The sequence below is a fragment of the Amia ocellicauda genome, chromosome 3 (assembly GCF_036373705.1).
Source record: "Amia ocellicauda isolate fAmiCal2 chromosome 3, fAmiCal2.hap1, whole genome shotgun sequence".
NCBI classification, from domain to species: domain Eukaryota; kingdom Metazoa; phylum Chordata; class Actinopteri; order Amiiformes; family Amiidae; genus Amia; species Amia ocellicauda.
Genome location: NC_089852.1, coordinates 21,368,185 through 21,512,363, shown reverse-complemented (window position 1 = coordinate 21,512,363; position 144,179 = coordinate 21,368,185). Strand labels below are relative to the sequence as shown.

Genomic DNA, 144,179 nt, shown 5'->3' with positions numbered 1-144,179 from the left:
CAGTTCTCGCAGTATGATTGCTTCCCTTATCAGCAAGGCTCAGAATAGGCGAAGGAATTTAACGTCTATTGTTGACCGCCGAAACAGCAAAATGGAGCAATTACACTCGCCAGCCGTTATTGTGTATAATGACCGGATTGCTATTAAGAATTACACTTGTCACAACAAAATGGTGTGTGTGAGTGAACATTTGTGTCGAACTCATTCACTGTGAAGTTAATATTGGGAAGTTATGCTATAAATAACTTATAAAAAAGTGAGTTTCTCTCCATCCCCAGGGCAGCAATACAGGTTTGAATTTCAGATTCCTTGATTTAACAAATTCCTTTTATTTTATATGATTCTTCACAATTGCCAGCTTTCCTGTAGCAGGCAATGGATTAAAATGTCATGTAAACCTGGAACTATGATTCTGAACTGGATTAACAAACCCAGAGGTTTTGTTAAACATTGAGGATGATTTGGAGCAAGGTTATGATCTCTTTAGAGTGAATCTCTGCCACCTCTGTGACATCTTAAGTTATTGTGTTGGCGAGTGTTACAGGCCCTCACACAGTTCATTAACACTGTTTTCCAAATGATCACAGTCATAGTGTGTCTCATAAAGATATCAACTGCACACAATCCATTATATACAAAGGAAGGCTTTGAACCAAGGAGAGCAAAGATGGATAATAAAACACTTTAAACTATCATGATCTAAGTCCAAATCAGACATTCTCATTATGTCAAAGCCTCTCCAACATGGTAATACTGATGTTACACAATACAGTATTTTGAATTGCCTGAACTCATGATGTCTCATGATATGCCTCGGCGTACTTGATAGGTTTCTACTACTATTCTGATGCTTGCTCCTAGTGCTGCTGCCGACTGGGCTGTTCAGGAAACAGTTGTACTGCGGAAGATAGATTCACAAGCATGGTTTTTGTTCCGTTGGTTGGTTTCCGGGCTGTGTCTCGAAAGAAATAGATAAAGGGATGAGTAATTGTTTTGATTATTTTGTCCAGATCAGTAGGGTTCTCCTGTTTATAAACAAGAACAATGTATGTTTAATCTGAATATGGACTGGTTGCTATGCTTTTAATTAAATTTGACACTCCCATTATACAAGTCCTTTAAAAAAATATGTTTGCACACTAAACAGAGGCTGTGGTTATACACTGGCAAATCATGCCAGGAGAGGTGCTGGTGCCTAAGGTTGGTTACAGTTGTAAACAGTTTTGGGATATGTTTGAGTGCCAATGCAACAAAAAAATCAATGCAGCAAAACATAAAGGCCCAAAGTTAAATCAAAATGGCATTAGCCAAAACACTTTAAAATTGTAATGGAACTGTACCACCAAGAAATCACAACATTATACCTCCTACTGTCCTGACTTTTTACCAGTATCTAAACATGACCAAAGTCACACAAATGTGCTGCTATGTGTGTGCAGCTGTTAGCAGTTACTGTGATCAATGCATGCTGGACATTTCCACTGTGTATCACCTATCAAATGCTTTTGATCTTACATTCAAATCCACGAGCTGCAACTGAATTACAGAGACAGACAACACAACCATTTTGTTGTTGTTGTTGTTGTTGTCTGTCCTGGTTTTGGTTTATCTAGACATATATATATTTTCAATTGTTCCACTACCATTTAAAGGGGATGCCCTTTCAGCCACAGCCTCACACTCAGTTTGTGCCTGCTGGCTTACTGGCTGGAAGGAGTGTGAAACGTGACGTATGGATGTCGGATTTGTTTTTTGTTTTTTATATAAAAAGGGGTCAAAATTTAAATAGCTCAAAATAGAACAGCTGGCTGGCTTGTCAGTCAACCCTTAATGAAATATGGAAATGCCGTCTTCAAAGGGAGCGATTCTTCAGCGGCAGCCTGGTCCCCTGTTAATGACAGCCTCCCAGACTCCACCCACAGACCTTCCCTCGCTTCCTGATGCCAATCAACACAACCCCGTTCATGCAGGAGCCTGGCAGTGCCCGGCAGCTGGCATCATTAAACTTCAAAACTGGCAAACAAATGTGCAGTATTCCTGCGAGCAACTGCGAGTTCCACTCCTGAAATGTCATGTATTGACTTTAGTTCGAACGTTACTTTTAGTTGAATGTACCTGTATTAGGATCTTTGAGGAAAGTTGTCTTATTTCAATGTGTAAAGACAAGCTGATTTAATCCCTCTGGAGTGGGGGCTGATAATTTGTGAGATTCTTTGTTTTCACAAAATGATTTAGAGTCCTGGAGTAGGGGATGAAAGTGTAGCCTGTTAATCCCCTCCATAAAGAAACCATTTCAAAGTCCTTGCCAAATAGAATAACCAGCCGTCACATCGGTCTATAAAGACTCATTCATTGCTCTGATCTTTTGAAATCACACTGTGTGCCAGCCAGCATACCCTTGGAAGACGCCAAGAAGTCATTTGTGAGAAGATAGGAATCGAAATGTGTCTTGACACACACAATAAGAGCCTTTCAGAATGGCATTGATCCACTCCACAGCACTGTGTTTGATCTGGAGAGGATGGGTCCCGGGGCCACACCTGAACTGAGACTCCAATCCTTAGGTCTGTCTACCTGTGTGTTTGATCAAAGGGCAGTCAAGCAGTAAATTCCCCTGCATCTGTTTGCGATTTAAGTGTTTATATTATTTGGGAACAGTGAGTAGATTGGAAAGCATTTGTTGCAGGATCTAAATTTGGTAATACAGTGATTAAAAAAAGCTGCACACAACTAGATGTTTATGTTCATGTTTTTATAATATCGCAGGACAGTTGTGTTATTTGTAGGGTGTCCTTTTTTTAAAGACTCAAGAAACTCAGGAAACTAAGCACATACTTGACTGCAGTTAGATATCAGTTTGGGTATGAAACAGCATGGTAAGCATTGGCCATCAGTGTGTAGAGAAGCAAAGAGCTATGAGGAGGTCGAGTTGAAATAAATATTAAAATCGTCAATACATAAAGATGTGACAGGAGCAAGGAGTCACGTATCCGTGAGCCATTCATGGCAATATATGAGTATGTCATTTGTGGTAGTGCTCCTTTTGCTTGGGCAAGGTATTAAACTGGTTACATATTGAGTTAGTCAGCTGTCAGCAGTCTTTGTGATTGAAATCCATTAGTGGCATACAATCTGTGTGCATGGGCAGCATGAATGGGGTAACCATCTTTCAATAAAAAATAAAATTAAAACAAAGATTTTCGGTAGGGATCTGATGCCATTCTTTGCCAGTGGTTTTCTGACAAAAGGCTACACTTTAGTGTTATTTATTTGACAGGAGAAAAGCCTCAGCTCATGCTAGCTGTATCATTCGATCTCATATTGACCAGTGCTGTTTTGAAGTGATGCCAGAATTCAGCAGCCCTATCAGTGGTGCAATGTGGGACACAGACGGCCGTGCTTGCCAGCGCTGGAGTGTAAGTCTTTTACCCTTCTACGCAGACCCCCAGATGTAAGCCAAGGCCCTGTTTTATCCTAGCTTGTCAGTGTAGCTGTGGAAGTTGAAAGGGGGGCGGTTTGGAGTTGTGCCGGCAAACGGTAGCGAGACCCCACGGGGGAGACAGACAGCAGGCCCTCCCCACCAGCTGCTCCTCTGCAGCTCTCTAAACCTGTGAGCTGCAGAGAGAGAAAAACACTTTTATTTCTTTAATTTTAATTTTCCTTCTTTTCTTTCTTTCTTTCACATAGGGTGCTAATGCAACAATAATGGCCTGTTCTTTGAGACCGAGGAGGCCAGTTTGCTGTTTTCACCAATTATTCTTGAACTTAAAAGAACATATTCAACTGAATTAAAGCATGTTTCACACTTATTTTTTTAAGCACTGTGGATGATGGCGTTGGATTGCTACATTAAGTCTGTTTTCAGACATTCTAACTGTGAAATTATTTAATTACAGTCAATGTTAGTTTTCAGTCCTTAAGGAGCTCCTACCAAACAGACGTTTGTAGAACATGTATGTAGTCCTTAATATTTCCAGTAGAGGTCTCTAGCAGCACTCCGTCAACTAAAAACCTCCCCCAGCCCAGCCTGTATCAGATTCCCGTCCTTTCGCACTGTATACAGGTTGTGGCTTTGACGCTCTGGTGACTGCTTGGTTTGGTGAGCTCACTAGATTTCTTATTTGGAAGTGTCTTCGGTCTAGATATAGCTAGATATAGTTATTCCATAAAGACATTACAGGCTTATTGTTCGCATATGAAGGGCACCACGGTGCTAATCAGTGGAAATGCAGAAAATGACTACCAATGGTGGAAAAAGTTGGGCAAAAGTGTACCTTCACTGTCTGTGTACAATCACATTTTAACAACACGCTGAGCTTTACAGCACTGATCCTGACACGTTATTTAATTACTGCCCTCTTGCAAAAACAAAAAATCAAAACTTGATCTTGACTTAAGATTAATGTTGCATAATGGGCAGTTCAAATACTCATGCAATATGCAAATGTATTAGTAATGGCTATTTGCTGCTTAATAATGTTTGTCAATGTTTACACTTGTGGTTGAGGAGATCGAGCGATTCGGTTTCATTTTTAGTCCTGCAGCTTAATTACTGATTAATGCAGCATAAAAGTGATCAACAACAACTAAAAACACGACCCGCAACAAGAGGAAGGCTTTACAGCTTGTGATGCGCGGAGAACACAGCTCCCTGTGCGCAGTCGCTTCCATCCATGCAGGATGTTTCGAGCCGCAGACTTGTACACAAGCCAGGAGCAGATGCTGAAGGTTTCCTGTTTGATACCTTATTTTGAGTCAATTTGCAGACGCGTGCAGTGCGAATAAAAATGAAATGTATCACCCTTCTGCTTCACCTGTGCAATTAGTGCATCCGATTTCAGCTTGTAAACCCCGAAGTGGATCGAGCTACATTGCAATGGAGATACGTGTGTCCCTGGACAATGACCCCCCTCATCAGTACAGTCTAATTGAGTGGTAGTTTGTTTTTGTGTCTGTCTGTGTTTGTTGGCGTCTGTCCCTCACTCTCAGGGACACGATGAGCTATATGTCGCATGTAGCCCCACTCGCTCACCCGGGATTATAGATGGCAAACAACCCGGAGAAAAGTAAAGCAGTATTGCACAGTGAAGACCGCAATCTGACACCGAGTACAATTTGACTTGCGGACCTACAGTTTAAGAGCCAAGTCAAGTACAAGCGATATCGTCAGCACTGTACTAGATTACTAAATGCAAATAATATATTATTATTATTATTATTATTATTATTATTATTATTATTATTATTATTACTATTATTATTATTATTATTATTATTATTATTAGTAGTAGTAGTAGTAGAAGGACTAATCTAATACCAGTATGGATGAATCAAATGGTTAACGGCCATAGGAAGTGTATTTATGATTATTTAGTTTGATCACAAATGTCACTACCCTTCTCCTGCTTACAGCAATGTTTCTTAACAAGTCCTCAAAAGCCTCATACCTATTCCGCGCCCGTACACCGGGAATATCAGTAGCTTTTTTTTTCTTGCAACGGCTACGTGATATGATGTTCAGTTGCAATTGCTAAATGTATTCAATTGATTACCGTTGGCCATATTAGGTGACGGGAGATCCAATTTGCAATCTAAGAGGCGGCGTCCCGGGCGTCTCCAGCGGCTGTGTGAGCTGAATACGTCTTTCTCGGATGCGTCTCTCTCCTGCCATGTTTTAATTGCATGTGACAGTACTGCTGTGTCTCTCGTTTGCAACAGCAATATCTGCTGTACGGAATTACAAACTACACTGCCCTAGGCTTCATCAATACAAATGATGGCCCTACTTTCTTCACACACAAACACAGAATAATATTATATTAGGGTGCTTCAAATATAGTTAGCATATTGGTATCATGAACACTGTAAGTTGTGTACAATTACAAGCGGGGTGGCGCATTGCATCTAATACCACATTGCCGCCTTGAACACTAAACAGCTGAATACAATTGGGTACCATGTCCTTATCAGCATGTAAGTCATTTTGCACACTGTTCGTCATGTTCAACGAAGCGGCATTGCTCCACATGGCACAGTGTGCACAGTCCAGTTATTTAAACAGGCCAACTAAAGTTACAAACACCCTCCGTTTATATTGTTTAAATGAAGTCCAAGTCAATGATGTTTTTGTTCCAGAATGTTGTATACTAAAACTGCATGTTTAGGTATAACGTGCTTTTGACTTGACATCCACCTCCCAAAAGCTGAGTAATGGATAACACTTGAGACTAATGTATTTTCTGAGATAAATCGATACATTCATGAAATTAAAATATGAAACGTTCAGCTTATTTTCAGACTAAACTGTAATTGGTGAAACAAAAAAAGTGTGCAGTACTCAGTGCTACGCTTTGCAACCACGTTGAAAAGTTTGAAGTTAAATCTTGGTTGAGCTGCAGCACCCAAGCCATGACAGCGAGTCGCTCAAAGTCGCTCAACCAAGAGTTAACTTCAAACTTTTCAACGGATCGCATTTGTAACAATACATAATAACAATATCGCGCACTGTTATGGTGTAAACACACGTCTTTCCCACACCACCTTACTTACTGCACGGACTCCTGTTCTGCTGCGTCAAGAAAGAAAGCGTTTAAACATCACTACAGTTTTTCTTTCTATCTTCTAATTCACTTATCTCAATTGCCAGTGTCCCAACGGCTAGTTTTACACAACTTCCTTTCATGCATTATATCAAATCAAAGCGGGCTGTAATACATTTCATCTGTATCCACCCGTAATGTGCGCTGTCTGTTTCGGCTGGAGTCGGGCTGGCGCAGCTGTGCGCTGTCCGCGGTGCTGAATTGCTGGGGTCTGTGCGCCATCAAGAGCAGCTCCTGCGCAAACCCGTGTCGTTTCTGTAGCCCTGCTTACAACACAGGAAAGGCTACTAAGCTGATTTGATGTTTTCTTCTTGTCCTTGCTCTATCTCCATATATCTTCTATCATCTCCACAGAGTAAAAACAGTTTCTTGAAACACTTTGGGGACTTTTTCATGTTAAAAAAACAATTCACAGCGTGTTGTTTATCATTACTCCATCTGTGAGCTCTAAGGACTGAACTATATATTGAATATTGTGTTAGACATGTAATCTGTGTAGATTCTGAACACCGTGTTCCAATGTATGATACTTTGTGCATCGTAAGCACACTAGACCAAATAAAAACCTTTGACCTGTTTTCAGCATTAAATGTACTGCAGTGTTCATTTTGGAGTACTGGTAAGGATGTAGCACGTTCATACATATTCGGATGTGAAATGGCTGGTAAGGACTGGTATGTAGGCCTATAGCATCTCAAATACTTAAGACAATCGTGTCTGCAACTAGTTGACTTCTTTATTTTATTTTATATATAAAGTATTTCCCCAAATTGTCAGGGATTGGGCGCTCTGGTTCTGAGGATTGGATGATCAGGTGAGTGAAGTGAGAAATAGTCATTTTCGACATCATCTCTACAACTTGTCTCCGGAGACGCCGAACCCCACCTGACCCCCTGACAATCACGTTGCAAATTCTATTAATGCCCCCCAGTGTCTACGAGATAGGCGATTACTCGAGCCCTTGGGGCGATGGCTGTATCGTTGGAGGTATTTCAACAGTGGTTGACAGGGATATTTCGCGATCTGTTTTATTCAGACCATAACATTACCTAAGATGTTTTTAAGTGATTTTTTTTAACCTGCCAAAATAATACGTTAAACCAATTTTGCCTTTGGAATGGAGTTGCCAGGTTTGTGTGGTTTCTTTCAGTGCATTTTAATTACACATTCCCAACCCCCAGGCATATGTAATTTTTAATAGGTTGCCATGACTTTTGGAGGTGATTTTTTTTTTAATTGTGTCTCTTATAAGTCTATGTCTAGTTTTAATATATGCCAGTAGGATATCAAATAAATAAAACGAAATAACATTAAACATATTAAAATATTCATAAACGTTCACACGCATATACAGGTCGTTTGCTTACATTAAGTAAACTGATACAGCTGGCGACACCACACACTTTATAAGAAAACATATTCAATTTTTTTTTCTTCGTAAAAAGTCTGTCTGATGTAACATATATATATATATATATATATATATATATATATATATATATATATATATATATATATACATATATATATATAAGTCGTTTGATTTCATTAAGTAAACCAATACCCAAACTAGAGTTACATATCTTACCAGCTGGCGACGCAACACACTTTATAAGAAAATATGGTCTCATTTTTTCTTGCCTCTAAGATGTCTGGTTGATTTAAGGGATGTACTTCACCAAGGAATCTGAATTTGTATCCAAGGACAACATCAATTGTGTAACGCGAATACAAATAGAATTATTGCTGCTTTAGAGAATGGCTTAGACGTAAGTGCCCAAGGTCTTGATTTTGTGTTATGATTAATACACACACCAACATTATATACATATATGTTTATGTATAACGAGAACAAATATATAACCTATAGTTCCTTTTTTAATTAACATCCAGATGTCGTGTCGATTCTCATGAACATGCCCATATGTTTGAAGGCTTCTGGCATCTGTGAGGGTCCTGGCCACCACATTCGGGCACTGCAAATGCCTATTGTCGATGCTAAGGATCAGGTCTCTGTGTACCTTCAATTGATTATTCAGGCGTTTAAGATGCAGTCAGAATAGCCCTGTGTGCTGTGATAATGAATCCCCCAGCAAGGCAGCCACATTCCTTTACAACCCTCTGTCATCCCACCGCTGCGCCCCTGCCTGTGCTTCGTGGCCAGGAAGCTCATAGACGCTGCAGAGTGTAGGTGGTGCGGTGTGACAATATTGCCCGAGCTGTGACAAATATCATTGTCACTTATCCGGCTTTTATGAGGCACCTAATCCCATTGCTAGTTATTGCTTTCACAACGTATCTCTCTTATTACCATTATTACAAAAGTGATTGACAGCGACGTCGACTCCGAGATGGGTTGCATCTCGTGGTTTACTCCACAAGTCTTTACTGCATCTGTCTGGATATCATATTTCAATGTATATACTAATTATTATTATTATTATTATTATTATTATTATTATTATTATTATTATTATTATTATTATTATTATCACTACTACTACTACCACTACTAGTATTAGTAGCAGCAGCAATAGAAGTAATACACAGAAAGTATACATTTATAGCGGTGTAGGGTGTTGTGTAACACTTCACTGGGTTGTATAAGTCAGTGGTAGCTGTATAATGGTATTATATTCCGCGCCTATTCACCCGTATGAGTGTCCTCTTCAAGTCTGTCGGAACAGTATCCAACAGGGGCCGATCTTTTTCCTTATAAGAGAAACATCCCCTCATCGCGTCCTTCTCTGCACAGTGGCTGACGACATGTGGGTAAAGGGCCGGTGTGAATGCCTTTAGATTTAGGCCGCCCAAACGAACAGCTACTTCATGATTTGTGAGTAATATGCTGGCGGGGCAGAGCATTGCTAAACAAGCAGTTAATAAACCAGTTTGAGGGTCACAACGGCAGTCAGAGCAGAGGAGACGCTGATTACAGATTAGCCCAATATGCTCACAGTGACTCTGCCGGCCCGGCCATCCATCTCCCTCAGTCTCCGCGCACAGGTGTGGGACACTGGGGAGTTGCTGTGAAGAGGCGCCGGCATATCAATTACCAGACATTTCTTGCCACGGTTCTCAGGGGATTTCTCGACTGAAAATATGCTTCGATTCGGTTACCAAGCGGATACAAATATTTTTTGTTTCACTTTCTCAGTGGTAGGTTTTAAATGGGCAATAAATAAAATGTTTTCCTGCAACGACAAACCCGAGAGATGAATGCTCTATATGTCTTCCTGGGCTTTTAATATAGGTATAACTGGCCACCTTAAACTTATATGATCTGTAAGGTCAAAATGTAGACGTGCATCAATAGTCGTTCAGTATTTAATAGTTCTTTATATAACTTGGAGCTGCAGGGAACACCCTTCCCTTCAGCGGATTTTCATCCAGATGCTCAGACTGTAATAGTGAATGTAATTTGAGTTTTGAATGGTAAATACATATGCTTGTCTATAAAGTCGATTCCCCTCCAGGTATATCTTGGGAGAAGGGGAGAATCAATTCTGCTCAACAGTCTTCTTGTACGGCAACCTCAGATTTAATCAAAATATCATTATTGAAATCCCATCGACGTGTGAGTGAATCCCCAAGCATATAGCAATCACATTTTAAGTCCGCATTATCTCTCCCATTTTGTGCCACTGATTATACTGACAGGGAAATCCCCTGCTGCAAGAAGACAGCATATCCATCTACCTGACTTCTATGCTTACCAAGGCACACAGCAAACAAAAACAAGAAGCACAAATCTGTGGCGGTGTTTTAACGTTTACTAGTATATAGCATTCAGTACTGGATTGTTCTGAAAAACACTCATAGGGGAAGCTGCCATATGTTTAGAACTTATTTTGCCTTTATTTTAAATCTCTTGTACGGGTTCCGTATTTAATTATCACAACAACAACAACAACAACAACAACAATAATTATAATAATTATAATACTTTAATTGTAATTAAGTATAGTAGTTGTATTAGTAGCAGTATCAACAGTTGGAAATTGACTTTACATCTCAGAAAAGCACAAAACTAAAGTTCGTTTGGGTTCGTTTGCGTTTCTGTTTAAGTATTGTGTGAATTTCAGCACCTCGGAGAGTGTGGAGGCTGTGCGGCTGCAGAGCAGGTGGCGTTCGTGTTGCGCAGATGTCCGCAGTTTTGCGCTGCCCCACCAATGGGATCGGTGGGATTCTGCAAATCTGTGCAGAACTGCGGAAATCTGCCCTCATCTGACCTCAGTAGATAGTGAACGGACCCGACCCACTATCGAGAACACACCCCACAACAGGCGTACATTTTTTAATATGCAATTTGTTTATGGGTTAGTAGTCAAAATCACAGTACGCCTATAGAACCGGATTAAAACACCGTATACAAACCATACAAAATAAATCAAATGTGCAATACCTTTTTGAAAGATAAACCATACCTGGAAATCTACATGTTCTATATGTACTCCCTTTCCCATCTGGCTGAATACATGTATCCAAAGATGGCCGTGGCTTTAATTGTCCCAGGTGGGATTGTTTAGTTTACAAACAGGTGTATCCAATGTAGTTGCTATAATGAAACAACCAAACTCGTTTAAGGGGAGCCTTGTGGGCAGAATTCAACTTTAAATAATAACAATGACAAACATCCTGCAACAGAACCGATCTCCGCACGCTTTCAGATGCAGACTGATGATATGGCAGGCAGGGGTACCGCACGGCAGCTGCTGCACTGTCCGGCGCTTTGTCACCTAGACGGGAGACATGGAGGCGCACAGACACAGCTGATTATTAGCCCTGCGAGTCGCGGAGAGGGCGGAGGCTAAAAATAAAACGGAAAAACAAATCCTTAAGTGGGCAGCGAGGTAGGCACGACCATCCCCACTGCTGTAGGTGCCTTTGCAACATCGTCCGACCTACTCCAGCACTACTCTAGCACTACTCCCGAGAGCTGGAGCACCATACCTGCGACTCTAGGTGTGTCTTTACGCAACTTTTAATACGGTTCCACCCGTACAGCTAACCATGGCTGCAGGTACTGCTGCCCCAGGAGGTGAACGAGAGTTTATTTATGTCCTCACAGCACTGTGCTTTCTCCAGCAGTATTTTCTCGATCTTTTCAAACACTTTAAAATGTCTCCAAGCAATTGATCCTGTATGGCACTGTCTGACACAAGGTGACACACTGTTCTATATTCGGAAGAGTTTCTATCACATCTTGCGCCTCGATAGCGGCCGCCATTATTGTAGTTACACTTTCAAAATGCAGATGCTGGTTAGTAAGGATGCGCAGCGGCACGTCCCCCAGACCAGTTTGGGTCTCAGCAGGTGCGATGTACGAAACGGTACCCCTGAGGCTAGTTTGGGAACAGGTGGAGGTGCAGCTGAGCAACAGTGGAAACGCATGGACTCAAAGGAACATCCATGCACATTGTCTTCATTTCTCATGGGCCGGTACAAGGGTTGCATTAGCACTTCAATTGTTTAGCAGTGATTCCAACACTGGCAACTGCAAATGAATAAACAACAAACTAGTAAAGAAATAAAAAGATATCTAGGGATTTCACTGCTCAACTGTAAATGAGCATATATAGGCAAAACAGCCCAATTTCAGCCCACAATTTAGTGCACGTTTAGGATTTTACACCAACAGCGCCATTAATATTCGGAAATGAGATTAGTCATTATCATGAAATGAGCAGTAGATAGGGCTCGAAACTACAGGAATGCACATGCCAAACAGCTGCACTGGAAGCTCCTTTATGCATCAGAATTAGTTAAAAAACAACAACAACAACAAACAAAACAGGTTTTGGGCTATTGAGTCTACTATTGATGTGAGTCCCTGTTGTTTCCTGTCTGATCTCACTGATGTTGTCTGTAAATACGAGTTGATATTCCTAGGGGGGACGCCAACTACCAAAATGTCTAAATGTCTGAATGATATCAGGTAACCTATGTATTAAGAAAGCTGTCATCAAAAACTCATTTAATGTCTGAGGTTCCTGTTTATCACAATCAAGTTGTAGTTCAACATAAAAACAATGGGATTAGGGAATGAATCCCAACAATCTACACAAGGTACAGCCATGCAATATGCCAATACAATTTTTACTAAGGAAAGTCTTAGGCATTTTGTCCTTCAGTATTATATTAGTTTCTTAGTCTCTTCAAAATACACATTTCATGTTGGCATCTAATTTGTGCCAAACACAACAAGTAAACAATTTGAAAACAGTAGATTTAGAGATTTTCAAAAGCAGTTTAGTTGAATAATCTACAGCCATTCAAAATGACAGTGCAACTACCATAGCAACATAAATTATATAAACGATGCCAGTCCAGGAATATTAAATCTGTATTAAACTTGTGTTTTGTGGAAACCTGGGACACATATTTTCAGCACAATATCCATCATGTGTTGCTGTTTTGCAGCACTTCTGAAGAATAAAGCAAGGATGCCAGGGCTGGCATTTATTTTAGACTTAGAAAGCAAGGAGAATGGCTTTAATACTTCTCTAATTAAGTAAACAACTGAAGCTTACAAACTATTGTCAGTCCAAATTACTTTTTGATAATTGACTTTTCACTTTTCAGCTGAAAAGAAATCTGATGTCTCTCCTGCCCCCCATTTCAATTTCACATTTTTGAAGTCATTTGGCAGAGGAGGAAACTTGGCAAACTTGGAAAATACAATTTGTGCAATCATACTCTGAAGCATCACATTTCTTAATATAGGTATCATTCTACAGTCAGAAGTAAAATGATGTACCATTCCGCCTTAATTCGTCTCAATATGTTGAGAGCTTTTATTGGTTCTAGGCCTAAATTATAAAAACATAACTGACCAAGATGTGTTTTCAGATTGTTGTTGTCCTGGTCAAATACTAAGCATAAATCAAATCAATCTGGTTTTGGAATATATTCATCGCTGACCTGTCCCTCCCCCGACCCCAACTCTATAGCTATTGCAGTATAATCAGTCCATCATAGGAGAGCATCATTGGTGATAAAAGGATGTATGATTCAAGGGTTGTAGATTCAAGTCTTTGATGTGACATATGTTAGTAAGGGAATGTTTTTTTCGTGGAGCTGAGCTGACTCGGTCTGGCAAAAACACAAATGCTTTGTTATCAGCCCTAGCCCCCGGAGCAAACCTTCCCACACATAAATGATCCCTTCAGTTCCGATTTGTATTACCCTGGAAATTGTTCCGTGCTACCTTAATTAGACTTCATTAAAAAGAAGTTGATTGCATTGTTAACGATGAGAGGAGTTGTTCTGGCAGCACATTGTAATCAAGTCCTAATGGCCAGGCAGTCTGAAGTTTGATTCACGCATCATGGAGCCATTGGCAGTCCATTACAATGTTGTAGCAAAAACATCAAAACTACTTTTCTGACTTTTATTTACTGAGGCTTTAGAGGAGTAGCTGATATCATCTCTGTCCTTCTGTCATTTCATGTGCTGAAATTCGTGTTCCATAAGGTTCTCTGTGATCTGATGTAATTCCTATTCTGCAAGTGGATGCTCCCAGGTTGAATGCAATGGATACTTATAATGAGAAAGGAAAATTAAAAGAGTCCCAGCTGCACTGCTTGTGTCTGGTCTTTCCACAAACTCTGTGTTTGAGCCTGCTCCATTTTAGTCTTGGTATTGTGTGGTCCACATATCATTTTAATGAAGTCAGTGTTGCAGTGTTGTGATTAACCACTCTGATCCGATGCCTCACCAAATCCCCGGTCTTTTCACAAATTGATGATTGTGAAGTAGTTGTGTTCTCAAGCCTAATCACATTTTTAAGTAAAAGCACAGAAAAGAAGCACTGCATTCATGACACAAACTACTCCTGTAACGCAAACAGAGGTTATGAGAAATTACACTACCATTTTGAAAATCGTTTCCCAGATGCATACATACTCATTTGATTTGATGATAGTTCCAGATAGTTTAGTGGGCAGCCTGAAAAGATACTGACAATACATAAGTTCATTAAAAAAAAGCAAATATTATAATCTGCACCTGTAGGGTAGGCACATTTTAAATGTAGCAGAGAGCAGTAGTGTATTGATTTTCTTTATCTCTATAATCAGGGTCAAGGAATGGAGGCTGAAATAGGGATTGACTGAGTCCTCCATTTGCTGGCGTCCAAAACAGAATCCTTTCTATCAGTGCAAGTTTCGAGAAATCATGTATTCATTTGCGTGTGATCCCTGGCTCGGGGACTAGCTTAGTTTCAACGTTTTGCCTCAGATCACAAGGATTGGGTGACCAAAGCTGTGGATGAGCCGGCAGCCGCATTTCAAGTTTTGCTTATCACCAGCGGGAAATGCATCCACTCCTCTGACTGCCTCTGCCATCTCTGGGCAAAATGACCTCATTTGTAAAGCCAGTGTTGTTTCCAATGGATGCTTTTAATTGAAAGAGAATGGAGAAGGAAGAGAAAAAAACAAAAGCAGGCAAAAGAGGCCAGATTAAACTGCAAGATGCGTTCCGGTCTTTGATGTTCCCATAGAGCAGGCAGTTAAGCTTTTCTTAAATATGTGTTTTCATTAGGCAGAGCCTTTTTTTCTACTCCCAAGTGCTTTGGCCGAGGGGCAGGCAAGATGAGTCTGGTGGTCTTAATGCAGTCTGCAGCACAGCAAACATCACGTTCTCAGACGCCTCCCAAAGGAAATGTGCTACAGCTCTACATTGTCCTCGGTGGCATTGATATATCATTACATCTTTAATGTAATGTACTTATTAGTTTATTATTGTGACAATGTCACAGTATCATGCTGATTGGTGTTCTTTGTCCGAAATTTGGGTCATTGGCCATTATCCAGAATAATTATTACCTGCTTTAGACATAGGGAAATAATCCATTCATTTATTTTGCAAAGAGAAAATTAAAATAGCACATGGCCCTCAGAGGACCAGAGCTGAGAAACTCTACAACGCTTTGATCCCTCTGGGTTTCCCAATCATTGGGACATCAGAGTCTTCTGGTTTTCAGTCAGTCTCAGTCCTTCTGTCCATATTTAAGTTATTGTCCCATAATTGAAACATTTTCTGTACATAAGAAACCAAAGTAAGATAATTGAGAAGAGGACTCCTGGACTATCTATCTCATTTGGATACAAGCTCATTATTAACTTATAAAATGATTAATTTAAGTTGTCTGTATGCATACTTCAACTTTGTGACTGAGTTACTACCCCAACCCTCGATGTAAAGAAGTGCCCCTGGTGTTTGGTCTTAAAAGCACTCCCTCATATCGCTGCCTTATGTCCTCTTGCCTGTGTGTCAATGTTGGTTGGGAAGGAGTCAGCTGGGTTAACTTTTTTTTATTCTTTTAAAGAGCTGGGGTGCTAATTCATTTCCCTTGTCATTGCCACTCATCTACACTAAAGTGCTTCTGTTCCTTTACACTCCCTGTGTTAAAGATCCTTTGAGATTGGGACTCTCCCTGGTAGTCCTCCTGTCTCTTTCCTTGATCAGATCTGAAGTTTTCATAGACTAGCAGGGGGGTATGCAATCCTATGTAGTGCCACAGCAGTTTACACACCTGAGCAGAATCAGCAATGAGACAAGATGATTGGACATCAATGTAAAGATTAGAATATTTCAACGCACCCGGCTTGGATCCACTGGCCCCTGATTCCAATACAGTGTCACTATGCTTCTGTTACAGGAAAAGCATGCTATTAGGATACATAGACTACCTTATGTGTATAACTAGACCTTTTCACCAGCAGGGGTCTCTGTTACAACAGGCCAGATTATATGGTTAAAGGCCTTTCCCAGGTCTTACTGAAGTCCTACACACCACAACCACTATTTGGTAAACTTTGCATTCCTTACTTTATTAACAAATTAGACTTCCAACTGTGCCAGCAGTGTTTTCTAGATCTAGACTCTGGGCTGGGACATTACTCACTTTTAATATGCCTCCTTCAAGTTTTGTTGTGTCTCAGAAGCTCAGCTAGCTGTTGGATGACTTCTTGAACATCATGCTAGTGATGCGAAACAAAGAAACAAGAAACATAACACCAACACAAGAGACAGGGCACTTCTAGAATATGTCGCACATAGGAAATGAAATATTTAGCCTTAACCACCTAAACTCTAGTGAGTGCTATACTGTAATCCTACACTTTTACAATGTGTGCTTCACTGGGTCATGTGTTGCTTACTGTATTCTGCATTCATTAGCCCAAGTGTCCATGTGATCAGCCTAACTTAGAAAAAAGCACATGGAGGTGTTTTTTTGTTTGTTTTTTTAATCAAGGAGCAAAAGTACACCTATCACTGGAGGAGAGACAAAGGGCAACATAAGGAATGTGTGCAATGAATAATGTGATATTTGTGTCATCTCTACCCTCAGCAGTGAGTGACAGCAGTGTTGCGTGACAACATGGACGTGAATCTAATGGTGTGAATTAAAGAAGGGCTTTCCCTGTGCTGAGAGGCTGTTTGTTCTCAGAAGAACCGAGTGTATGGAGGAAGGTGTGAGGGGGCGGTGGGGGGGCAATCCTCTCAATACCTCTGTGAAAGTGTGGCCCAGTCATTTGTAATTGAACTGTTGGCTGGATATGAATGATGCCAGACATATTTCTTTCCTTTCTCTCTGTCTATTTGACTCCCAAACACCCCCCCACCCTTTTTTTTCTTTTTTCTTCATCTTTCCTTCTAAGCAACTTTCATTTGGCTGTCGAATGAGCTTCCCTCTCCTCGGGGATGTCAGTTTAAGCAGCTGGGTCTCCGAAGCTGTGAAGTGATTATCTGTCTGAGTGAGATTTCTTCAGGGCCTCTGGGACTCTTGCACACTGAGCAGTATGTTTATAGTGCCAAAGATGCCCTTAAACACCAACGATATACACTGCTGTATTTATGGTGTATTTGGCCCGCCTTAAATCGTACTGAAAATAGCACAATACATAAAACCCAAAGGCGCTGTGGGCCGTGTGGAAGCATATATTACAGACTTGCTTTCATTTAACAGATAGGGGTGGTGGTGATATCTGTGTAAATTATTACCTATTTCAATTCCAGAGGTATTTTTCCTTTAAATTCCCAGTGCTCATGTCAGCTAAAGCCTATATCTGCAGAACCTGTCACAAGCGTTTGAGGCCACATGCTTTTCAAGCCACCTCTAACAAAAAAAAAAAACCTAAAGTGTTAACTGAGCATTATGAAATCAATGAATGTGTACTTTGATTGTTCTCTCTTTACACAGAACTGATGTTACTACTTAATGCCTGCTTCACAAGGTTATATAATTATTGTTATTAAGAGGCCCTATTGTTAAGGACAAGTCTATCAATTGTAGACATTAAACCTTGGTCTTAACAACGGCATCTGTATAAAATGTTCACAGTTGGGAAATGTGTCCATCATTGATACTGTCATGTACTGGTGACCAAGGGAAGGAATCCACAGACACAGACACACACACGATTACAGTATTTGGTTTCCTCTTTTTTCCAGGCAATGCTGTTTTCTTTTCTACTTCTGATCAGACTGTGAATAGCTAATCAGTACTACTTATTTTGTGGGGAGGAGTTAAGGTGGATATTAATGACAGGAAGGTTCTAGGAAAATTGCAAATATGGGGGAATGGCACACACAGCAGCAACTACAAAAACAAAAGGAATGCAGGGAATCAAGTAGTGAATAATGAAAAGACAAAATATGGCGCATGTTTTTGTTGTGATCTGATGTAAGACCACTGTATTTTAATGATGCCTTGTGGTAGTAGATAATGTCAACGAAGAACAACATTCATGCTCCATTCTTTTGGTTGTTTATTGCTTTTCACAGAGTATTTTGAACATCTGTGTGCTTCTCAAAAGTGTCTTGTTATTTTAGGGGTCAATTTGGGCCATTATCATAAAGCTCCAGAATGTTTTGTTTTGCCATTGAGCTGGGTGACATATATTATTTATTTTTGTATTGAAGAAAAACATGAAATCCTCAGCATTCAACATTTCTCTTAAATATTTTTTTTTTGTTCTGAAATGTCAGATACCCGTTCTAAGAGTTTTGAGGTTTACACAAGACAGTGTTTGGCAGTTCTCAGTTTTCTTAAATTGTTGTTACTTACAATTTACTTACATACACTTTACCAACAAAAGATATGGAGTAGGCCCACTAATGACTCCTGCAATCCAATCATGGGTTTCTGAAAATGTTGATATATTCCCACATTAATTTCCTAAATATCTGCTGTCCATTGTAGGGAGACAAGGCTGGAAAAGAGATTGGAAATAGGAGAGGGCAGGGACAATGTACTTCAATTGGATGAAAACAGAGATAAGTAGCCACTGAAGAGTCCTCAGTTGACGGAATTGTTTACTGCTGCCAAAAACAGTCCATACAATGCCTGTCCTCTACCCAAATATATGTTAATGAACTTTCTATTTTTGTTTTTGTGTGTTTTAATCTTGTTTTTATTCTTCAAATGTTGTGGACTCTAAAGGACATTGGAAAGTATTTAGGCTAAACACTTCCAAGGCATTTAACATGGTTAATAATTAAGCAGCGAGTACAGTATTAAGGACCTATAAGGATGAATTATTCATATTATCAGTGTGTGTGTGTGTGTGTGTGTGTGTGTGTGTGTGTGAGTGTGTGAGAGGGTCTGGGTATGCTTTTCTAAAGCAGACAAGCAAGGAACCTCTTTTGCTGTTTGCCCATTTTAAACACGTCTTCCATCAGTCTCCCTTCAAAATTAAAAATAAGCAGGACAAAGCTGGCTATCGTTTATCGCCTCTTAACAGACAAATCCACTTAAGGGGTCTGTGTTATTCTGCTGTAATCCACCAGCATATTTATCCAGGGACTCCCTTGTAGTTTTTGTTGATTTTTGCAACTTCTTCAACTTGGAGAATTACAATGAGGATGCAAAGGGCTTATAAACTGTGATAAGCTCAGTCTTTTGAGTCAACCAACTGTATTCTCCACTGTTGCAACCACAGCTGAATACTCTGTAATGTTCACTGAATGTTTTTTATCCCAGTTCAAGGTTAATTTTTCTGTACCTTCCCTCACCACCCTCCCAGTCTTTGAATTTTACAAATATTTTATAATACATCTATAACAGTTAATAACCACTCTATATCATATCAATAGATGCTGATTAACGACCCATAAAAGCATTCATAATATAGTTATTAATCATTATACATGTAAACCTAATATATGTATGGGTGTGATGTGTTATTACTGACTGTTAACTCTGAGGAAGGTGTGATTGAATGTCTGCAGCTATATATTGTCAAATTATTATGGATTATACATTTTTAACAGGTTGCCTTTAAATACTCAAAATGTTTCCTTTCTGGGAAATGTTTGTGACTACTTGAATACTGCTTTTAGATTGTTGTGCATTGTCTATTCATATAATATAGATGCCTATTAATTGCTAAAGAATAAGGATTTCCACTGCTAGGGACATTTATATCTGAGGAGAAGCCCGATGCAATATCTTGTAAGTGCAACCAGGGATATGAATATAAATGCAACTTTAAAAATAAATAACTACTGTTGCTCATCTTAGACATTTGATTCACCTATTCTTACTGGAAAAATTAGTGAAACAAATTACTACATCGACAGATGAATACAAAGGCACTGTTTGATTATAATCCCCCATTTTGCAAATGTAAATGACTGTAGGCCTACACATCATTTTAAACAGATCTCTCCTTTGTGTCTTTTGGAACACATTGGTTTATTGTGAAAGCTAGATGTCTGACCATGATCCAATCTCTGCGGCAGGTTGCGTTCCCCTGGTCCAGGCTGTCCCGATTGTTGTCCCGGGAGCCCCCCCCACCCCCCACCCGTGCCTCTTTCCCACCTCCCCCGATCGCGGGAGGAGATGTAATTGAGTAAACGCCGGCTCAGGAGCCCTGGCTGTAACCCGCAGTCTATAAGCGCTCTAATTAAAGTGCAAATTCAATACTCCCCCATCAGCTTTTATTAGCTGTGTCTTCGCTGACACCCTTGAAGTAATTAGGAGAAGACTGCGGTTCAATCACTCTGCTAAAAGGGCACAGATATTTAATCGCGCCGCTACACGAGGAACCGGGGAAGATTTTCCTGGAGTGCTGCCAGTTTGTAATGACATTTCTGCTGTTTTATTTGCCTAATTCCTCTTTCTCCTCGCCCTCTCATCTCTCGCCGAACAGGAAACCGTAAAAGGGTGTTGGGTAAATGCAACCTTCTCCACTCTTAGATAATGCAGTTTTCAGACTCCTTCTTCTGTGCCTCTCCTTTTGCTGCTCTGTGGGAGTAGGTGTGGACACGTGTGTACTTCTATTCTTTAAGAAGGTATTTTTTTAATTGGATTCTTCAATGACACAATGGGGATGATTTACCGGTCCCGTTAAACCCAATGTCATCAACAGTGACTTTATTTCTGAAAGGAGAATATATATTTCAGCAGTTAAACAACAACAGTAGCTACAAACATAGTCCTTTCCAAAGTCATTCATTTGTTGCTTTCCCTTAATTTCAGGTGGGTGGTTGATTGATTTATTATTAGCCTTTATTTAAGACCCATAGACATATGATCATAAACTTTTACACTGCGAAACTTACACAGCGTAGTCCAGAGCCATTTAAAACAAATTGTAGAATACAGTAAAGCAATTAATTACACAGTGAAGCAAAATACAAAACAATGTCTGACATATCTCTAAGTCACAAACAAACATAGGCCTACACCTCAAATAAAGAACCAAAAATGTGTAGTGCTGCAGAGATGGCTGATAATTTTCCTCCAGTGCATTCCACTGGTGTCCGTATTGTTTAAAATTCTGCTGAGAAATTCCCCATGCGCCCTAGTTAATTGGGCTAAAAAATCATCAATACTCATTTATTGTCTCCTAATACCATGATGCATTCTTTGTAACTACGAATATCTGTCTGCATTTGAGATGGAGTATCGTGATTGAAGAAAGAACTTTAGGAATGTAGATCAGTCAAAGGCAGGAGCTTTCTGTCTGTCTGTCTGTCTGTCTGTCTGTCTGTAGTATCACCTATGTTCCTCTGCTAAAAGTAATTGGCAGAAAGAACTAAACAAACCTTGGTGTCTGAGTTATGTGATAAAGCGAGCAACTTTTACAATATTTAATCTGATGAGCTCCACCCAATCTGAAAATATTCTTGCCCTTGAGTGAGTACAATTGGGCATCGAGCTTGTTCAGTACGTCAAACACTCAGGAAATATACCAAATGAAATTGGAAAAAACAATTATAACATTAATCAGAAAAAATACAAAATGTATAAACAAAAATACTGAGACAATGCAATCGTTTAACATAATAAGCATGCCACTGGCCACTCATTCACAACAATGTGTCAGAAAATTTGAAAGTTTTAAAAGGAAGAAATGCAGTGAATTAAACTTTAGTTTTTCTTTTAATAATACATTATTATAGAATGAATGAAGATTATATTGTCTATTGCATAAAAAAGCTTGATCCTGTCTGTTACCGATACCTTTAATATTCCTAAATACAATGCGATCCAATAATATTTAATGTATTATTAAATTGGTACATGAAAAATGGCATTTGATTTAATAATAGTCATCAATAATAGTGAAGCAAAACTTCAACATAACGCCACACACGGTCTCTTGGGTTAAGATCATCCACGCACACAGGCACCATCACAAAACTGAAGCTGTGTTTAAGTGAAGAATTGAACGTGACTACAGCTTTAATTTAACTTCCATAGTTGCCTCCTCTGCTCCCCAAAGAGCTCACTCTTCTTTCCGCCACATGCTTATTTATTTATAATTTAATTAAAAATCTTCCAAGATAGAAACTTCTCATATAAAGGGGTGCCAAGTCTACGACAACAACAAAGTCATTAAAAGGAGTTTACAGAGATGGACAAAAGTTTGCACACACAAGGCTGTCATGAACATTACTTAGGAAAGATAGCTGTGCATATGTATTATTTGTGGACAGGAAAATTCTTCCTATATATCCTGTCTCCGTTATGCTGAGAACTGTTGTGTAACAATTCAGTTCTGAAATCAAAATGTGATAAAGGCCTACATGTATCAGGAAAACACAAGAAGGCAAGAATGGCATTTTGGAATAACTTATTGAAACTCCATTGTTACAAAAACAACAACAACAAGAACAACAACAAAACACTTTAATTAATTATCTGCTTATTATTATTATTATTATTATTATTATTATTATTATTATTATTATTATTATTATTATTATTATTATTATTATTATTTTGAACTGAATAGCCTAAATGGAAAAAGAAGGAGCTTAAACAATATGACAATGCTAATTGAAAAGAGTGAGTCAATGTTTTGTTTTGTTTCATTGCAATTTTATTTCTTATTCCATTACTTCAGTTAACTGGCAACAATCTTACCAGTTACATCTTACACAGATATATCTATTCAACTCACAGAAGACCATTAAGTTGGCAAGATAGAACACCTGAAGAAAGGAACTGTATCAGCATTGGGTAGCTTAAATCCATAAATATATATTTGATGGGGTTCAAAGCATTTCCTGATACAATTGTGCTTCTATTCCCTGTCACCTTTCCTGACATTTTGTGAAGGTTCTTTCTTGTTAGACTAGTTCATTTACAGGACTGATGACAACTAAAAAAGAACAGCCAGAAAATCATGCAGGATACACACTCACAAGGGCATATGCAACACGTAATATAATTTAACAGGATTATGCAGCTGAGTGAAAATTCTCCTTTAGGATACTTAAGAGATGAGTGGTGCAGAAATGATGCACTGTAACTCACAAAAATGCATAGCAGCCATCTAGAAAAAAAAAATAGTTACATGTTAATGTCGTTAGTCACAGTTATATTAACAAAGCAGGATTTAAATTCATTGGATAATGGGTTCCACACTTGCTGAGCTTCATAGAAGGAAATGCGATACAGACCATTGCTGTTAAAGCTACTTAGATATCTTTTAATGCATTAATATGGGTTAGATTTAAGTTTAATCGTTTTCTAAATCGATATAATTTTTTGACATTTGACATATTTAATATTTGTCATACGTTTTCCTTTATATTTCATTATTATTATTATTTTTGGGTGTGAGCTAAATTATGAAAAGGTATCGGCTTACCAGTTCAGCATCATCATTAACAATATAAGGTATAGGCCTGCTACACTTAAATCCCTAATTAACATTTCATATTGTTTGGAAAGTACCTTTTTAATGTTATTGCTTATTCCCATGAACAAGATACGTCATTTTTAAATAACGCAGACGATGACGTCATAATTCCCACACTCTCCTTCTTTTTGCAATCCGGTGCGATGACAGCGGACAGGGGGGCGGTTCCAAGGTGTCGTCACGCTGGTAACCCGGATGTAGAGGGGTGTCTGTGAGAAAACCCGATCCGGGCGAAGCAGATCCTGAAGGGGGTGAGTTTAGAACAACAAAACAATGAAAACAACAGTATATAGATACAAAAATGTTCTTTTCAATACTTAGTTTGGGGATGGGAGGCGTTGAAGCCGCTGCGGCGAAGTTGCAGGCGATTGTGTGTCGGAGCTGATGTGAGGTTCAGTTGTTGCGGTTTCGCTGCTGGGAGTCTGTGCAGAGTTCAGACTGGTTTAAGCTTCCTCCTCTGAGCCCAGAACAAAACGAGGCGAGGGTCTAACACGCACACAGTATTTTTAAATTAACAAAGTTAGTTGGGTGTAGTTACGACCTGTAGAGGGGTAAATATTATTGAAAATGCTTCTGAAACTGTTGTTATTGTTAAGTTGCGAGTTTAACAGATGATAACGCCAGATTGCTGGACTTGTAACGCGGTGGTTATTGCTTCATGTGTCCATTACAAGCCTACAGTGGAAAATTAATTGTTTAGCGCTTTGAAATTGCTGACATTAAACGGATTTGTGCTTTATTATGATGGGAGACGGGCCTGTGCGTCAGTGTAGAGGTACTTTGCCAGATAATGAGCCTCCTTAGAAAATGCACTAGGAAGGCATCGGCGCTTGCGCTCTGTGGGCTGTTGCAGTATCCTGCCAAATAGTGGTCCACTGTTAGGTTTTGCATGCGCAGTGCAGCGCTGCAGGAGTGCACGCTGCCAGAAAGGGAGCTCTATAGAGAGTAGCTGGGTCAGTGCGAGCTGTGCTGCATTGCAGGATAAGGTCCGACTCCATAAGTGCTTAGTTGTGTCAGCAGTAAAAGTATTGGGGTCAGTCATGATGTTAACAGTGTGAAACCTGACTGGGTATAGACACTAAAACATAAGATAATTCTGTTCAGTGTGTTGTTTCATAATGCATGGAAGTTAATACATAGTATTAAATCACATGTTTTGTATATTTTATTTTAAAACACAAAAACAATGCAGCTCTTTATTATGGCTTTTTAACACTATATTTGATGTGATGCACAAAAGTGACACACATATCTGTATGATTGTATCTCCATTTCCTGGAACAAGAACAATGGACCAGTTATTGTAGTCTGCTTTGTCGACTTTACATTGATTCGTTATTTTTGCCGATGCAGCCTTAATTAGGAGAAAATAAAACTTTAATTTCAGTGTTTTAGTGTTAGGTTAACATTCACTGAGCAAAAGCGTACACAAGCACTATTGGCTGCTTCATTTGTATTTCTGTAGATGGAGATTCCTTGGGATAGGTCCTACATAATTTCTGTGAATTCAAGGCAAAGCTATATCTTGAGACCAAAGTCCTATCATCAAATTAAAAAATAAACTTGTTACATACATATAATGTAACAATTACAATAATATGTTTTAAGTTGAAGGTTACAAAAAAAAGTGAATCTGTCAGAATCATTCTAAAGTGGTAAACACATACTGGAATGGAATCCTTGAGGAGGGGCTGATATTTGTGCCCACAACCTTTGTAGAGTAGTCAGTACAGTTAAAAAATATACTTCATTTACTAAGGCATGACCTTGCTTCAGTGCATCAAGGTGCACAGCAGTATTTCAATAGTTGGTTCTGTGTTACGTGTTTAAATACGATTATGGACTGCATTGTAATGTGTACTTATTGCTCCTGCCTAAGCAAATGTAATACTGTGAAACTTTTTTACATTGGGTCATTAGCTGCAGGCACGTGTCTCTGCATTTATGTAGCTGTTTTGAAATTGGGATGCCTGCCTTTTCCAACAAAAATAGCTTCTTGAAAGACTTCTTTGTGCTGATCATTAGGATACATGCCTTAGGTTTGGGGGTGCAATAATTGAATGATTTATTAACCAAAGTGTCTGGTTCTGGGAGAAACCTGGCAAGCGCCTATCAGTACTGAGACCTCCACAGTACTTGCATTTTGTCACCTTAAAACAAGTTATGTGTTGTAAAGTCTGAACCAATGGCAGTCAGGGCTACTAAACCACCCCAAGTCAAAAATAGGAATCTGATGTCTGTTTGAAACCCCTATTTCATCGATCTGTTTACCTGATTACTATTTTGTCAGCAACCAGGCCCTTCTTGACCTATCAAACCTGCACTGATGCACAGTGTGTCCTAACCTCTGTGACCCAAGTCACATTGTGTGTTATCTTCCTGCAGGGTAAAGCCTGCACTCCATTTGAAAGTATTTAGATTTGCATCTCTGACCTTATAAAAAAAAAAAAATACATGTTGTCTTGCATGCCTTTGCCTCAGTGGTTAAACACGGGATTTGTTTATTGTTTGATTCTATGAATCGGCATATATGACTCTCAACACCAACTCTTTATATCCCGGCACAAACCAGTTAAACCTGTGCTGTGTTCAAGCCTATTGCGGGGCACCATATTGACAAGAAGTTGACAAGAAGAGTCTTCGTCTTCACAGAGCATGGCTTACAAGAAAGATGTTCCTCAGATAAGTGCTGGGTAGAATTTGCTTGTCCATTCACAATACATTCCCTGTTTTTGACTGCTATTTAAGTACAGTAATCTCAAACTATCGCGTGGGTTTCAGGGGACCAACAGAATAAGTATTAAGGAAGGCACTTTTTAGGGAAGTAACACCTGATTTGCAGATTGTAAAGCCAGCAACAAGTATGCACACTGTGGATCAAGATTGAGTGTCAGAATACAAATTGAAGTGTCTGAATGTGATTGGGCTGAATATTGAGTGGCTTGAACTAGGCCCTAAATGTGTACGACAGGGTGCTGTCCTGATTCACAAACCATGTCTCATAAAAGCAGTTTTAACACAGTAAAACCAAGTGTATTGAGTAGAATGTCTTTCTAATATGTTTAAGGGTTTTTCTTTTATGTTTATTTTTTCTTCTTTTGCAAAATGAATCTAATTTGCAGCCCTGGCAATTAACAAACTTCTTGGAGTTGCTGCTACTACTAACAGCTGACTGGAACTGATTGGAAAAAGCAGGAGTTTAATTTTCTGCTGTCCTGCTGGTAGAATGACAAGGCTGGACGGTGCATAATTACTTCATTTTGCAGTTCAGTTTCAACTTGGATAAATGCACACGTGTGTTCCTGTACTGTCTTACCAGAGGGGAGGGAGATCTGTATGTGTTAGATGGGAGTGGGGACCGATGAAAAATGGAAAACCTATTTGGATGGGTAACTACCTGAATGCTGAAGAGTATGTACACTGAAGGCATTGGCTATTTTGTATCAGCTACTGTAGGAAATAATGCAACCGTTTCCTTTCCAAAGGTTTTACAATATTTAGCTATATGAGCCTTATGGGTTTGTTTGCTTTCTTTGCCTGTAGTTTTGAATTGAAAGAGGCTAGTGTGGTTGATGCGTTGTTGTAACAGCCCCGCACTTCTCCAAAAAAACAAAATCAAAACGGAAGCATGTTTTAAATTTGTGAAGGACCGCTCTGTGTTTTTAATTAGGCGGCCCAGACATAGCATGTTTGATAGCGCTTTTCCACCGACAGGGAGCCGTTGCCGGTTCGGAGCCGTTGCCTAATTTGGAATCGTTCTGCGCTTTTCCACCGCAAAAGAACTGGCTCCCGGCCGCACGCAGACGCTTTTTCTGGCACCAATAACTTGCTGGTCTGGAACCAAAGAACCAGTGACGTCGGGTGCCGGGGGGCGGGGTAAAGACGTCTCCACCAAAAGTTATTTGCTGGAGTTCAGCCGCCATGTTTAAAATGCCAGCAGAGATGCGAGCAGTGAGGAGAGGTTTGATTTAAAAATGAGCGAAATCAGCAGCAAACAGCGGTCTGTCAGAGAGACACTACAGTACAGTACACTATGGGCTCACCAGGTCAACTAACTAGTTGGGAGTTGGCAAATGGCAGCAATGAGAGACGACTGAGCTCACCTTCCGTGACAGGAAAGACGTGTTATGGCGATATTATGATGATGAGAGTTAATGCGACAATGTAGATTGGACAGAAATGTTGTTTGTTAATGAACTGGTCATTATCTGGTCCCACGGGCAGAAATGCGGTGTTACGCTGAATCCAGTGCCCCTACGAATCAAGTGGCACCTTTTGGTTTGCGCATGATTAATAATTTATGGATAAATTCATTTTCTTAGCACAGGGCGAATTACACAAAACATACATATTCTACAGTAAGAGAAGATCAAATACACAATAAGATCTGTTACAGTGATGCGCTTTGTGCTCACACGCCAGCAGTGCTGACAGTGGATTATTATTATTATTATTATTATTATTATTATTATTATTATTAATTTATTTGTTTGTTTGTTTGTTAGCAGACGCTCTTATCCAGGGCGACTTTCAAAACATAAGAGCATTGCTGCGTGTCTGGCAACAGAGACAATGCGACAATGATTTGGCACCATCATCCCAGACTTCATCAATAAGCACAATTTCCCATCAAACCATTAACATCACCTGAGATCTCTGACAGTTTATTGATCTGCCCACAACTACGCCGCAAATACCCCCAAAACAGCTGCATCCATAATCAATAGGCTAGCCTACAGTCATTGTTTTAAACAAGAATAAAAGTAAAAATACGCCACAGAATGAATTAAAATGTATCCACTCATACAAAGTATATTCATAATGAACTGTGTGCGCGGTGACGAATGCATGTCAATATCTTGTATTTTATTCAATACAGTAAAAGTGTCTGAAATAGCGAATCGTTGTAAATCCCTTAATGCGTCAATAAAAATAAATAAAAATAAAAGGCTGAGTTATCTTTGCATATTCGTATAGTTGTATTTTCGCTTCTGCTTGTCTATATGTGATCTCTCATTTTTTGTTTTGTTTTTACAGTGTATCTGTGCTGTGTGTAGACGCTGAATGAGTTAAATTTTGATGGTTAAATAGGGTTTCAAAGACCCAGTCCTCCTTGGTGCTGATTATTATTGCTGTGTGTTTCTCCACTATCGTTCTGCTTGGGAATGCCCACATCCAGTGACGTCAGTGTTCGGTTCCAAAACCGGTGGAAAAGCACGCTGGTTCAAAAAAGTTCAGCTGGTTCCCAGGCCGAGCACCAGCTCCGCCTCCAGGTTTGAAGGTGATTAGGAAGTGAGGCTGCAGGGATAGAGAAGTACAGGTTTGGAGTGAACATGTGGAGGAAAGTACAATGTGAGAGATTGTTGGAAAAAAAAAAAAAGCAAAAACTCTTGATGGTGCGAACTTACATTCAGTCTGAAGCGTATTGAAAGAGAAAATAAAAAAGAACACAACATCCTGTCAGTTTTCACCTCTCCATTACATGACTCAGCCAAGTGAAACCAATGGCTTTCCTGTCTCGCTCGAGCCTCCCTGACTGCGATATCTCCCGGAAAGGATGACAAGGCGTGAGTATCTGTCTGACAGGGGTGGGAAAGGGGACTCGAGGTGGCCAGTGCTGGCTGAAACCCTGGGGAGGGAGGGCTGGTGACACGTTTCACACGATGGAGTTTCCTGAGTGGGAGAGGTTTTTGTTTTAATTTGAATGTGATGGGCAGCGCTTGCGTTTGCCGAGTTATGAAGGGTTTCACTGTTTAAGGATCCCTGAAACACCCCCCCCCCCCCCCCCCGCCTCCTCCCTTATCTGAGTGCTTCGGTTCTGGTCTGCATTCTCTGAAACTAACAGTGACACCTAGTGAATGGCAACTGAGCCTCTTCAGATTTTTTTTAATCACCAGTTGTACTGATGACACTGAATAGCAGTAGATTTGAGATGAGTTTGAACTCCACCCATCTTTGGCAAAATGTACTCAACTTTGTGGCTTGAAATGCACTGCACCTGGTGTTGGCATTCAAAACTTGCAGCTTCAACAAATGATAAAATCAATACCAAGTGATGTGCCAATGGAATCTGGTTTTCCTGAGATGCATTTGTCATTTCTTATAGCCTATCTTTTTAACAATCATGTTTAAATGTCCCTTCTGCATGGACATTACACATGATAGCCGGTGACCAAATAATTGCTTTTATGTCTTTATTATTCACCTATCCCATTGATTGAGTTTCAACCGCTTGTTTACAACTGGAGTTGCTGCTTATAAAACAGGCCTTCCTCTTCCTCTCAAGTGGAAGTGCCTCTGAACGTGTTGGGCATTGTGTGTTTCAAACACCCAAGCTCTGACGTGCACCGACTGAAAAAGCATTTAATAAACCCGGAGGGTGGAAAATAACTTATGTCACTCGCGTAATTGGAAATTGGAGTGGCCCGTCTCGCAGTGTGACTCAGTCTCGCCCCCCTCTCAGAATGCAAAGTGCTTTTGTGTGACTTCAACTCAGTGGTGGAGAATTTTAAATGGACTTCCACTCGGTTTCAGGACCAAGCAGAAGAGCGTTTTATGTTTTGGAAAAGTTGATGACCAGGAGATGTCTGGGGTCACCATAGTGAGCCGCAGTCTGTCCAGATCATACTTGTGGAAAATTCTCATCACTTGATTACCTTGACCTGAAGGGCCTTTATTCAATTTTGATTGTTCTTAAAAATGACATCAACCAAAAATATTTTGACGACAAATGTTTTCAACTGCTGCTGTTCCTTCAGGAGCTGTAGTTTTGTTTAAAAGTTTTGGGGAAGAAATGTCAGTATCTAGTCAGTTTTGCTTTGAGGAATTCAAAGCTGTTGAACCCCTAAGCCAAAGCAATTCCCTTTCAACAGCTGCTGTTTTCCACCAGATGGAAAATGAAATAATCAAAACGAGCATTTATGTAGTGTGAGCAAAGAAGGAATAAATGTAACTCTTCCTCCATAATTCTCCAGAAATTAGCTTTGACAGGGTAGGGACGGATCGTAAAGCTGTCGCCGTTAAAGGCTCAAATTCATTACCGCTCAGCTTACTGCAGATATCCCTGGGCCCTGTGTCTTACAGGGTTACTTTGCTGTGGAGCTCCGTATGTAAGAATCCGCATCTTTACGTGTCTTTACCTGTCCTTCTTCCCATTCAGGAATTGAAATGACCTACCTGTTGCTTGACAGCATTCATACGTTGCGGGTGTTTGCGTGTGTGTAATATATACATATACACACACTCCAATGTTGTGTCCCCTAACATTATAAGGGGGGGGGGGGAGCGGGTGTGACTTGCAACAATCCACTACCAACCACCGCCCCCCCCCGTACTCCATGCCTTGTATGTAGGTTCAGACTTCTTAAGGTGATAGGTTTGCATGTGGTCTTAGCATGTACAGTATCCTACAGATCACGGTACCCCAGCTCGATTACACTGCTTTGTGAGTCTTATTTCTATTTCAATTTTGACAAAAAATAATTAACAAACATCTGAAGCTGAATGAGAAGGTAATTAAACCTTGCAGATAATTAGTTTGCCTTTCATTTTTAATCGGAAGAGAAAGTCGTTGTAGCTTTAACACCATTTTTTTGATTGGACAAAGTGTGTTTGTTTCTGTATGTGTGTGTGTGTGGGTGGGGGGTAGTTAGGTGGGGTGGTGGTTGAAACGACATCAATACAATTTTTCGGTATTTCGGTTACTGGTTTTGTTGCTGTGTTACAACACCATGTCACAGCTGGAACACACCCTGAGAAAACGAGGCCTGCAGGAGCAGTGCACTTCAAGAGGCACTGTTCCCCTGCCACAGCTGCTGTTTGGAAAGTGTGGAAGACCGGGAACCTAAAGTGACATTAGGAACTCTGTGACTGCATAGGGTGTGATGAGGATTTGCAGTCTTTTGCTTGTGAGGTGCTCTGCATTACGGTAAATGAATTGTGAAAGCCACACAAACCTTTCAGCCACTGCCAAAACCAAAACGAGAACTCCTGCTTCCCTTAAGCGAAGTGAGCTTGGAAGATGCCTGCTGGTTCAGCTGCCAGCTAGGCCTAGACAATGTTGGATCAAAGCTGGATCATGTGAGAGTACTGCGCTGCTGTGAAGTGCCCATCTGTGTGACTCTTATGTTGCTTGGTTTTGAAATTCTTAGTGCAGTCTGAGGGCAGGGAGGCCATGTGCAGGAGTTTACTGTAGCACAGCTGGATTGCATTAAATACTGGTGAGACTTTTGGGTTTTTTTTCCTGGCAGAAGAATGCTGGACTTCCCGTACATCACTGCCCCCTGTTGCTCTTCGGGGAGCCTGCGGGTCTCGCAGAAATGCAGCAAATTGATGTGCAACTTGTGCACTGGGTCAGTTTCTTGTATAACAAGCAGAGAATGGCTTGTTATTTATTGGTATATATGTATACAGATTTAATGGTTTGTTTGTTTTATTATCTTGTCAAATCTTGCTGACCGAACATGGTGCTCTCTAGCCATGGTAAAGTAAAATCAGTAGTTTCCCTACAGCAGCCAAATTAATCATGTCTTGGACCACTGTAGGGGCTGGTTTCACACTTCCAGATTATTGGTGTTATTTTTTTGCTGAGATGGTCCAAGAGTAGCGTTTATCGATGTCTGGGCTGCCATCAGTAGGAGTATATAAGATTATATAGTCATTTAGTGTTTGTAGACTTGTAAAGTAATGGAGTTTTGAATGGGTAATGGTGAATTGTTTTGCTGTAAGAAACCATTTTCAATTTGGTCAGGAAGGGAATACAATTTAATCTTTCCTATTATAAGCATATGCTTGTGATTCAACAACAGCTCCCAAAAAAACCACAGAAAAACGCTCCTCTGAAATGAACAGAGAGCTATTCTAATTCCGAAGGCTATGAGCTGCTTCCTCATTATTCTGCAGTGAAATTAATAATTACATTAGTGATAATCTTGTTTGTGTTTACATCTTCTAGCCAATTTCTTCTCCTCTGTTTTAATTGATACCTGTCAGGTTGAAGTCTGTAAGAGGAACAGTTTAGAAAAACAGATGCACAGGGAGAAAACTATATGCGATGACAGGCAGGGAGATGGACAACGTTGTTGCTGAGAATCTTTTTTTTTTTAGGCTGGTAGTGGAAGCAGGTTAGAGTTAAATTTCTGCTCTAATACAAGACACAATAAATCCCTCGAATTGGTTCTGGACTCGACTATCACTGGAGCACAGAGGCAAGAACATCTCGGTGTGGAATCAATAGTTCATACCTTTTATGAAATTGAGTTTTTAGAACAGGAGGAATTCTATAAGCAAGGCCGAATATGAAATCATTCTCCAAAAGCCTAATGTGAGCAACCACATCGATTTTTCTGTGTACCAATTATATCTTTAAGTTTTGTCCTGGTATACTGAAGTCTTTAAAGATCTATAACGCATTGAAACAAATCCTTCGGGGTGTACAACATGTATTTTCTGCCGCTTATATATGTGTGCGACTGTCTATTGCAAGGTTAGCTTGCAAATGTACTCTCTTAGCAGAGCCACATGGAGACCGGCTTTTAGTGTAAGGTAACATATGCATTGCTGAATTCAAAACTCAAGTTCTCCTGTCCGTTTTCAAATTGGGTAAAACTGTGCCAGCCACCCAGCCTCCCTAGCAAAGAATTACACCCTTTCTTTGTCCCTATCCCAAGTCAAATGTGGTCTCTTTCAAATCAGGCTTCCTATAAAAAACTGTACACTGTTGTCTGGAAAAGCATCTGTGAAACTGATGAAAATGAAAAGCTTTTAAGCACATTTGATGCCACCATATTCTGTATGCTTCAGTGCAGAATGTTAATGTGAGACAGATTGGATCTGCTATTTCAAGGTGCTTTCCTTGATTTACTTTACAGCAACAAATTAAAACATTTTTTGTTTTGTTTACTAAACTGCTTTGGCTCCTGTTCAAAGAACTTTTGTTGTTGTAAGTAGTAACATGCTATTCTGAAAATGCTTTAACTTTCTCCCTTTTTAATTGATCCCCCCACCCCTGAAGTACATGACTTTGAACCCCTGTCTAATTTGGTCATTAGTTAGTAGCTTATTGCTTCAATTCCCCAGTCATTGAGTTTCCCTAAGGATGTCTTAATCCTGGTTGCAAACACACATAACTCGCTGGTTCTAAGGTGGGCCTGGGTCTACTTGCATTCAGAACCCATTACTGTCCCTTTGGTTCTGCATTGAGTATGTGGTGGGCCTAGTAGCGCTTGTGGGTCACCTCTCAATTTTAATTTTGAGTATCCCTTGATTCCCACTTTTCCCAGATCAACTTTGTTCCAATTGCCAGAGATTCATTCACTTTAACCTGCATTCATACATTTGTTTTGACTCCCAGTGTTTGCTCTGCTTCAGTATCTTTCCAGAGCAGCTGGGCCTATTCTCCTGTTGTTTTATTCTTGTAATGCAACTTGCTGTCTGGCTGTCGTCTGCTTGACCAATACCTTATGAGCTGTACTTGAGTGTACTTTAGTGTACTTGAGTCGTTTGTAACTGCTACAGCAGTTGACAAGTGCAAAGTTGCTCGTTGTCCACTTTGCAGCCGGAAACATGCAAATATTGAAAATATTTGTTTACTTAACGAGAAAATCACCCTGCTTTTTCAGTGCCATTCGCAATATATATATTTTTAAGAATGAAAGGATTCCCAAAATGTATGTGGAAGATGGCTTTTTTTTTGGTGTGAAGTGCTGTAATCGTAAGCAAGTGCTTTAAAGGCTGGCAAGAGTATCTAATGTGTCTTATGGTCACAGTGGAATGTACAATTATAGAGAACTGCGTCAGGCCTCCTCTTAAGAGAAGACACTCTATTTAAATGATCCCCTCTGTGTCCTTTTACTTTGTCGGCGGCGCAGAGACATTTACTATTCACACACGTGCAGCACTTTAAGTGACGTCCCTTATTTGGAGATCTGAAAAGCCTTTTTCCAAAGGCCATTATGTTTTTTTTATACATTACTCCTGTGGGCCTTTCAGAGCTTTTCCGAGTCTTTTCTTGCTTACACTGAATGAACCGGCTTTTGCAGTATAGTTTGCTTTTCATAATGGTACACATTAAGCCGTTTTCTCTTAGGAGGAGAGCAACATTATCAGATATCCTGGTTGGCAGTTTGATCTCCTCTGTCTTTGTATCTGCAGGTAATTATTAATATTCTTTTTCTTTTTCCCGTCTTTCTTTGCCTCTGTGCTGCTATATATACGTTTTGTGACAATACCTTTGCAAAACATGCACAGCTCAGAGGGCTTTAAAATAATTTTTAGTTTAAAAACAAATCTATGGATACTAGAATTGGCGAGGGTTAAGGAAGGAGAAGCGTGGTGGTAATGTGTCAGGAGGTTAGGCAGTTTCAGTCTGAAGTGCCTCTTAACCAGCTGTTCCCAAATATTTTCACACTGCTACATGGCTATGTGTAATATTAAAATATCTTGGAACTCCACAATAGGAACTATACAGCCCACGTACCTTTTATTGCATTTAAATCCTACACGCATGCATTTGCACAATGAAGAAAAAAAAGTAATTATAAATAAAAACAAAATGCCAATACCAATACAGAACACTTGAAGCATGTTGAATTGTTTTCTTAATACTCAATACTTTTTTTTTATTTTTTTATTGGATTTGAGATTAATGAAATGGGGTGCGGGATGGCACCAGCTACAGACTGGCAGCAAATGTGCGACAGACTGGCAGCGGACCGTGGACCCGTGTTTGGGAACCACTGCCTTACAGTGTGTTTCTCTGGGGGATGTCCATGAGTTGAGTAGCAATTATGCAATTATGGTCAACGGTTGAGAGAATCTCGTGGAACTTCAGAGACTTGATAACAAAAGAAATCCAGGTACAATCTGATTATTCCTTATCCTCTCCATGATCTCCCAATGCTCAATTTTAAACCGGATTGGTTCTAAACCTACCCTGCCTCGGAGTCCAATTTGGGAGAGATCACCCAGTGTGGGTTTTAAATCTACTGAATTAAATTTACACTGCAATTTACTGCTATAAACCCATTCCTCAAAACTTTAGTAAATAACTTTTTTTTTCTTTTGTGTGTTTGTTATTGCACCCAAAAGGATTTCACCCAGATGATTCACCCACATGTTAAATCTTAAATTTAATATCCAGTTTATGCTTGCCTGGGTTGTGTTGCTGGAAGTACTGTTTCATATTAATTTTGTAGGCCTGTGCCTTTCCAGACAATAGAAGTCTTCTGAGGTTGGATAATCAGACTTTAAATCTTAAATTTAATATCTATTGCACTTGCTTAGCTGTTGCAGGGTGTTTATTAATTTGGTTTTGTGATCCGTATCTGTACTGTAACCCTAGCGTTATCCTTGCTTTAAAAGGGATGGTTTGCAAGGGGTAATTAAGTTCATAGTGCTCTTTACAAGTCCCAGGGCCTGTGTTTTCAAAGACATTGAGGTTAAAATGTTGATGGAAAAGTGGTTTAATTTAAAAAATATATTTTTTAATATATATGTATATGTCTTCAGCTAGGTCTCTGCTTGCAGTTGCGGTTCATATTTCTGTATATTCAGTAACGTCCTGCTGGATACCCATTTGTATGCACTCTGTGATCTTTTTCTTCTTTAATCTTAAAATCACATTCCGATGCAAACCAGCTAATCCAACACAAATATACACTTACCCGTGATTCTTCCTTGTATCTAGGAGAAGGTTTAGCTTTGCATATAAAGATGCAAGCCAGAATCATAAAGGAGAATCCCTGAGCACAGGCTTGCATAGGAAGGAAGAGGGGGAGATGAGAAATGGTTGGAGAATGAAGGCAGACGGAGAATGAAGGCAGACAGACTCTTCGGCTTTGATGCTCTTGAGGTTTAACTGAGGTGATGCTTACCTGTTTTGCAATCGGGGCAGAGTCTGCGCCCATCTTCACTTGTTTAGTATCTTCCATTTACTTACAGTCTAGGTAAAAATGTACACCTTCTGCTATTGGTGAGTCAGTGTATCAGACACAGACATCGTATTAGTCAGTCAGTCAATCAGTGTATCAGACAGACCGACAGACGCACTTTGTTTTAGTCGGTAAGTGCTTCAGTCAGTCAGTCGGTCAGTGCATCAGTCAGTCATTTGCTTGGCTTAATGTCAACAAAGGATTTCTTTAAACCAAGCTTTTCAATTTACACCGGTGTGTTGCTGTGTCTCAGCTGGGAATGCTAGTGCAATTAAAATGAAATGTAACCATGTATCTTTGGAATGCAGTCTTCCTCCACCTCCCTGAGCCTTCCCGGCAAGGAGACTTTCAACCCTTGAGAGTAATGGTTACAGATGAGCTTGGTATGCCTCCATTACAGCCCAACGCCTGCAGGGGATGTCCCTGTGTGCTCTCTGCCAGGGATGTCGTGGCAAGCTGCGGCCGCTCCTCTCTGCCCTTCCCCGGCCTTTGTACCTCTGTGAACAAAGTGGCAACGTGGGTTCAATCCCAGTTAAGGGACACTGCTGTTATAGCCTTGAGCAAGATTGCTCCATTAAAAACCCAGCTGTATAAATTGGTAATTGTATGTATATAAAAATAAAAACTGTAATATGTTGTAACAATTTGATTGCTTAGAAATATAATAAATACATGTATATGGCAATGCAAGGTGTTTTTAGCATGCAATTATCCAAGAGGAATAATCTAATAGGCACTGGTAAGTGTACAATACAATTCGAACCTAATTAATTCTGTGTTATTGCAACTTACCCTACTTTTAACCTCTTTAGGGACCACCTCCCACCCATGTAAGACAGGTGGTCAGTTTTAGAGGCCCTAACTGCTAAAGAGGTGGCATCCTCGGAATCAGTCTATGAAGTCTATTTCTTTTTAATCCCACGGAGCAGTATATACATCTGCCCCATACCCCCCGGTTTGATTTTTATCGTGATTATGACATTGGGCCTAATTTATACACTTGTTTGCGGTGAGGTGTCTCAATGGAAAGGCAGGAGATTTTGTGAGCTCTTTCCTAAATGACACTGGCAGACAACATACAGCCCAAGGCTTTTCATGTCTGATTCCTTTCTTCTGATGCACTTTCAGATCGTCTGAGGCTGATTTTAGTGGTCATTGAAAGATTCTTGTTACTTGTACTGAATCGCACAGTATGCTATCGGTGTCCAGCAACTCCGTTCTGTATGGCTATGTCTCCTTGCTTCTTCTGAAGGGTCTTAGTTACTGTCCTGTTGCTGTCATCTAGTGTGTTCCATTTGGTTGCCGATGTCTGCGATGGAGACTGAGATGCTGCACAGAGGAAAACTAAAAGTTGGCACAGATTAAGTGTGACTGTGTCCTGGAAGTCTGAGACATGTCCATGCTGAAGGTCATGGGCTCTCTTTTAAGTGTTTTGTTTTGTTGCTTGGGGAAAAATAAAAGTGCCCAGGTGGTGCTCAAACTGTTTTCCTACCAGGGTCTTTTACACTGAATGATTGCCCCCCCTGGCCCTCTGCTCTCCCCTTCTCCTTGTCTCCATATTACCAAAATACAATTGAGTTACTGGAGATCTCCAGGAGAGGATGCAGGTGCCATACTTTGAGAGCAGAGCCTGACGAACATCTGTCTCTCATCACAATGAAAAAGGCGCTTTATAAAAGTTGAATTAAAACCATACAGGTGCTGGTGGCAGATGGCTTTATTAGGCAACACATACTTAAACTGTGGCCTGTGACACATAGGTCAGCCTTTTCCAAGCTCTCTGTCCACTGTTGGCGTTCCCCTCCTTATGTATGTTGTGGTATACTCTTAAATATTATGTATTATACCCTTATGTATTATATGTTGCTTGGATTTCAGTAAGCATGACTCCTTCTAGAATCAGGGGTATCTAGAGCACGTTTTCTTGTCAAGGGATGGCCTGCTCTGCTATGGAACAAGAGGAGCAGAGTATTGGGTATTCTAGGTCACAAGTAGCATCAGTTTATAAAGACCTGGTGCAAGTGTTACTGTGGTCCTTGGAGGTGGCATAATGGTATATCCCAAGTGATAAAAAAAGAAAAGAAACTAAAACAAACACGAAAAAAAAAAAAGAAAAACACCTTAAACTAAGAACTGGCTTATCAGGTCTAAATCAGATTGCTGATTTACAGATGGGTTTAAGCATTCTTCAGAAAACTGGATTCCCCTGACTGTGGGTATGTTTGGCTGCTTTGACTACAGTGTCTCACCATGTTATGGAATCCAGAGAGGTGCGTAATTGTGTTCGATGTCGTGTTTGGATTGAACTTCTGTGGAGTGTCATCTTTGTACTATTCCTTTCACTGTGGTTTTTTTTCTTTTCTAGTTAAATATCCTCTTTCATGTGTTCTTAGGAATTCACTTTTGTTCTTCCTGCTTAGACCCATTTACCTGGCACTCACTGTAGCGGTTGTGGAGAGATCCCTCTGGGTTTAGGGTGTGGATGAGTATTGCAGTCTTGTAGGCACTGGGGGAACGGCGCATCTCTGGTGATCCGCGCAGCCTTTTGTGAGGGGCTCGTTTGCTTCTCCTACACATTCAGCTTCTCAGACTTTGTGCCAGGAGGTTAGTCAGTGTGGCGAATCGCAATCAAAACCGAAAAACATGCACAGGATTGAGCCGAGCTCAGATAATGTCATATGCAAGAAGCATGAAACTAAATTAAAAAGCAAAAAAATAAAAAATCACGGAAGGAGAGATTTGCCAGTAAACTCTGAAGTGGTCAGAGGTGATTCAGCAGTGTTGGTGTGGTGTAATATGTTTTTATGTAATTTGACGTCGTCTGTCGTTTGCATTGGACATGCTTGAGTTTCTGCTTTCAGGGATAAGAGAGGTGATCCAGCCCTTATAAAGTAATTGGGGATGTGACGGAGCTGACAGAAATCCGCATTCGACGGAAAGCATTAAATCCATTGAATGCGGATGCGGATGTAGCGTATTTAGTTGTAGGTTGAGGGGCATTTTGTATTTGCCAGTATTACTGTAAAATCAGTTTGCTACAGTTTTTATTTAAAACAAAACAAATATTTAACACATTTTATTTAAGAGCTGTAAAAAACATCCGCTCATATTCCTAAATTCCTAATTGTATCTAATGGAGTACTTTTATTACTATTATTTCACTGTTCAAATTAACAATTGCCTGAATCTTCAGACATTTTGAATTAACTGATGCAAAAGTAATAATTCAACATGGTTTAAGTTCTCAACATGTGTCTAATACTACCACTGCTAGTCACAATACTATTTACATGTAGTTGAGGCTAGTAGTTGTACATTTACATTTCACAAGCAGCCCTGCTTCGTTAAGCACTCTGCTGCAATGAGCATCACAGGGGGGAGTTGAAACGCAGGGGTTTTAACTCGTGAAGTGATGATGTGCCGGCACGTTTGGCATCAGTTATGTGGTCAAGACAAAAGATCCAGAGCAGGACAGGGTCACACCCAAATACTCGAGTAAATTATGTAAAAATGAGGAAAAACGAAAAAGCATGCCCATTCCAAATATAAACAGTATTAATCTTTTATATCCTTAAATGACTGCATTATATAAGTGCAAAATTTCAAGGTAAAGTAAGTTGCCGATGGACGTTTCATTGTTAGCAATGTTGTATTTTATGTTAATAAAAATAAAAATAGAGCAAATTTGAGTGAGGTTAAAATACACAAGTGAACTCCGCCATAGATGCCACCAACACTGAAAATACATTCACTTCATAGAGTGATGCAGAAAGATACACTTCATCCTATCTTGCAAGGACAGATAGTCGATACTGGTTTATTTTCCACAATAACGGGCTTTCCTTTTGTTGAATTATTATTAATAATTTTAAATATTTAGAATTGAGAAGCATGGGGTTGAAATAGTGGCTCCACTCTGCCCGGCTCCACTACACCCCTGTGTCAGAGGCGGAGCTCCTCCTTAACTGATTTTAAAGTGCTGGAGTGGTGCTCTGGTCTGCTGCGCTCCAACAGCATTACATCCCTATCTGTCTCAATCACATCATCCCTTCTCTCTGTAAAATAACATCTGGACCATACTGAGTGAATGAACGGACTGACTTCATTCATGTGCGTGTTGCAATGCTAGACACAAATATTTTGCTACAGATTCGAATTCGTTTGGTTTAGTATTTGACAGAGTTCGGATTTACTAAACACGTGAAGTTCGACATCTGCGAATGCGGATTCGAATGTTGTCACAACCCTAAAGTAAATTAATTATATTTTCTTCAGCCAGATGCTTTAAAGCTTTGGTTTTGTTCAAATAAGTTTATTATAGTACATTTTTTTGGTTGACAGTTTTAACCAAAGCTACTCTCCTGGGATTTGAACCTAAGATCCACGCTACGATCTCTTAATAGATGATGGAAGAAAAAACAAAAAACATCTGGTTTGTTAACATTGGTTTTGAAACAGATTAGTAGTAATATTAGTACTAATAGCAGTTGCAATCGTAATGAAAAATATTATGGTCTCTTTTTTCAGTAAGTGCTAGTACAGTTCTCTTGACCTGCCTGGAAAAACCACACAGGGCAGCCAGGTCAGAGGTCAGAGGTCAGAACCCCCAGCTGCTCCTCTTCATCTCCAGTGCTCTGGCAGCCCTGTAAGAGAAGCTGAAACTCCAATATCCAATAACACACTGATGCCCACAGATCACTGTGCTGGCAGGAGGGGCTCTTAGGGTGACTGTGATGCGATGAACCCACGCGGAAAGGGGGGGAGAAGAATAAGGAGCGTCTCCTCCGGCATGAATATCGAGGTTCTTCATTTCCAGTTTGAGGTAATGACTGCGCTGAATATTCATCACCGAAGGCAGTTATTTCTGTGCCACTGAATCCTTTGAGTGACGGTTACAGCACATGTGGCGTAGTCTCTCCCAGCCCGAGTGTCTGTGCGACGCATCAGCACCGCTTAAGAGCACCATTTGTATCGCCTGCTGCTTCCATGGTATTTCATTTTGTTCTTATTGCATTTCCCACCATACGCGCCATTAAGGGCACTCTTCTGCAGGCTTGGTTTAGAATTTTATTTGCAATTCTAACAAACTATTCCTCGATGAGTAACTTCTGAGAAGATTTCTCTTTCTGATAAAATAGAATGTGTGCATGAGTTTTGGACAGTGTCTTCAGAGGAGAAATAAAATAAGATCCTACGTTATTCTTAGGAGTTAGGAGTTTTTGACAAGTAATGTTTTTACTGGAACAGTTAGTATGGCAAGCAGTGTACAAACACAAGGACCATTAGCAAGGCAGCACATTGTGAAGTATTTCAAACTGCTTTGAAATGAACATATGAGCTATGTCCACTATATTGCCAGAAACTACCCAATAAGCAAAAAGGAAGGAAATGGTCCTGTTTGTTTTTTTCTTTCCTCCTCTCTTTTGGAGAGAAAATGTATTAACAGGCTTTCATTCATAAATAAAGTTTATCCTGAAGTAAAGCCATTATATACAAACTAAGCCAATACATGGTACCTTTGTCCAAGCCTTTATAGGTTGCATTTAGATATTTACCCCTGGAATATATAATGGAGAATTTGTGTTTGATTACCCAGAGGCCTTCTGCCATCGCTGCCGTGTCTAGCTATACCCTTATGAAGCAATGGTCTCATTAGGTCACTATGCTGAGCCAGTCTGGCCATGCTCAGTGCCTGACTGGGAGGGGTCACAGGTTAATCAAGCTGATGATGATAGCGCTGTTTGACCCAGTAGTTAACTTTTCTATATATAGTTTTTTCTTCATGCGTTCCTTGGAATTTATCATATGTTCTTGCTTTAGGTGGTTAACCTTCTGACAAACTCTGACAACATAAGTTGGTGAATATTTGGTGCTCCCTTTTAAATCTACCAGTCAGTGGCATGGCTGAATGGGGACTGGGAGGGTCCAGGTTGTGGGATGTAGCCTGATTTGTCGCCTCCAGCAATGGCTAGTGCTGGGTGAGCCACTCTGAAAGAGGGCCTTTGAAACGACGTTCCCTTTCAATTTGACCTGCTCCTTTCCTCTCCCTGTATATTGCTCTCGGTGACAGCAGTCAGACACCCCCTATCACCACAGAAGGCTCTGCACTGGTCCACCCCCACACTCCCCATGTTCCTGTTTATCTCAGGCCATTATCTGCCTCTGTCTCGCACTCGTTGACAAGTGGGGAACCCAGGCAAGGTTGTCATCGACTTCTCTTGTTTTCGCATTGCTTTCACGCTCGTTACCGCAGGGATATTGAAACATACAGTACTCGGGTAATGTGTGGGCTTGCGACATATTGTGTTATGATATATATATACACACATTTTTTTTCCCCCTCCTTCTGCGTAGTCTTCAGTTCAGTCTTGCATAAAATCCTTCCTGACATTTCCGCTCTGGCAGGCTCTCTCCGGTCCAGACCGCTCTTCAGGAATTTGGGCACATCACTCCTTGTAAGAAGAACCCCCCCGTCTCCCTTCTCCCTGTTTTGCTCTTGTACTCCTCAAAGCGTGAAGCGGGTGGAGGCAGCTCTACTGTACATGTCACTGCCAGGCGAGACGTGGAGCATGCAGTTAACTGCCCTGCATAGAGACCTCGCTAGGTGATGCTTAATTGGTGGAAAGGTGCAAGTAATGTAACAGACTGAAATCACCTCCCAGAAAGGGGGAGCAGGGCACAATTCTTCAAATTTTTGCTCGTTCGGCTGTCTGTACCAGCTGCCAGGGCCGATCAGAAGGAAAAGAGGGCCGTGAATATGAATCAGTGGCTGTCAGCGAGCGCTGGTGCTGCTGCTGCGAGAGCCCTTGTGTTTCTGAACAAGTGCACTAAAGAAAAAGGGTCCATGCCTGGTGCCTTACGCTCCAACGGGCTCTTCGTTTAAAGTTAAAAACCATTGTGAACTCCAGCCTGTGGGAGAGAGAATGTCGTGGTTGAGGGGTTTAAACTTTTCCTTGCCAGCTTCCTTGGGGAGTTTGTGAAGCTTTTTATGTTAACAGACTCCACCTCCCATCCACTGAGTCGCAATCATTTTCAGCTCAATAAACGTGTTTTGATGTGAATAACATGACGCACCTTTTTAAACTGGCTTTTCAGTTTATATTGGGTTTTAATTATACGTTTTAGCGATTTGTATTGTTATACTTGTATGTATGTATTTATTTATATTAGTGTTATTTGTATTTAGGCAATATATATTTGTAAGGGTCTAACCCTCTAGTATACCAGTGTAGTGCCATCATCCTACAACACGGAAGCAGGTAACTGGTGATGGTTTGCAATAACACCCCTGCACTCATTCCGCTCACAGGTGCTCATTGTCAGCTGTCTCTTGCTCAACACCAAAGTGATTTCGGCTCCAGTGAAACGACCCATAAATATTTTTGATCCCTGTTTGAACAAGAAGTTGAGTTAAGTGTGAGTTACCCATCTACAATCTGGCGTGCCTGCGTGGGGGCCGCGGAGAGGCAGTGAAAGGGAGAATGGTGTGGGCTTCCCCAGAACTTGTCAAACACGTGTGCTACCTTTGTGAATCTGAGATTGCATTAACAAGCACTTTGTTTCTCCATCGTGCGTGTCGTACTTGTGAAAATAACCGCAGCAGTAGAAAATCTCCCCCAACCAGTTCTTGTTCTCTGTTTATGCATCATTGTTTAGTTCTTTACTGCTGTGGATTCTACCCACCCACTTAACATGCTTAAATCACAGTTTAAATCATAGAAACAGAGGAACATTAACTCAGGTGTGTTAATTATCGTTTGAAGTCACTCACTTTACCCTCTAGCTTGCTTTTGTTCTTTATTTATTTTTTGTTATTAACCTACAGATCAAAGTCAACATCGTTTAAGGCTGGGCTTTTTTTGGTATATTTAAAATTCACATTAAAATCTCTAAACGTTTTAATATTGTCTTCTCTTTTTACTGGCTTATATTGACCCAGAATCTTTTTTAATTGGCAGGATTATTAGCACCGAATTGAGCCTCATGCAGTCATTTCTAAGCCATTGTCTTTCTCCAACCCATTTTCCCCTGGATGAAATCGGTGGCACAAGGGTGTCCCGTCAAAGGGTGCCGAGACTGAAAATGGCAATCAAGTGCAGGCATCCAAGCGCTGCTCATACCCACTTTATCTCCACTGCTGGCAGTGAAATTGTTTAATCCAGGGGCCTACGAATATGAGAATAAGGAATCTACCTTATTACAGTGCACAGTCTGGCTGGAGAAGACCAAAAGACAACCAAGTGTGTTGTGTTGAGCAGAGAGACCTAAAAGTTGTGCAGCATATGAGCTGGCCGGGGAGGGAGTTTTTTTTTTTCAGTCATTGGTGCTTTGAGGAAAGAGCCGAGGGAATAAGCTGCCTTCTGTGTTTTTGGTTCCGTCTTTTTCTTTTTGCCTGTCTCCGGAGGTGGGCAGCTACCGTGTTTTCCTGAAGCAGATGCAAATTTGATGTGTGTTTTTTCCTTTTTCCCCTGCCCAACTTCATTATTAATATTAATATAATATAAGGAAGTACAGCTCTGTGTTCACGGATGGCTGCCGCATGTGTTGGTAATTTGAATAATCACAGCGGCAGCCCTGAAACATTAGACATCTTATTAAAATGCTCTTGAATGAAAGGTAGTTCTTTTTTAACAGTTTATACATTTTATTTCATTTAGTTTCCTTCTGGCTTGTGACCCCGCTTCCGCAACCGTTCTGAATTCGTTATTCCCTCTCCAGTTGTTATAAATAAACACAATCGCAATCTCCTCGTTTTGTCCTATTCCTAACAGGAGGTTATTATTATTATTGTTCATCGTTTATCTGTCTCTTCCTCTATCTCTCAGCAAGCCTTCAAAGTGCATTGTGTAGAGGCCAGCGAGCCAGGGTGCTCAAAATTTAAGATGGCTTGGCTTTAGTTTCCTCCTTCTAGCTATAGTCTCCCTGTTTTTTTTACCCCCCACACCTGCTTTTTGAAGATACAAAAAAAAATCTCTTGGGAAAAAAAACAAAGAGCGAGAGAGACAGTGTCTGAGAGAGCGAGATGGAAACTGTAGATTAGATAACCTGGTGTCTTTTGGGAAGACTCCATGCCTGCTTGTTTTCCAGCAGATTCCTAGGCGAGTGATTGATTTGTGTCACACTGCTTGTGCGCGGGGGGGGAAGGAGACAGAGACAGTAATGGGAAAGGCAACCCCCACCCCTCCTCCTCCTCATCCTCCTCCTCCTCCTTTTCTACCTGGGCCTAGTGTGAAAAGCATCAGCACCTGGGCCTTGGCATTTCCTAGATCTACTAGATAAGGGCGGAGGGATGCCATTTCCCGGCTGAGCGATAGCACGTTATCTGGAGGAGACGAGAGCGGCAGAGATGAGATCTGGCCAGCGTGGTAATGGCAGTTTTAGTTATTTCTTTTTATTAGATTCATTCAGATGGCGGGGGGATTGAGTTTTCATTTAAAAAAAAAAAAAAAAAACGGGAGAGAGAAAGGGGGAGGGGTTATACACATCCACACAGTTTAGTATGTCTGTGCTGCCTGCAGATCAGGCTTTCATTCCCAGTCTTGCTTGGGATTGGGGTTCATGGCGCTCTAGTGTTTATAGAGATACCTCCACTTCACGGACTTCTGGACTCTCCTGGCCTGTGTTATCTTTACTTCACTCTTTTCTCTCAAACTCCACTAGCTGGCTGTCAGTGGCGTCCAATGTTTCATCGGTTGCATCAGAGAAATAAGGGTTCTGCTCTTTCCCCCATTTTATTTAATATAAAGCCTTATTGTGGCATGTGGACTGTAGTACCACCAGTATGCTTGTGACACACGGCTGTATACGGCTCTCGGGGGCGATGGCGGAGAGATGAAGGCCGGATTAGAGGTCTGCCTGAAAGAGGTGGAAAGGTGGCTTCATAAGCACTGGCTTAAACTAAATCCTTCAATGACTGAGGTTTTGTTAGTGGGGTCGACTTCTACTTCAGATAATACAAAATATGGTGGACTGCCTCGTAACGTCACTCCCTATCCCTAGGCGCTCCCTATCTGAGATTGAATTGAGTTAAAAATTCTCTGTATTCCCTAAATCGAATAAAGCAATGCTTAATGTTTGATCCACTACTAGGGTGCTGTGCTCTAACGGGTCACTCCGTATTTCCCCTCCTAGGTTCTCTAGAGTTGGTTTTGGAGGCCGTACTGTTGAAGCTCGAGCAGCATTGCTATGGAATGTGCTGCCTGTAGATATCGGGGTCTCCTCTAGCCTATGGAGGTTTAGGAAACAATTGAAAACATGGTTATTTAGAGGAGCATTTACATTATCATGTTGTAGCTGACTGACAGGACAAACCTGTGTACAATGTGGTGGATTGATGTTTTTATTTTATACTAGATATACAATATTGTTTTTTATGAGTGTGTTTTGCTCAGTGCTCTGGTGGCGAGTGGCACTATAGAAATTGAATGAATCTACTTAATAAATTTACATGAATTGTGACAATTCAAGTACAAAAACACAGATACAAAATCCTGCCCTACCATTGCAACAAGTGAGAAACAGATGAGCTGGTGAATGCTAGGGTGATGAACAACTGGATCCCTGTGCTGCCACTTGCCAGCAGTGTTTCCTTCTTCCCAGGATTCTGTTCTGTGCCGTGCTGAAGCGTGACAGCGGGCTCGCAGGGGGGAGGCGCTTCTGGGGGCTTGCGACTGTTGATGGCTGGAAAACCTTTCCTAGCTCCCCTCTCTGGGCTGTGGAGGAGAGAACAAAACTGTGCACCTGTCGTTACCCAGGGGAGAGCTGCCATCTGTGGTGCTCAGCCTCACTCAGGGAGCAGTTAACCAAGAAACTGAGGGAGGGGATGCATGAAACTGCAGCAGCCCGCAGAACCGATCGCACAGGGCTCAGGCCCTGGAGCTGGTGACCGCTCCGAGCGCCAGCCTGTGTGGCTTAGAAACATGCCCTGTCCCCCGGGGACTGTCCAGGTGTCTGCTAGGTAAAACTTGGAACATTTTTGTGTTCAAGACGGTGTTTAAATGTCCACGTGCTGGCAGCACCGTTTTGTTATTTGAGAGAGCACTGTTAGATTGCGATTTGCCCCAGTGTAGAATACCCCAAAAGAGAGGGTGGTTTTGACAATTCCCCCCCCCCATTTTTTTTTATTAAACTACTCATTATAATGACATCAATTGTGGTGTCTAGCGTCACTCCATCCAACCCCAGCTGTTGTTTTTATTTTATACAGCTTAGAGGTTTGGGGACCTGCATAGTTTTAGGGGTCATCTGAAGGACCATTCATAATGAGATGAAGTGGAGTTGGTAGGGCTGATGTTTGCGTAGAGAATACATTTGAAATAATCCTCTTCCAATGACCACAGGACCAATTTTACCCCTCAAAGCACCTTTCAGGTTATAGAGACATCTCATGGGGGGAGGCCCTTCAGCACGTGTGACCCCAAACGAGGCTGAATCTGAATTCAGTGCGCACTCTTCCCGAGTCTGTCAGAAGCGACAGATGCAGCTTCCCTTGCTAGCATGTTGTTTCCCTTCTCAGGCCAGCCTTTGGTGTGTAGAGTAAGAGGTTTATCAAAGGGACGATCGTCCTTAAAATAGGTCTGGGATCTCCCACAAGGGCTGGCATACACCTGTTGTAAATCCTCTTTGTGCCATGCTTGAGAGGTTTAGCCCTCTCTTAGAAAGCAGCAGTGTCTCAAGGTGGATTAAGAGGAGAAATCTGAGGTGACTACAGGTATCCCAGATGATTTTTGTTCCAGTGCGACACTTAAAAGCATCATCGATCAGCCCTTAATCTGTAGAGAGAAGACCTGGGCTTGATTACATCACAATGGTGTAATTCATACAATTGATTAATTGCAGCTTAATTACACTCCAATTATGCAAAACATTTCAAAACCCGATGAACACCTTTCCTCTGCGGGCTAATTTGGCCTAATGATCATCACAATGTACAATCTTTATATGGCTTTATATTTTACAGTTTATGTTGCAGTAATACCACGGCCTAATTGTCTTTTGAACAAAATATGAGTTAAATCATTAGCGTTGCTGGTGTACTACAAAACAAGCCAGCAAACAAAAATACCTTGTTTACATTATGTGTTTGGCTTTCGGTGCCTGTGGTAGAACTGAGTTAGTATGGCCAGTTTTTTCCTTCTATTTTCAGTGACATAACTGACAACATTTCCCAACACCTGGATAAATGTCCCAGTATAATTTTGGCTATTGCTTTTGCAAATTCTGTTGAAGACATATTTACTGGCTCCAGGTAGCAGTGTGCATGTGGGGGGTGCAGTGCTCTTCAGTTTATTTTGCTGTTGATTGATGACCCAAGTTATGCCAGCAAAACAAGAAGACAATCTTGCCATGGAATACTCACTGTGCCCTACAGAGAAGCCAGTAGTTAAAGGGACGAGATAATCGTTCTTCATTCTCGTAGTATACTGTTCTGTCTGACTCGCTCTGTTTTGTTTGATTCTTAACTTGATTCTTAAGCTTAAGGTGCATTTTGTTTCTCTTCCTGTAGTATTTTTTTCCAAGCAGAATTATAGCTAACATTGTGACCTTGTGGTGAGTCACAAAGGGAGAGAGGTGACTTACTCTGTACCTACTCAAGTCAGCTGGCTGGTGATTATTTTTTTTATGTCTGGTTCAGAAAGACGCTCAGAGTACCTTTTATGTGTCTTCAGGAGAGAACAAGTACTGAGGTGCACTGAGGTTTCTGATGCAATGTGTGTAAAGGCTGAAGTTGGCACCAGATCTGATAAACAATCTTGGGTATGTTATGCCATGGAGAGGGTAGTGCTGTGAATATGAATAACATAAAGTCAGTTTTGTTTCTTTTTCTGTTCTTTATTAATTGTTTCAAGAATGTCTGTGCCACGCCATGGGTGGCTTTCATATTTGTAGTATAGCTCTGATCCTAAATTTTCATTCTCTCCATGTCTGTCTCTCTGTTTCTGTCTCTGTCTGTCTCTTTCTCCCTCTGTCTCTGTGTTGTAATCCTCAGCAGCGGCAGGACTGGCTTTCTGTTCAGTTTGAAAGACAAATGATTCTCATTAGTGCCAGCACAGGCTTTGGCACCAAGATCAGGGAATGTGTGGGCAGCTTTTGGGGGCAGACAGGCTCCGCTGACAGTTGTGGTCTAATTGTGACAGTTATTCGGTCTTAGTGGCTCCTTATAAAAGTAGTCAAGCATTTGATGTAACCCTGGTGAGCCAGTTATTGTGCTGGCTTTATTCGGAGTCGGCAGGCAAGGTGATATTCCATTTTGTTCTATGCACATACTCACTCGTATGACATCTTCTCGTCTTTCTGTCTCACTTAATTTTTCTTTTGCTCCTTTTTTCTTTTTTAAATCCCCTTTGTTTCAATTTCTGGGTTTGCTTCATCCCCCTGTAACCATCATTGCTTTTTTCCCCATTTTCTTTTTCCTTTGGTCTTGTCACTGAAATGGTTTGATTTTTCACCTTTTTTCACCTTTTATTTTTTCCTTCCTATCTGTCCCCCTTTGAATTCATTCATTCATGCATTCTGTCCATCTCTTTCCCACCCCCTGGCCTCTGCATTCTTTAGCAGTTAAAAGATTCCAGGCTTCAAGCTAGAGAAATCATTTCTATAAGGAAAATAAACTGCCACGTACAATCTTTACTGTAAGACATCTTCACCCACCGCTGATCCGTGTGGAGCTGTGAGGAGTCAGCCGGGTGATGTCTAGCCTCTGATTAGAACTGGGAGTCGAAGAGGCCCTTGAGAAGCTCATGTGCTATATGCTGCAATGTGTGGGTGTAGGAGTCCTGCAGCCTAGAGATCACAGGTTCAGTCAAATAGTAATTGAAGTCCTTGAGAGTAATTTTAAGGAGGGGTGTGATGAAATGAAAGCCGGGGACCTGACACTGTGCACCCACATTGCATTGTGTCTACTCAAGATATCAAACCACACCTGGATGAAATGAAGTTAGAGAAGTAGATCTGCTGTGCAATGTCTTTTCCCTGTCCTTCATTTTGTGGCGCAGACAGACATTTGCCCCCTCATTTGGTCGGGGGTAGAGTGGGGCAGGAGATAATCATGAATCAGGATCATACTGGGATCAAATTTATACTCCCACTGCAATATGGGTCCATTCTGTTTCTCCTGTACAACCTGCAGGCTGTGGTATATCAAACAATAGATCATATAAGAGAAGCGGAAAATCTTCTTATTCTTGTAGTCAACTTGCAAGTCAGACTCTCATAAATCTTGGAATACAGTTGGAATTTTCCTTCCTTTCCTGGCTGGGTCTGCATGCCCTGTATGACCAGGAGTGGTGTGAGAATTGTTGTGAAATGATACATTAACAGCAGGGATGGCTCTAGGATGTGTTCCTCCGGGAATGCTGTGGTGATTTTAATACTGTCGCGCTGGCATTTGAGGGCTGTAAGGAATTGACTCAAAAGTCCTTTTTTAGTTTCCTTATTAGTTTGTCTGTGCAGCAGAGCAGAGGACCCAGCCTCTTGATTCAGCGTAGGCAATTTGAATGTTCAGTTACAGTTTTGCAGTCTCTTTATAGGGATCATCTTCTGTTCCCTCTGATTCCAGGGTGGCACCATTTGTTCTGGGCGCTCTGCCTGAATAAGACAAACATCTCTGTTCAGGCTGTGCCTCTGTTTGCCCTAGACTCAGTCCTTTAATTGTTGTCATTCATATCCTGGGGTCACTCAACTGGGCCCTGGAACCAGATACAGCCTGTCCTCTTGACAAACCTGTCCGTGATCAGTGCCTGTGCTCGTTGCTGTGCCGATCATCTTTCTTGGCGCATATAAAATGAAAAGCTGGTAATGACGCAACACTCAGACGTTGCTTTTAAAGGGGTCATGAACTGAGAAATCAAAATTCCCTTGATCTTTTGACATATAAGAGGTCATTGTACTATAAAAACATCCTGTACGTTTCAGAACTCAAAACTTGCTCGTTAGTCTAAAAACAGCTTATATTGAAGCCAATCTGCAAAAACGACAGTATGTGGAATGTGCCACTTTATTATGTAATAGTGTGGCTAAACCCCACCTCCGCAGAAGAAGATCAATGCCTGCTTCTACATTACTGACTGCTTAGCCCCGCCCACTGATTAACACATATAAGTAGGTAAATAACGAGAGAGGCAAACGCAGGTCTATGCAGAAACCAAACAATAAAGATGGCTCCGAAGACAACAAGACAACTGTGCATTGCCAAGTTGTGGAAAAAGTCTTTGCATTGCCTTCCTTCTGATGCCAACATTAGGAAAGAGTAGATGAACTTTATTTTTAATGAAGTTCCAGACCGCGTCAGTATGAACTTGGTCCTTTGTTCACTTCATTTTACCGCGGATTTGTTTACAAACAAGGCACAATTCGATGCAGGATTTTCAGAAAGATTGAAACTAAAAGACGATGCTGTGCCGACTATATTGGATCCGACAGTAATGTCGCACCACACAAGTGTGAGTAACTGTTTTTATTATGTGGTCACTATTGCTTTGTCTGTTATTACAGATCGTTTGATATGTACTGAGTATTTATGCGTTTTTAACCTAAATCACAGCAGCATCCATCTCTGAAGGATGTAGGCTGTCAAACATACATGCGGTTTTCAAAACAATTCCACACAGGTACTGACGGGGGGAGTTGAAATTTTTTAAATATGCAAAACTGTTAGCCAGTCATACCAGTGGGTCTACAATCCGCCACGCCTATTCAAACGGTGCGTTCCGATGAGGGGGGTCAAAACAGGACAGAAAATAGCCTATTACTTCTAAATTATGATGTTTTTTGATGTAAAAATCTTGATAACATTATAAGTGGACCTCAGAGAACAGTACAAAATAAAAAAAGGCAGTTCGTGACCCCTTTAATACATACATTGCAGTGTTATCTGCACTCAACAGCAGCTGATTTTATTGTTTTGCTTTGCGAGTGTCAAGGTCATATCTAGTGCCTGATTTATAAGCTATTTGACGATTGGTTGTTTTTTCAAACAGTTGGTGTCCAAATCATGGCAAGAAAAATATCTAATCTATATCGACACCCCTTTTTTATAGAAAGGTCCACAAATTGATCCCTAGGCCCACTGAGTGAGATTAAGAGAAGTCTGCTTTTTCAAACAAGGAATACAATTACAATGATGCCTGTTTAGAAATGGCAGTAGTAGTGTAGAGTAGTGTTTAGTGCTCTGGACTTCTGTGCAGAGGGTTGTGAGTTCAATTGTGGGGGACACTGCTGTTGTACCCTAGAGCAAATTACTTCACTCCAATAAAAACTCAGCTGTATAAATGGGTAGGGCTAATTGTTTGTAAAAATAATGTGACACATTGTAACATGTGAAAGTGACAATTACCAAACAGCCTTGCAATCAGAATGAGCCAGGAAACATCGATGCAATACGGAGAGATTTTAGGTTTGCCAGCCGACCCAGGTGACTGTGGTCTCTGTGTATGTGTGGAGAGCTGGCTGAAGAGTAATGTGCTGTGAAAGACACTGCGGGGCTTGTCTACAGCAGATGAGCGAAGACTGAATCGTAGCCCAGTGGCTGTCTAGCTAATGAACCACTGAGAATGGAACATTTGCACATCTTGGCAATAAAAAAAGCAAGAAAAGAAGGCTGTGATTATTTATCCAGGAATATCATGCACAGTCTGTTTTGTTAGTGCTGACAGGCATCCAGTAAGGAATAAGTGCTACGCAACCGACACCTGAAAGGGCAGGGCACGCACAGCAGCAAACCAGTCCAATTATGGTAAATGTTAGGAAGCGGCAGATTCCAAAGTTCCAGCTTTCAAAAGTTCACTTGTCAGGCCTTTGCCTAATAAACCCCAGCTGTGATGTCCTAGCGTTAGGGACATTTGCCTGCTGTATTGCAGCAAAACAGTAAAACACACATCCACCTGACAGCGACCAGAAATAAGATCATCAGAAAAGTTTTCAACTGGAATGGAGAAGGGTTCTCCGTTAACTCAGTTCTAGAAATGGGCAGGCGCTCATTGCTGTAGTAACCTTTGTGTCAGAGAAATATTTTGTTTTCTAAATTTCTCCTCTAACAAAGAGGCACCAATCAAATTGCAAAGCTGCCCATTACCCAAACAGTTTTTTTTTTTATTAGATCCTTTTATCGGGTAATACATGCATTTTCATGCCATTTTCTTCGTTTTCAGTCTGTTTTCTCGGCCCCCCATCAGCAATAACGAGAGAGTGTCTTCTGCGATTGCAAACTTGCTCACTTCTCTGTTGATTTCTTCACCGATCGTTTCTACAGTTCATTCATGTATTCATTTATTTCAAGTCGACCAATTAGGCTGAGATATGGATCAAGCTAGGGGTCTTTAATAACGAATATTAATCCGTGCTTCTCAAACAAAAGCAATACATTTAATTTGATATATGAAAGCTCAGTGTTGGCGCCTTGAAGTTACCAAGCAGGGGAGCTGTGGCTCTTTTTGTGTGTGTTTTTTTTTTGCTGGGAGATAAAAGGAGGCGTGAAGTGATGGGCTCAATTTGCAGGCTGAGCACTGCGCGAGTCTTGAGCATTTTGAACCTGATTACAAGATTGCAGGTTTTTCGGCAGTCCTCATTTCCTGGTGTCAGGGCCCATTATTTTGTCACTGCCTGTCTGTTTGAGCCAGGGGGGCCTGTCAGCTCTTGCCTAGCGTGCTGCTCTCTGTTCACAGTGTCAGTCTGGCCAGCTGAAAGACCTAATCTGGACTTGAGGATGGGCACTGCATTAGATAGAGAGAGAGGGGCCTTGAATAGGCCTTGTCAATCATTCGCTGCCTGCCAGACCTCAGATACCCTGTGAGCCGGTCAATATGGATCGCAGAGCAAGACGCACTGAGAGCCACTGCCAGGCAGAGCAGCTCTCCCTGTTCCTGTAGTAATTGAATTGCACAGGAGATGAAATGAAATTGTGGTCCCAGTAAGCTTTGCTCTTGTGTGGCTTGTGGCTCACCTTTAGCTGTTAGTGAAAGAGACAGATTATGCTCTGTGTGTTTGGCGGGTTAATCAGTTTCTAACAAAATCCTGCCTGAGGAATTATTCCCCTGTTGATGGTTCTGCTTCCATTGTAATTTGCACTGCCGCACCCGTTAATCTGGTTAAAATCACCTCGGGGGAAATAACCCTTGCTGGCGCAAAGGGTAGCGGGGAAGGAAATTAATGTTGCACAGCACTGAGGAGGTAGGTTTGTGTTGTTCAACTGGTGTCTTTCACAGATATGCAAATTATAGTGAAAGCCAAATCGCCTAGATCATTTCAGCGGGACATCTATATTTTCTTGCAACACATCCAGCTGTGAAAATAATAACCATAATATTCGTATTATAAGTCTGACTCCCTTTGAGAGCGAGACTTGCTGAACAGAAAAGGACTGCCAATCCCATCATCCTCTAGAATAAAATAATTTGTAATGCTTCATCTGCTACTGTTGCAGCAAGGGGGCACTCTCCCTCCGTTCACACCCCATAGCCAGGGCCTCTCTCAAACCATCTGCCTTGTCTGGGCGCCATAAAAGGACGGAATGGATACGGACGAGGAGGGGCTACGTGGGGTTGTTGTGACGGTCAGGTTGCTAGTGGCTTATTGATCCTGGTCTTAATGAAGCTGCTTCTCGAAAGAATCGGCACTCATTGCGTGGCTTTTCACATTCATCCAGCTTCAAGTGTAACCCCTGCTGACCCCTATCTTTAATGCATTTGTTTTATTAAAAGTAAATAGCACTTTTAAAACAAAGCTAAAATACTAGCCCGTATTTACTGTTTCCCATGTAAAGCACAGACTGAACTCCAGACAAGTGGGATGTTGCTGACTTCATTTTAATTGTTTTTTAAAACCACTTCTATCATTGTGATTGGATTTACACAACAGCAGCGTAAACCCTAAGCACCACAAGTTATGAACGCCTCGTTGAATAAATCTATAGAAGAATGAAGACAAAGGACCTGTGAGGTATTTCTTCACAGGAGAGTGGTCTGTTCTTTCTTTTGAACACCCATATGGCCAAGCTGCGCAGATGCTGTTGTGTTTACTGTACGAAGTGTCCTGATTTTAAATACTTAATACCGCTATTAATTGTTAACACCTGTTAGGAAACTTTGCAGAAAGTAAAATTGTGTTTCAGGACTTTAGAAATCTTGTCGGAGATGAGCGCAGTCCTTGTGGGGTTTTGCTTGAGTTTTTAACCACTTCATTTAACTTCCTTGCCTCATTGGTTATGGAGATGTCAGACCTGCAGGATCCACTTCTGCTTTACAATATTCACAATTATTACCACAGGAGGCTCAAATAATGAGGTAGTACTGCCTGTCACAAGCAGGGTAACGGGCAGCCGTTCTCACAACACAAAAGAAAATGAGAACCAAAACAAAAGATATTGCTCTAACTTTGCTTTCAGGAGGGCAAGTTAAGGAAGTAGAAAAAACACCAAACACTGATTCTGGAAGGCCTGCCCTTAAGTAGAAGAGTGATTGTAATTCTGTGTTTTGCTCTTCCTCTTGTCTCTGCAGTTTGACAGTCAGTAGGCACAGCTGGCCCATCTGTGGCTGGATTGAAGGCACACAGATGTCTGAGGAGCTTTGATCTGGGTAAGTACAGATTCACCGGAGAGTGAGAAGGGAGAGGTGCAGTGAGGCAGTTGGTGGGGGGGGCGTTAGGTCTCTGTTTATGCAGGTGTGCCTGTGTCACTTTAGCGCAAAGGCCTTTTTAAGGGTTTGGGGATAAAGACCCCTGATGTTGAGTGAGGCCTTCAGCTCACTGATAGAAACTCAGGCTGTAAGTCCCAGTATCAGGCTGCCTGGGACTCACATTCTCACTGCTGATGCCCAAACTTTGTCTCAGACTGATGCTTTTCCTGGACTTTTTGTGCAGACTTGAAGTGCAGATGTTTCCCTATTGTAGATAACTGATAAAACTGCACATCTTTTGTAAGCAGGCCTGTGCTCACACGCACAAAGCTTTGCCCCAGAATGGTATCGCCAGGAACGGCTAACTGCCAACTAAAATGCATGGCCCCACTTTTGAATTGAAATTACGAAGCGGTGAAATAAAAACAAAAGTTTATCGGTGTGTTGTGGGGGAATATGGTCAGAGTTACAGCCTCCCTGAAGCTGGCAGTGATTCATAAATTGGTGAAATGGTCCCCGACTGTTCCTGCCGCTCTGCTATTTATCTCTGTCTTGTTGTAGTGTAGACACTCCTGACTTCCACAGGCTCTGCCAGCCGTGTCTGTGACATTATTTTATGTACCATTACACTGACGCGGCCCATTGATTCTTTAACAGCCCAGGACTAATGTTCGTCGGATCTCCTCTTATCGAATGAGAGGTCATGGTGGTAGAGATGCCTGGCACCCAGTCACCAAACTTCCAGTCGGGGGGGTGACCTTTCTAAAACGGTGTGCTTATTTTCTCCAGCTAAGAATAATCATCAAGAATGTGCTTGATGATCCTAAACACTTCCCTTTCAACACTTACCCAGGGATAGGAGGAACTACACATACGTTTACATCACCATTCTGGATTTGATTTATTAAAATGGTTTTCCTCCAGATATTTTGGCAATAACTACCATACTTTTAATGCAATCCGTGTACTCACTTGGTGGTGCTGAGTGATCCGGGGGTTACACGTGCATTGTCTGCTATCAAGGCACTGGAGTGATAAGAACATTGGGATTCAGTCTAATGAGATACAACAACAGCAACCACAAAAACAACAGCAGAGAAACGCACAGAGCACTCCTAATAAAACCAGCAACAAGTCAGAAATGATATAACAGTAGAATGCAGACACAAACTCCTTTAATTAGTAGACTAGGAGAAATTGGGGTTAGTAGGCTTGTTAATTAATGCTACACACAGTGTATTAGTATGGATCGTGCAGAACCGCTTATTAATGTTGTAATGGAACATGGTCTTTGGGGGATAGCATGCGCTGCTGTTTGTTTTAATATGCCCGTCCAGTTTGAATCATTTTGTGAGAATGCGATGCGAGCAATGGAGGACAGAAGGCCATTATACCCAATGTGCTCAGCGGCTTATTGATCCTTGAACTTCAGCAAGCTCTTTCTTGAAATATCACAGAGGCCATAAAATCATAATTTGTCCCATGTGCCCTGCATCTGTGGGAACGGGAGCTCAGAAGCCCGAAGCTCATTTCTGCTTTTTCTCCAGTCATGGCCAACTGGGCAACGTAGGCCAGGTGACTGTGATGCACCTGGGACCGTGCTTGTGGAGTGACCTTGTCCTCTTGTTTCCTGGGAGCTGAAACCCAGGGCATTGAAGGGGAAAATATTACAGAGTTCTAATGCCTCCTTTCAATGCATCTCCATGGTCGAGGGGAACAATTTGCTGTCAACTGGGCGTGCAAGCACACAGGCCCTTGCTGTCATTACTGCTCACAGTCCGGTTGGCTCTGATATTCAAGTCAGAAGGTCATAAGATATCGTACATCTCCATTTATTAAAGGGCACGTAAGAATATATCTGCATCTCCACTTGCCAATGCACATTTATTCTAGCCATTTTGTTTGACCATACATATTTAATGTTTCCTTTTTTCTGCAGTTTTATGAGTAAATCCATGCTAGCATTCAGTGGCATTTACCAGCTGGTGAAACGCTTCACCTGTCAGCCCCTGTCGCTAAGACCATTCATTATACCACATCGAATGATGCTCTGGGTGTTCCTCCATTGGGGCAGAGACACTGTGGGTTTTGCAGAGGCAGTTGCAAAGTGTCCCGCTTCTCACACCACCAGCAAGTAAAATCGAGATGCTCCGAGATCGGTGGCACCATCCATTAAACATGCCGAAGGAAGGGCCAGGTGATAGTAGTGACTGAGAATAGTTTGAGTTAGAGTTGCAAAGAACTGTCTAGAAGATTGATTCAGATACATTGTAGGCCTCCCTTAAGTCCTACCCCACCAACCCCAACCTGTGATGTGCACGGTCCTTGAGTATTACCTTTGCCTTACTTGGTAACCAGACGCAGGCCTGGGCTCTCGTCGCCCTTCTTCACTTGCGTAACCAGCCTGTCATTTCTACAAGCAGCCTCTGCATCACTGCCTTGGAGGAGCTATACTGATTGAGTTACCCTTCGTCAGCTTCTGGCCTACTGCTATTTCCCCGTGGGTTCAATTTATTAAACTGCATGATCCCTTGAACGTTTCAATTGGAAGTAAATCCGAGATTCCAACTTTTACAGTTTACAGTTAAATACGGCACTGTTTCACTCTAATCAGATGGGAAATTTATTTATTAACATGTCTGATGCTGCCTGCTTATAACATATCAACAAATACAAGGGTTAGTTATAACCATTCTACAATAGATATTTTTACAGCTTTATAAAACCACTGTCATTTAATATGGGGAAAGCACATCATAAACCTAATTTCTTTACAATAACTTATATCAATAAATTATCTCAAATTAGGGTAGAATAAACAAAGAAACCTGTAATACGGTAAGCAAGGATTAAAGAGATAATGTCTGTGCTGATGAAAATATGCCAGCAGTAGATTTATATGCCTGCATTTTAATCAGTTTCATTGTAGTGGCTTTGATTTGACATCTTGAAGCTTTGGATTGGAAAAATCTACACCACCCGAACAGAGCAACTGTGATTGCAGGGCCTCAGTTGTCATGTCAGCTTACACTCGACCCATGTGTAATGAGTGTTTCTGTAGGGCTCGCATCTACGCTCACACAGCCACCTCTCCCTTGATGCGCAATTCAAAGATCGCATGGGGAGGGAAGGAGTACAAAAGCCTTCTCCCGTGGATCTGTGACTCAGCGGCAAGTGGAATTGATAGCCTTTTGTGGCTGGTGAGTGTGTGCGTTCGTGCGGCTTCCTTGGTGCCAGGCATAGATGGAGCCCGCGAACTCCCACTGCTCCCTCTGACCATTAGCGGGGCCTCCTGGAGATGGTCAGCCACAGGGACTGCTGGAGCAGAAAGCAGCCTCTCCAAGCGGGGCCCAGGCCAAGTGGGAGGGGAAGGGCAGGCAAGGGCAGAGAGATAGAAAGAGAGAGAGAGATAGAGAGAGATGAAATTGGGCAATTAATAAAGTGCCTGAGGAAGCGCACGGGGCCACATATGGAGGGAGCCGGGAATGTGATTCCATGAGACGGGCAGAAGGAGTAATTATAGCTCGTGCTGGGCTGTGCTGCTTTGCTGGGAGAGGTGTTTGCAGGCGAGACTTGACTAGCGGAAGCGGGCTTGGGATCCCGGTGCCTGGGTGCTGGAGGCTGGGGATCATGGTGCCTGGGGGCTTGGGGGCTGCGGATCACGGTCCCCCGGGGTTGGGGGTTGGGGGTTGAGGATCGAGGGTCACGGGTCACGGGTCACGGTGCCCGGGAAGCCATGCCGTCATGTAATTGGGTCTGGAGGCAACTGTGTCTAGAAAAAGGACTCGTGCCAGCGTATGACTTGTTTTAGATGGGAGAGGAATAGCTCCTGGTGATTTTTCTGTTTTGGCTGGTGGGCCACAGGGGATTTTTTTTTTTTTTTTTGTCAGCGCAATTTGCATTAGGTTAAATCCCACCTTTTGCATTCGTGTGGTTTGCTTTGCCAGGCTCCTGCCATCCTGACATGCATTTTTGATCTTCAGTTGCACACCATGTTCCAAGTCTACTGAGATGTATTAACAGTCGTTCTTTTTAAGTGTTGTACAAAGCAGTTTGGGAAATTTGCATTTTATATCCAGAGGCAATAAACTGAACTAAGACAAAATTAGGCCACAGGTTGATTCAGTACCTCCAAGTAGCTTATTGCTTTACCAGTGGGGAAATGAGTGCGTTTGTTTTATAAAACAAAAAAAATTATCTTCGGTTGATAGACCTATGCCCTCTGTCACTGACAGATGTCAAAACATGTGCTACTGTATCTGGCTTAAACATTTCAGGCTTGTTTCTTATAGATTTTGGGCTTTCATTGTTAGACGTGATGGATGAGCTACCTCATAAGGTACTTCACAAGATGCATTCAGCGATACATACATATTGAGGCCTTTTGAAATGAAAAGATGTATGTTTGTGGCTGAGTGGCTCAATAGGTGAAACAAGAACAGGGTTTGATTCTACCACCCACAGCTTCCTTGCCATTGTGGCGAATCTTGATTGATGAGGATATAGGCCTATATAATTGTGTTGATGATGGAAAATTACAGGCGACATTAGTGTGTTAGTGCAGCTATGGAAAGCGTACATTCCTTTGTATAAAACCAAGGTAATAACAGCAACATAATGCATGCTCATAATTATACCCTCAGAAGAAAGGATATATTGTTATTTATACCTGGATTTGTCTGTATGGATAATAGAACTCTCCATATCGAAATGCAGTTTGGACTCTGCAGTTCCCCATTACTTTCCCCATGCTAACACTCTTCTCTCTTGGTCTGTCCCCCAAGGCCAGTGCGTCACTCCAGTCCAGACCATCAGAGAGAAGCCGCAAGGAGGCACTGTGGCGGGGCACGGGGCAGCCTGCACCTCCAGAGGGTGAGTGTCACCGAGCTGCTAGAGCAGGGGTGGCTAACCATGGTCCTGGAGAGGCGCAGGGTCTACAGGCTTTTGTTCTTTCCAGATTGTTAATGGCTTAATTGAACCAATTGTGTCTTAATTAGGCAAAATGTCCCTGTGTTCAAGGTATTCAATGATTGGTAATTTAGAGACACCTGGAAATCCTGCAGGATTGCGTCTCTCTAGGACCAGGGTTAGCCACCCCTGTACTAGAGTTTCTGAAATCAACTGAGACCACATTAATTGAATTAAAAAATAAAAATAAAAAGTCCAGAGATGCTCAGGGTCTCATGTGGAGTTGGCTGGTGAGGTAGAGTGAATGGGTGTTAATGGATAATTCTGTGTGTATAAGATCACAAGTGTGCCATTTTCATCTACTGGTTTAGGCTTGCATATAAGAGTACGCTGTGTAATAGACAACCATGTAAATACTGCTGAAGGCAGTCAAAGATGGTGTTTCTCAAATTATGAACTAAACGCACGTCTTTGAACATCTGCAGTGATGCCCATCTCCAGTCAAGCAGTGGTCTCCTTAAATTACCAGTGCCCGAAGAATTAAACCAGCTCAGCTGTGCAAATGTCAAGTGAAATGGAAAGCTCTGCTGGAACAAAACTTGAAGCCACTGTTACTCCTGTGGACTGGAGTTGGGCATCCACGTTTTTACTGGCCTGAACGGCGATTTTCATTTTCCCATCTCAGAAACGTGCCCCTCCATCATGTCATCGATCTTTAGCAAAAGTGTCCCGCCTGGCTGCATGGGATATCAAGCTTAAAATTCACAGAAAATAACAGAGGCGTTCGATGCTCAAAGTGTTGACGCGACACAGTGGTGATTGGCTTTCCGCTTCGCCACACAGCTGTAAGAAGTGCGCTTTCCTTGGTGCCCCTGGATTAAAATAGTAAGTGCATGTGGAGAGTCTAGTTTTAAGGTCAGCGATTCAGAACCGGAGACTGGTTTGATTAGGAGACGGTATTGAAGGCTCCTCGGATTCTTCAGTGGATATATGCACAGATTTAAAAAGGCAGAAGTAATTTGCGAACACTTAAATCATCTGCCTGAAGAAGTTTCTTCTATCTTGTCAATTCTGCACTGATAGAAGCAGAGACTAAAACCAACGTGATGTCTGTGGGATTTTGTGTGATTAACACTAATGAGCGAAGTAACACGGAAAATGTTTCCCCACCATGGGCACAAAGAACAAATAAAGAATGATTTACAGAAATGTCTTCAGATGAAAGTTTCAATGAAAGATAGTTTGTTGCCTATGTATGTAAATGTAAGTACAAACCTCTTCAAATTGTGCTGTGAAATGAGCTTGATTTTACTGTTCATTATAGAAATAGAATTGCAGTAAGTAGATCACTTTTATTTCCCTACCTTCGGTCATTGAATCCAAAAGCCAGATCCCAACAGAACGTGAATGTGGGGATATGAAGGGAAAATCTGGTTGGAGTTGGCGGTGGTGTTGTGGCCAAATCTGTGTCCAGATATGCTGATGTTGAGAAAATGCACTGGATAAAGAAGTTAATCAGATCTCATGGGCACTATTTGAGAGAAGAGGACTTCTAATTCTGCCCCAACTAAATTCAAATTGTCTTTCTTAATCCAGTACACATAGATTTCTCCTTCTGGTTAAACTGGGGAGGAAGCGGGTTTGCTGGGGCAGAGTGGGTGATGCACACGGGTGGGGGGTACATAAGCTGAGATCCCTTATACCTCTGAAGCACTTTGGGAACCTTCCGGAAGAGATGGCGTAAGATAAAAATAAGTTATTATTATTATTAGCGTAATTATGAAAGTAAGGCGGCAGTGTGGCGAAGCGGAGTGTGTGAGGGGTCAGTGCAAGCCGCCCCTGCGCGTCTCGGCTGAAATGTACCTGTTAACAGCCCTCGACGCGGCGGCACAGGAGAGCTAGGCCTTAATTAGCGCCCTGTCCTGTGAGGCGCTGATAATCAGCACAGCCTCGGCAGCAGGTGGAGAGCAAGAGAGAGAGAGCACACGCACAACTCATTCTGAAAGTTTTTGTTCCATTGCTGGTTGCTTAGCAACACCCAAAAGGAGTTGAAATGCTGGAAGTTTTCAGCAACCTCGTTTCCCCCTTATTGCTTTAGAGGCGGTGGAACGGTGCTGTACTTTTCACATAGGCTATTTCAAGCGTCTGATGCCTCCCAGTGCCATTTGTCGCTTTTTCAGACCTTGACATTTACAATAGGGCCTGATCATTTACCTGTTTTTTTTTTTTTTCCACCTCCCTCCCTCCCTCCTCTGTTTTTACAACCTCATGCATTAATCAAAATCGCCAGCTCCAAACAACCAACCAACCACCCACCCACCCTCCTCTTTCTTTCCTCATACCCGCTGGCAACAATCTTAACAGTCCTGTCATTACCATCATGTCTAATTTCAGTTCCTGGGCAACCCCCTGCAAATGACTATGACCAGGCTCCCTGCTGCAGTTGTGCTCATTAAGGTTTGTGTTTTGCTAATGATTTTGTTAAATAAAAATAAATAAATTAATAACGGCAATGAAAATAGGAAAAAAAAAAATGTAATTTGAATGTCTGGCGACTCACTCAAGCATGTGATGAGGCTGTCATTGTTTCCACCTGTGTGTGTGATGCAGGGGCACCTAAGACTGTGGGGGAAGAAAGCTTGTAACTGGGCCTCACTAGTCCCAGTGAATGGCTGGGGGTTTGCATGGTCCAGGCTGTGCTCTACTCTGCTGCACGGGAACTATATAAAAATAAAAAATAAATCATCACTGTTTTAAAGGGTAAAAGTTAATACAGAATAAGTTTTACATGTGATCCAGCCTCCTGCCTTAGACTACACTAGTGTGTTGGAAATTAAATTGGAGAGACCAGGACTGGGAGGAGGCCACTGAGATCATCCTTCTCCCATGCTTTCTGCAGCTGGTCAGCTTATCAATCTAGGAAGCTGCCCCAAACATCTTTCAGAGGATCCACGTTAATTGGCACCGACAGAATGGTCTGAGAGTTTTGAGAGCAAATTAATGACTGAACTTGTTGAAATAGATCGGCACATCACTTAATATTCCCCTTAATGAGATCTCCCTCCCCTCCTCCTATCCATACTTCTGCGTCTGTTTTAGGGAACTGCATCCAAATACAACTTGCTTTTTAAAATAATTAAATGTAGTAATTTATGAGCTGAACTGGTGTGCTTCCATCCAAAACTCAATGTTGGGCGGTAGTGTGGAGTAGTGCTTAGGGTTCTGGACTGAGGGTAGTGGGCTCAATCCCAGGTGAGGGACACTGCTGTTGTACCCTTGAGCAAGGTACTTTACCTAGATTGCTCCAGTAAATGCCCAGCTGTTTAAATGGGTAAAATAAAAAAGATGATATAACTGTAAGTCACCCTAGTCTGCTAAGAATATGAGTAATAATAATAATGTACGGAGCGTGCAACTGGTCTATGTGCCAAACTTCTGAAGCTGGGAGCTGAAACACAAGAACAGTCCCGTGTCACTGCCGCCAGCGAGAAAAGCATCGTGGATATAGCCTGTCAAACTATACAACCACCCCCCCCGTATAGCTATGACTAGTGTTAATTAAAAAGGAAAAGAGGGCTGTTAAATGCATGCTCTTGCGAAGTGAGATCCGCTGTCTTGACTGTCTTTTTTTCAGATCGCTGTCTTCTGCCGAAACAGTTTAACATCCCGGGAATCTCTTGCTTTTGAGAAGTCGGAAATCATTTAAATTAGCCGAAAGGGTGGTGGGGGGCAACCAGCGATTCTCACGGCTGGTCCTAGAGAACCACTGCCCTACAGCTCTTAATAAACCACTTTATATGGCTACAGCCCTGGAAGCAGTGCTAATTTAGTCCAGTCCAGTCAATCATGGGTTTAGTCAAGTCATTAATTGCTCAAATGGAATGGGGCCCCGGAAGACATTTGGTGGCTTTCAAGAGCCTGGAATGTCTTCCACTGCTCTAGGCTCTGATACAGAGATAGACGAGAGTTATGCATTAGGAAGACCAATGGATTGAAGAAGAATATGGGAATAATTTAGATTCGTGACCAGAATGCTTTTGTATGTTCTAGAACTGAGGCGCTCCAGCTGTGGTTCTAGAGAGCTTCAATCCAGCAGATTCTATTTCTCCCCCTTAAATCATCAATTTAGATATATACAGCGAGGGGAAAAAAGTATTTAATCCCCTGTGGATTTTGTACATTTGCCCACTGACAAAGAAATGATCAGTCTATAATTTTAATGGTAGGTGTATTTTAACAGTGAGAGACAGAATAACAACAAAAAAATCCAGAAAAACGCATTTCAAAAAAGTTATAAATTGATTTGCATGTTAATGAGTGAAATAAGTATTTGACCCCTTCGACTTAGTACTTGGTGGCAAAACCCTTGTTGGCAATCACAGAGGTCAGACGTTTCTTGTAGTTGGCCACCAGGTTTGCACACATCTCAGGAGGGATTTTGTCCCACTCCTCTTTGCAGATCCTCTCCAAGTCATTAAGGTTTCAAGGCTGACGTTTGACAACTCGAACCTTCAGCTCCCTCCACAGATTTTCTATGGGATTAAGGTGTGGAGACTGGCTTGGCCACTCCAGGACCTTAATGTGCTTCTTCTTGAGCCACTCCTTTGTTGCCTTGGCTGTGTGTTTTGGGTCATTGTCATGCTGGAATACCCATCCACGACCCATTTTCAATGCCCTGGCTGAGGGAAGGAGGTTCTCACCCAAGATTTGACGGTACATGGCCCCGTCCATCGTCCCTTTGATGCGGTGCAGTTGTCCTGTCCCCTTAGCAGAAAAACACCCCCAAAGCATAATGTTTCCACCTCCATGTTTGATGGTGGGGATGGTGTTCTTGGGGTCATTCCTCCTCCTCCAAACACGGCGAGTTTAGTTGATGCCAAAGAACTTGATTTTGGTCTCATCTGACCACAACACTTTCACCCAGTTCTCCTCTGAATCATTCAGATGTTCATTGGCAAACTTCAGACGGGCCTCTACATGTGCTTTCTTGAGCAGGGGGACCTTGCGGGCGCTGCAGGATTTCAGTCCTTCACGGCGTAGTGTGTTACCAATTGTTTTCTTGGTGACTATGGTCCCAGGTGCCTTGCGATCATTAACAAGATCCTCCCATGTAGTTCTGGGCTGATTCCTCACCGTTCTCATGATCATTGAAACTCCACGAGGTGAGATCTTGCATGGAGCCCCAGACCGAGGGAGACTGACAGTTATTTTGTGTTTCTTCCATTTGCGAATAATCGCACCAACTGTTGTCACCTTCTCACCAAGCTGCTTGGCGATGGTCTTGTAGCCCATTCCAGCCTTGTGTAGGTCTACAATCTTGTCCCTGACATCCTTGGACAGCTCTTTGGTCTTGGCCATGGTGGAGAGTTTGGAATCTGATTGATTGGTTGCTTCTGTGGACAGGTGTCTTTTATACAGGGAACGAGCTGAGATTAGGAGCACTCCCTTTAAGAGAGTGCTCCTAATATCAGCTCGTTACCTGTTTAAAAGACACCTGGGAGCCAGAAATCTTGCTGATTGATAGGGGATCAAATACTTATTTCCCTCATTAACATGCAAATCAATTTATAACTTTTTTGAAATGCGTTTTTTTGTTGTTATTCTGTCTCTCACTGTTAAAATACACCTACCATTAAAATTATAGACTGATCATTTCTTTGTCAGTGGGCAAACGTACAAAATCAGCAGGGGATCAAATACTTTTTTCCCTCACTGTACCTAAAAATGAAATCCTTTATACTGATCATGTAAGCCCTTTTTATTTATTTTTCAGTAGTGTAGAGATCACTTAGTAATAGACATCTGCATATCCAACATGTAATTTCAGTCTTTAGATATTTGTGGTTTAGTGTGACCTATAGACCACATACCCAGTACATAATGTGATACGCAGTTAAAGACAGAAAATAGTCTGTTTATAAATAACAGGGATCTGTTTAAAAGTAAAAACAAATTACATAAGTGTCATCTTGTTAATGGTGTTGTTTGCTCCTCATTTGCCCTCCGTTCTATTTTTTCGTTCATAACGATATTTGCCACAGTGAAGGTGATTTGTCTTCTTTGAAAAATAACTGTGCAAACACTATAACATTTATATTTATGAGTTGGTCATGGTAAGTGCACACGACTGGTAGAGTAAGTGTAGGAGCCAAAGTGCCCTAATGGAAAATGTTCTCAGCATCAGAGAGAAGTTCTGGAAGCAGATCTCCATGTGGCTTTGTGGAGGCTGCAGTACAGGCTTTGATTACAGGCTTAATATGGCTCTGAGTGGAGATGCCTCTTATCACGGTGACATTTGCAGTCACTTGAATGGACATTTGAATGGTGCTAACGGGCCACTTATCTGTCACAACAAGGGCTTCTTGAAGGGCCCTTGTGAAGGAAAAGGTGGAAGACTATCAAGCACTGCAATGTCAAAGCAGTCTTTAAATAACTGTGTTTAAACAGCTTGTTGTTTAAAGTTCATCTTCTCAAGTGTAATGAGTACAGAAGGGTTTTGTTCGGTACAGGGATGGAGTTGGGAGGTGTCTAGTCGCATCTTGCTTCGTGACTTGGAAAATAAGTTTTCCGCAGGATCTGGGTCTCTTACTGAGGTGGCTCCCAACTCTGGAGCGTGCCCCGTTTAAATGTAGAAATTACCCTACTAACATTTAATTTCCCCTGTAATTCCTATATGGTGTGAAGGTTTTACATAATACAAATGTTTGATGACTTTATATACTGTAGTAGATAAGACGGATATCGGTCAGCTGCCATTATGTTAGATTGTTAGGTAGATTTTGGTTAGGTGGATAATCCCTTCATGGCTTTTAATTTATTTTTATTCAAATTATTTCATATTTTACAGTAGTTGTTTCTCTCTATCGGTGCATCATCGGTGCATTTTTAGTTTTTTGTGAATTAGGTGATAATAATCTAGTATTACAAGTGGAGTTGATTTCCCTATATCTGTTAATAATTAAAAGCCCTCACTGACTGTTGATCTGTTTCCCTGATCTATAGCCCCATTCACACTAGCATCCCCTACCCAGGCCGACCCCAGCCAGGGTGTCAAGCAGGTCAGATCTGCAATCGCTGAAGGCAGTTGACGTGCTTTGCTGACATGCACCCATCATGCCTTGCATCTCACTCTTCCTGGGTCAGTGCTGGCTGGCACTGGTGGCTTTGCTCTTCATCGGGGGTGAACCCAGTTTCTACTCTATGTGTGTGCTTTTACACTAGTGAAAATCCTAACCCGCATTGCTTAAAAGCGGTCTTGCCTGGGGTTGTCGTGCTTGTGTGATACTGCTTTAGTCTTGTAAGGTGTGATCCATTGGCACTGCGGTGTTCCACTCCAGAGCGACTGGCTGTGACTCAGTGTATCTCTCTCTCTAATCAGATGGGGCTTCGCTCTGAGCACCTTAGTTATGATTAAAAGTGCTGTGTGAAAGTGAAGTGCTATCATCTTGGTGCTGGAGGTCATGATGATTTTTCAAAGCATTGTGTGCTGCTTTCAATAGTTAATTTTTATTATTTTTTTATATATAACCCAAAGTCCCACCTGACATTCAGGGTGGAATTGACACTGAACTGTCTCTGTTGCTTAATGAAACCAGCTGCCTGTTAATACCAAGATGAGTTCAAGAGTTTTGGAAACCATTTTCTTGTAAGGAGATTGATTATTGTGGGCTGTCTGGTCACTGAGGACGCAGAACTGTCCTTATAAAACAGTCTTCTGCGATGTATGATTTGTGTGTGTGTGTGTGTGTGTTTTTTTTTTTTTTTTTTTTTTTTTAAGACTTAAAATAGAAAAAAAAAAAAAATGATAATTGGTTGTCCAAATTAGGCAAGTTCATGAAGGCCTCTGTCTAAAGATTTGGGGATGCCATTATGAACACTCTGCTGTGTTGCCTTTCAACTGGAAAAAAGAATTAAGACTCATTAGAGAAGAGCACAAAACAAGACAATTAACCCTTTACAACCTCCATTATCCTGTGAGATATTCAGAGACTCTTGACAGCTGCCTTGGAATTATTTTTAGTTCATCTGGTTATTTTTTCCTGGGCTCTTTTCCCTTAAAGCTTAATGCATCCTTACAAACCCCTCAAGTGAAGGCAGAGAAGGCAACCCAGGACTCCGACTGCTCTGAAGGTCCTTGTTTTTTCCTAAAAATTGACAAGGTATAGAAACTGTGATTATATAAGGTGGAACCTCAGTGTTGTGATGATGAACCCCATATTATCCCAACTAGGGTCTCCAGACTTTCCAGGGAAAGCAGCAAAGCAGTAGCTTAAATCTTCAATATTTGTATATGCAAATATACCCAAATAATTGTGAGCTTAAAACATGTGGCTTCAAGCCTGTGATGCATCAAACCTCAGATGGATCCAGTTTCTATGCCACTGTCCTTATTAAATATACTGCTAATGGAGATCTGGCCCCTCTTTATGTGCTCATGATAATTGTTGTTTCCAATTATTTTTACAGTGATCAAAGGCTTCTTAGGGAGATTGCTACTTATTTTCGTCTTTATTTTTCTGTTCCCTCCTTTATGGGGCTTCTAGATGTCAGTCTATTCTCCAACTTGCATACTCTGCAGCAATAACACTCCTCAGTTACAATGGAGAAGTGTGAAATCGGTGAAGTCGAATGCACTTTCAAGACTAAATGATCTTTCAATTTCGGCCCAGGCTTGCTTCTCCATTCCAGAGTAGCATGTCGAACCTGCAGGCATATGAAAATGTGTGGTTTTTCATAAGCGCTTAATCTATGTTTTATGGCTGGGGGGTGTAGGGAGTTTAACGCTGGGAACACCTTTTTGCAATTGCTGCGTGTTTTCACGTTAATGAGAATTGAGACCGTTACTGTGCTGCAAGCTAGTCTGTTTCACTTACCGATGGAAGAAGATTAGATTGGCCAACTTTTTCAAGACTGTTAAGTCTGTTGAAAATGCCCGTAAATTAAACCACGCCCACCATCGAAGCGTTCTCAGATGTTAATTATGTAAAGCTCGTAAAGCTGGCTAGTGAACAAAATAAGAAAAGGAAGCGTTACAATTGTATGCGCTGTTTAATTGTCAGTTGCTCTCCATCACGGGTGAATGGGGGAATGTGTCAGTCCGTTCCATGTATATGGTTTACAAACCACAAGTGTGCAAAGTCTGTCAGGGCTTTCCCTCTGTCCTTGGTGTGAGAGACAACCTAGGGATAATACTGGAAGTCCTAGGGGCAATGTGAACCGTTTCCACTGTGCTATTTAATTCAAGACCTCCTTGAAAAGATTCATACACTTGGGCCTTCTGTACTGCAATGCACGTGGGATTGTAGACATGTATGATCTAGAAATGATCAATTATCTTACTGCAGACTGTCCATTGATCTGTGTAAAGCTTAAATCCCTACCCCCCACCCCCACCATCAATGATTTTGTGTGGTTTAGTGTTCCAGAAATATCCACCAGCATGACAGTGCACAGTGGTTTGGATATGTGATGTACTGTTTGATGGTTATTTGTGACCTTTGGACTCTTCTCTCTTCATATCCCTGTTTCTTGTTTTCTTTGCACAAGGGCTCTGTAGCACAATCTGAATAGAGTTAACCTATAAAGAAGCATTCAGAACATATGCAGAATATGAATGGAATCACGTGACCATTGACTCATGTTAGTCATTCCAATACATTCTATTGTGATTTAAAAAAAAGTAAAATACAAATATAATGGTTAAATGTTTTTGGTGCTGCTTTTGAGAACATTTGTCCCCTTTTAAATGGTAAATATCAGCTCCTCTACAAGTTCAAAAATCTTTCCAATATTGCGTGAACAGCTTCACCTCTGAGAGCTGGGAAAATTAATAACTGTGCTGTTTCATTGCCGGTTACGTTTGAGTTTTTGCAGGATGTAAGAAATATGATGATAACCAATATCTCGGTTTCTAGCCATTATAAACAGGGAGTCAGTGAATTCTCCTCACTTTAATATCCTTTGCATTGTACTGTGGACTTGTAGTAACTAGTACATACAAGAATATGGGCTCTTATGTTAGTGTGCGTGCACATTCTTGACAACATCAGTCTTACAGAGCAAGTAGCTGGGTCCACAAAAACAAGGCCCCATACACAGCCAGCCACATGTTGGTACAACAGTTTAAGATAAGTACCCTACCATTTAGATTTTTTTTTATCGTGCATGCTCTCTGACAATTTATTACATTATTTAGAAGATAACTTTATCTAAGTTGATATGATTTACCAATTGCTAACATACAATGTCTTACATTGACAGATCCAAGACATCCACAGGTGTAAAAGGTTTCAAGCATGGAGGTTTAAGGGTCGCACTTCCAGAAATGTCTGCATGGGTGTGTTTGCGTGCGCGTGGGGTTTGGTTGGGTTGGGTGGGATGGGGGGGTTGTCTCGTTAAGGCTGGTACCTGTGTGACATCACTGGCAGCAGCCAGAAAACAGCCTCTGTGCTCTGTAATGCCGCGGAAGCCCCAGTAGTGGCTCCATCTGCTCAACGAGGCTTCAGACAGGCAGCTGCCCCGCAGACTCATCCCCACACACTTTTGCAAGCTGTCTTCTCCTCAGCCATGGCAGTAGATGTAGACTGGATTAGCATTGCAAACTGAAGTTAAAAAATAAAATAACTCATCCAGATGTGAGTGACGAAAAGAAAACTTACAGAACAGGCAGTGATGCACCAGGCTTATATATTGGCTCTTAAAGGCTTACACTATTTCCACATCCACAGAGTGACCGAGTTCAGTTAACTGGAGCTTCCTGTTTTGTTAAATGTATGCGAGAAATTTGTAATTATTTTTCAGTTGTTGTTTATGTGCCGCATGTGCCCTCCGATACATTTCCCCAGCTCTGTGCAGCGCCGGAGTGACTTAATCCTCCTGAGGCTGTAGAGCGCCAACAACAGCGTTTTCACTCAAGGTCTCTTGCTGGTGGAGAACAGAGTGTGGTGCCTGTCAGCTGGGTAAAAATAAACAATATAAAATTTGACAAAAAAACGGCCCAGTCTGCTCCTCCTTATTCCTGCTAGCTCCCATAGGACCTTCCCACATCTGCAGCAACATAAAACTTTTCTGCTGTGATGAGAACAATTATTGCAAATCTCTCTGCATGCCTAGAGTCCAGAGATGTATTTCATGTAACTATAAATGGGGAAGATTATCATACATCTGGCTTCCCCCTCCAATCTAATTTCCTGTCCTTCTGGATGCTTCATTTAGGTGTTTTTTTTCCCCTCCTCTTCTTATTCTTCCCACTTAGTATCTATTCCATCCACCCATGAAAAAGCTGCAACACTTATAACCTACCTCCAGCTATTTCTTCAGCTTGAGAGTCAGGAATGGTTGATTCCTTGTTTATTAATCTAAGGACTCGACCAAATAAATAAAACCTGTATCCCGGTTTAATTTATTTTTCAGAAGCAGATTTTTACTACTTATAAATCAAAATGGGATAGGGTACAAGTTTGTAATTTGTGATGCGTGGATGGGTCAAAGCTTTGATTTAGTCTAGGCCTACAGCAGAAAAGATTCCACTTGACTGAGCTGATTTAGAACATGTAGGCCTGCTTTCACAGACCCAAATTAAAAATTGTAATTTAATGTATTGCCACACAGCCAAGCCGCTGGAAATTGTCTTCGATATAGCATGATAAATTAGCTCTATTACATACGTGACACTAGAAAACATGATAAATAAACAAACATCAATTGAAACACAAATACAAATTACAAGCACAAATTAGGTACTATAGGACAATATCCATGTGCTAGATGCAGACATTGAACCCAGCACACAACCAACACTAAACACATATGTCCAAGTGCAAGCCAGAGATGGGAAAAAGAGAGAATACATTAACAATTAAGTGTCCTAATAGCAGTGCGGAAAAAAAAAAACTGTTCTTAAATTGAGAAGTCTTTGCTTTCAAGGATCTGAACCGTCTTCCAGAGGGGAGCAGTTGAAAGAGGTGATGAGCTGCATGAGAGGGGTCAGAGACAATCTTATTGGCACGCTTGATAGTTCTTTTGTTTGTTGGATATAGAGCGATTCACCTGAGGGAAGGTTAGTGCTAGTGATCTTTTCAGCCTTGTTAACAATGTGCTTACCACTAGTCATGGACTACTCAATGTGACTGTAGGTAGAGGACTGGTTATGCATTTCCTCCACTGTGGAATGGTAATGAAGGAAAAACTGTGGACCAGAATGTCCAATCACCAGGGTTATGAAGTCCTGCAGCTTTAAAGTTGCATGCTTACTTTTGGCTGAGAAGTACAATGCCACATACCCTTATAAACAACAGGTTTTCTGTGCTAATTTTTCAAATTAGCTTTCAGTGTTCTTCTGCTGTAAACATGGAAATTTACAAATATGACCTCAGAGAAACATCCTGTTAATTACTGCTGTAGGAAAGAACAAAAAACGAACAAACAAAATAAATCGTCCTTGTCACTTTTCAGCAGGTCATTTCATGTATTCATTTATACTCAGCCAAATTGGAAAGCTTTAAGTAGCCAGCCAGCAATATCCTGCATCTTCCCTGCTCTGTTTTTCCCTACTTGTTGTATTTTACTGAGCAAGGTTTTTAAGTCTGTCTCCCTTTTTGTTGTATCCATGTACATTCCTATTTTCTGCATTAAGTAGCTGCTCTGGGAAATTGTGTGCTTGTGAATATCCCTCTCAAAGCTGATTAGCAGGATGTGTGCAAGGGGAAGCAAATTAATGTGGCATCCTGCTGGAAAAGATGCTTTTGAAAGGCATTCTGTGTCACGGGCAGCGCGCCCCTCTTCACAATTTCATGCAGCTCGGCAGGGCCTTTCTTCTGGAGCCAGTCTCATGGTGGTGGATTTATCTTGGGTTGACGTTTAACAAGGTACAGCACAATCGCAACAGACAGAGGCGCGACAACACTGTACAATAGAGCATGCAACAAGTAGGGGTTGGGATGAAAGGATAATACAGATGACAAGAATGCCAGTAGCAGCTGACGATGTAGGGTACCTTTCCATGCTGCAGAGGAACCTTTGAAAAGCAGAACTGAAGTCTTCCCAGATATTTTGTGAATTTTCAGTGCCAGTGTAAAGGCAGAACTTTTTCTTTCCCACGCTTATTTATTTTACAACTTTCAAGGAAAACGGTGTAAAATTTGCCTGCATGCTGAGCTTCCAACTAAAGGTAGTGACTGGGAATTGAAGCAAGATCATCCTGTCACTAGGCAGAAGCAGGGTTTGGCACAGCTAAGGGAGACGGACAGGCCTGTATTTAACGTGAGACAAGCGCCTGACTTGAAAATTGAGGGATGTAACAAAATCACCCTCGCGAACAAAGAGCGTTTGCATTGCTGCGCTTTGTATCCATTAGCTCTTGTCTGACAGGTCTCTCGGAGGTCTTCCTGTTTGACATAGTTCCATTGAAACAGCTGCCCTGACTCTCTTCAGCAGTCAGTGCTCCATCAGCCCAAGGTGGCTTTCATTTATAAACTGTGGAAAAAAATTTAAAATACAAAATAAACTCCTTTAAGCCAGGTTTGTGCTAGAATCTGCGTTAAGACCTACACTTTGATTGCTACTGCTTAAGATGTTATATTTTGTTTTTGATTTGTCAGATTGCAAACGAGAGCTTTAATTGGCTCAAGATGGATAGTTCTCTCTATATTTATTTGGTGTACTGCATTTGCAAGCAAAATCTGTGTATAAAGCCTTTGAAGAGTTTAAGCAGCAGTTGGTATGCCCTGTTTCGTTTGACCCCTCTTCATCATTGGAAGGGATTTAAAAATGACAAGTTCCTTGTGTAATTAGGAAGGTCTCCTTGTTCTACGGAAAGCTTGTTGCACACTTTGTGTGACACTCCCTCTTCTTCGTTCTGTCGGTGTAAATCATGTCTGGTCAATACGGCGGCTTTTATTCTCAGTGAAGCCGCTCATCATTAAAAACGTTTGTTGGGAGAGAAGACGGTGGGGGGTAGGTGGAAGAGGAAGAGGAGGAGGAGGAGGAGTGGGGTTTTTGTGTGTGTGGCGGGGTCATCCTCAATTGAAATGGACTTTTATGAGTGTACAGGGAAAGGCACGCCGCAGTGTTACCTGAGGCTAAATTCCAATGTTTCATTGCATACGCAATTTAATCGGCATTAAAATGTAAAACAAAGCACAGGGGTGTTAAAACAGAGCGCAAAAAAACAAATTGCTTTGTCGAAATTGAGCGTAGCTGAAAGGAAGGAGAATTAGTTAGGTTTAAAGACAGTGTCCTCCACAGGCAGTAAAGTGCAGAGAGCGGAAAAGCTATTGCCATCAATGCTTTAGAGCTTATTCCGGGGAAATCTTGTTTTTTGGACTAGGAGAATTGTTTTTTGTCATTGTTGTTTTCTTGTAAAAGATTGGATTGCCTTTATCTGCAAAAGCCAAAACCACCAATAAAACAACTTTTGATCAGATCTGATCTCGGCAAATCTATTAATCTTACATCGCACTGACGTGTAAAGGCAGTGAAGCGCTCCATCATAAGAGTGCAGACGGAGAGCTATTGGATAGACCAATACCTGCCCATTTGAAATTTCATGGAATGAAAATCAAGCACAGACCAACGGCCACACAGCAATCGTGTGGTGGAGTTGCTTCTGAGGGATTTGCACTGCTCTTGCATATTACAGGTTACTGGCGTCGGCCTTTTGTAGTATTTAAAACCACCTTTCTGAGGATATTGCAGATTTTTACATGTTACAAGAAGTAGAATTAAAGCAGATTAGCAACTGTATTACATGAATAAATAAAGGGATGAGATGCTGGATTTTATAAACAAGAACTGATGAGAATTACACAGCTTTGATCCTAAAGAGTTTTTAAAATATGCTGAAAGCTAATTGAGTGAGATGTACTTCTATACCTGGCAAAGTCAAACTGAAGGACGATTTTAATTTATGTCTTTTTTTCTTTTTCACCTCCCTCCATGTCTTTTTCACAGAAGCTGTTATTGCTTGAAGCTAAATAAAGTTAATACAGGACTTTGTAGAAAGATTCGAATTAAAAGCAGTCCAAAGATTGAGCCTTGGGGGACCCCTGAGTTCCAGGCCCTTACTCCTGTGTCTGCAGTGACTAATTGGCTTTACTTTGTTACATTTTTGGCTGTATTTCCAAATGTGACTCTCACAGTCTGCTGCAGAACCCTGGAGCCTGTTTGCATCTCATTGGGGAAGTGCTGCAATAGGCAGTTGAACTACAAAATAAATAACCTAACCTAAATAACCTAAATAAATAAACCTTTTAGAAAAAGAAAAAACAGATTTTATGCAAAACCTCAATGAAGACTGATAAATAACATCATGGTTGCACAGTTGGAAAAGAAAATGGAAGCTGATAGAGTGCCATTCACCACAAAATGCATTTTCCAGACATTCATATTATTCAGTGTTTGAAGTCCAGGGAAAGATGCACATTTCTTAAGTGGGAAGTTCTTATCAGCCCCCTCCCACCCGTTTAATTTCAGAATGATGAAAACCCTCTAATCAATTTTTGGTTGTGATGTAGAACAGAAGAAAAGTGAGTATTTTTTCTTCTCCCTTCGAGTCCTGTTGTTACTGAATATGTGTGAGTATGTTTTGTTTATTTGTAATCGAGTGTAAGTGAGGCCTTTGTGTCCAGAGTCTGACAAAGCTGGGCCGGTCCTCTCTTGCAGTGTGCGGGCAGCACCTGGGCCTTGCAGAGATGGTGTTTTGAGGAAGCGGCAACAGTAAATAGTGCAACATCCCCCCCCAACCCCGAGGGCTCGCTGACTCTGTAATAATGCAAAAACCTCTTACACGCTGCTTTGAAGAGATCAGCCAGCACATTTGCATTTTAAATAGAAAAAGGCATAATTACAGCAAGCAGCCTCCCCCCCTCCCCTCGACTTTATCCACTCTAGAATAGAATTGAACCTTTGAGGATCGCTTAGAAAAAAATAAAATAAAACCGAGAAGAAGAAGGGAGGAAAAAAGGAGAAAGGAATTCATTACACTCAGCAATAATACACATCCACTTGTTTACTTGACAGCCGGGTTAGCGTCTTATTTTCTCCCAATGAAGCGCTGCTGCTTAGCGGGTGCTCGAGCAGGCTTCATATTTCACAGAAATAGCTGTGGCCCTGTCACTTAGGGACAGTCATGACTCATTCGGCAACCCAGAGCGCTGGGAGAACGCCATTAAAACGCAGAGCATGCTTTGTTTTCATTAATACACCTTGGCTGGTACAAGCATCTCCAGAGGATGTGCGAGTCCACCTGTGCAAAGTGTGACGCACCTGCGTGTCTGTTCCAGAAGGAGGATGTGCACGTTTTATATTCTGGGCTGTCTTGAAGTGGTGTAATAGGCACATAGACATATATGTATGTGTGTGTGTGTGTGTATATATATATGAATATGAATATGAATGTGAATGTGTGTGTGTGTGTGTGTAGTTGCATATTAACATGTTGAATCACTGTGATACTGTGATAAGTCATTGCTTCTCACTAGCGGTGTGCAAGGCGAGGGGAAATCTCATTCTGAGGACAGTAAAGCATGCCAGTCAAGGATTTCCAGGGGCTGCGTATTGCTCAACTTAAGGCCACTTGCCTGGCCAGTAAAAATGATGGGGGCAGAACTCAATAAGAAATGAATGCTTTTTCATTCGGTACAGGGCACCAGCTGGGATATCCAGATATGTCTATCATGCATTGTAATGCACCTGCCAGGCCTCATAGGTTAGCATAAGTTCCCATTTAGTATAGAGCTAGCATTTTCAGTGCAGAAAAGAGGATCTAGCCACACTAGCTACAACCAAATCCCAATTTGTTGGACATTCAGGATCTGCATGGTTGACTCACTTCTACTTTGCAATCATCCCTATTCGCATCATTCATGGAAGCTGTATTTGTTGTGGTAGCTCAACCGGGTCGCTGGGCATGTGATCTATATAGGAACTCGACTGTGTTGCACTCTCTGGTCCTGTGAGCATAGAAACGCAGCGCCATTTATGATGTGGCCATCAGTCAATGCTGTCCGGATCTTTCCACTCCCAGGCATTCTCGACGCAGATGTTCAGAAATGGACTGAAGAACACGCAGTAGAAACAGTTTCCGAAATAAGGACAACTTTGGCGATGAGAGACGACTGCCTTTTTAATGGTGATTCATTGTATTCCTTCTCTAATGCAGTTTTTTATTAACTAAAAAACACTGACTATGGTTTGCAAGATTCTTCCACAAATAAATAAAATGTTGCCTTTTTTCCACCCAATATGTCTTAGAATTTAGCCTTGTGTGATCAATAAGCCACAGTCTCTTTCATCTCTCTTTATTTTAACCTCTTATCATTTGTTGAAATCAGCAGCCCATAGCTGTAGCCCCTATATTTAATCGATGTAATAAAAAAGAAAACGTGCACATAGATTTCTCCTCCAAAACACTGTTCGTCCGTCACTTCAGACACAGTCATAATCGATAGAAGCCTGAAAGCAGCTATTTATTTATGTACAAATAATTTAACTTCCTTAAATGTTATATAGGGAAATAAAAGCGACTAACTGATAACTAGCTAGCCTTGAGCTAGTTTAATTAATGTTTCTTTATAGAATGAGCTGAGAAGGTCATTGGTCTTGACAGCAACTTGTACTTTTAGGGATGAGTTGAAACCTGAATCAGACACTACAGATTTGGTGAGGGAGAGATGTAAGCATTTGGCAGGCTGGGAGATGAGTGGGGTGTAGGAATAAAGGAATAAAGCAGTTTTAAAGATATGCAGCTGTAATGGTAAACACGTAATAAATGCTTACAGTCGGGAACCTTTGCTTTGGTTGCTTGAGCTGTGTGACCAGGAGTGGGATCTGTCTATGAACATTTCATAGCACCCCTGTAGGTTTTCTGCGTCTCTCCAGTACTGGGACAAAAGGTCATTAGTGAATTTAGACCTGACTTACAATTGGGAGGGTGTGGCTTGGGGGAGATTCGGAGCTTAACTTGTTTCGCATCACCCTCTCTTTCACTCTTTGGGATTTCGGGACCTCGGGACTTTGGGCTCCGCGTGAGTGAATCATCATGGAGGGAAGGAAGCGCTTTCCTTAATCCATAATTGAGTGTTTTGCGGCTTGATTTCATTGTCCCAGAGGCCGCGTTTCTGTCAGCAGGCTCGGTGCTTTAAATGGAGTTGTGCTCCACAGGAAAACTCCCCTAAAGGAGAGGCCTGTGGGTGGTTATTTGTATTTGATGTTTCTCTTTCAAGTCGGAGTAAAAGAGAATTTAAATTGCTACTGTTATGACTGTTATTTTATTTTCATTGCAACCCCCCCTTATTTTCTTTACCCTCTTAAAGTATGGTTCTACTATATGGATCAGGAGGCTGTTAAGCAGTTAGGCAGGAGGCTTTTGAGATTCTGTTCTACAGGAAGCTAATCACATGCGTAATGTAAGGATAACCTTCAAAAGGACTGTTAAACTCAACATATGTCTTCTTGATTTCCCTCCAGCCCAGGGATCTTACTCCCGGGCGATCAATTTCTCAAAATGGGACCCGCAGCCTTCCTGTCCAAACATCTTGACACCCGTCTCTACAGGCCTGTCAGATCAGTGTACATATTAATCTTGGTTGTACTCTGCGAATGACTGCATTTAAAAACCTTGTCATTATACGATATATATTATTACGATGTCATTATAAATTCCCCTTATCAGAGTGTATTTCAGAACATCGCAATACAATACAGTACAGTAACAATGTAATTTAAACAAATTATAAAATAAACATAATGCAGACTTACACCATATATACATTTGCAGATAAGGGTGCATACAACTATTGTGGCAGCTTTCAAATGCACTAAACAAACTACACACCTAACTCACTTTTGGCATGCAGGTCAATGCAGGCAATATCTCTGGTGCCTGTGCATGATGTCCCAATGTCTCTTATCACAACTTGTGGAAAAAATGCATTTCAAAACTGAAATCTGGATTTATGTGCACTAACATTTCTTGTTATAGTATATACAAGAAAGAATAAATATTAAGAAAGTCATCATAGCCTTGGCATTTCCCCCTACCCCCTGAGTGTCTCTCACTTGTTACAGATGTCCCCTGCACACCTTCTCTCTCTCTCCTCAGCTCTTCTGATGGTCCTCTAAGCAGGGAGTGCTTGAATGAGTGACACCACCTTCCTCTTGGCTTCTTGTCCTTTTCAACTGCTCTGACTCTGATATATGCACTCTTAGGGAAAATCTTAGTGAGTCAGTCACCTGTTCTCCTTCTCATCTCCCATTACTGCACAGTCATGTTTAATGTATTAAGTTAATATGCAGTGTGGGTGGCGTCCCTTAATGAATATAAATATCGTCTTGCACTGCGGCTTTGCCACAAGGGGAAGGAAATCAAAGCTAAACTGGGCAAGATAAACATTTAAATGCAGGGTGAGATGTATACACACACACACACACAGCTTCACTCACACAGGCGATAATCAACACTTTGAGGATGAATTGGACTGATGCAAAGATTGACATGATGCTGTCACCCTCCAATTCAGAAACTGGAATGCATCCCGGAAAAGGCTACATGATCAGGGCCGAGGGGAATTTTAGCTTGGATGTTTTGGTGTCTCTATCAGCAGTTCCTTCAAACTCTTACCTCACTCTCCCACTCCCCGTTAATTAAATCCAATCTCTCTCCCATTTATCCGGCTCTGCCTGCTGCTGTGGGTTGGTTTAAACTTTCTTTAATCCAACTTGAGTTCACTATAATGTGTGGCGAACTGTGTTTTTTGTAGTGCTGTAACCTCCTATTGTGTATGTAATACATTCAATCTTAGGTCATTTTTGGTAAAGTTGTGCTAGATAACATAATCAAGATAATAGGTCCTATGTAAGATAGGTTAAAAGATATAACTGATGGTAACTACATATTTCAGGAGAAGAGCTACAAGACCTTTTAAACGAGTAGGTTATTATCAAAAGTTTCCTTCTGTCGCAGTCAGTACTTGCTGTATGTTTGCCAGACTCATCTATGACCGTGACCCTACTGTCAATTGAAATCTATAGTAGTGCTGGTGTAGTAAGAGGGAGGCAGTAGGGGGTGCTGGGGCGAAAATGAATGTCACTTTTTTTTTTTTTTTTTAACTAATAAAATATTAGGAAAATTATTGGGTGTTTTTTTTTTTTTTTTCTCATTTTAATTCAGAATCTCAGCGTAAATGTTGACCACAGATCCCAGAAGTTTAGTGTTTGTATATGTATTAGAAAAAGTTCATGAGCTACACTGTATATGTTTGTGACTGTTATTACCCTACTTCCTCCATCCCCATTGCTGCGTTGCATTGGGGATAGAGGAAGTTAACTGTCCTCCTACTATAAGGGTGTCAAAAAAGTGTCCTGAAATGCCTCTATCCAGTTTTTCTCTGTCACCATAAATCACCAGTGAGAATGCATCTTAATTACTGCCCGGAGGGGAGGCAGCCATTAGACTCGGGCCTTACGTTATGCAAAAATGTTAGTAGGTTCAGTCCAGACATTTCGGTTTAGCAGTGGACTTTTTAATTGTTTCTGTCTCTTGCTGAGCTAATCGGTTGGTGAGTGTCGGCTAATTTATTCAGATCAGGTTCATTGTTATTTTCCTCTACCTTAGACATGATTTATATTTTTGGGGAACTGAACCCTCAGTAGTGGTCTACATGCTGAAGACCTTGACCTTTCCACACAGCTGGCAAATCAAAACAAGGTTCAAAATATGCAACATTGCAACGCCCTGTCCAATTTTCTTTCACTACTCTGCCCTAGCAGCACCCTTTTCTGGCCTCGGGGGGGATATTTGGCCCCCCATAGTAAGAATATGAGCGTTTTCCCCCCAGCCTGCGATGTTCACTCCCAGAGTCCTCTAGTCAGTGACTTTTTTTAAATGTCAGTCGCTGGTGGCTTGACTCTGTTGCCACGGTTACTGCAGGGCTGTGCTGCTCACGAGTCACGGTGTCTGCCACAATGCCAAGCGAGTGATGTCACCATGAAATGGCAGGGCCAGTGTCACCCAGACTCCAGTAAGTGTGACTGAAGACAAAGATCTGTTTATTTACAGTTTGTCAGAATTAATTGAGATTGTGCCTGTATTGATCTCCAAGCATCAAAGTATTGATTAGCCTAATTAAAGAGTTCAATAGCAGTTTGATTCTTCTCTCAAGTGTCTGTCCTAAAATCGGTACAAACACTGTTATAGCAGTCGAGGTACCAGGAATGAATTTGTGAAATTATCATCATAATTATATTGTAGAATTGTAGTAAAACAAGGATGTATTTTACTTTTGCCATTCAGTAAACAATGTGAAATTGCAGGATAGTAATGTTACACAGATTCTTTAGCCTCTGTTAACAGTTAACATAGTAAATAACATAATTAGGCTGCATATGACAAATAAGTACTTCAACAGAATAGAAGTAATGGTTTGAACTTCCCTCTGGGTCTGTTATGAAAGCTGAAGTGCTGCTTGCTAATCTCAGCAGGGTGTCTTTGCTGTGGTGGGGCTCTCAAGTCCTGTCTTCCCAGCTCTGTCTTGAAGACACACAATGTGCCAGAATGGCTTTGTTCTTATATACATTAGAAATCCGGCCACATGGTGCGCTTGTCTGAGACCTGCGCTTTCACGGCTGTACTGTGATTTCAGCACCTATCACACTAAAACCCAATGTTCATACTAATTGTAAGAAATGGAGAAGAAAGTGCTTCAGTTCAGTTATTGTAGTTGTAGGCATTATAAGTGTTATTGATTTTATTGTTTAATTTACTTTGCTCACCAAAATGTCTCAAAGTTGTTTACAAAACAAGGGTGGGGGGAAAAGTTGTAGGCCTGGATGAACACAATAGTGTTCAGTCTGGTTTTAAATAAAGAAAAGGACAACATATTCCTGATCTATAGCTATATATTAGTGACTGTTTATAAGGAGAAACTTTTTCATATTTGATGCCAGTGCAATAATCACTATCTGGGAGGGCACTGCACTGCTCAGTACAGGAAGAAAGGCAGAATAATTGACCAGTGCGTAGTGTGTTGTAGTTTTCTTCTCAAAACCGCACATCATTGCAAGAAGCTCATTAAAAAAGGACGTGGTGGGGAAATACTTGAAGGCTTGTTCTTGTATTGGGGAGAGACCCTGTTTCCAACGAATGAAAGCCCCATTCAACGTGACGACTGGCACAGCTGCTGATCGTTATGCACAGCAGCCGGTGCGCCTGCTCTCCCCTGTACCTGTAAGGACGAGCTGTCCTCTCTCGGAGACGCTCAGAATGTCAGCGACGAGACACTCATGAATTGTGCCCACGTACTGAACAGAACTGTGCTGTCCTTTTGCTCCATTCCTCCTTCCTTTCCTCACTTCCCTCTCCTAGTGTCGGTGCTTGTATCCCAAACTCATTGTTTTCAGGCACCTCCACTGTGCATCTCTTATTATATGAGGACTTTTTTTTGTGAAAGAGATTTTGTACTGAATTTTCATTGCCTTTTTTTTGTGCCTCGTTCATTGCAAAGGAGTTGCGGTACGGAGTCTAAAGCATCTGTGGTTCCAGATGATAATGGAAGTCTGTGCTCCTAAAGCAACTGTTTGAAACCATTTGGAAAGCAGTGCACATTTGTCAGGGCAACCTCTAATGTAAATCTAATTCATGCTGCATGCTTTAGTATCAGCTGATGTTGTCGTTTGATTTGGATGTGACATCGCAGTTCGTCCCAGGCAGAAAGCTGGGATGAATTGATTTATTTGATTTTGCTCGGCTGCTTGTCCTCTCCTAACATCCTTCAAAAGAATCTCTTGACACCGGCCTCCCGCAGTATGTGACGTTTTGTGACTTGTGAAACCAGTACTTCCTTCTCGGTGCTGACAAAGGTATCATTCACATTTGATTGCAGAAAAAACGTTGCTAGGGAACGATTACCACGTCAGTGATGCCAAACTTTATATTTTGTTGTTTATTATTATTTTTTATGCCACATCCCTGATATTGTGTTTACGAGCCTGTGGGGAATTGTGGGTTGTGTCTGCGTTTGCATTGTCAAGGCCAAAGCAATAAGTTGTACTTTCTTGTGGAGTGAAGGGCATCCGTTTCTCATTTGTCTTTCTCTCTCTGTTTTATTGCAGAAAGAAGACTGCCTGCTTTTTTTTTTCTTTTCTTTTCTTTTTTTTCTAACCTGGTGAACTGGACCCTCCCTCTCGCTGTCCAAGCTGGCGATGTCAAGGGTTCCGAGTCCTCCTCCTCCCGCGGAAATGTCAAGCGGGCCCGTGGCTGAGAGCTGGTGTTATACTCAGGTACTGACGCAGAGAGAGTGAAGGAGTGAGAGATGCAATGGGAGTGTGTCTGTGTGGGATCTGCTGGAATTCTGCAGGGGTGTTTCCCAACCGGCCTTTAATCTGGAACACACCTGGTGATATAAGTCGCATAGGAATCCATGACAAATTGACCTTAATAATAAGCCAGCCAGACTGATATCATTGTTTAATTGCCACCACTTAGGGAGCAAGTCCTGCTGGTCCAACAATGCATCATTATTTTGCCTGTCCCCCCCCACTTATTGACCACTGGTGACTAGTTAATTTTTCTTTAAAGGTGTGTGTTTGTAAGAGATCATAAAGAAATAGCAGGGAAAACTATATGGCCTATCTTCCTTGTGTGGCTTCCATTATCTAATTGATCTGTTTCCTAAAAGAAACCCAGGGAGTCTGCCTTAAGTACATGACTGGGGCATTTTGTTCCAGCTCCCCCACAGCTATCTGTGTGCAGTAGTGCCTCCCATTGTCAAGCCTAATTCTACCTACTGTTTATTTCTATCTGTGATGTCTGGTCCTTGTCGCATCATTCTTGGATTAAGAGGTGCGAGTCTGTGATTGCAATAGGGGGCGCTAAGTTGTCCCCGTAATAACTGGATGCTGTGAAACAGGATGTCTTCAATTGAAATAAATTCACGCCTAAATTGAGCACTCACCATCGGCTCACCTGGCAGCATTAAAATACAAGATAATATTTTTCAGGGCACTGAAATGGAAAAGAAAAACCTTAGTTTCCCCTGATGCTTTGGGCTTTTATTTCTTTATTTTGAATTTGCAGCGCTTTGCATTTCCTTCTGATCTGCACAGCTGTTTTCTCCCAATAACAGGTAATACTGATTAGCTGCAAACATGGTCTGATCAGTAGAATGAATCTGTACAGTGTTAGTCAGCAAAAAGTGAACAAATTATTCAGTCATGCTCAATTTGCACCATACTTTGTTTTGGTTCAGACTGACAGGTTATAATGGGGCCAGTTGGCAGCCATCATTTGGATGAGGAGGAGGGAGGGGGTGGGGGGGGTTGTGTGTTTGTGTGTCTAAGTGTGGCAGAGGGTTGGTATTGCACTGCAGAAGACTCTGAATGATTGTGTGGTTTCTAGTATATGTGAGTGTTGCAGAAAGTGTGTATGTGTAACTGTAGCAGAGAAGTTTTTACATAAACATTGGCTTCAATGTGCAAGTGTTCCTAATACTTCTTATTCCCCCCGCCCCTCCCCGGTAATTCACATTGGATATCATTGTTATTGGGCCACCTTCTTACATTAATTTAAAAATAGGACACAGAAATTGAAAAGCATTTGGTGCCCAGCTTGTCCCCCCCGGAGTGTTTTTGTTCTTTGCACTCGCCAATGTGTTTTATTTCCTGCTTGCATGTATAGTCAGCATTTAGGTAGATGAAAGGCCTATGTTTGTGATGTGTGCTTGATCGGCGCCTTGTCCCCTGTTGTGTCGTGCGTGTCTCCGGTGTAGATTAAAGTGGTGAAGTTTTCCTACATGTGGACCATCAACAACTTCAGCTTCTGCCGGGAGGAGATGGGCGAGGTGATCAAGAGTTCAACTTTCTCATCAGGAGCCAATGACAAACTGAAATGGTAAGCCCCCCGCAACGGAAAAGGCAGGACTGTAATCGGTTGCACAGCAGTCCCTGGGGTACCCAAAGCAGCAGGTTGGACTCGCAGCTCTCTCTGGATGAATTTAACCCTTCTCACCAGCCTTCTGAAATGTTTCCCGGGAAGTCTCGAGATATCGACTGTCAAAAACAAATAAATAAAAGGCGCCTATCTTAAATGAGCCCAAGTGTGAACATCATTAGATGGATGGAGTAATTGACAGAGCTGCTGTTGGAACTGTCGTTTCACGCTCCTGCATTAGTGCAGTTAACTCGGTGCCCAGAAAGAATAGGGAATGTTTCCATTTCCAACCCACGGAGGCGTGAGAGTTTTGTGATGACCTTCTCTGCTTTCCCAGGTGTCTGAGAGTGAACCCGAAAGGCCTGGACGAGGAGAGTAAAGACTACTTGTCCTTGTACTTGCTCCTGGTCAGCTGTCCCAAGAGTGAAGTGCGCGCCAAGTTCAAGTTCTCCATCCTCAATGCCAAGGGAGAGGAGACCAAAGCCATGGGTGAGTAGTGAAGCCAGCAGCTGATCCCACAAGCCTTCCACTGCCCAGGAGGAGAGAAGCTCCTTTCTTCTCTTTCTTTGACTGATATGCAAAATCTCCAGGATCTACTGCCTGTTGAAGGGCTTGGTGAATTAAATATTCCTGGTGATCTCTCTGCGAGTAATGAAACGGGCTTGGTTTCGGCTGGTAATTTAGCTTGAGCAAATGAAAGAAAAGCTGTTCTAAAGGTGCGCTGATAGCCATACTTGGATAATCACAGTAGGTATTAATACTTCTCCAAATATTTAATTAAAGCCATCCAAGACGATTTTTAATTAAAAGTGGCCCAGCAAAGGCTATTCATTCTCTTTGATGAACTGAACACGTGTGTGTTTTCATTAGAAAGATATTTTTAATTGGTTTAAGTCTAGCTGAAATAATAATAATAATTATGATAAAAAATGGTGTGGAATTAGTTTTTCGGTGCCAGATGTGGCCGTTCTAGACCATTTTACAGCTGGGTCTCCCTTGGCGTTCTGTAGTATATTGGCTGCGTTTGCATGATAGTCTCGTTTCAATTTACACTGATGTGAGTTGTACTTTTGCAAGGCATGTGGAAATTGGTTGCCTCTGTTCCTTCATTCTTATTGAAGCCTCGGAACTGAAGATTGCGGGGAAATCTCACTAGATTTATTTATTTTTGCCCTATTAAAGGGGAGTGTGTGATTTCATCTGCATTCTCGTGTCATTTCATTTTTCACTCCACTTATATGCTTGTGTTTGCCAGTAATGGGCACATGGGTGTTAGCAATTCTGTTTTCATTACTGTGCAGATTGATGACTGCTCTCGTAAACAGGGCCAGGAATCAATGCTGCTGGATACTGGAGACAGGGGTGCAAGAAGGCATATTAATGGTGAACACGACATTGGCAAAGAGCTGGGCTGTGTTGCATTGGTCATCTTCCCCATGTAATGGTAGGGTTAAAAGCAAGTATTAAAAAGTACCCTCCTGAAGAGCACAGACAATAGGATGTGATGTAAGGAACCCTGTGTAAGAAGATGTCAACTGACGACAGTGTTGTGTTTCTAAGGGGTTAACAGCCATTTCTCATTGCCGTTACCGATAGGGGAAGTGGAAAGTCACCAGCAGTCCTGCTCTGTATTGTATAGCCTGCTTCCCATGTACCTGAAGCAAAGGCATCACATTAATATCACAACTAATAGAGGCTGGATTCTCCACTGGTTTGTGTACAAAAGTGTCTCCTGATATGCTGAGAGCTGTGGCTGATAACTGTAAGCACCTCAGTGACAGTTGATTTTAATGTCTCAAACAAAAGTTGTGTGTAGTGGTGGTGTTGTTGTGGGGGTAAATTATTTGGCAGGTCTCTGGTGGAATGAAAGGCCATGCATCAAACAGGGCACCTGTGTATAAGCCCCAGCTAATTAGTTCTCCCTGTGTTAAGAGTTTGAGTTATTAAGTGTGCGTCAGGGTGGGTTTTCACAGCCTAAAGAATGCATGGAACGGGAGTGGGGTGCTCGGCCCATCCATCTCCGTGCAGTTGGTACTAGCTTATTGATCCACAGAACCTCATTAAGCAGTGTCTTGAAGGATCCTGGAGAATCCGCAGCTGCCAAAGCACTCGACAGTTTGTTCCACATGTCCCAACACTTTCTAATGGCTTACTACCTCTTCCTCCTTCTCCTCTTCTTTCTTCTCTTATCAGGCCAGAATCTATGTGAAAATCCTGTTGTAGGATCCATACCCCACTGTCACCTCGTGCCTTACTTGTGTTATTATCATCTTTTCATAAGTCATGTCCAAAAAAACTTAAAAATTCCCCGAGTCTGCAAGAGCAATGGTATTTTAATGATGCAGTCTGACTAACTTGGAGGAATCGATGAAAACCCACCCGAAAAGATGCACACTGACTGCCATGTCAATCCGGGGAGGTTTTAGGATCGGAGCACATCCTCCATCTGAAAAAGGGGTGCGGGATGAGCGGCCATTGAGAGGTTGGGAGGCAGGCATAGCAGTTTGTCTCTGCGGCACTGCAGCCGTGTGCCAAATTGCATGTTGGAAATGCCAGTGAGGTTGTACACATCCAGAGGCCAATGGCGTGAAGACAGCACAGAATTTAGACACAAAAACAAGGTCAGAGCTTTGGCTGGGTGAGGGGGGTGCAGTCAATGCAGGCTCTAAGTCAGTCTTCTGTCTGTCTGACAAGATCACATTGGTCTGATTTAATTGTATCAATGGTCTGTTTTTTCATGATTTCCCATGCTAATCCAGCATAGCTTCTGCACATTTTTCCTGAGCATATTTTCCTAGACACTGCTGATGTCGCAACTTCCATGGCAAGGGTCTCACACAAGGGTCTTGTGCATGCCCCTCCAGGAACTGGGCTATATAAACACATGATTCAAACTCTGTTGAAAAGTGATCCCCCATTGCTGACTTCAGTTTTGACAAAGGGCTGGCAAACTAAATGTGGGCTCTTTGCTAATCGTAACTTTTTTGGGGGAGGAGTTTTTAGTGTTTGTGGCCGGAGACTGTTTCTTGTTTCCTTTGTGAGGTTGGTCGCCCAGAACCACAGAGAGAGTTTGCCGAGTGCGTCTGGATGGTTTAGGGTCTTAATTTTGCTAAAAACTGCAACCCAGGACAACAAAGTACCACGTACTTTGAGTTATCAAGGTAGACTAACATAGCAGGGTAGTCCAGAACTGACATGAGAACCAATGAGAGCAATGGAAAGGGATCTACCAGCACTTTATTTTAAACAGTTGTAACAACGCATACTGCCCTATAACACTACTTCTTCCCGAATGGTGAAGCAGTGCTCTGTCTTGCAAGGCACTGGCCCAGCATTCACAATGTGTCGTGGGCATTTTTAGTCACTGTTTCTCACAGGCATCTAGGGCGGAAAAGGAGTGCATCGGGGAACCACCCCACCTGCCTTCTCATCAGCCTTTCAATTATCCTCATTCTGTCGCTTTTCACGCTAGGATTCCCTGTCGTGTCATACCTGTCCAACGTCAAATACTCCAGCACTGTCGGTGGTGTAAGAGTTAAAGGCAGCAGTAGGCGTAACCAGCGCTTGGTATGAGAGGGATGTCTCTGCAACACGGGAGGTTGCTGCAGATCTGACCGGAATAGAAAGACCAAGCAGCTTCCATTCCCTGACTCCCGAGAGGTTTTTCCCTTCTCAATCTCAAGCTTCCCCCCCCCCTTGCCCCCCACCCCATCCATCCAATCAAGGGGAAGCCCTTACTGGTTGCTAGGTCACCACCAAACAGAACTAGCGTATGTGGGCTGAAGAGCTCGACTGGGGGGAAAAACAACCCCAAACGCACACTAAACAGGATGAAAATGAAGCCTAATAAAATCCAATTGAAATTGACACGCTGGCCCTTGGCATTTCGGTGACTGTGAATCCTGAGGGCTGTGATTGCGTGAGGGGTACCTGGGCCATTGGTTACGTCACCTACTGTCATCACATATCGACATCTTGGTCTGTGAAAGCCGGGAAGCTGGAAGCCGCTGCCAACGTTTCATTCACGGCACTGCCGCTGCAGGAGATAGAGATTAATGCCATTACCATTCATGAGCTCAACATCTCGGGAGGCCCCCCCTCCCATAGTGAAATGGGTTTGATTGCCTCATGTTAGTCGTGCACATAAGCCCTCACCGTACAACTAACACTTGGCTCCATTAGTCATTTGCCTTGAGATGCAAAAACCAAATGGTGGGTGGGTTCGCAGGGCTGGAGTCAGGATCGAGGTGTTGTGATATGAGAAGTCAGGGGAGTTGAGGTCAGGGAATGGGTTTATTTGCAATGCCAGTTGGCAGTATTCCTGATAGTGCCCAGGACTGTCCTTGAATACTGCTGTATTTCCAAAGTTTCAAAGGAGTATTAGAAGTCTCCTCCTAGCAGGAGAGCACTGAGGGGAGACACTTGGCTGTGCAGCTTTCTGATCACTGATTTAAAATCTTTCTTTAGGTTTTCCAACTAACACTCTTGCATGTCCTAGATTTTAGTATGAAAGAGCATATTTAGCCCGTGTGTCCATACGCTCATGTAAAAGCAGCTTGTAGCTTTCAAAGCAAACGACCATTTAAAAAAAAAAAAAAAAAAAAAATGTGCATGGAAATATGAATGATATCAACTGAGATGGTGCTACCACTTCTTCTGACTGGCATTCTGCTGTTAGGGTGTGTTTGAACTTTTGACAAAATAAAACAATGCTTCTGTAATTAAAATCTATACTTAAATATATATATATTTAAATAAGGTACACACGTTTCAGTCACACATAAACAGCCAATTCCAGATCTGGTCCTGTTTATCTATTGTCTGATCAGTGGCTTTGGTTCCTTTTTTTGCTGTGGGGGGTAAAGAGAAAAAAAAAAAGAAAGAGATCGTCAACAGACTGTTTTATCTGAATTGCTACATCCCTCAAGCAGAGTTGCTGTAGTGCTGGTGCCTCTCTCTCTCTCTCTCTCTTTCTTCCCCTCTCTCTCTCTTCAGCCCTGAAGGCATTTCCTTTAGTAATGGAGATAGATTTACTGACAGAGGGAGACAGGTTTCAAGATCAGCGGTGTACCCCAGACTGCGCTTGTACAAATAATCCCTTCCTATCTTTTTCTACTGTTTTTTCTAGGGGGGGTTTATTGTAATGTGTCCCCCGAGACGCGCGTTAAAGCAGCCCCCGCGAGACATTTTCTGACGGCACAGAGAACTAGAATATTGATTTGAAGTGTTTATTCAAATAAGAACTATTGAGACTTCCGCAAAGAGTGTGCTTGGCAGTTTCCTAGCTCCCAAGGTTTTGTTAGTTTTCATTTAAGACTATTGCTTCTTCTCATTATACAATGAAAGTGACAGGCAAGAAACGGTGAGGGGAGGAGGGGCGAAAAAAAAAAATGATATAGAGTTTCACTTGTTTCTTTATGTAATTTCTGTGACAATGATAAACAAATTGGATTAATGCAAGAAAACAGCCCAAAAAAGTGAACCTTTAGATCAAGTTTTCTTTCAGCGTATATGCAATATATTAATGCATGACAAGATGTATGTATGTTAGTGCATGCTATACCATTTGAGCAAAGGAGCTTGGTTTCAATCAAAGTTGAGGGTGTTTGGAATAAAGTACCCTTAACAGATTTGATCTTTTAGGGACTTGTTAAACTTCTTGGAACCATAAGCCACTATATTGCTTATTTGTGTGTGTCTGGGCTCTGAAAACAAATGAAAAGGGTCTTACTTTGTGCACTTATTTTGACTCTTTGTATTCAGGGTACTTTCAGAGTTTGCGAGCGCCCAAAGAATTTTACATGCATCTTGTCAGGAAGAAAGGCTTTTAAGTGGGATTGGACATACGATGAACCACACACACACACACACACACAAAAAGTTAATTGATTTTTTTAAGCATATCACTTTAGACCTATTTTTTGGAATCGCAGCCTCCACCTTATCACCTTTGTTTACCTCAGCATGCCCTCATCAATGAATCACCATAAAGGCATCCAGCGATCCATGTTGGATGTACACGGTGGGCTGAACTGCCTGTTTTGTGGCCCAGAAGCCTCCAAGCACATTAGGTCTTTCACCCGGCTTGTATTCCTATAGAACCTTCCAGAGCGTTCTGTGGTGGAATTGTGCCTGTGATGTTGCAATCAGCACAAACTAATTCTCAATTCTGAAGCAGGGCCGTGAATTTGTGAAGTTGCGCTGCAAAGAGCCAGACTGAGCTGTACCTAAGAGACGCAGCTTGTGTGAATCAAGTGAGCAGTCGGAGGCTGTATGTGTCCAGGAGTCTGACTGCAAGGTGCCTTTAAAGTTTGTAATGGTTATTATTTTGCTTGTTTGCAGAGAGGACCGTGTTGTCCTCCGAGCAACATGCTGTCCGGAGCCACCCCCTCCCAGCTTTCCCTTGACAGGCGGTGTTTTTCAGCTTTTGTTGTGCTTGACTAGGGAGAACGTTCTGCTCCACTGGGAGAGAGCTGCACCAAGCCTTGCAGAGGCACAGACAGATGGTCCTCGGCAAACTAAATGATTTTTGGCATTCAGATATTAGAGAGAGAGAGGGAGTGAGCGAGAGAGAGGAACAGAGAGAGACCTGAGATTAGCTATGCATTCAAGCTGGAAAGATCCCCTCTCTGCCTCCTTCTCCATCTGCATTCATGAAATGGGCTTGATGAAGTGCCCAGGCCCTCATGGCATCAGCAATGAGCTCTACTCTAAATCAGCTCTGAAATGGTCAATCTGGTGTGCTGATGGACTGGCTGGCTGGCTGGCTGACCTCCAGGGTTTCCTGCCAGAGCCCCTCTTCCTCAAGGCTGTGGAATGGTACTCTGCATTGGGAATGAAAGACTGCACCTAAGCTGCATTTCCTGGCTTCTCCCAGGGTTGTCCTTTTTGCTAAAGAGATCGCGGAGGTTTTTTTTTTTTTTTTTTTTTGGGTCTCTCTCCCAGCTGGTGAAATCTTTTAATGAAGCGCAATAAATAAATGCTCTTTCCCATCCTCCTCCACTGCTGTGCCGTGGCAGGTTTTCATCTGGTTGTCTCAGGGGCCGACTGGTACGAATCGGCACAACTCCCTAAAATAAACAGTGCCGTTCACGTTCGCCACAGCTGTCCTGGCTTGAAGTTGCTTTCAGAATGATCGCGAAGAGAAGCCCATGATGGAATCTGATTGACTTCAGCAGGGTACAGTATCTTACAGAGATGAATCCCAAACCACATTAAACATTATTTTCACCTCCCTTACAGAAATAAACAGACACTCCACATCTCAGCATATTGCCTCTCCAAGGTGGGCTAAGACCCCTTAGCATTGTCACAATTCTCTCCCATAAGAAAGTTTTTATCATTCAAATAGGATATTGTGGGTGAGTGGGTGGGCTGTATCCTCAGCTTTTTCTTCAGAGTAAATATTTCCTGAATCCTAAGTTGTAATGTACGGAAGTCTGTTGCATCCAGAGGACTCTTGCTTCCACGATTATCAAACTTATCCGTCTGCCCAGCCCCACGTGAATTATAAATCTTGGCAAATTACTTTCAGATTTCATATTGAATAAGACTATTCAACAGTGCTGGTGTAACTAAAAATAAATTTTAAAAATGTGTATCGAATACAGATTGACAGATGGACTGAGATGAAATGGTGAACATTAGAAAAGTGATGTTGGAGGTAATTTGCAAGAGCAGTGTCACAGCTTGCAGGTGTGAATGTAAAGCAGTGGCTAATCTAACTGTGACAGACTTGTCCTTGCTGCGCTCCAGTCGAGCAGCCCATTCCAAAAGTGAAAAGCGTCAGATGCCATCGGAAAAACGGGGGGGCTCTTCGATCTTTCCAGGATGGTTGTCTAACAATATGCTGATGTCAGGCATGGTTTCCCAAAACAACTTTGCTGTCAGATTTGATTGTGTAGTTTGATTGCTTTACATTCTGTAATCTTGACACCCATGCTTGGTTTTACCCCCAGTGTTCCCTGCTGTTGACATCACCAGTGTCAGGGTGGGCAGGGTGGAGGGGGTGCTGGAAGAACCAATGAAGTCCCTTCTGCTTTCTTGTATGTTTTACTGTCAGGCCCCGCTTGTTTCATTAAGGTGTCACACATGCATGTCTCTCAGATGCTTTTGCTTAAATTACTACAAGGGGATACAAATCACTTTGTATCACTTTGCTTTCTTAGTCAATTTAGTGCTGACACACTGAGCTTTACCATCTGGAAAGTGAGCACCAGGAGCTACGCAGTGTCCTTTGGTGAAGATTGACGTTGGGGCTGTCTGTAGCAGACCCTGTAGATTGCACAAAAGCATCACTATGGGATATGGATGAGTTTGTGTCGGTACTTTGACACTGTTTATAAACATTCTCCGTGTCAAGGCTGCCCGTGTTAACGTGACATGGCCCTGTCCTTTCCCTGCTCGTCCTCCCTCGTTCATCTTCCAGGAGACGTATCCGGGAGGGGTTCTGTGCAGCAGTAGGTGTTTATCATGGAAAATAAGTCTGAGCCGAAAGACCTGAGAATGAGAGAGGCAGATTAAGCAGAGGACAGAGTACACGGCAAAATAAAATAAAAAAACTGGGAGGAGACAGATGATCTCCATCAGTGGGAATTGGAAGCACCAGACATGAAAACTAGAACAAATACTTGCTCACAGAAAAGGCTTCAGGCCTAATCCACAGAAAACTGAAAACGGGAAACAAGCTGGCCACACATGATCCACCTCCTTTCTCTGTGCTTGTTCCTCACATATCAAATGTTGTCCTCCTCCTTTTTCTTTTTACTTTTTTCCTTTTTCTTTGAAATGTCAATAATCACATTATTGTATTCTTATGTTTTTAAAGAACTTGGGAGCTCGCAGTCCTGTCATATTACTTGACTCAACAGCCGGGGTTCAATTAACTCTAATCATAACTTTAAACCTGCATTACAGTGTGGAATCCCCTTGTCTATGACTTTGCTGCCACTGATGGGGATTCCCAATTGAAGCAAACACTAATGTTGAGTTGCTGCTATGGTGGGCTCCAGTGGAGTTGGGTTATAGGGGCCTGGGCACCTCTTTCTCCTATCACTTTCAATGGGGAATACAAATTACATAACTTACAAGCGCTCACATTCAGAACATTTTTGGAAACTGCATATAGTGTGTAATTGACAAAGCTGGGGTTTAACCTTTGACACTACTGTAGATCCCAAGTAAGTAACCTGCAATAGCAGAGTGTTTCCATGAGTGTGAGACCAGTGGGGCCCTGGAAAGCGAGTGTCTGAAGTGTGTTCTCTGTTTGCTTTGCCCAGAGAGCCAGAGGGCATATCGGTTCGTCCAGGGGAAGGACTGGGGCTTCAAGAAGTTCATCAGGAGAGACTTCCTGCTGGACGAGGCCAATGGGCTGCTGCCTGACGACAAACTTACCCTATTCTGTGAGGTAGGATTGCGGTTACTATTAGTATTATTATTGTGGTGAAGAGGATGATTTATTTTTTTCTTCTACAATGTTTAACCTCTAAGGGTCAATTAAATATTTCAGCACTATTTATTTCATTTGTGTATATGTATGTACCCTCCCCTCTCCCCCTCACTCTGGACGTTATAGGTTTTAATTCATGAAATAAGACCGTAACACTGTTATGTCACTCCTGTCTGAGTCAAAGCCCCCCTGGGATGGTTGACTATTTAGAATTTGGTGCATTAAACCAAAGGAAACTGGTTTATAGCTAACCTTACATTTTCTTCAGCACTGAACAAGAGGGAAGTCAAAACAACTGTTAATTTGATACAAACAGGATGACATTGTTGTTTTCATTTTTTTTCTCCTTCTCTTTTAAATCCATGGCGGAGAATGTGCTAATTGATTTGAGGTTGCATCATTAGTGCCTATTCTTTTCATGTTGGTTGTTGCTTTTTTTTTTTTTTTTCCTCCTCTTCCCTCACTCTCCATAAGACTGAAATAGTCATTAGTTTCAGCTTGTGTTCACATCTGCAGCTGTTCCTAGGCTTTAAGTGAACTCAGGGTAACGTTCTGCGTATGTTAATGTCCTTGTGTAATGCATGCATCCATAAATGTTTAAAAACGTGGTGGCGGCTTAAAACAATTATAATTAACCCTGAGGGTATCGGAAGGAGATCTCTTGCAAGTTGGGGGACAGAGTAGAGACTTCTGGAAGTCTTTTTAAAGTGCTTCCAAATAGGACTCGGTGACGGCGGGAGAAGGGCTGGAATCGGTGCTGGGACCAGCGGGGAAACAGTGTGCGCTGCTGGGGGTTGGCAGGAATCGCAGTGTTCGCCAAATTGCGGCAGAGAAAACAGCACAGCGGTCGGTAATGAGATCTGCCCTTCTTCGGTACCCCTTCAAGAAAGCACTAAAGTAGGGCGATCCTCAGCATGCAGCCAACGCCCACTGCAAGGCTAGCTCTAATCCAGACTGGCCTCCGAATTGCGCCAAAATTACTTATAGGCCTTTTGATGTTTTGCTGGAAAAATGAGGGACAGCTGATCTTGGTGTTATCCACCATGTTTGACTGTAACCAAGTCCTGTCTTCAAATTGTTTTTGAAATTGGTGGAAATTCACCAAGATCTCACAAACTGATTTGTTCAACAACTGTGAACCAGTCCACACGTGTGTGTGTGTGTGTGTGTGTGTGTGTGTGTGTGTGTGTGTGTGTGTATATATATATATATATATATATATATATATATCTATATAAAATATAGATATATATATATATATAAAATATAGATAAATGTATAGCAATAACACTGTTTTTGTGGATTTCTTCTCAAATCTGTGTATGTTTTAATCTTGCATGGAAGGACAAGGAACTTAAACATACAAAAGATGGGAGTATCAGAAGTTTAATAAAAAGAAAAGTTTTCAAACTCAAGTTCACACACACACTGAAGATTTCAATGTTTAATGTGCCAACAGCCCCACAAGGAAGGAGACCTTTTGACCCAGATGTGCAAGACAGCTGACTGATGAAAAAGTGTCGTTCATTGTGTCCATTGACACAGAGCTTATCGTAACACATTCTCCTAGCTATTCACCTCATCGCTTAACCTCGCTCCCCCAGGTTTTACACTGAGGCAGCCTGGCCAGGAATCCCTTCACTGCAGCTCACTTTTACAAGCCCCTCTGGCACTTACCGAGCAGAACTTTTGTTTGACATTGCCCTCTGAATTCACTCTCCTACATGCTTTGAAAGTTTCTGTAGTCCGTTTTAAGTCAGCTCTGGGGATCGTGCAAGGTTTCCTGTACAAAAGTCTCCCCGCGGGCTTGTCCTGCTTCTGCCAAATCATCAGCAAGGTAACGGAAGGTGTTTAATGGAGATGATTTTCCCATTAAGGTACTGTAAGACCTTGTCATTAATGAAGGGTGCCTTCAAAACAGACCTTTACAGAGGGAGAAGGCGAGCGAGCCTTTCTTTAATTGCCCTCTGAAGATCTAATGGCTGATACTGTCTCTCCACTATTCAGACACCAACCGGATGCCTCGAAGAAGACAAGACCACCTGAACAAGACTTCCTTGCATTTGATAGTCTTGATTTAAACCTACAGTGCTGCTTTTGTGTCCTTTCATATTTTTTTGCGTTAAAGAAACATCTTACTCTCCCCCCTTCCCCCCCCCCCCCCCTCTCTCTCTCTCTCTCTCTCTCTCTCTCTATTTCTTCTTCTTGTGCCCAGCAGGGAAACTAGTCCTGTGGAATAAATTAGCTCTTTGCTGATGTTTGGATTTTTCTTCTGTTCCTTTCTGAATTTTATTTTTTCCGATTTCTTTTTATTTTTTTTGTTCCTTTTTCTTTTAAACACTTTGCTCATGACAGCACCCATCCCTTACATGGGCATACCATATGTCGCATGCCCATCTTGGAGATGGGCACAGCTGCTCCTGGCTTTGTGTTGGCTTTGTGCCACCCTGCAAAAAATAAGGAGAGAAGAGGGGGGTGATCAGGCAAGGTAGGATTCCCTGTAGAAGGCTTCTGGAAGAGAGCATTGGCATTTTCCTGGGCACACTCCATCTTTGAAGAACTGGGCCCTGCTGGGGGGCTCTGTTCCTAAGGAGATGTGCAATCTGTGTGCCTGGGTGACTAATTGTGACTCCCAAAGGCCATTATTTCAAGTCACATTTACTTGCCTCCCTGAGGGCCAAACCAAGCACCCTGATATTTATCTGTAGCAGCCCCCCACGCAAAAACAATTAATGAGATCTGTGCCAAAATGTCTTGTTTATTTCTTCAAGAAGCATGTGCCTTCAGCTCCAAAACAGTGGCCTTACGACTGTGTGTAGAAATCACAGTGCTCCCTTCCTTTACCGAACCCAGCGCTTATCAAAGACTTGTGTAGTCTAACACCTTGAGCTGAGCTTGTCTACTGGTGGAAGGGGTGCTCCTTGTGTATTCAGACCTGTTATGATGACATCACTCCCTTGAGATCTCAAGTGTGTACAGATCCCCCGCACTTGGGCACCGGCCTGTTGGCATATTTGCGCTTGTGCTTATGTTCCTACACTGGGGTGTGCTTATGAATAATTAAAAATACAAAAAGAGAAGAATAAGATAGGATGTCGTTTACAATACAATATTATTCAAACAGTGCCTGGTGTCATTGCTATGCATTCCTGTAGTATGCTAGTTTGTAAATGTAGTAACACTATGAAACAATGTGATTACCACCAGACATGCTAGTTTCCAAGCCTTATTCATGCATACCTGCCAGCAATCCAATTTCAAGTCTTTGTAAATCTGATTTAAACCGTAGTGCACTACAAAGGCGAAATAGCGAAATGACTACTTTGATGTTTTCAGTGGAGAAAAGTCAACTAAGTATCACATTTCTATTTTTTTTAATTATTGCCTGGTAGTTTTTAAAGAGAGCCCAAAAGTTAAGAATACATGCCTTCTGTACTGTGTTCACCCATGGACTCCTTTTGTGCCTGAAAGCCAGCTCACTGGCTCAGGAAGTCTTGTGTGCTCCAGCCCTTGGATGTGGAACACTGTGCTGGTAATCTGTTCAGTCTCTGCTCAGATAATGAGGCCAGACAAAGCAGCACACAATGTAAAAGAAAAGATAATCCAGAAAAGGGAGCGCAAATATATACACTCACCTAAAGGATTATTAGGAACACCATACTAATACTGTGTTTGACCCCCTTTCGCCTTCAGAACTGCCTTAATTCTACGTGGCATTGATTCAACAAGGTGCTGAAAGCATTCTTTAGAAATGTTGGCCCATATTGATAGGATAGCATCTTGCAGTTGATGGAGATTTGTGGGATGCACATCCAGGGCACGAAGCTCCCGTTCCACCACATCCCAAAGATGCTCTATTGGGTTGAGATCTGGTGACTGTGGGGGCCAGTTTAGTACAGTGAACTCATTGTCATGTTCAAGAAACCAATTTGAAATGATTCGACCTTTGTGACATGGTGCATTATCCTGCTGGAAGTAGCCATCAGAGGATGGGTACATGGTGGTCATAAAGGGATGGACATGGTCAGAAACAATGCTCAGGTAGGCCGTGGCATTTAAACGATGCCCAATTGGCACTAAGGGGCCTAAAGTGTGCCAAGAAAACATCCCCCACACCATTACACCACCACCACCAGCCTGCACAGTGGTAACAAGGCATGATGGATCCATGTTCTCATTCTGTTTACGCCAAATTCTGACTCTACCATCTGAATGTCGCAACAGAAATCGAGACTCATCAGACCAGGCAACATTTTTCCAGTCTTCAACTGTCCAATTTTGGTGAGCTTGTGCAAATTGTAGCCTCTTTTTCCTATTTGTAGTGGAGATGAGTGGTACCCGGTGGGGTCGTCTGCTGTTGTAGCCCATCCGCCTCAAGGTTGTACGTGTTGTGGCTTCACAAATGCTTTGCTGCATACCTCGGTTGTAACGAGTGCTTATTTCAGTCAAGGTTGCTCTTCTATCAGCTTGAATCAGTCGGCCCATTCTCCTCTGACCTCTAGCATCAACAAGGCATTTTCGCCCACAGGACTGCCGCATACTGGATGTTTTTCCCTTTTCACACCATTCTTTGTAAACCCTAGAAATGGTTGTGCGTGAAAATCCCAGTAACTGAGCAGATTGTGAAATACTCAGACCGGCCCGTCTGGCACCAACAACCATGCCACGCTCAAACTTGCTTAAATCACCTTTCTTTCCCATTCACACATTCAGTGTGGAGTTCAGGAGATTGTCTTGACCAGGACCACACCCCTAAATGCATTGAAGCAACTGCCATGTGATTGGTTGGTTAGATAATTGCATTAATGAGAAATTGAACAGGTGTTCCTAATAATCCTTTAGGTGAGTGTGTATATATATATATATATATATATATATTTTTTTTTTTTGGTATTAGATTTCCCCTGCACCCCTAGTGACCAAGAAATAGGAGTGGTGTTCGTGTTATTCATATTGACAGCAGGGCTAATGCAATTCATATTGACAGAAGTGTTAATGTAATTCATATTGATGGCATTATAAGCGGAGCTGTTTAATATGCCACTCAGTCTGTTGCAGCATCCCTTATCATATTTGGGATGGGTGATCCTTCAGGGCTGTGTGTGTACTGAGCTGCGGGTCCTCTACTGGGCCAATAGTTTTATCGCTCCACCATAGCGCTGGCCCACCCCCCAATAGAAATGTTGATATAATTAGTTTCACTACAGTTCAGATATATACAAAATAGGTATTATAATTGTTTTTTTTTTATTACCATTATTATGAGCATAGGTTTGGTTTTTGGCCTGCAGAATAGAATAAAATAAAATAAGCTGTTACATGGCAGGGATCATTCTGCCGAGTTGTGTTTTTAATAAGACTTGTAACACATGAGGAACAACAGGTCACACTCCTAATGAGTCTCGGAGCTACTTTGATTTTTGTCTGGCCCCACAGCGGCCACACTGCTTTGTAAAGTGTGAAAACTTGTTTGCCAGCGGGACTATGAGAGACTAATGACATGACTGTCTTTTTTCCCCCCCTGTATAAAGAAGTTTGTTTTGTCTATTTATTTAAGCCAGCATTAACTCTTTCCTAGGGACCCTTACAGAGTGAGTCTCTGGGTACAGATACCAGAGCAATACTCTTAATATACAGTGTTTTGCAAAAGTATTTAATTCCTTGCTATGGTGTCCCATTTTGTGAAGTAAAAAAATGATGCATACACACTTTTTGGAACTTAATGTTTTATTCAAAACTTGAAGGCTAAAATTGAAGACTTTTTAGGGTAAGACTAGTTGCAGTACATGTCAGGAGGAAAAAAAATGAAATGATGATGTGTTAGTATTCAGACCCCTCAGTGCAATATTTGATGGATGTACCTTTGGCAGCAATTATAGCCTTTTTAGTTAAGTCTCTACCAACTTTGCAGTGGCATTTTGACCATTCCTCTTGGTAGATTTGATCTAACCACAACACATTTTGCTACAATATTTTGAGATTTTTAATAATGGCTTCCTTCTTTCCACCCTGCCCTACTGGCCAGTTTTTTTTTTTTTTTTTTTTTTTTTTTTTTAAGTGTGCAGGATATTGTTGACTGATGCACATTTTCTCCCATCTCTGCCATTGAACTGGCAGCCATCACCAGTTGTGGCACACCAAATGGTTTGAATACTTATGCAATCATATATAACACATTAATTCCTACTTCAAAGTGTCATGAGCGCAAGCTCTAATACAACAGTGTGACAGCCATGAGAGGGTCTGAATACTTTTGCAAGGCACTGTATGTATTTATAGTACATTCAGAAGTCTAGAAACAACACCTTCCTTTTGCTTATATTGTTTGTTCTCAGTTGTATTCTTCAGGCCTTCTTTACAGTGGTGCCAACACATTTGTACAGCTGCTGTTCAAACCGTTATGGGACTTGCTGTTGACTGATGGATAGCCGTTCCCTCCTATTTTTCACCAGCATTTCTTTGCCTTTCTGTATTGTGTTGGCACTACAGAATTATTGTTCCACTTTGAGGAAACTGGCCAAAAAAAACACAATATCAACAACAAAACAGCAGTCATGGCAAAAAAAAAAAAAAACAGAAAAGCCAAACAAAAACATTACTACAACTGATGACGAATGGCTGTATGTCTCCCTTCCCTTTTCGTCACAACAGGGCTGGAAAGCAGACAAACCCCAGTGCAGCAAGCCGTAGTGGCCTCAGGATAGAAGCGTTACTCCATTAGAAGGCGCTCTCTGATCATCAGTCTAGCCACACAACAGTAGATTTGGCGTTATGGGTTTATCATCATATATATATATATATATATATATATAAGGATCTTTGTAAGCGATACGTCCCTCTGTCCGCCTTATCTGTTACAAACACAGTCCCTAGCACTCCATCACCGGAGCCCCTTGACAATACATTGGAGCAGAGAGGCGGGGTACTTGTTGTATGTCTGCCCCCCACCTCCAACACACGTCTCTTTTCAATGCACAGGTTCAGGATCCATATTCCTTACGCCTCTGTCCAAGCAGAGAAATACAATAGGCGTTTCAGTACAGAAAAAGCCTTGCATCCGGGAACGAAAAAGAAGCCCTTCAGCAAATAATCCTGAACATGTCGATTTCTACTCGGGTTACCATGCCTCAATTAATTGTATCTGTCAATACGTACATGCACCAGCGGAGTTCTGCTTCTCCGGAAAATGGGATAGGTTCAATCCCCGGGAACAAAAAGAATACGGGGGGGCAGAAAAAAAAATGAGCAGTTTGCTTTGTTGTTCCGCTTCTATGCCTTGGCGAGACTGCTGTGCATTATAAAAAGCTCTTGATTAGTTTCACACAGGGCAAGTCAGAAAGTTAAAAGATCACATATCTATTAAAAGCCCTGGTTAGACATGCTGGCATGTGCAGCGAATAAATAAGGCACTTGTCCTTAAAATAATTGAAAATGTTAACTTCCCTGGAAGTCTAATGAACTCATTCTCCTTTGTCTTCTTTTTCTTCAGCTATTAGACATTGACAGTTAACAATTTATTATATATATACTTATACATACATACATACATACATACATACATACACACAGTGCCTTGCAAAAGTATTCAGACCCCAGTCCAATTCTCTCATATTACTGATTTACAGGGTACATTGAAATGTAGTTTTGATTTTTTATTTAAAAACCATGAAACTCAATAAATTCTTGGAAGGTGACACTGGTTTGATATTTGGAAAATATTTGTAAGAAAGAAAAAATATATATATATATTGCATAAATATTCAACTCCTGTACTGTGAAAGCTCCCAGTTTACACAGATGAAAGAAACGAGAACACATTGGCCTCTACCTGTGAACCATTAAAGTTGCTGTGACATTTTCTGGATAAAAACCACACTATTGAAAGATCATTGGTCAGGCTGTGAATCTGAAAGAAAATGAAGACCAAAGAGCATTCTATAGAAGTTAAACTAATACAAATGCATAGTTTAGGAAAAGGTACAAAATAATATCTAAGTGTTTGGATATCGCAGTGAACACAGTTGGATCAATAATCAGGAAGTGGAAGCTCCATCACACCACCCAGGCACTGCCATGAAAAGTCTGTCCATTAAAACTCAGTGCTCAAACAAGAAGGAGACTTGTGAGAGAAGCCACAGAGTTCAGTGTCTGGGAGTGGAGTCATGGTGCACCAGTTAACCGTATGAAGAGCTCTGCATTACACCGGCCTGTATTGGAGGGTGGCAAGAAAGAAGCCAATACTCAAAAAGTACCATCTGAAAACATGTCTGGAATGTGGGAAAAGGTTTTGTGGTCAGATGAGACCAATATAGAGCTTTGAGGCCAAAACTGAAAGTGTTGTGTGGCACAAACCTAACACTGCCCATGCCTCAAGACGCACCATCCCTACAGTGAAATATGGCTGTAGCAACATCATGCTGTGGAAATGCTTCTTATCAGCAGGGACTGGGCATCTAGTTAAAATTGGTGGAAGAATGGATGGCGCAAAATACATGGAAATACTGCAAGAGAACCTGCTTCAGTCTGCTACAACACTGAAGCTTGGGAGGAAATTCACCTTTCAGCAGGACAATAATCCCAAGCACAAGGCCAGGGGAATATTGGAGTGGCTCAAGAACAAAAAGGTGAATGTCCTACAGTGGCCCAGTCAAAGTCCTGATCTAAATCCCATTGAGAATTTGTGGCACTATTTGAAAATTGCGTCCACAAGTGTCGTCCTACCATCCTTAACAACCTGGAGCAAAACTGCCAAGAAGAATGGGTCGAAATCACTCCGACACTGTGTGCAATCTGGTACAGGGGTTTGAATGATTTTGCAAGGTGCTTTATAGATGTATGTTCTTCTCAAAAATATTTGTAACGATTATTGGCACCCCTGCATTTTAGTACTTTGTGTACCCTCTCCTTGTCAAGATAACAGCACTGAGTCTCCAATAGTGTTTGAAGAGGTGGGAGAACACATAGCAAGGGATCTGTCACCATCAACCCATATTGATCCTCTGCTGGGTGCAGACCTTCCAAAGGTGTTTCCACTTGGTTCGATCTACAGCTTCTCTTTTCCATGTCACACTTGTAAAGTTTATGCTTTTATCTTATACATACATACATACATACATACATACACACATACACACATACACATTCAAATCAAGTAATCGTATTTGGTAGTTTGCACATTTAGCAAGTTGACTTGACCAGAAGATTTTTAGATGTGCAACAGTTATAAGATTAGAATGGGCAACGGGACCGAGGAAATATTTGATTAGATATCAATAAATAATAATTAAAAATTACCAAAACAAGATCTGGTGGAAAATGCTTGGATGAAATTGGCAAACCGCACTTTCCAGTTATAGCGGTTTTATTGGTTTGCGATCTGAGGTGATTTATAAGGACAGGTGTGGTCTTTGTGTGGTCCCTGGCTTTCAGGGTCCAGTAAGTTATTGTTTATCAAGTTCAAAAAACAAGCCTTCCCCCCCCCCCCCAAGTCATGTGATCAACACTGATCGCTTTCCCCTCATTCACAGTTCCCCACCATGCCATTTGCTTCTGGTTGGATGCTGGGAAGCGAGGGAGCAAAAATCCTATTGGCACTGAATGAGTTAAATCCAAAGAAAGTAAAACTGAAAGCAGCTTTCACTTGCTCATCTAAACATTAGTCTGTATTATATACAGACTGTAATATTCTTGGTGCCTTAGAGAGTTAACAATTATAAGCAACTATTCATTTTTCACGACTGTAAAAGTAAAGTGGCATGCTAGATTTATAGTGACATCTAGCTTTATTCTGTAGTCCAGGAAACAGAGAACGAAAAAAGAAAGTGTAGGCCTCCGGTACAATCCTTTCATGTCTTCTCTGTGCAGGATCAGTTCTTCCATTTAATGCCAATTTAATTGTCAATTATTCTGTACAGAAACTAATTACAGTGGATTAGATGCACTATATTTTCAAACCTGAGAAATAAAACACATTATTAATTGATTTTATTTATGTTGCCTTTTCCAATTTTATTCATGTATGTATTTATTTAACATGCTTTTAATGTGGAGAAAAAGTCTGAATATGGTTTCAGTTAAGAAAACCAATAGTTCAATTAGTCATTTAAGAGCTCAGGTGGAACCACAGACGAAAGACCCTGTGGCCCTCAGGCCTGGAGTTGAACACCCTTGCCCTGGATACAGGGAGATTCCATCTGTGTGGTCATGTGACTGCATTGCTGTCTGGCTCTGCTGTGTGTGATTCTCCATCAGCCTCTGTTTGCTGCACTTGGGGAGAGGGGGGGCAGCACCATAAAATATTCCTCCAGTGAACGTGGGAAGAAATGAGCTGCACTCCCCGACAGTGTCAAATTAACACCCCTGCAATTAGGCTCTGAATTATGTACACCACTGCTCTGGCCTGGTCTTAGAGAGCTCTGATCCTTCAGGTTTAATACACTCAGTGTCTGCAGTCAGTGCATAAAGCTTGTGTTAATCTGGACTAATTAAGGCAATCATTGGTTCAATTAAGCAACTGGAGAGTTATATTGTCAGGAAAACCACAACACCTTATTGCTCTCCACACACAAGGGCAGAATTCCCCCGGATATATTGACAGCATTATTAGAAGAGAGATTTCATCGCTGTGTGTTTCTAAACCTTCCCGACTAATTGCCGCAGTTAAATGTGAGGAAGAGTAGCGTGGAAAAGTGTGTGTGCGCACGCATGTTTGTCAGTCAGAGTGACGTGGGTCTGTGTCAAAGGTCATCTGCCATCTGTCTTTCCTCAAAGCCCTCCAGACAGACATCAGGCTGCCACTGCGTGCCTGTATTGCTGAGCCCTTCTCCTGACAACCGAGACACACCGCTGGCAGCATAGCCCTCCCTCCCCCGGCCTGCTGCCTCTCTCCCTCCCTTTTGGATTTTGATGGAGCGGCTATCACAGCTGCTAATGAGCGAGTGATTAATTCCTGTCACCGCCGGAGACTGATAGGCCGAAGTCTGCCCCAGGATCCACACTTCCCCGGGCAGTGATTTATGCCACTGATGTCGAGAGTTCTGAATTTTTGGGCGGAGTCTGCAGCAGGCTTTTTGTTTCTTTTCATTTTCTTATACCTTTTTAATTCCAGTTTTTCATTTTCATTTTTGATCTTTTGCTATTTAAATACAGTTTATGCCTCTCCACATAAACACCCTTATTTACTTTTTTAGTTTTTTTAAAGGAAGCTTTTTTCAACACATGTACAGGCAAGGAATGAAATGAGATTTGCAGCTTTTTGCAGGAATACAAAACAGATTGCATTAGGCAGTGCTAAAATAACTCCCAGGGATAAATATCAAGAAAAAAAAGAAAGTTAAGAATTTCATGTTAATGTGATTGAAGCTAGGAAGCAATAACATTGGCAAGCACACACACACTGGAACTGTAGACTTGCCTAAACTTGGTGGGGCTACTGTTTTCTAAGGTCACCCTGGTGCTTGCTTCTTAAAAACTGCTCGATATTGCACAGTATCCAACGCCACTGCCGATGTTTTCCTGTGTGCAGTAATGCCCAAATATCCCAGCGTCTGCCTGTTTCCAGATGGATTTTGCAAAAGCCTGATATTTGTACATACCAGCCACACCAAAGACTGATCCTCAAATTGGAAGCTGTAGGCATTCAGGGTAATGTAAGTAGATGGATTATGAACTGGTTGATGTATAGGAAACAGAGGGTGTCGATTAGAGGAGTCGCTTCTAACTGGAGTGAGGTTGTTAGTGGAGTGCCACAGGGATCAGTATTAAGGCCTTTGCTTTTTCTAATCTATATTAATGATCTGGACTCTGGGATAGTTAGCAAACTTGTCAAATTTGCAGACGATATTAAAATAGGTGGCTCAGCAGATACAATCTCGGCAGCACAGGTTATTCAAAGGGACTAAGATAATATTCAGTTGTGGACTGAAACCTGGCAGATGAAATTCAATGTGGACAAGTGCAAGGTATTACATCCAGGTAACAAAAATGTCCACTATAATCACACTATGGGAGGAATAGAACTAGATGAAGTAACGCATGAGAAAGACCTAGGAGTCTATGTGGACTCCTCACTTTCTCCATCCAAACAATGTGGGGAAGCAATAAAAAAGGCAAACAGGATGTTAGGGAATATTGTCAAAAGTGTAGAATTTAAAACAAGGGCAGTGATGTTCAAATGGAAATTGTGCGTCAAGGCATTCAAAACGGAAAACTGGAGACACTTCTTCACACAGTGTCATCACAATCTGGAACAAACTACCCAGCGATGTGGCTGAAGCTGAAAATTTGGGAACATTTAAAAATAGACTGGATAGTATTCTCGGATCACTCAGTTATTAATGGACACCAAACGAGCACGATGGGTCGAATGGCCTCCTCTCATTTGTAAACTTTCTTATGTTCTACCTGTCAGGCATTTCTATATGCAGGTCAAGTCATAACACTGTCACGTTTGTGTCTGTGTGCGTTTTTCTCTTTCCCCCTCCCTCTCTCCCTTTCTTCACACTGCCCCATGTTTAATCTGCAAACGCTTCCTGAGAGTAGCTTGTTTCCTGGTGCCTCTCCTCCTCTCCTTGCACATCTTGTTTTTATTTCACCTCATTTTGAGCCCTGCTCTCTCCTTTCCTAGTGCCCCTTTTTGATTTCTGCCTCAAAGTTATTTGAGAGCATCTGGCCAGCAGGGAATATTACATATTAAATGTCTTTGTTTACAAACATTGTGTATATCCTTCTTTATCCTTGGTGAGTGTAATATGAAATTGAATGGATCATATGCAGAGAGAGAAAGAGAGAGAGATGGATGGCAATATTTGGAAAGATGGCGAGTACAATTGGGAGGCAGAGAAGATAAATAGATGGATCGGTAGCTAAGTAAATAGAAACATTTTTCAAAGTAATTTACTGTGTTTCTCCCCCCTCCCCCCATCAATAAAAAGAACAGCACCCACCCCTGTATCTTACCGCACCAAGGGAAATTTCGATCCACTACAAAAACCGACACATTAATTGTTCCCTGTTGAGAATGCAGGAGGGAAAAAAAATTAATGGAAAATTCTCTGAATGCCATCTAGTGAGTCTGGTTACAGCCTCATCATTGCACTATGAAATAACAAAGTGTTTATCATGGAGGATTTTATTTTATTTTATGTTCATTTAATTTATCTATTTGAAGAGCCGAGACGCCCTTGAGATTCAATTTCCTGTCTTTATATATCTTCCTGAAGAATAAAACCTTGAGTTTCAATTGGTTGTCCTACAGACTCTTATGAAGGTGTGCTTGAACATCCTGCTGTACCCATACCTTTCTGAAACTCTTCAGAAGAAATGGAGACGTTATTATTTGTATTTATTTTTTGGTGCCCAGCCGAGACTTTCTTGTAAAATTCTAGCTGCATTAGAGAGAGGGGTGTGATTAATGGCTAATTCCCTCCTTCCTTGTCAATGCCCCTCACTCTGTAAGTGAATGGTCATTAGGTCCTGGTGAGTTGCACATTGTATTTTACCTTGTTAATTTTTCACTTCACCGCAGACTCGGATGAAGTGGCGAAAATGTATTCTTTATCATAACTGGAGTCTAATCCCGTGGGGTAGCTTGGGCTAGTTTGTACACTTACTTACTTGTACACAATTACTGTACACTCAACACCTCTCTGGTTCCTAAATAGATACTTCTTAGATTTCTTAACCCTGATCTGAAATATTCCTTAGAAGCACGCTGAAAAGAAACATCTTGTTCTTGCTGAGAAGGGTAGAGTTGTATTGTGTGCTGCAGTGTATGTATTTATTGCGCCTGATTATAGTTGGTCTAATTCCTCTTCGGAGCCAAGTGCTAATCGTGTCTGTGAAAATCACATATTAGTCTCATTTGTAAGAAAGAGGGGGGGGGGTGGAGAAAGCTGCGTCGACGGGACTTCTACGAAATGTTTGGTATACTAAAATGACAAAAGCACTTCTGTCTGTGTGGCCAGGATGTTAGTCTGCACTTTTAGATGATGATGATAGAATTGCCACAAGTGGAGGTAGTGCAGTCTTTAATAGCACTGCCTTCACAGCTAAATTGCACCATTCTTTTACAAACTGGTAACTTGAGTGCAGAAGATACTGTGAATTTCTCTGTATGCTGGAGAAAAAGGTGTGATGTCAGGCTGCCTCCCGAGATAATAAACAATATATCTGGCACTCCTAAATGAGTAAGAAGTCAAAGATATGATCCAAGAAGGTACTCTGTGAATCAAGCCGGGGCAGAATAACCTCTAAGCACAGATCAGCCCTGCGGTCATTGACTAGTGTGGGCCTCCTCCAAAAAGATCTCCTATTGCATCTTTGAACCAGTTGTTGATTTAACCTTTGATAGCTAAGAACACTTATGGATTGGGGCTGACCAGGACCATGGTTGGAGACTACTGATCTACACTCTTCCAGCTTCCACAGAGCTTTTCTTGGCTGAGTTAAGTTTTCCAATGCCCGTATCGTTTCCATTTTTGATCTTTTGCTATTTAAATACAGTTTATGCCCCTCCACATAAACACCCTTATTTACTTTTTTAGTTTTTTTTTAAAGAAGCATTTTTCAACACGTGCACAGGTAAGGAATGAAATGAGATTTGCAACTTTTTGCAGGAATACAAAACAGATTGCAATAGGCAGTGCTAAAATAACACCCAGGGATAAATATCATCAAGAAAAAGTTAAGAATTTCATGTTAATGTGATTGAAGCTAGGAAGCAATAACATTGGCAAGCACACACACACTGGAACTGTAGACTTGCCTAAACTGGTGGGGCTACTGTTTTCTAAGATCACCCTGGTGCTTGCTTCTTAAAAACTGCTCGATATTGCACAGTATCCAACGCCACTGCCGATGTTTTCCTGTGTGCAGTAATGCCCAAATATCCCAGCGTCTGCCTGTTTCCAGATGGATTTTGCAAAAGCCTGGGATTTGTACATACTAGCTGTCAGGCATTTCTATATGCAGCTTAAGTCAGAACACTGTCACGTGTGTCTGTATGTGTTTTTCTCTTTCCCTCTCCCCTCCCTTCCTTCACACTGCCCCGTGTTTAATCTGCAAACGCTTCCTGAGAGGAGCTCATCTTGCATTCTGCCTGTTTTTTGGCAGGAGATTAAGCGGCAGCAGGTAAACAGCTGGTGCTCAGATTACAGAAAATTAAAGTCAATTACATACATACATAAACGGAGAAAGATGGACGCCACATCTCTATGTACTGGGGGGGGGGTCACTTTAAAAACCCAAATCTGCAGGAGGTGGTGTCTGCATCTGTCTCTATTTCACTTTTTTTTTTATTTTCCGTATGCTGATGATAAATGAGGCAGCTCAGTATTTGCTGTGTAGAAGCTGATGGATGAGGACTGGCCTGATCACTGGAATACAACCTGAGCGATTGTCTTTTTGCAAAGGTGGAACAAAAATGGAGGAATTAATTTCAGAGTGATTTCTTCAACAGTGCTGGTGCATTTGATTGAAGGTGCACCTATATATACCCCCCCCCCCCACACACACACACAGGTGCATCTTCAGTGAAATGCTCCAGTGTGGGTGTGTGTATGTGTGTGTTTATATATATATATATATATATATATATATATATATATATATATATATATATATATATATATATATATATATATATATACATACAGTGAGGGAAAAAAGTATTTGATCCCCTGCTGATTTTGTACGTTTGCCCACTGACAAAGAAATGATCAGTCTATAATTTTAATGGTAGGTGTATTTTAACACTGAGAGACAGAATAACAACAAAAAAATCCAGAAAAACACATTTCAAAAAAGTTATAAATTGATTTGCATGTTAATGAGGGAAATAAGTATTTGATCCCCTATCAATCAGCAAGATTTCTGGCTCCCAGGTGTCTTTTATACAGGTAACGAGCTGATATTAGGAGCACTCTCTTAAAGGGAGTGCTCCTAATCTCAGCTCGTTACCTGTATAAAAGACACCTGTCCACAGAAGCAATCAATCAATCAGATTCCAAACTCTCCACCATGGCCAAGACCAAGAGCTGTCCAAGGATGTCAGGGACAAGATTGTAGACCTACACAAGGCTGGAATGGGCTACAAGACCATCGCCAAGCAGCTTGGTGAGAAGGTGACAACAGTTGGTGTGATTATTCGCAAATGGAAGAAACACAAAATAACTGTCAGTCTCCCTCGGTCTGGGGCTCCATGCAAGATCTCACCTCGTGGAGTTTCAATGATCATGAGAACGGTGAGGAATCAGCCCAGAACTACACGGGAGGATCTTGTTAATGATCTCAAGGCAGCTGGGACCATAGTCACCAAGAAAACAATTGGTAATACACTACGCCGTGAAGGACTGAAATCCTGCAGCGCCCGCAAGGCCCCCCTGCTCAAGAAAGCACATGTTAATTGGCAAACTTCAGACGGGCCTGTACATCTGAATGATTCAGAGGAGAACTGGGTGAAAGTGTTGTGGTCAGATGAGACCAAAATCGAGCTCTTTGGCATCAACTAAACTCGCCGTGTTTGGAGGAGGAGGAATGACCCCAAGAACACCATCCCCACCGTCAAACATGGAGGTGGAAACATTATGCTTTGGGGGTGTTTTTCTGCTAAGGGGACAGGACAACTGCACCGCATCAAAGGGACGATGGACAGGGCCATGTACCGTCAAATCTTGGGTGAAAACCTCCTTCCCTCAGCCAGGGCATTGAAAACGGGTCGTGGATGGGTATTCCAGCATGACAATGACCCAAAACACACAGCCAAGGCAACAAAGGAGTGGCTCAAGAAGAAGCACATTAAGGTCCTGGAGTGGCCTAGCCAGTCTCCAGACCTTAATTCCATAGAAAATCTGTGGAGGGAGCTGAAGGTTCGAGTTGTCAAACGTCAGCCTTGAAACCTTAATGACTTGGAGAGGATCTGCAAAGAGGAGTGGGACAAAATCCCTCCTGAGATGTGTGCAAACCTGGTGGCCAACTACAAGAAACGTCTGACCTCTGTGATTGCCAACAAGGGTTTTGCCACCAAGTACTAAGTCGAAGGGGTCAAATACTTATTTCACTCATTGACATGCAAATCATTTAATAACTTTTTTGAAATGCGTTTTTCTGGATTTTTTTGTTATTCTGTCTCTCACTGTTAAAATACACCTACCATTAAAATTATAGACTGATCATTTCTTTGTCAGTGGGCAAACGTACAAAATCAGCAGGGGATCAAATACTTTTTTCCCTCACTGTATATGTATATACACTCACCTAAAGGATTATTAGGAACACCATACTAATACTGTGTTTGACCCCCTTTCGCCTTCAGAACTGCCTTAATTCTACGTGGCATTGATTCAACAAGGTGCTGAAAGCATTCTTTAGAAATGTTGGCCCATATTGATAGGATAGCATCTTGCAGTTGATGGAGATTTGTGGGATGCACATCCAGGGCACGAAGCTCCCGTTCCACCACATCCCAAAGATGCTCTATTGGGTTGAGATCTGGTGACTGTGGGGGCCAGTTTAGTACAGTGAACTCATTGTCATGTTCAAGAAACCAATTTGAAATGATTGGACCTTTGTGACATGGTGCATTATCCTGCTGGAAGTAGCCATCAGAGGATGGGTACATGGTGGTCATAAAGGGATGGACATGGTCAGAAACAATGCTCAGGTAGGCCGTGGCATTTAAATGATGCCCAATTGGCACTAAGGGGCCTAAAGTGTGCCAAGAAAACATCCCCCACACCATTACACCACCACCACCAGCCTGCACAGTGGTAACAAGGCATGATGGATCCATGTTCTCATTCTGTTTACGCCAAATTCTGACTCTACCATCTGAATGTCTCAACAGAAATCGAGACTCATCAGACCAGGCAACATTTTTCCAGTCTTCAACTGTCCAATTTTGGTGAGCTTGTGCAAATTGTAGCCTCTTTTTCCTATTTGTAGTGGAGATGAGTGGTACCCGGTGGGGTCTTCTGCTGTTGTAGCCCATCTGCCTCAAGGTTGTACGTGTTGTGGCTTCACAAATGCTTTGCTGCATACCTCGGTTGTAACGAGTGGTTATTTCAGTCAACGTTGCTCTTCTATCAGCTTGAATCAGTCGACCCATTCTCCTCTGACCTCTAGCATCAACAAGGCATTTTCGCCCACAGGACTGCCGCATACTGGATGTTTTTCCCTTTTCACACCATTCTTTGTAAACCCTAGAAATGGTTGTGCGTGAAAATCCCAGTAACTGAGCAGATTGTGAAATACTCAGACCGGCCCGTCTGGCACCAACAACCATGCCACGCTCAAAATTGCTTAAATCACCTTTCTTTCCCATTCAGACATTCAGTTTGGAGTTCAGGAGATTGTCTTGACCAGGACCACACCCCTAAATGCATTGAAGCAACTGCCATGTGATTGGTTGGTTAGATAATTGCATTAATGAGAAATTGAACAGGTGTTCCTAATAATCCTTTAGGTGAGTGTATATATATATATATATATATATATATATACACTCACCTAAAGGATTATTAGGAACACCATACTAATACTGTGTTTGACCCCCTTTCACCTTCAGAACTGCCTTAATTCTACGTGGCATTGATTCAACAAGGTGCTGAAAGCATTCTTTTGAAATGTTGGCCCATATTGATAGGATAGCATCTTGCAGTTGATGGAGATTTGTGGGATGCACATCCAGGGCACGAAGCTCCCGTTCCACCACATCCCAAAGATGCTCTATTGGGTTGAGATCTGGTGACTGTGGGGGCCAGTTTAGTACAGTGAACTCATTGTCATGTTCAAGAAACCAATTTGAAATGATTCGACCTTTGTGACATGGTGCATTATCCTGCTGGAAGTAGCCATCAGAGGATGGGTACATGGTGGTCATAAAGGGATGGACATGGTCAGAAACAATGCTCAGGTAGGCCGTGGCATTTAAACGATGCCCAATTGGCACTAAGGGGCCTAAAGTGTGCCAAGAAAACATCCCCCACACCATTACACCACCACCACCAGCCTGCACAGTGGTAACAAGGCATGATGGATCCATGTTCTCATTCTGTTTACGCCAAATTCTGACTCTACCATCTGAATGTCTCAACAGAAATCGAGACTCATCAGACCAGGCAACATTTTTCCAGTCTTCAACTGTCCAATTTTGGTGAGCTTGTGCAAATTGTAGCCTCTTTTTCCTATTTGTAGTGGAGATGAGTGGTACCCGGTGGAGTCTTCTGCTGTTGTAGCCCATCCGCCTCAAGGTTGTACGTGTTGTGGCTTCACAAATGCTTTGCTGCATACCTCGGTTGTAACGAGTGCTTATTTCAGTCAAAGTTGCTCTTCTATTAGCTTGAATCAGTCGGCCCATTCTCCTCTGACCTCTAGCATCAACAAGGCATTTTCGCCCACAGGACTGCCGCATACTGGATGTTTTTCCCTTTTCACACCATTCTTTGTAAACCCTAGAAATGGTTGTGCGTGAAAATCCCAGTAACTGAGCAGATTGTGAAATACTCAGACCGGCCCGTCTGGCACCAACAACCATGCCACGCTCAAAATTGCTTAAATCACCTTTCTTTCCCATTCAGACATTCAGTTTGGAGTTCAGGAGATTGTCTTGACCAGGACCACACCCCTAAATGCATTGAAGCAACTGCCATGTGATTGGTTGGTTAGATAATTGCATTAATGAGAAATTGAACAGGTGTTCCTAATAATCCTTTAGGTGAGTGTGTGTATATATATATATATATATATTATATAAACGTTACGTCTTGAATCTACAAAGCCCTTTTCAGATGCATGAATGCTGATGTTTCTGTGTGAAGATGTGTGTATTGTTTGCAGACTGCGTTGCTTCACAAGTTCTGGTCACTCCCATCTGTCGGCTTGGTGGTACACGTATTCCCCCAACTTTCTACTACAGCGCGCTCCACCTCCAACTCCCCACAATCTTGATCTAAACAGGGAGCTTGTAGCCCACTCTACCCCTATCCTCTCCCAGCCTTTGATATAAAACTCGGTACATTTAAAAGCAGCACAGGTTGTTTATGGTAGTGGTAGTGGTGTTGGGGGGGAAGGGATTATATTAGTATTGTTAAATAATAGAAAAAGCAAAATTAGGCCATTGGAGGCTGATTATTCACAGACACAACCTGTACGCACTATAAGAGATTTGCATGTATGTTTTCAAAAGTGTTCAACGTGCATCGATGGCAATAGTCGGGGAAAGTCAGAGTCGGCATGGATTCAAGGATCATAGTGGGTTTTTTCCTGCAACACTAGTTTTGGAAATGTCACTTTTAAGCAGTTGATCTGAGAAACATGCCCGGTTGGCTCATTTGTCTTAACCCTCTCGGACTGATCTGTGTGTCAGGATTGTGCTTAAGACCACATGCTGCCTTCTCTGGGCATCCCTCCCTTCCCTCACTTGTGCCATGACAATGCGCTATGTGGCATCAACTGGGGGTTCGTTGCAAACTTGGCCTAATACCTGTATTGTGTAACCTGACTGTGTAGAACACATTTAATTAAGAGCAATTCCAGGTCCTTTTGCTCCAGTTTCATTCCAGTTGGAATTACCTAATTCGACAATTTTTTAAGTCATTCGATTACAAAGTATACCAGCTTATCATTCCCAGGTATTAATCTGCTGCTACGTGAAAGGCACATCTGTAAGTTGCAGGAATATGGCCCCTTCAGGACTGGCGTTGCCCGTCTATCCTCCCCACCAAGTAAAAAGACTTTGTAATTACTTGCAAACTGCATTTGACATGTCAATTGGATATTTATTGATGTATATTACTGCTGTTCAGCCTTTCAAACATAATACAGGTTCTGTTTCTGGTTCTTGAGTCAAATAAATTTGAAGTCCTGCAGGTGATAATGAATTGATTTGTTTGTTGATTGATTGGCGGCCCGACTGTGTTTTCCAGGTGAGTGTGGTGCAGGACTCGGTGAACATCTCTGGTCAGAATACTATGAACATGGTGAAAGTGCCAGAGTGTCGTCTGGCGGACGAGCTGGGTGGTCTGTGGGAGAACTCGCGCTTCACGGATTGCTCCCTGTGCGTGGCTGGTCAGGAGTTCCAGGCCCACAAAGCCATCCTTGCAGGTAAGAGATGCTGGCATGGATCTGAGCCACCTCTCTGTGTTCCTTGGGTTCAGAGTCCTGAGACCGGGGGGAGTCCTGAAGGCTCTGGGTTTGAAGACCTCCCTTAACCCAAACCTATTATGACACAGGTTCTGGTTCCGATTCCACAGCACAGTGCATAGTGACTGAGTTTAGTGGAGATTGTCACTAACTGAGTTGTGTTAAATATAAATAAGTATATGAAATATATATTTAAAAAATTAATCAAAAGTAACGAACTCCCCTCCCACAGATGTGCATAAGTGAGTTTTGTCATGTTAAGTCTTTAAAAAAAAAAAAAAAGGAAAAAATAAATTATAAGATCACAATTAACAGGAGTCTCGCAATCATGCACCAGGCGGGGTGTAACGCCAGTTTGCTTCCCCCTGTGCGGTCCCTGACAATCAAATTGTGTGTTTTTGGCAGGTCTGCTTCATATGTCCAAAGCATGACCATCGGAGCTCACATCACCAGAGCGAATCCACCAGGACTTATATATTTTTTATATGAAATGTGTGAGGGAAGAAATAAGACGAAGATAAAAGATGTATATGGTTTTCTTAAGACAGCAGGGGGTCAGGGCCACGCGATTTCTCCCGTGACCCATAACAGAGGGCTTCCCGAGTCTCCATCACTGTCTGCTTCATCACCAGAGATTCATCTTTATTGACCTCCCCCTGTCTGCATTTTCCCAAGCTCTTTTAAAGTCCATGAAATTAGCCAGGGCTAGAAATCACCCAATTAAAATGTCCCAGGGGAACACTGGGAAAGGAGGGAAAGCAGAAACTCATCCAAAGGTCAAGAGAGGGGCGAAAGTGACAGGTTTAATAGCTAATGTACCTTAAGCCTCCAATGCATTTTAACTTTACCTACTACTGAGATGGTTTCTGTTCTGTTTAAAATGTATTTTTAATGATTTTTATTATTTTATTTTTTCGAATGTTTTCACGATGCAAACCCACCGTTCACTGGAATCGACAAGCGGTGCCAAGCAAAAGCAGCTTAAGAGCCTCGTCAACACCAACATTTGTAATTCGCATACGTACGGAGCTCAACACAGATTTTTATCGGCACTCATTCGGTTGTTTCAACAAATCGTTCTTCATCAGATAGCGCTACGAGGAGGAGGAGAAGCACTATGGAAAAAAACGACAGAGACGTCAGCTTAGCTGTATCAATTAGTTATGGCTCTGTACACGTAAATAGCTACTGCACCCTTCAGATAGGTATTTGTCATCACAAATGCTGTAGCAGGTCATCAGTTGACATTCTATGCTTGCATGTTTTTAATTTATTATTGTCATTATTATTATTATTATTATTATTGTTATTATTTTATTTTTTTCCATTATCGTTAAATCAGGATCTACCATAGTGTGTAGATGTACTGGTAGCAACTGGTTGATTTTGTTTTTAATTTATGATCGTGTTTCCTCATGTGTTTTTCTAACCCCCCCCACAGTGAAAATAAACAATTGGAGGGACACAAAAGGTCTATTTAATTGCCCTTAAGTGTGGTTTAATGGTTGGTCATTGCTCGCTTTGCCAATATCTATCGATTTTGGTTGCTGTATATATGTTTTTAATGATACAAACACTCCGGGTAGAGTTTCTGATTGTGACTGGGCTTGTGATGGGTAGTATTGTACCAGTGTCATTAGACCTTTCCAATCTTTTTCTTTTCTTGTTTGACAGCTCGGTCGCCTGTGTTCAGCGCCATGTTCGAGCATGAAATGGAGGAGAGTAAAAAGGTACCATCTAAATATTTAATTTAATTTAATTTAATCTCTCTCAATCCTATTTTACTGACCACTGCAGGTTTTCAAAAGAGATTTTCATCCCAATTTTCTTTTTTTTTTCTTTTGGTTAAGCTCATATTTACTGCTGCAGCTCCAACGAAGGCTACTGTGCATCTGTTTTCTAGTCAACAGCATCCATTCCCTCTGTGACAGGTTCACCAGCCTGAAAAAAAAAAAAAAACGTTTTCCCCCCATGCACACCCATTGTATACTCTATTTCGATAGTTCATTGGCTTAGTAATCCTTCTGTGTTATCAAAGTCTACCCCAAAGGTGTTGTAGAACACCACAGGTGATTCACGCCCCATCGGTGCAAGAGAATGTCTTGGGTGTAATATTTCGGCTTCATTTTGCACGCTAACATCGTTGGGAAGCTGAACTCTGCCACGAGCTGCCCTTCTCTCAAATCACATTTGAGTTATCGCTGTAATTTGGACGAGGCATCGCAGAGTTATGTTCTCACTTTCCAGGAGCAGATGAATTTCCGCTCATAGATGCCAGTGATTTAACATAGGCTGTGAAACTGCCTTCATGTAGTTGCACTGGTTTGCTGGTCGATGGAGCGTGTGTTCTTGTCGATTTCTCCCTTAAATATGGCATCGCAATGGTCTGCGGTCTTCATTCCTCTACTGAGTGGAGAGGGAGCAAACAAGCACATCTTCTGTCACAACGCAAATCACATTTCTTTCTATAAATCCAGACTCCAAATACAGAAGCTAGCCTTCTGTAGGAGCCTGGGGTAGGTTTTTCTTAATGCAAAATACAAAATAAATATAGCATCAAATATCTGGGTGTTCTTAATCTTGCAGGATTACTTCATTATTATTATTATGGGTAGGGTAGTGACTAATAGGTTTCATAGAAAAATATTTCCCTGGATTATATATTGACTTTTCTCATTATTATTAAATAACAATGCTATTGTTAATGATTGTACTCAGTGTGTGGTTTATTTAGTTACGTGCTACTGGATATCTAAATGTACATAGATACATTGTAAAAACAAATTATGCATTTTGAATGCATTGTCACACAATTCAGTTAATGTATAGATATACTTTTTAACTTATATGCACTTATTTCCAAAACTTCAGGAACATGATCCACTGGAAGTCGAATAGCTCTGGGGCTGTTAGTTTGTCATGGGGTGGGAGTCGTGGGTAGCTGTGGTCACATCTTGGAAGTGCCACTGAGATATATATGGATTTAATTACAGACGGTCCCAGAAAAGCTGGACTGACACTTTAAAGCTGGCCTTCTGATGCAGAGCACAGGGGGCCAAAGGCTGGAAGAATGTGGTAAACAGGCACAAAGGAATTCCATCTCTGTGCAAAATTGAGCATGATTGTAGGTCACGACTGCTAGAATCCCAGCTCAGTGTGTCTGGTGCATGGAGGTCATTACTGGAATTGCTGCTTCCTCAACACAACCTTGCTTTTCTCCACAGGACTTTTTTTTTGTTTTTTTTGTTTTTGTTTTTTGTATTTAATCCTCTTCAAATATTTCCTCCAATCCAAGCAGCCAATCTGCAGGTTAAATGATTCAGTGGCTAGATCTGCAGGGGTACACACTGGATGTAGCTGTGTAAAAAGCTTCCCCCACCTCCTTTTTTTTTTTTCTTCCCTCCTCTCCAGTTGCTCTTACTACCTTTATTTGAAAGGTTATAATAAACCATACAGCCTTTTCAGTATCATCCAAGCTTAAATGGTCAGATTTGTAATAAGTTTTTTTGGTCCCCCCTTCATTTAGTAAATATAAATTTCTCCAGATATGCAGGCTCTGCAGGTGGTAGAGGGGATTATGAAGGCAAATTTAATCCCTTTCTTTATCAGTTGTTTTAAATAAATTTAATTTTTTGTGTTTACATGCTTGCTTTGTACCTGCATGTGAACCTGCTTACAGATGAAACTAGATTTTGAGACCGTATATTTGATTTAGCACTCGATGGTCAGTGCCAGGCTTTTCAAAACAATAATAAGGTTTCAGGGTGTGCATAAACTGAGGAGCCGGAGATTCTAATATTCAGTTTTACTTGCAGAGGCAGGATTATTGCATGTTAGATAGAAAATTATGCAACGCTTTGCAATGAAATGCATTTTAATTGCAGTATAGCTCAAAGGGAGGAAAATGCTTCTATATTTAGAAAAAATTACAAAACAAAATAGGACCTATTGTACTCAGGTATACAAAATGGTGCAAAGCATTAGGAAATAATCTGCTTTGTCTGTGTTTCTAGATTAAATAAAGTTCTTTGTCACAATTATTATTTTTAAAGCCAGTTTAACTTTGGCACTGAACTCTGCGCTATTAAATTTATGCATGGAAATGTTCATTTGCCATTTCTGACCCTTAGAAAATGCATTGTGTTGTTGGCTGACCTATCAAGCATTATTATAATTGCTTTCCAACCTCTTTCTTTTGCTCCTTCTAACACAAGAGGAAAAAAATAAAAACAGGAAAAGAAAACATGGTTCTTTGCATTATATTGCAGCCGGTGTTACCCAGCAGTGTGATAAAGAGCAACGCCAGTCGCTGTACACGTTGTGCTGTGTAAATTAGTTCTCCAGCTTCAATTCAGAAAAGGAGTCATTACTCTGAAATAGTTGCCGCAGGATTTGCCTAGTAAAACATAAACGTTTCCCTTTTTAAGTTTTACACGAAGGCACCCTTTTAAACTGCAGTATTTCAGTCCTGCCTCATAGCATTCAAGGGGAAAAATATATATTTATATATATATATATTTTTTACCTTGAGGTCACATTTTTTTGAGGCATTGGAAAGAGAATCTGAAATATGACTGACAGAGAGGACATCTTAATTTATGGGTTATTCAATTTCACACTGGTTTGGGACACTTATCACTTTAAAAATGTTTTGCTGTAATGCAAAATGTGCCCCAGTTAATTCTAACTTCAGCTAAATTTTTTGATATTTTCTATTGTTTTTTATTTTACTTAGATTCCGAAAAAGATCAAAGTTTGCTTTGAATCTAAATTACAACTTTTTTTTTTTTTAACTTCCTGTATGTCTCAACATAATCTGCTAGTTCTGTATATACACCGATCAGATATAACATTATGACCACCTGCCTAATATTGTGTAGGTCCCCCTTTTGCCACCAAAACAGCCCTGACCCGTCGAGGCATGGACTCCACTAGACCTCTGAAGGTGTGCTGTGGTATCTGGCACCAAGACGTTAGCAGCAGATCCTTTAAGTCCTGTAAGTTGCGAGGTGGGGCCTCCATGGATCAGACTTGTTTGTCCAGCACATCCCACAGATGCTCGATTGGATTGAGATCTGGGGAATTTGGAGGCCAAGTCAACACCTTGAACTCGTGATTCATCAGACCAGGCCACCTTCTTCCATTGCTCCGTGGCGGCTACGCAGCCCCATACGCAACAAACTGCGATGCACTGTGTGTTCTGACACCTTTCTATCAGAACCAGCATTCACTTTTTCAGCAATTTGAGCTACAGTAGCTCGTCTGTTGGATCGGACCACACGGGCCAGCCTTCGCTCCCCACGTGCATCAATGAGCCTTGGCCGCTCATGACCCTGTCGCTAGTTCACCGCTTTTCCTTCCTTGGACCACTTTTGATAGGTACTGACCACTGCAGACTGGGAACACCCCACAAGAGCTGCAGTTTTGGAGATGCTCTGACCCAGTCGTCTAGCCATCACAATTTGGCCCTTGTCAAAGTCGCTCAGATCCTTCCGCTTGCCCATTTTTCCTGCTCCTAACACATCAACTTTGAGGACAAAATGTTCACTTGCTACCTAATATATCCCACCCACTGACAGGTGCCATGATAACGAGATTATTCACGTCAGTGATCCTAATGTTATGGCTGATCGGTGTATAGTAGTGTATGTATGATTGTCAAGAGTAAGAACCACACTGATGTCCTACAACAACCTCAGAATATAGGCAGATTGGGATATCAGATCCTGCAGTAAAGAGTCCAAACAGCACGTGACCCGATAGGAAGCGAAATAACAACTTCAGGTTCACCCGGCTCACCTCAAATAGTTATTTTTGTGACATAGCGACGTGCTCCACTGGCGTTTGAACCAGAATGTTTTATAGAACAGGAGCGTACTCCGAGCTCACACCTCATTGGGCCTTTCTTTTCATTACAGAACCGGGTGGAAATCAACGACGTGGAGCCCGAGGTCTTCAAAGAGATGATGTGCTTCATCTATACAGGGAAGGCGCCCAATCTGGACAAGATGGCAGACGACCTCCTGGCAGCCGCAGACAAGGTGAGACACGGATACTCTGACTTATCACACACACACACACACACACACTGACTCGCATACACGTTCTTGCACCGTCGACTAGAAAGATCAGGGCTTAGGAACAGGAGCTTTCAGAAAATCCCCAAACATCTCCCTGCACCCCTTAATTGACCTTGGTGTGCTTCTGAAGCAGCTCGCTGACTCTTAAGATCCAGTCTGTGGAGCCCATCGGATAATTCCCCCCTTGCACTTCAGCCAAGCATGACACCTCTGTCGACTTCCAGCAATGAGGCGCTTGCCAGGTGCTCTCCCCTTCTCCCAGCCAGCTCAGAGCTGCTGATCCAGTGTATCTACTTCTGTCTTAATTAGGAGGAGTCTGTGAGTTCAAGGGCACCCCAGTCCCCACTGCCCACCACAGACATTACCCTATACCTACCCTTTCTATCACGTCAGGTTACTTCAGATATCGCTTTGTACCTCTCCTGCCTCTATAGGGTTCATTATAGACCAAGTTTCTATTGCCCACCTCTCAAGCAAGTAATTTTTTTTGTATCGGAAAAAGCTTTTAATCATTTTCACATTAATGTTTTTAAGGCGTTCTTGTAAGTTATTTGATTGTGAGGCTTTCCACAGGCATAACCCTGTGCCAGCAGTGCCATAATACCATCTGAGTGTTTTGTATAATTAATTTTCATGTGTGAAATTTAAAATCGTTTATATCGAGGTGTCGTAAATTGCAATCTTTACGGCAGTATTTTACGTCATTAGGACGCTTTGCGTTCTCCCTGGTACTTCCACACGTGCTGGATGCAGGTAGAAATGTACATCAGAAATGCAGACAGACATGGAGGAGAGAGAACTGACACAGAATAACCAACATAACCAAGAGACACTTTAATGCAAAAGCGCACACGTTGCGCCCTGCTCTCGTCGCCGGGCTAAATGCGATCTGCAAGCACCCCCTGCACCCCTGCTCATTTAGATTATCATTTGTATAAAATTAATAATAACGTTTGTTTGCATTTTAATAAATTGGAAAGCAATGCAAACACATGCAGAAAGTATCATTTTCTTTTTATTAAGATGGTGAAGTGGTTCAACAGTTGTATTATTAATAATAATAATAATAATAATATTATTAATATAACAATTTTGTAGTAACAACGTGCTGTACCGGTAAGTAGAATCGAAACCCTAACCTCTATATATACACCTGTTTCTTTGTACTTTGTTTCTTTGTAGGGGATATTTAAATATTATTAGCAAGCTTATATGGTTTGCACTTGGCAAATGGAACGTTTTTGTTTTGTTTCAATAAGCAGCATATAAGCCATTTACAAGCAGGATAATGATCACAATACAAGTGTATTTATTTATTCATTCCATTTATTCAGAAAACACAGATCAGTGACTCTTATACTGTCAAGTAAACTACTACCATTATCAGTAAAGCAATGAACCCACTTGAAATGTGCAGAGACACTTTTCATTAGCATCAGTGACTGGTAGAAGAAGAAAAAGTAAATAGATTCAAAATTAAGGAAAGGGCAGGAAATCTCACCTCGCAATTAGCCCAACTTTCAGCATTATTTTCCCTTTTAAGCTAAACCTGACAGCCTGAGACATGCCCCTAAGAAAAATCCTGAACTTAATGTTCGTCAGAGAAACATTTAATTGGAATTGTCATGTCAGACTCCCACCTCTTTCACACCCTGCTCTCAGCAGATTGGAAATGACCCTGGTGCAGCTGCGATACAGTTCCCTGTGTCACTTCCTCCTTCCAAATTGGCCTCCCAAGGTGATTGCGTGGGAATAGGCCTTGGCCAGTAACGATACCATAAACAATACTAATGCTTTTTTTTTTTTTTTAAATCAACAACAAACAAGAATTGAAATAATGGTAGAATCCTCCATGCTAATTACTACTGCCTGAGTCCAGGGTGCACGTAGAACACTTGTTACATTGCGGTAGAATATATATACAGTACTGTGCAAAAGTTTTAGGTAGGTAATGCTGTAAAGTAAGAATGCTTTCAAAAATAGACATGTTAATAGATTATATTTATCAATTAACTAAATGCAAAGTGAGTGAACAGAAGAAAAATCAGCTAACAAGGTGAGGTTGCTGAAGACAGTTTACTGTCAAAAGTCACACACCATGGCAAGACTGAGCACAGCAACCAGACACAAGGTAGTTATACTGCATCAGCAAGGTCTCTCCCAGGCAGACATTTCAAGGCAGACAGGGGTTTCCAGATGTGCTGTCCAAGCTCTTTTGAAGAAGCACAAAGAAACTGGTAAAGCTGAGGACTGTAGATGCAGTGGTCTGCCAAGGAAACTTACTGCAGCAGATGAAAGACACATCATGCTTACTTCCCTTCACAATCGGAAGATGTCCAGCCTTGACATTTTTGGCTGTAGCAGAAGGCAGTTTGTTTGCCGAAGGGCTGGAGAGCGGTACACGAATGAGTGTCTGCAGGCAACAGTGAAGCATGGTGGAGGTTCCTTGCAAGTTAGTTCTCCAAGATGTTTGGGCCAACCTACCTGCTGAGTTCCTTCATAAACGTTGTCCAAGTGTACCTAGAAGAATTGATGCTGTTTTGAAGGCAAATGGTGGTCACACCAAATATTGATTTAATGTAGATTTTTCTTCTGTTCACTCACTTTGCATTTAGTTAATGGATAAATATAATCAATTAACATGTCTATTTTTGAAAGCATTCTTACTTTACAGCATTTTTTCACACCTGCCTAAAACTTTTGCACAGTACTGTAGATATTCGAGACAAGAAAGTAGATAAAGAAAGAAAAGGAATCTGTACGGAGTTTAATCAGTATTACAATCCTGACTCATTCCACTGAGAAGCTCAAGATCCATTCACAGCCTTCTGTTTGCAAGCCCTATTCTGGTGGTAAGGACCAGATAAGGACCATTAACACTGCAGTTTTCACCCACAATAGAGAGATTTTCAGGCCACATCAAGGATTTCTGCCTTTTGTGCCTTTCACGGCTATAACATTGCATGGATCATACACCTACACCTTGACTTTTGATCTCTCCTGCGTTACCTTTTGCAATCTGTTCTATGTTTAGCCCAGCGTCTCCACAATGGGGATAGAAAATTTGTATTGTGGAATGAATTATGCAAGCCTGGACTCCCATGCCCAGGCCCACAGGTTGGGAAATATCACACGGGTGCTTGTGATATATTAAGATCGTTGGTTGGAGTACTTGCTCCTTGGAGCAATGCTGACATTTAGCCTTAATCCCTCCTGAACCTGGGAGATTGTGGTTAACACCACCTCCCCTCCACCTCACTCCTAACTTAATACAGAATCATATCTTTCAGTGATTTCCCATCTTGGCCTCTCCTGCCTTCATGGATGGAAACTTACCAAAAACGTGTAAAATAAGTATTCAGGGTATCCAGAAAAATACAGATGCACGGGAATGCAGGAAAAGACAATAAATAAATTGACAGAAAGGCTTCACATGAACTGCTTTTATACGGTTTTATTGTCTTTAATTTGCCTGGTATTGATTCAACGGCATCTTCACGCCTTTTGAAGTATCCCCAAAAAGACTCTTACCCTAGCTGGGCAGCCTAATCCACAAGGCCACTGCTGCTCCTCCAGTCCTGGCCTGTCTGCTGAATCTCAAGTATAGACAGAGTCTTTTAAATCCTCAGTTGAAATCTTTTAGCGGGTGTCTAAAGAGATGTGCTGATTTTAACCTCTTTGTACATCCTGTATATCACTCCACTGTGTAGTGTCTCCTGTCTAACTCCCCCTCTCTGTGTCTTCTCCCCCAGTATGCCCTGGAGCGTTTGAAGGTGATGTGTGAAGATGCCCTTTGCAGCAATCTGTCAGTGGACAACGCAGCCGAGATCCTGATCCTGGCCGATTTACACAGCGCCGACCAGCTCAAGACACAGGCGGTAGACTTCATTAACTAGTGAGTAGTAGTTTCAAATGTCTTAAGTTATTTATATGAAACTTGCAGCCCACCTGACACAAAATTGCACCTTCCGTCAGGGTAAGAGATTGTGAGGAAGTTCAGTTTAAATTACCTCGAGTTTTGGGAGTGTGCGCTATTGTCTGTCTTCTTTTTCTAGAGATTTTGATCACAGGAGACGTTATTCTAAGTGGGTGCCACTGCTATCATCATATTGCACTCATCTGTTTCACCTGCCTGGCTTTCTAAGTAATGCTGTGTTTTAATTAAACCACACTTATGATCAACTACACTGATTCTGGGTGTGAAATCTGGGGCCTTTGTAGGTGCTGGGGGGAAGGCAGCTGTGGATCAGCCTCTCCAGAGTAACCCCCCCCACCAATAGGACACTTGGAGGCCAGGCAGAGACTGTCTGAGATGAGCCCTGTGCTCCTTGGTGTAGCACATCAGATACAGAAACTGATCAGACTGAGTGAGACACAGGATTCAGCTAATGGAAAGGACACCCATTGCTCAGCCATACTTGTGATTCTGAGGACATGTGGAGATTAAACTGGAATTGAACATCCCTTATACATGAGACTGTTCAATTGAGCACAATAAATGGAAAGCTGAGTGCGTAAATAGCTCCAGCTGACCTGCCTGATCCTGTCAGGGGCATGACTGAGTGTCACATCTCTCGGCAGCTAAGAGGTTAAATCGTAAGACTGTTTATGATGCAAATTCTTAGTTCACCCACATCATTATTTGTAGCCCTTTGTTATGACAGTTTAATTTGCTACAGTATTGTTGTTTTTCTTGAATTGGGCCCTGGAGAGCGAACAGCAGCATATCAAACCCATTTTGCCCTCCCTCAAAAAAAAAAAAAAAAAAAAAATCAATAAAGAAAAATATATATTTTATATCAGGTCAGACTCATTGACCAAGGGCACTGCACACACAAACACACGGGGAGACCATGAAGGGGCACTGAGGAAACTGCAGATTGTGCTGGGTTTACGATCTGCGCACCGAGGTTGCGTTAGTCTGTATATTGTAATGTGGGTAAGAGGAGGTGAGAGGTGCACGAGTCACGGATGCCTGGGAGCCCCGTTGGGCCCATTATTAGTCTGAGGCTGCTCTTGTGACAATGCCTCCGGGGGCCCGCAGTGCACTCCGGCTATTCCACTTTATCTCTAATGCAACAAAACCTGATGAGTGGCGGGAAGACAGAATTGATATTGATCTTGCAATATTCTCCAAAACCCCAGGTTGATACGGAATGTGGCGCTTTTCTTAAACCCAGCCTGAGGCCATTAAAAACACTAGCTCCTGCACACGACCGTGCTCCTGCCTGTGTAATTGCTTGCCCCTTTGCCAGACCCCCCACCCCCTCCGCCAGTCTCCCTTGCTCTGCCTGCTGTTTGGCGATAGAGGCGCAGGTTCTTGGAGGATGGGCTATGTGGAGGTCCTTTGGGGGGATTCCAATGGCCTCATCCTCATGACCAAGTCATTGTTCCCTTAGTCAAATGAGTCTATGCCAAAGTAAAATCAATTTACCACCTTCTACATACATCTATTTGGGTTGTCTGAAGTCCTGAAATTACGTTTTTCAACCTCCTGCTAGTCCAGCTAGGTTTCAGTGCTTTGGAGAAGCTGCCACTGTTCTAGCATCCTGCAGTCTTTCTCAACTGGCTTTAGGTGTTCGTACACTGAGCAATATGAATAGATCCAGGCAAGATTAAGTGCATCTGATTAATCTTCTGCCTCACTCCACTGCATCGTGCCATTATCTCAAACTGCCTCCCATTATGACAACAGCTGTTCCTGTATTTTAAAGAGTGGCGCTAACAAGTGGTGTAAATTCCCAAAGACTGAAAGTATGAATCCTCAGATCAGAGACACCGAGCCCCCTGCCATAGCATTGCAGGGACAGGAGTGGCTGAACACACAGTGGCAAGGGGCCTTGGATCCCTCCCAAGGACCTTGAAGATCTCAAAATCAATTACGGAATTATTGTTGAAATACAAAGCTGGAGAAACAGTCCATCAGTCTTTTGTATTTGTTCCCCCATCCCCCTACAGCGGCTCGGGCCTGCAGGTGAATTTCAACACCAACAGAGGTCATTGTTTCACCCTTCGATGTCCAAACACTCTGAACATCCCTGGCACCAAAGAGAGATGACTGGAGTGTTATTCGCAGTCCATTTACACCACATCTCCTTGTTCCTCTCAGGGATGAACTTCCTGCGGTTTCAATTAGTCAATGTGTGCTGCCTTCAGGTGTTATAATAAAGCATTCAGACCTGGCGGGATTTGCTTTGCTCTTCGATAATGACACATCCAGATTGCATTTGGGAATGAAAGAGGTAAAAGTCAAGGGCTCTCGACCACGCAAGGTGTATAATTACAGTGCTCTACATGACAAGGGGGGAGCCCAACTACTTCTTGGAGTAAGACTGGAATATCTAATGAGGTCTACCTGCCATAACCCAATTCTCTCCTGTTCAACTAGAACATTGTGTGCTTGGAGAACAATGGAGGTTGACGAACGCCCTCGCACCACTTTCACATTTATAAATAAATAAGTGGTGGGGGGGGGGTGTGGCTTTATAGACTGATGTTAACCCTTAACTTTATCTGTGAAAATATGAACCACCTCATGAAACAGCAAAGTGATGTTGATAAGGATGTGTAATCCACCATGTCGTGTCAGAGCTACGAAGCGGTGTTGTGATGCTATAATATTCGGTCTCCACTCTATATGATCTCAGTCAGTTGAGTTCTGTCTTATCACAATTGTTGGATCACTTCCTCACAGTGGCTTTTGTATGAAGAGGTAGGAGACTCTGCATCTCACTGTCTCTCTCTCTCTCTCTTTTTCAGCCACGCGTCGGACGTGATGGAGACGTCGGGCTGGAAGTCCATGGTGGTCTCTCACCCTCACCTGGTGGCCGAGGCCTATCGCTCTCTGGCGTCGGCACAGTGTCCCTTTTTGGGACCCCCACGCAAGCGGCTGAAGCAGTCCTAATGCTGCCATCATCCCCCCCACACCTCCCCCCTGCCCTTCCACTCCTCCCCGAACCTGTAGCCACCTTCTCAACTGCTCCATTCTTCTGCTGCCCCACCCCCCTCTCAAACCCCAACCCCTGCGCCCTCCCTGAAACCACACACCAATCTTTCCTGCGCAAAAAAAAATAACCACACACACAGAATGACAGTGTCGCAGTTTGGTGAACGTAAGGCAAGTCCACACAACCTCCCTCTGTACAGAGCCAGAGTGGAACCTGTGTATTGTGCCTTTGAGTTGTGGAGCAAAAGGAGACTGAATACAAAAGATCTGCAAACTGACGCTACTCCGAAAACGAGCAAACGCACGAAAAGAAAAACAAAAAACAACAAACAAAAATGGGGAAAACAACAAAATGCAGCTGGAAAGGAAAAAAAAAGAAACTGGGATTTAAATTCCAGTAACGATTAGTGGCTTCAGGTAGGATTTGTATTGTCAGGTCTGTGAACGTCACCTGCTGTTTTTATGGTACCAATACGGTACAGACTATTTTTAACAGTGAGGAACACGATGATGATGATGATGATGATGATGAAAAACAAACAAGAAATACAAAACCGCTTTTTTAAAAGAAGAAAAAATAAAGCAGCAAAAACAAACCACCAGAAGCTTCAAATAAGCAAAAACAAAAGCGTAGCGCTGTTTTTAACTTTGCACTAATCTTCCCTCTCTCTCCCTGTCATCGTTCCTCCCCCTCCCTTGAGGATTCAGGGTGTGGGGGAACAAACCGCCAACAGCAACAATACAATAAAAACATTTTCAAGAAAAAGGATAACCAGGACATTTCAACCGCTGGGATGTAAAGCAACGCAGAGTGGTGTAACCAAGACACTGTAAGAAGAAACCAATTCCGAAATTTAGCTCAGATTTTACCTTTTATTTTGTAACTTTTTTCTTTAAAAAAACATGACAAAAAAATGTAAATTAATTTTTGTGACATCTTTGTATTGGAATTTTCTTCTAGTAGCACTTCTGTATTAAATATAAGAAGGTTTCTGTACAAAAAAAAGAAAAAAAGAAAAAAAAAAGCACCACTCGATTTTAAGGTGAAAATACCGAAGAAAAGATGCCGCTAGGCCCAAATAGGCATGTATTTCCACGGTTTTTTGGTCCAGTGCTTTTTCCTTGCTTTCCAAAAAAGACAAAAAAAAAAAAAAAAAACTTTTAGTGAGATGTTTTTTCCATAGCGATTTGTAAAAACATCAATGTTTTGAGAGAACGATGCAAATTCGTTTATCATCTCCATTAAATTGGGGAAAATAAAACCAAGAAAAATTACCTTTTTTTTTTTCGTTTGGGAAACCAACAAGAAAAATAACAAACAAACAAAGAGGAATGAACACGTTTTAATGTTCAAGATATCCAAGTTATTTCTGTAAGAAAAAGAAAACAAAAATAAAAAAACACTATCTGCAGACGTTTCTACGTAAAATACAATCAACTATTCCATCTCGAAAAGGATTTTTTTTCTTCCTGTTTCTTTATATATTAGTTGCTGTTCAGAAGTGGAAGATACTTAAATAGTTGTAACATTTTGTTTTTGGAGATATAAATTACAACTATTTTGTATTGTATTGCATCTGTGTCCTTTGTGCCTTTATTTACAGAAGAGCAGTTCCCAATATGCTCAGTGGATACTCTTGTTTAATAACTGCTCAATAATCATATAGTTCAACCCTGGAGGGCTCCTCAGTGCCTGCAGTCCAGTAGGTTTTAAAGTTACACTCTAAATCATAACCTCCTTTAAGACGTAGACAAGAGTTCAATTCAATCCAGTGAATAATTAGTTCACTTACTAAGCTCAGATGCTGTTGCCCTTGAGTACCACAGCTGAAGATCACTATAATACAAATTACCCCCATCCCTCCAACGTACACTGACGGTAAGCACCAATCCTATTGAGAGAGGGTGTTTCTTGCAGCTGCATCCCCACCTCCTGGCAGACAACTCGCAACATCATTATTTTATTAATATGTATGTATGTATTTATTTATTTATTTATGACTAGACTCCCTTTTCCCTGTCTTAATTAGGGATAAGTGTATTTCATTGCCCATACTTCAGAATTTGTATATATGATTGCAGTTCTGTTTTACAGTGCCTCCGAAGGCCCCCATTTTGTAAATCCTCACACCATTTCCTGGAGCAAAATGCACATGTGATGGACCTGGTTTTTTGCAGTCCAGCAAGCGTGCCCGGACTCCACACACACACACGCACACACGCACACGGTGACATGAGCATTTAATGTGTTTTTGTCATGCAGGCTTTGGCAGTTGTCCCACATGGCTGGGCATCTTGCTTATTGCTGTCCAAGCCTTAATACAGTACAACAGACAGCCTGTGTGTTTGGGCTTGTGTTTAGCTTGTCCCCACGGAGGGGCTGCTAAAATTACCAGATTTCACTGTCAGGATCAAGAGTGACAGAAGTGTGGCAGATAGATGCCGAAATAAACACCCAGTGTTAACTTGGATACAGTTCACCCTGAATTAGAAGATCAGACAGATCTGTATGTGGGGGGGTGATGGATTAAAATATTGGTGGAATTTACATCCCATTATATCAGCAGTATAATTCTTTGCTTGCTTTCTTATACAGCTCTGGAAAAAATTGAGACCACTGCAAATTTTTCTTAAATCTGCATCTCTATATGTATGGCAGCCATTCCATTCCATTGTCTGTTGAATTCCAACAGAGGCTCACCTCATTCTATTGAATGAGGTACTGATTAGGTGATCACCTGAACCAAATCTTATTTAACCAGGAAAAGTATAAAAACCACTGCTGTGGTCATCACTATCCTCTTGCAATAGGACCAGCTGGATGGCAAAAACAGTTCTACTAGTACCTCAAAAGTAATTGGAATCAAAAAATAACTATTGACCATGCCAAAAGAGTTGAAAAGGAAAGTTTTGAGTGAGGAAAAGAAGGGTTTGTGCGCCAGGAGTGGCATAAAGTCACCCAACATCAGTGTGAAAGACTGGTGGAGAGCATGTCAAGACGCATGAAAGCTGTGATTGAAAATCATGGTTATTCGACCAAATATTGATTTCTGAATTCTTCCTAAGTTAAAACATTAGTATTGTGTTGTTTACAAATGAATATGAACTTATTTTCTTTGCATTATTCGAGGTCTGACAACACTGCATTTTATTTTGTAATTTTGACCAGTTATCATTTTCTGCAAATAAATGCTCTAAATGACAATACGTTTATTTGGAATTTGGGAGAAATGTTGTCAGTAGTTTATAGAATAAAACAAAAATGTTAATTTTACCCAAACACATACCTATAAATAGTAAACCCAGAGAAACTGATCATTTTGCAGTGGTCTCTTAATTTTTTCCAGAGCTGTATTTCAAATGAATTAAAAATCATAGTTGTACATGTGATGACCTGTGAAGCAATTTCATTGTAAATGTGACATCACCATGTAGGGTCGGGGTAGAAAAGGCTTGGGCATCTTGTGTAGATGCCTTTCATTTACAATCCCCACCACAATTGTTTTTTTTTTAATGGGTCATAAACAAAAGCACAGATACACATGAATATACACACACAATATATATGTATATGTATCTGTGGAGTTCCTTGGTGCTTTCTGTCTCACAGGTATTACTCTTATTTTCCGCTCTTCAAAGCTTTCTTGGTGAGGGTTCTCGCCCAGAACATATTGGGTTGTAACCTCAATCCTTCAGCGGCTAGAGGGCTGATGCACGTCTGTACGACACAAGCAGAGAGAAAGTAATCATGGGAAGGAGCGGCAAGACTCAGAAAGGAGAGCTTGTAGTCAATAGAGAGGACAGGTACGCCCCGCTTTGTATGACCCCGCTGTGCACAGCTTCATTATCAAACACATGTATGAAATTAAGATTTTTTTTTTTTTAAATATTGTAACAGCTTCAAACTGTGGTGGGCACTTCCCAGACATGGAAAGGCACACTAGCTGCCACTTTCGCACCACTCTCAAAAGAGTGACCTGGCTCGGGCTGTGACCAGAGACCAGGCAGACGGCTGTTTCAGACTTGGTAAGACAAAAGAGGGTTAACGAAAAAGGGACACAGGATCCTCTCTAACCCCATCAGACTATTTACATCCATACTTCACTCCCCATTGTCCCTCAGTTCCACTATATGTCCAGGCTGGGATGGGGGTGGGCATGGGGGGACACGTCTCGGCATGCCTCTGTCCCCAATGTGCTAATGCCAGCTGCGATGCCATGCCACCTGCAGAGGGCGTTACACTATCAAACGTTAGCTGAACTGAAATGCAGTACTTGCCTTGCATAGCTATTTAATAATACAAATAAAAAGTTATTAAAATCCTGTCAAAAATTAAACAGAGCGCATGCTCCTTAACTTCAGTCAGACTGCTCCTCCCCATCAATGAAGTGTTAACAATGGCAGATGCATTTACCTTAATTATTTTAGATCTAAAAATAAATAAAAGGGGAGAAAATGTTACAAAGAAACTAATAACTACAATGGGCCCTAAGGAATGTAAAATCAAGCCAAAGAACATCAGTCAGGAGCCAGGGACTTCAAATTCAAATAAATATCAGTTTATTATTTGCATAATTAATCAAACCAATTTTATGATTAAGAACACATTTATATAAGTATTTAACTCATTTTCATTTCCGTGTTTATGAAACCTATCCCCATTAGTTGTGTAAAGCATGGATTGTCGTGCAAAGTGAGTTATACCTGTATACTCCAAACCATTATCTCCCTTGCAGGCAGGCCGCAATCCTGGCTGATGAGTGGCCACACCGACATTGTGCTGAAACTGTTTTTTTGTACTGGCAATGGCTTTTGCCTTTGGAAACTTCCTTGGCTATCTGCGTCTTCTGTCAGGCACTTGATGGCGATACAAATCTTGCATGTTTGACTTTCAGCTGCCATTGTAGTGTACCTGAGAGAGAATTTGCAGGTGACAGTGGTGATGGTGGGAAGCTTTTCACATTCACCTCTATCACTACCAGATATCTCCATTCACACGTTTCAATCTGGGAAGTATCACTTCAACTTTGGGACAGAAACCTGTTAAAAACGTGCTAATTGCATGCGGAAATCTCCTGCTTTCCTTGTAATTTCAATAACTAGAGAGTGCTGACAATCTGACCAACTTCTCTGCCCATTAGCCTCATGCATAGCTTCGTCATGAAAGATTAAATCATACTCATTTTTTATTATATTTAAATTTTATTCAACCAAAGAAGGGGGCCTATCTCTTTCTATCACAAGAGCAGCATGATTTCATCTCACTAGAAGACTGAGAAATAAGCGTGATCTGTCGTCAAAACTAACATACGCCATCCAATACCAGCACTGCAATGAGCCTTTTAGGAATTCACACCCCATCGCCAAACTACAACAGGGACTATATCCCGGTAGCAATGAAACGCCCAATGTAATAATATAATCCAGCAGCACTTGAACAGAGGGGAAAATCAGCATCCCTTTTCAGGAATAAGAACAGCATCTTAAAAACCTGGGGTGAAGGAATCTGGGTCAGACAGGAAGCAAAATAAACCAGGGGGGAAAACAAGGATAAAACACATCATTAAAATTAAATTAAAGCAGACATGTTTGTGTCTATTTAACACATAAATTACCCTCCAAAAGGTTTGTTTCATTAGGGGTGCTTATGAGTACTTTTAACGGATTTATCAAATTTAGCTTAGGTTCATTGATATTATACATGTATAGATATGTGCATGTATATATAGTGTACATAGTACCTACACTGGCAACCACAAATGAGGGGGGACTCTTCCTTCTCAAGCAGTATCCTCAGCAAAGGCAGGAGGTGACCCCTAACTCTCAGGCACACTATACCTGAGTACCTTACAGAAAGAACAACAGATAAGACCCCAGCTGTCTCCCTAATTGCCCCCCCCCCCGCCCACACACACACACACACTGGAATGTTATAGGATGACCTTGAAAGCAGAACAAAAGGTAAGACTGAAACCAGCACTAATATCCCTTGGAAGATTATTAGGACTGAATGGGCAAAAGCAGACGGTGATATACTGTTAGACTGGAGTGGCAGAGTGCCCAGAGTAGACGCAGCTTTGAGTGGCTCCCAGAACAGTTTGTAGAATGCAGACAATGACACGGGTGTTGCATCTGTCCTTTCAAAACTTTTAATGCAAATTATTGGTTTATGCCCCTCCCTCCCTCTCAATTTTTTGGTAACATCATCCAGCAGAATTATCCCCATAATTTTGACTGCTAGCACACACAAACACACACACTATTATATGGAGGGCAGTGAAAGACTTAAGTGGAGCCGATTGGAGAGACTGTGACAGGGTATTGTGAATGCTGTACAAGCTGTGGTTTTCAACACCGCATCAGTCAGCCTCCTTATTTGAAATGGTGGCAATGCAGGTCAATGCTGTAAACTGTTTGACAAGCACTATATCAGCCTCATGTGTAAAAAGCAGAGGGGGAGAGGGGGGGAGCGAGCGGCTTACAAGATTGATACCCAGGGCTCTTGGATTGCTAAGAATTTATTTTGATCCCCTTGACAAGAACATAAACAGGTCCTCTCTGCCCGGTGGATTTCAACAATATCAGGACACATTTTGGGTGGCGAATAAAGTTGGGGAAGGGCAGGGTGGGATTGCTTAATTAAATCCTTGTACATCTGTATTACTCGCTTTCCGGTTATTCAATTTCCCTGCTGTTTCTTCCCCCCCAGTGAACCGTTTTCGTGTTTCTCCAGTTGTTTCTGCTAAGATTGCCATTTGCTGTGTTGACATGGTTCCAGAGAAACGCATTGAATCAAGATTGCAAAACTAAAACGAGATGTGAAAGAATATGGGAGGCATTTTCTCACGGGGAGCTGCACGGAGTGCTTTGGCTATAGGCTTCAGAGAAGTGTGCAACGATAAATTGCTTCCCCCCATGGTCTGCCGTGCCAGCTGGTGTGTCATTGTTCGGTGTCTCGCTCGTTTAGCAGGGACCTCGTTAGGGGAACGGTGTCTGAGCGTGTTAAGGTTTGAGACGGATGCACGCTGCTCCTGCGCCGAGGCACTCTGTCATCTGAGAGATCCGTTTAAGAGCAAGCGCCTCTCGGTCCCTCGCCCTCTGTTCTCTGCTGCCTGCTGCCACTCTGGCTGCCTCCCTGCTCCTGACTATTTTCCCCTTTGTTAGGCGCTTGTTCACAGCACTGATGACCGATCGCTTTGAGCAGCCCGTGATTGACAATCCCCCCACCGCTCCCCTTCTCCGCGATTCTCTCAGATCTTGGTTGTATCTGCCTCCCCCCAGGATCAATAAGAGGGTGACAACCAGACAAGCTGTACAGGCAAAATACCCCCCCCATCAGACACATGCGCACACACACACGCACACACTCTCTCTCCCTCACTTTGAAGATGTATTTCGCTATCTGTTACAGGACTTAGCGGTTTCCCTCCTCTTGCTATTTAGCTATGCCACATGTGTTCTGTGATGGACTGAGGTTGATATGAAAGTCAGCCGGGGATGCAGTCTTATTCAAAGTGCTGAGACACTCTTAGATTGCATTCTCATATTTGTATTTGAGCTTCTGAACCTGTTGCGGTCCTTCTGTCATTATAGAAACAGCTACTGACTGGCTCAAACATACCCGCCTTGCCATTTTCTTTGCTTGGTGTAATATGACTGGCATTGTCTTCCATGGAGACTTAAGGGCTACTTACTTCATTTCAAGAAAAACACAGGTCTGTTAAAAAAAATAAAACAAGATCAGAGTAGTATTGTAGTCGATTGTCTTTCAACCCCCCTGCCAACGTCAATGGGCTAAGTGCCGTAAGGTGCAGAGATGAATTGCTACTAACTTCATAATCAACTGATGTGCTGTACCTGTCACAGAACAAGGGATAACCACCGAGGCCTAACGCTATGGATTCGCCATCGCTCCACTCAAACTGTCGATGAAGAAGGAAAAAAAAAGTGTTATTGATTATTTTTTCCCTTCTGGGTGAAGTTACATATTAATCTTTTTTATCACGGATATGGCAATATTTTCCACATTCATTTTAAATCATGTTGCATCTCTAGTCTGCTCTAAAGCAGTCGATTCTATTTGCTCATTCCTGTTGTTTCAATCCTTAGTGGGAGTATTCTGCATTTTCTATGCAATTCTTTGTGTTGTGCTTAAATTGACTGGCCACTGGGACTTAACCTGCAAGAACAGATTTTACATGGAAGCAACTACCACTTGCATCTGAATGAGACAGGGACGGTGTTTGGGCTGATGGGCTCTTGCTCATGCTGTTTATATGCAAAACATCAGGTTGGGGCAAGTCTTTATAGAAGAAATTAAAAAGTAAAGCAAAAAAATATATATATCTGATCACAGAAATGATTTAAGAGACCTTGTGGTCAAATGCATTCCTTTTTGACAGTTTAAAATGCAAACGATCTACTTCATTCTTAATAGGCAGCATAGAAAACTCATATAAAGCTGCCCTAGAATATTATTTCCCTGTTGATTTAGAGGGACTTTGGGGAACATAAGCTGATGGTCATTAAGATATCCCCCCTCCTTTTTTCCCCTTTTTTAATGAACTGTGAGAGTGAACACACAGCTTTCTAGAATACAGTGGTAAGCAAACACCCAGGGACAGTATTAGAATCAGGCCTAACACTGTCCTCTTGTGACACTTCCACAACGGACTGTATATTTTTGTGCTAAAAACAAAACTAGTGTCAGTCTCAGGCTATAAAAATCATTAATTTGTCAAGTGAGGCACGCTTCGCTTGCAGGATCTTATGGGGGGCCTAAAATTTAAATTGGTCTAATGTTATTACTGGGCTGCAGCAGTCCTTTTTTTTTTTTCCTTTTTCCCTTCTCTCCCCCTTTCGTGTTTTGCCTTTTCGTTAATGAGACCTGTAACGGTTTCAAATGATCAAACTGAACCCTCGCGCCCCCCATCGGTTTCTGATTCTATAAAACTGCTGAGAGGGAGAGGGGAGGGAGAGAGGTCCATTTGTTACCTGCAACTCACTAAATGAAAACATTCTCTGCCCGCCTCATTAAACAAGATGCACGGCCCGGGCTCGGTGGCGTGATTAAAATGCAGCCTTGCTTTCAATTTGTAAACTGGCCGGGTTGCCTCTCCAAATCCCTGAGCAAAATAGGCTGAAAGGTTATGCGCCACCGACCTTAAGGAGAGACAGGGGTCACAGGTCCGTTGCCAGGCTGCCAGTCGCCGAGCTGCCACAGGAGTCAAGACCCTGCATGTTGATTACTGCTGGGGACTGTTGACAGCAGGCAGGGAAAGACAGAAGCCAAGGATATACAGTCCTGTGCAAAAGTTTTAGGCAGGTGTGAAAAAATGCTGTAAAGTAAGAATGCTTTCAAAAATAGACATGTTAATAGATTATATTTATCAATTAACAAAATACAAAGTGAGTGAACAGAAGAAAAATCAAATCCATATTTGGTGTGACCACCCTTTGCCTTCAAAACAGCATCAATTCTTCTAGGTACACTTCACAAAGTCAGGGATTTTGTAGGCATATAGTCAGGTATATGATTAAACAATTATACCAAACAGGTGCTAATGATCATCAATTCAATATGTAGGTTGAAACACAATCATTAACTGAAACAGAAACAGCTGTGTAGGAGGAATAAAACTGGGTGAGGAACAGTCAAACTCAGTTAACAAGGTGAGGTTGCTGAAGACAGTTTACTGTCAAAAGTCACACACCATGGCAAGACTGAGCACAGCAACAAGTCACAAGGTAGTTATACTGCATCAGCAAGGTCTCTCCCAGGCAGACATTTCAAGGCAGACAGGGGTTTCCAGATGTGCTGTCCAAGCTCTGATTGGCCCCAAATTTATTCTGCAGCATGACAACGATCCCAAACATACAGCGACAGTCATTAAGAACTATCTTCAGCATAAAGAAGAACAAGGAGTCCTGGAAGTGATGGTATGACCCCCACAGAGCCCTGATCTCAACATCAACGAGTCTGTCTGGGATTACATGAAGAGAGAGAAGCAACTGAGGCTGCCTAAATCCACAGAAGAACTGTGGTTAATTCTCCAAGGTGTTTGGGCCAACCTACCTAGTTCCTTCAAAAACTGTGTGCAAGTGTACCTAGAAGAACTGATGTTGTTATGAAGGCAAAGGTTGGTCACACCAAATATTGATTTAATATAGATTTTTATTCTGTTCACTCACTTTGCATTTAGTTAATTTATAAATATAATCTATTAACGTCTCTTTGAAAGCATTCTTACTTTACTGCATTTTTTCACACCTGCCTAAAACCTTTGCACAGTACTGTATGTTTTATTTAACTTAGATTTGTGCATTTTAATTATTTTTTTAATTATGATGATTAACTGAAAAATGAAACCAGAGGACAGGTTTTCCGGGTCTGAAAGAGAATTTCACACGTCTCTAATTTTATGACCTGTTGTGCGATCCTGATGTCTGGACCACACTGTTCCTGGGCATCTAGCCCAACCCCAGGCCAATCCCAGGTCCCACTCACTTCAAATTCCCACATCCTCACACAGTCTTCAGTCCAAAAAATACCCCCATAAACCCTGAAAATGAGCAGTCTCTGCCCCCATAAATATGCAGTATTTTTTCCCCATAGCTGGCATAGTAAACGCTATTAAGTGTGTGTCTGTTTGACTCTCAATAGCACTACTTACATACATTGTATACTTTATAATCACTTACATTAGTCTATTACAGGACAATGTGATAATGTCTTCTACACCACATTTGTAAACCGTTCCTGCTTTATTTCAATTATACGATTTTGGTAGTGTCCGCGAGTGCTGTACACATTTGTACAACCCACTGATTTTCGAGATTCAGTTATTTCGACAAATGTTCAGGAAACACTGATACAAGCACCTGTCGAGCTGCTGATACGGATAGGGAGGGATGGGAGAGACTTGAGCAATGTGTGGTATTTTCTTAAACAAGGGCTTCACCACCAATCATTGAATGAATAGTCTCGGGAGCCTTGACAAGGTCTGACCATTAGTCTCCCAGGATGTCGCTACTTGAATTGCCAAGTGAAAGGTGTTAAAGCCAGTCCTAAAGTAATGAATGTTTTTTTTTTTTTTTTTTTTTTCAAAGCACCAACAGATAATGAAGCATAACACTGCTCTCTCAGGAATATATCTTACCACGATGGCTTAGTAATTTTGTCTCCAAATGAGAAATAGATGACTTTGGCCTGTAGGCAAATTCTTAAGAAAGCGAAAAAAAAAAAAAAACGTTTTAAAGGGTTGAAGGGGGTTTCTGAGTTGGAGAATTTGAAGTGAGCGGCTCCTGATTGTCAAGCACTGTGAATGCTGCTGCTCGATGTCTTAATTCACAAACCTCAAAGCCTTGCCTGTGAGGCCTGGGCGAGGGCTCCGGCTGCATAAATTCCCCCCCTTACATTGTGATGTTGCAAGACTGGATATCCCCAGGCTGTCTGAGGCTGCTCTTCTGTTTTGCATTTGTTTGTTTTCTTTCTCTCGAACTTGAACCTCAAAAAGACCAAAGCGGCACAGTCCAGAAATGGAGAAAACAAAACAAGCTGTATTGTGGACAAGCTAAACTCAAGATTCATGATTTCATGATAATCATAATTTCATGAAATTAAGTTAAAATGCTTAAGTGGGTATGTACAGTATTTCAGAATCTGGGACATTTTGATTGCTGTACATTGTCAAGTACTGTTATGCTGAACTGAGTATCACAGCCATTGCTTTTTTGGCTTCATGTCTCTCTCTGGAACAGTCTTCTTGTGGATAGCTAGTTACTCTCTGTAGTGCTCATGTGTCTGTGAAATATTATTTATTAATTCATTTGACAAATGCTGACCTTGACTAAGTTGACCTGCACTCACGATTCCATTATAATCTTACAAGGAACTGTAAACGACAACAACAAAAAAACATACTTGAACAGTGCAATAGTTACATGCTGTTGGAAAAAAATATATATAGGCCACAGCAAGATGCCATGGGCTGCACAGCAAAGCAAAGTCTAAACACCAAATACAACACACATCACAAATTAAGGGAAGGACCCCAACATGATATCTTTCCCAAGCAGGAGTTAAAGCAGTCGTTGTTAATTTAGGCTGCATTTGCGTGATTGTAATTGGTTTTATTGGAGTTTGTGACCATTTGTGTGGTTGTGGGTGTGACGCCACTGGTTCTCATTGTCCTGCCTTCTGAAAAGCAAGTGATTTTTGTGTTTGTGTTGATGTGGTGGATTCTGATCAAGCAATGGAGTTCAATAGCAGAGAGAGAAAAAGAGTGGCTGGGACTAAAATAAAGCAAACGCTGACTAAACGAACACTGTGCCCAAAATTTCAACAGAAGGTCTGATCTTCTGTAGTGGTGGGCAGTGTCAAGCAGTGAGCGAGAGAAGAGCATTGGAGGCAAGGCGCCTGTGAGATTGCAAACCTGTCAGGCATTTGGAGTTGGAAAGGGGAGATATGGATAAATGGCTACAACATAAATGCAGTTTGATATGAATTTCCTGGGAGGCGAAGTCTACCACAGTGTATTGGTGTTTGCTGGGCAGGGACTTTTGGATAGAGCTCTTGTAACATGAGGAACACACCAATAATTAATTTTATTATTAACTAAATTTAATGTAGGAGTATGCCAAAGGAAAGCAATGCCAAAGCAAATTCATCACTGGGCAAATAACAGCCTGAAGAGTGAGGTTAAAGAAAGCAAAGCCCTCTTCCTGCAGAACATAATGCATGAGCAACAGCTTTCTCCAAACCCAAGCCGGCACCTGGCAGGGACCAGCACTGCACAAAGTATTCGCATTAACTTGCAATTTGTGTCAAAGAAACTCAATTTAGCTGGAGAGATTGCTTTCAGTCAGGTGCCACATTGGGTCGTGTTTTAAGGAAGCAGCCGGCCTAAAGAATTCCCGACTGAATACCAGAGTAAATAACATCTGAATATCTTGTGGTGCTTTCTCATTGTGTTTGTGATTTGGACAACATCTGTGAGGGTTAGGGTTTTGGGCTAGGAGGTAAGGTGTATATGTCTATATTACCAAACGTAAGAGGCAAAGGCATCCACCTCTGACTGGCTTGTACCACTGGGTGTCTGTTGTGCCGCCCTGCAGCAGGCATTAAGGCCAAGTCTGGGCTTCCACTCTATTGGATACAGTGTGAACCAAATGCTTTTGGTGCTAATCTCTTGTCCCAATACTGCTAGTAATATAGCATCCATCTCAATCCAGGACCTGGAGGAAGCAGGTCGGAAAATGAGAGGTTAGTCCCTGTGGTGCTTAGTGAGAAATCGGTACCAATGACAATGGGGCCTTTATTTTAACATATACTACCACACATTTGACCAATTTGGTCCTTTAGCTGGCCAGTGGAATGCTGCGAATGTCGGGAATGATTAAATTTGTGCTGCTCTGAAGCAACGAGAGTGGCCGTTTGATCGGCTGCTCGCTCTGCAAGCAGCGGGGGAGGCAAAAAGAAAAAGCTCACAGACACCCCTCCCCCTACAAATGTTCATTTTTCTGCGATGCGCCTTGACTAAACTAGTGGTTTCATTTCAGGCCCGCTGCGTAATTGGGAGCCACACTATTAAGCAGACTGGGGAACAGTGCTTTAATCTTTAGTCTTGCTTAAAATGCAAAGTGATGGCTGCCGCAACCGAGGAAGGAGCTTCACACAGGCTTGATCAAGGGGAAGGCGCCTTTATTTCCGCGTGTGTGAGAGAGTAATTGAGACGAGAGCCAGGGAGGTCAAACGCAGAGATGGGCTGAAGACTTGAAAATGCCGCGGCACCGGCTATTTCTGTAGGGTGATGTGAGGCAGGGAGGTAAGCACAGGCCTGCTGACCGAGCGATGGCAACTTGACCCATTCCACAGAGCTGAGTGTTTGACGCGCTATTTAAGCCACAACCTGAGCCACAGAGGAAGTGCGCAAATTAATTAACTGTAAAACATATATATATTATCCAAATAAAATACAAAAACTTAAACCATTCTGAAGTCGAACAGCACCAGGTGTAAATAGCCTTGGGATTTTTCTCAAGCGCAGTACAATAAAATGCATAGTTGTCCAGAAGTGACATTCTGTTTCTCAGCACTGCTGCTTTATGCTGCTGATGCCAGCAGTAGCCTATCTTGAAGAAAGCAATAGGGGCACAACTTTCATTGTAAGGGCAGAGACGGTCAGATACTGAGACTTCCAATCTGTTCCAGCTGCAAGTCTTTAACATAACCAGCTCCTTTAACGGCATAATCCAATTAATTTCCTGCTGATCACCGTTACAGAGCCTGTTGTGTCACAGTCTGAGGAAGTGTGTTATTTGGGGCCCCTTGTTGCCAGAGGTTTTTCTGCCCCCCCTCCTGCTCCATGTTGAGATGCAGCACAGGTACTGCACTGTGCGCACGCGGCCTGCTGCACTGCGCTGGGAGTTCAATTCG

The 144,179-nt window shown here is 41.8% G+C and overlaps 1 protein-coding gene across 4 annotated transcripts; it reads left to right on the top strand.

Moving 5' to 3' along the window:
- The first annotated feature begins 23,928 nt into the window (after window positions 1-23,928).
- Window positions 23,929-130,271, top strand: spop (speckle type BTB/POZ protein). Of its 4 annotated transcripts, XM_066698446.1 has the most exons (13): window positions 23,929-24,015; window positions 56,184-56,261; window positions 61,085-61,172; window positions 63,603-63,665; window positions 84,315-84,482; window positions 85,970-86,091; window positions 86,468-86,619; window positions 95,409-95,536; window positions 116,500-116,677; window positions 118,391-118,446; window positions 122,635-122,757; window positions 126,549-126,691; window positions 129,556-130,271. In XM_066698446.1, the coding sequence occupies exons 5-13, from the start codon at window positions 84,405-84,407 to the stop codon at window positions 129,698-129,700; spliced, it is 1,125 nt and encodes a 374-aa protein (XP_066554543.1). In that variant the 5' UTR covers window positions 23,929-24,015; window positions 56,184-56,261; window positions 61,085-61,172; window positions 63,603-63,665; window positions 84,315-84,404; the 3' UTR covers window positions 129,701-130,271. The 4 variants fall into 4 exon arrangements, with proteins under 4 accessions (XP_066554543.1, XP_066554542.1, XP_066554544.1 ...); XM_066698445.1 differs by lacking the exon at window positions 63,603-63,665; XM_066698447.1 differs by lacking the exons at window positions 61,085-61,172; window positions 63,603-63,665.
- The last annotated feature ends 13,908 nt before the right edge of the window (window positions 130,272-144,179 follow it).

Bases quoted from the DNA above. Each gene is read 5' to 3' on its own strand.
- spop (XM_066698447.1), top strand. From the start codon at position 84,405: ATGTCAAGGGTTCCGAGTCCTCCTCCTCCCGCGGAAATGTCAAGCGGG. The intron at 95,537-116,499 runs GTAGGATTGCGG...TGTGTTTTCCAG, and splicing joins AACTTACCCTATTCTGTGAG to GTGAGTGTGGTGCAGGACTC. The intron at 126,692-129,555 runs GTGAGTAGTAGT...TCTCTTTTTCAG, and splicing joins GCGGTAGACTTCATTAACTA to CCACGCGTCGGACGTGATGG.